This window comes from Mustela nivalis (genome assembly GCF_964662115.1).
Source record: "Mustela nivalis genome assembly, chromosome: 19".
Taxonomy (NCBI): Eukaryota; Metazoa; Chordata; class Mammalia; order Carnivora; family Mustelidae; genus Mustela; species Mustela nivalis.
Genome location: NC_139038.1, coordinates 39,443,446 through 39,583,911, shown reverse-complemented (window position 1 = coordinate 39,583,911; position 140,466 = coordinate 39,443,446). Strand labels below are relative to the sequence as shown.

General features: G+C 43.8%; 1 protein-coding gene, 1 long non-coding RNA gene and 1 pseudogene across 4 annotated transcripts; 1 reads left to right on the top strand and 2 right to left on the bottom strand.

The window, feature by feature from the left end:
• Positions 1-43,764: 43,764 nt before the first annotated feature.
• Positions 43,765-44,241, bottom strand: LOC309854497 (small ribosomal subunit protein eS24 pseudogene; annotated as a pseudogene). The gene has a single exon. The product of its transcript is annotated as a small ribosomal subunit protein eS24 pseudogene (transcript).
• An 11,732-nt stretch (positions 44,242-55,973) lies between these two features.
• On the bottom strand, positions 55,974-103,193 carry LOC309853958 (uncharacterized protein). Of its 2 annotated transcripts, XM_082712550.1 has the most exons (4): positions 101,967-103,193; positions 74,165-74,286; positions 63,035-63,155; positions 55,974-55,994 (listed from the first exon to the last, which is right to left on the bottom strand). In XM_082712550.1, the coding sequence occupies exon 1, from the start codon at positions 102,968-102,970 to the stop codon at positions 102,392-102,394; it is 579 nt and encodes a 192-aa protein (XP_082568676.1). In that variant the 5' UTR covers positions 102,971-103,193; the 3' UTR covers positions 55,974-55,994; positions 63,035-63,155; positions 74,165-74,286; positions 101,967-102,391. The 2 variants fall into 2 exon arrangements, 1 of the variants encoding a protein (XP_082568676.1); XR_014306029.1 differs by lacking the exons at positions 55,974-55,994; positions 101,967-103,193 and adding an exon at positions 100,949-101,022 and having other exon boundaries at positions 62,935-63,155.
• A 538-nt stretch (positions 103,194-103,731) lies between these two features.
• Positions 103,732-134,077, top strand: LOC309854186. Its single transcript, XR_014306127.1, has 3 exons — positions 103,732-103,794; positions 128,197-128,260; positions 133,948-134,077. It is a non-coding gene; the product is annotated as an uncharacterized lncRNA (long non-coding RNA).
• Positions 134,078-140,466: the final 6,389 nt, after the last annotated feature.

Here is a 140,466-nt window from a genome sequence, read left to right as displayed (position 1 = left end):
AGCCACCGCAAGCACTCTTGATTTTTATAATGGTGTTGTTGTCTTTCTAGACAACATGTTACAATCTTAGAGTTTCCTATCTCTGCCCACATTTACCATCTCTTCTTCCTCTTGTGCACTTTTCCCTTAGACCCAGTATCATACATCAAAGAGACTTGAAAGTCCAGCCTGCTCTCCCCATCACTTCTGCCACAGGAAGTGTGATTCTCGTGCTTGCTGTCATGGTTTTTACCTGCAGCATGCCTTGTAGGGTTGTGTTGAAAGCTAGATACTGTGTCCTGCTGAAGGAAGGGAGGTAAGTGGGAGTTAGGGTGAGGTTTTCTGCTTCTCTGGCTCGGGGTTAGACTGAGGACCTCGCCGGTGAGACAGGGAGGAGATGGCACTGGAGTTGAGGATTTCCCTCACCTCTGTGGCTGAGTCTTTGGGAAACCCCCAGTTAGACTCTGGAGACATAGTTTCATTTGAGGGCAGACCTTTGTAAGAAGAAAGAACTCTTTTGAGTTTCTTTCTCCTTGGGACTATTCCCCCTCTCCCTCACAATGGAGAAAACTTCCCTTCAAAGAGAAAAGAAAAATATTATATATTTGGTGTAGCCATCGACCTTTCCACTTCCCCTGCCCATGGGGCTGGTGACATGGGCCAGGGGAGCTCAGAGGTTCCTAATCAACATGTGAAATTAAAGGAATAACCATGGCTTTTTGATTCCCCTCCCCTGATGCACTCTCCCCAACAACATACTATGACTGGTTTATTGATAGCATGGTGATATTCCAATATCCTGGCAAGATTTGGGGGTTGGCCCCAGCCTCTCATCATCCTGTAAAACTTTTAAAACAGGAAATATGATAATGGTGTCAAAATGAGGTCTTGCCTAGATGTTATTGAGCTATAATAACATGAGGGTGACTCAAATCTGAATTGCCTCACTCCCCTTTTTGGAACCATCAGCTGTCATTTCTGTCATGGCTTATGCTTCATCTCATAATGGGCCACTCTTTATCTCAACCGATGGCTTTTACTTCTTTTTGATGACACTGCATTTAAACAGTCTGGGAAACTTCATAGCACCTCATATGCCATAACTGTGTGTGAATTCAGCAAACAGCCAACTCTTTGTAAGGTTTCAACATAGCTTTGTAGAGAAGGAAAGACATGGCATATCCTTGACACTGCCTGCCTTCTTTCCTCCTTCCTTCCATTTTCTTTCTTTCAGGATTTTAAAATAGTCCCAGGTTCTGTACTTCAGAACTGCAGATACTGGGTTGCAAAAATGTGAGGGAAATATACTAAGTGAAATAAGTCCAGTGGAGAAAGTCAATTATCCTTTGGTCACTTATTTGTGGAACATAAGGAATGGCATAGGGAATATTTGGAGAAGGAAGGGAAAAATGAATTGGGGGGGAAGAGTCAGAGGGGGAGATGAACCATGAGAGACTGTGGACTCTGGGAAGCAAACTGAGTGTTTTAGAGGAGAGGGGTATGAGGAGCCTGGTGATGGGTAATAAGGAGGGTACCGATTTCATGGAGCTCTGGATGATATACGCAAACAGTGTATCCTGGAACATTACATCAAAAACTAATGACAGAAGGGACAAGATGACGTGGGGAAGTAGGAAGAGGCACCTTTTCAACCTGTACTCTAAAGCGAGCTGATTACCTACCAAAGAACTCTGATCACCCATGAAATCAGCCTGAGATCAGAATTTTACACATCTGGATCTCTACAGGGGCAGAAGTCGCCAATGGGCAGGTAAAGCGGAGTGGGAAAGGCGGGCTGATATTGCAAGATAAACAAAAGGGGGAGGGAGCCACCAGAGCTGTCCAGTTGGAAAGTAATACCCAAATACGAGCAAGCTTGCCCAGTGTCTGGGGACCAGCATTAACTTGGAGACTGGTGAAAGCACTCCAAAAGAGCAAAGGAACGTGGGGGGTAAATTGTGGGAATCAGGGAAGCTAGGGACAGGGGCTTAAGTCCCCGGTCCCAGGACAGCCTTCCCTGCCTCTGAGCTAGAGAGAGTGTGACAAAGAAACCAGATCTTGGTCCCAGAGCCGCCAGCAAACCCGCGATTGCGTGGGTTCTGGCTCCTGTGAGGGGATGGGAGCCACACAGGATGGCAGAACTTGTGAGCCCTGCTACAGAGCCTCTAATGTGCGCCTCCCTCACCCTCCCCTGAGAGAGGTACAAAGGCCCAGCCAGCGCTCTTTGATATGCGCCATTGTTTCAGAGCCTAACAAACCCACCCCAAACTGCCAGGAGAGAGGTGCTCAAAGGCTCAGCCTGGTGCTTTCGGAACTGCACCGGTTCTCAGAGCCTGAGACGTGCACGCGACCCACAGACTCCCCCGAAAGAGGTGCATGCAAGCCGGGTGCTCTTAGACCCAGAAAGACTAAGCACTCCCAGCCTGGGCCAGCGGGAAAATCTCAGTGTGCGATCGCTGCTTAGAACCTCTCTGGTGGTCTGGAGATCCCAGACAGCCTCCGCTGCCTTGCTTTTGGGTACAAGCAGAAGATCCTGTGTCCCCAGGGACCGTGACTCAGAACCTATGCTGCCAGCAGCCAAGGGGAAATTTATATGGGCTCTGCAACACCCACAGAAGAACAGACTGAGGCTTCTCTCTGAGAGGGAGGTCAGGGTACAGTTTGCTTTCCTCTAAACCTAGGAAAACCATCAAAAGAGGTCAAGGCGAGGGGGCGGGGGAAGGTGAACAAACATAAAAACCTCCAGAGAACAAAGGCCTGAAAAAACCGGTTTCCTCATAGCCCACCCCCTAGACAGGGACTGGAGGACTTAACTCAGGGAACATTACTGACTGAAAACCAATGTGGCAGGCACATCCCCAAGAAAACCAATCAAAAGAAAAAAAACAAAAAAAAGACTACGAGAGAACCACCACCACTACTTCATAGGACAACTTTTATTTTTAATTTGTTCCCACTATTCTGGCTCATTTTTTGTAAATAGATAATTGTTTAACCTATCTACCATCACAGAGAGCTGTCCAGCACATCAAATTCCATAATAAATTTCCAACCTAAACTTTTTGTTGCATACACCTGTGTTTCTCTTTTGCACTTCTATTTTTTGAATTTTTAAAAATTTTAGTTTAGTTTAGTTTATTCCTTTTTTATTTTTATTTTCTAATATTCATATAGAGTTAAACTTCAAAGTAATCCCCATTCCCCAATCAATACTACCCCTATAGGTAAACCAATTTTTAATCCCCCTTTATCCTAGGAAAGTTGAGTCCTTTAACAAACATATCAATTACATCCAGCAAGGATCAAAACAACCTTCCTTGCCCACACTGAGAATTTATAACCACTCTCCCATCTTTTTCTTCCACCAGTGTTTCTGTGTTTTTGTGTTTGTCCTGATAGTATATAAATCTTACACTTGGGGTTCTTTTCAACAAGGTTATTCCTGTATTTGCATATATTTATATATTTTCTCTTGTTATATACTTTTATCAGTCTTTTTGTTTGTCTTTTGTTTGTATACCTCATAAATCTTACCTTGGGGCGCATTTGGGCTGAACCTTCTCTTTCATCTTCCCTTTCTTTCCTGTCTCTCTCTATCTATTATTTTTTTCTTTTTCTTGTCTTTTTTCTCTCATTTTGGTGGGGAATCCTGATTGCTCAGAAGTGTTCCAGAGTGCACCCTGACTGCACCACGGTCGATACATCCAGCTACATCTGTTCAGTCATCTCTCACCAAAATTACTAGGAGGAGGAATCCCAACAGAAGAAAAATACAGAGGATGGACCTTCCACAACAGAGCTAAGGGCTATCAATATAGACAATATGTCGAAAAGAGAATTCAGGCTAACATTTATCCAGGCAATAGCTAGGTTGGAGAAAGCCATGGATGACCAAGTGCAATTGATTAGGGCCATGCTGAAAGCGACCAGACAGGATGTTCACAATGTTAGGGCAGAGTTAAAAGTTACCAGGGCTGATGTTCACAATGCTCGCAATGAGTTCCAATCTAATCTAAATTCTCTCAAACCTAGGGTAACTGAGACAGAAGATAGAATTAGTGATCTGGAGGACAAACAGATAGAGAGAAAGTTCAAGGCGAAGCCTGGAACAAACAGATTAGAAACCACAAAAACAGAATCAGGGAAATAAATGATGCCATGAAACGTTCCAACGTCAGAATTATTGGAATCCCTGAAGGGGAGGAGAATGAAAGAAGTCTAGAAGATATAGTGGAACAAGTCCTTCATGAAAATTTCCCAATCTAGTGAAGAACCAGCATTCATGTACTAGAGACCAAATGTTCTCCACCCAAGATTATAGATTCCAGAAAAACATCAAGACACCTGATAGTCAAATTGAGGAATCATAATTGTAGGTATAATCTCTTGAAAGCCGCTAGCACTAAGAGGCTCCTTACTTACAGAGGAAAGCCCATGAGAATAGTATTAGACCTCTCCACAGAGACCTGGCAAGCCATAAAGGGCTGGCAAGATATTCAGGGCACTAAATGAGAATAATAGGCAGCCAAAAATACTTTATCCAGCAAGACTGACATTCAAAATGGATGGAGAGATAAAGAGTTTCCAGGATCGGCAAGGCTTAAAAGACTACACAACCACCAAGCCGATACTGCAGGAAATATTAAGGGGGGAGTTCTATAAAAGAGGAAAAATCCTAAGAATAGTATTGAACAGAAATATAGAGACAATCTACAGGAAGAAAGACTTAAAAGGTAGCACGATGTCAATAAAAACATATCTATCAATATCACTCTCAATGAAAATGGCCTAAATGCTCCCATAAAATGGCAAAGGGTTGCAGATTAAATAAAACGATAGGACCCATCCATATGTTGTCTACAAGAGACCCATTTTGAACCTAAAGATATACCCAGACTGAAAGTGAAGGGATGGAGAAGCATCTTTCATGCCAATGGGCCTCAAAAGAAGGATGGGTAGCAATTCTCATATCAGATAAATGAAATTTTAAACTAAAGACTGTAGTCAGAGATACATAAGGACACTACATAATCCTTAAAGGAACTAACCACCAAGATGATCTAACAATTGTAAATATCTATGCCCCCAATATGGGAGCAGCCAATTACACAGGAAAACTGTTAATCAAGATAAAGAGTCATACTGATATGAATACATTAATAGTAGGAGATCTTAACACGCCTCTCTCAGAAATAGATAATCGAAACAGAAAATCAATAAAGAAACAAGAGCATTGAATGACACATTGGACCAGATGGACCTCATAGATATATACACAACATTCCACCCTAAAACAACAGAATACTCATTCTCCTCAAGTGCACATGGAACCTTCTCAAGAATAAACCACATACTGGGTCACAAATCAGGACTCAACTGATACCAAAAGACTGAGATGATTCCCTGCATATTCTCAGGTCACAATGCTTTGAAACTGGAGCTCAATCACAAGGAAAAGTTCCGAAGGAACTCAGATAACTGGAAGCTAAAGACCACCTTGCTTAAGAATGCTTGGATCAACCAGGAGATCAAAGAAAAACTGAAACAATTCATGGAAACGAATGAGAATGAAGACACTTTGGTCCAAAACCTATGGGATACAGCAAAGGTGGTCCTAAGGGGGAAATACATATCCACCCAAGTCTCCATCAAAAAAATTGAAAACTTCAGAACACAGCAGCTGGCTCTACACCTTAAAGAACTGAAGAATCAACAACAAATCAAACCAACTCCACACATAAGAATGCAAATCATCAAGATTAGAGCTGAGATCAATGAGGTAGAAACCAGAGATACAGTAGAACGTATCAATGAAACTAGAACCTGGTTTTTGGAAGAATCAATAAGATCGATAAACCATTGGTCACACTAATCCAAAAGAAAAGAGAGAAAGCCGAAATTCATAAAATTATGAATGAAAAGGGAGAGATCACAATAAACACCAAGGCAGTAGAACCAATCATCAGAAGTTATTACCAACAGTTTATATGCCAATAAGCTTAGCAACCTAGATGAAATGGATGCATTCCTGGAAAACTATAAACTCCCAAAATGGAACCAGGAAGAATTCAACAACCGGAATAGGCCGATGTCTAGTAATGAGATTGGAGCAGTGATCAAAAATCTCCCCAAAACAAGAGTCCAGGTCCTGACGGATTCCCAGGGGAATTCTACCAAACTTTCAAAGAAGAAATAACACCTATTCTCCTGAAACTGTTTCAAACAATTGAAGCAGAAGGAAAACTCCCAGATTCTTTCTATGAAGCCAGCATTACCCTGATTCCCAAACCAGGCAAAGACGCTACCAAAAAGGAGAATTTCAGATCAATATCACTGATGAATCAATATCACTGTTGCTAAGATCTTCTCAACAAGATCTTAGCAAACAGGATCCAACAGCTTATTAAAAAGATTATCCACCATGACCAGGTGGGATTCAACATTTGCAAATCAATCAATGTGATAGAATAAATTAGTATGAGAAGAGAGAAGAACCACATGGTCCTCTCAATCGATGCAGAAAAAGCATTTGACAAAATCCAGCATCCGATGCATTAAAACGCTTCAAAGTATAGGGATACAAAGAACATTCCTGAACTCCATCAAATCTATCTATGAAAGACCCACAGCAAATATCATCCTCAATGGGAAAAAGCTTGCAGCCTTCCTGTTGAGATCAGGAACACGACAAGGATATCCACTCTTGCCACTCTTGTTCAATATGGTATTAGAAGTCCTAGCAACAGCAATCAGACAACAAAGGGAAATAAAAGGTATCCAAATTGGTAATGAAGAAGTCAAACTCTCTCTCTTTGCAGATGACATGATTCTTTATATGGAAAACCCAAAAGACCCCACCCCCAAACTACTAGAACTCATACAGCCATTCAGTAATGTGGCAGGATACAAAGTCAATGTACAGAAATCAGAGGATTTCTTATACACTAACAATGAAAATACAGAAAGGGAAATTAGAGAACTGATTCTATCTACAATATCACGAAGAACCATAAGATACTGGGAATAAACCTAATCAAAGGAGTAAAGGATCTGTACTCGAGAACTACAGAACACTCAAGAAGGAAATTGAAGAAGACACAAAAAGATGGAAGACCATTCCATGCTCTTGGATCAGAAGAATAAACATTGTTAAAATGTCTATACTTTTAATGCCATTCCAATCAAAATTTCACCAGTATTCTTCAAATACCTGGAGCAAATAATCCAAAAATTTATATGGAATCAGAAGAGACCCCGAATCGCTAAGGAAATGTTGAAAAACAAAAATAAAATGGGGGAGTATCACGTTACCTGATTTCAAGCTTTACTACAAAGCTGTGATCACCAAGACAGCATGGTACTGGCATACAAACAGACACATAGACCAGTGAAACAGAGTAGAGAGCCCAGATATTGACCCTCAACTCTATGGGCAAATAATCTTTGACAAAGCAGGAAAAAATATACAGTGGAAAAAAGACAGTCTCTTCAATAAATGGTGCTGGGAAAACTGGGCAGCTATATGTAGAAGAATGAAACTCGACCATTCTCTTATGCCATACACAAATATAAACTCAAAATGGATAAATGATGGCAACGTGAGACAGGAATCCATCCGAATCCTAGAAGAGAACATAGGCAGTAATCTCTTCGATATCAGCCACAGCAACTCCTTTCAAGATATGTCCCCAAAGGCAAAGGAAACAAAAGCCAAAATAAACTTGGGACTTCAGCAAAATCAAAAGCTTCTGCACAGCAAAGGAAACAGTCAATAAAACATAGAGACAACACACAGAATGGAAGAGGATATTCGCAAATGACAGTACAGACAAAAGGTTGATATCCAGGATCTACAAAGAACACCTCAAACTCAACACACACAAAATAGATAATCATATCAAAAAATGGGCAGAAGGTATGAACATACACTTCTCCAATGAAGTCATACAAATGGCTATCAGACACATGAAAAATTGTTCATCATCACTAGCCCTCAGGGAGATTCAAATTAAAACCACATTGAGATATGGCCAAAATTAACCAAACGGGAAGCAATATGTGTTGGAGGGGATGTGGAGAAAGGGGAAACCTCTTCCATTGTTGGTGAGAATGCAAGTTGGTGCAGCCTCATTAGAGAACAGTGTGGACATTCCTTAAGAAATTAAAATATAGAGTTTCTCTATGAGCTGCCATTGCACTACTGGGTATTTACCCCAAAGATACAGATGTGATAAGAAGGGCCATCTGTACCCCAGTGTTTATAGCAGCAATGGCCACGGTTGCCAAACTGTGGAAAGAACCAAGATGCCCTTCAACGGACGAATGGATAAGGAAGATGTGGTCCATATACACTATGGAGTATTATGCCTCCATCAGAATGGACAAATACCCAGCTTTTTTAGCAACATGGATGGGACTGGAGGAGATTATGCTGAGTGAAATAAGGCAACAAACAGAGTCAGTTATCATATGGTTTCACTTATTGGTGGAGCATGGTGGACATGGGGAGTTAGGAGAAGGGAGTTGGGGGAAATTGGAAGGGGAGGTGAACTATGAGAGATTATGGCCTCTGAAAAACAATCTGAGGGGTTTTAAGTCTTGGGATTGGGAGGTTGGGGAAACCAGGTGGTGGGTATTAGAGAGGGCATGGATTGCATGGAGCACTGGGTGTGCTACAGAAACAAAGAATACTGTTAGGCTGAAAATAAATAAAATATAAATTAAAAAAAAAAAAACAAGAAAACAAAAACTAATGACAGACTGTGTGGTGACTAACATAAAAAAAAAGCTAGGGAAATAATGAATTAATGGATATATTTTCAATGTCTGCATGATCCCTTGTCAAAATTGAATAGGTTGAACATTCATTGACTACTATGTGAATAGAATTTGGGGGCAAAAATAAGTTAAACACACTTGTGCTCTTTATCATAAATTGATTGTGAGCCATGATGACTTCATCAGAAATTCTAATTTTATCTTCCTTTTTAATCCTGTGAATTCATGCTGCTAAGCAAAGTGATTGTTGTCATATCTTCGGATTATAATTGTGGTACTATCTGTACTATAGATTATTACTCATAATATGTTTTGTCATCCAGCTTATCTTTGTTTCTTCCTCTCTTAGATAAAGCCTCGACAATACGAAGGTAAGATTTGGGGCTTCAGTTTTCTTTGCCAAAAATTCTCAGTACCCGTATTTGATGTGTGTTTAATTTGATGAGGGATAAATATGGTGACTTCTGATGTCTCACTGACTTAAGTCTTGAAAATGCTTCTCTTCCCCATGTGGAGTCTAAGTGACAGTGTGGAGGGAGTTGCCATCTCTAAGAGACCAGGAGAAGGAAATCTTCGTGGGACTAGGGAGAATACAAGGTGTAATTTTGCAGAGACATGTTTAGGAGGCAAGTGATGATGACAGTGTGAGGTCTGGAGTGAGTACTTCACCATGAGCCGGCTCTTGGTGAAATGTCAAGAGGAGAAAACTCTCTGAGTCTAGCAAACCGGCTACACGTAGGGAAGAAGGCAGATATTGCCATGCAGAGCGTGTGTTACAGGAGAGAAGTAAACTGTGGTTTTAAGTCTGAAGTGGAGGGGTCGTTGCCTACCAGGGGAGAATGAATGGAATAGAGCCTGTGCCAGCGGGGATAATGGATAGTGTGTGGGGATCATGGATTGTGGTGATTCCATGGTGCTGGCTGTTGACGGCCTGGGTGGCCACCTGGCACTTAGGAAACCATTGAATGTCGTTGTTCGTTGTTGTGAGTGTGGAAGTGGTACTGGTGAGAAGAGAGGTCTCAGAGCAGGAGAGTGCTCACAGTGCGTCAGGAGAAGAGAAGTTTGCACTTTGAGGCAAGATGAGAGAATTATTTTTTTAAGAGATTATGTTTATTCACTTGATATATAGAGAGAGAGAGCACAAGGAGGCAGAGTGGGAGGCAGACAGAGAGGGAGAAGCAGGTCCTTGCTGAGCAGAGAGTTGGATGTGGGATGTGATCCCAGAACCCAGGATCCTGATTCCAGCAGAAGGCAGACCCTTAACCAACTGAGCCACCGAGGTGCCCCACGATGAGAAAATTAAGTGGCTCTTAGAGGAGTCTGTGTTCTAGACCTTACAAGTGTTATGCAGCTGCCATCAGTCTCCTCACGAGTGTTGTTTTCCTTTAAGGGTGGAGGGTAACATTCTCCTGTTGTGATGAAAAAAGCTTGTCTTCTCAGGCTTGTGCATTATCCAGGGCCTCCAAAGACTGTCTGTAACGTGGAGATTGTACCCAAGTGTGTTTATAGCAGAGATCTTGTCCTCCAGAGCCCCCAGCCTGGGGTCCATGAAAGGCGATCTGGGAGCAGCAGAAAGTTTCTGAAGGCCTGTGAGTTGTCACTCACCTGATATCTTGAGCTTTCCTTGTGTGGAATTCCAAGTAGGACCTGGAAGTGGACGTTCCACTGAGCAGGAACAAAGTATAGTTTTGCTCATTATGGGTTGTTTGCAGGGACCTGCTTTTATATCTGAATCACTGGAGGAGAGAGATGTTAGTTGCTAGGATGCTTGATTTTTCGGTCACATCTCTGGCGATGACATTGGCATATGCAAGGTTTGAATTTTCCAAGAATGGTGCTTACAGTTGGGAGAAAAATGAGAAAGCATTCGATTGTTTCTTTTTCTATGTTTGAAAAACATTTTAAGTAGGAATCTCACTGATATAGAATGTCTTAGGTTTCAAATGCTGCTACAACATGCTCCCTTCAGGCACAATGGGAATGCTAGCAAGTTAGTGACACCCAAGTGTCAGAGAATGTACTCTGGTGCTAATATATTGGGATTATTCAATGTCGCTGTTTTTGCTAATTATCTTAAAATTCTTTTTTCTCCTTTCAGTTACTTTAGACCAAATCAAGATGAAGATTAATAACCTTAAAAATGAAAACAGGGATCTTGAAAAAAACATAGCGAGTTGGGAGGAGAGGGTATGTTCAAATATTTTTTTGTGATTTCATATTGGTTACTTACCCTATCATTCTATCGATCTATATCATGCAACCCAGAAATGTTCCTTGAGTAAGAGAAGCTTCACAAACGTAGAGTACTGCCTCCTTCTTTGTGAAAGGAGTCACAAATATAGGTTTCTTTAACATGCTATTTTGGACTTCTGATTCTTTTTCATATTTTTTATAGGCCAGGGAAGCAAAGAAGCAAGCAGAAACGAAGAGAGAACATGAGCGTTCCCTTGCTGGAGTACGTAAATTAAAAGTAAGACTCCTTTCTTTGCCTGAATTGTGTTCTAACAGCAGAAATAAAAGTAATAAAATATTATTATTATTATTATTATTATTATTATTTCAAAGATTGATTTGAGAGAAGGAAAGAGTGAGGGGAGGGGGTCTGAAGGAGACAGAGAGAGAATGCCAAGCAGACACCGTGCCGAGTGTTTCGCCTGATGCGGGGATCAGTCCCATGACCCTGAGATCAGGACTTGAGGCAAACGAAAGCAGGAGTCAGACACTCCACAGACTGGGCCACCCAGGTGCAACCCAGGTGCCCCAAGGAATGAATCATTGTTACTCATTCAATATGTTTTCTTGAAGGAGAACATCAAAAAGGTGGAAGAGATTAATGAAAATTTGAAGGACTCCCTTCATTGTAAACAGGCTCTCTTACAAGCTCAGAGAGAAAAGAATATCAAGAATGTGGATGTGGTAAAAGTTAGGTGTTAGTTGTACTATAATGTGGCTTGGGAGGCTTTCGGTTCATTGGGTGAGGTGAGTGCAGTGTACTCGTGTGCTGTTTGCGCAGTAGAGCGTGGGCGTCTGGGAACAGCAACTACTACTGAACCGTGAGCTGTGATTTCACTTAGGACCACCCCGATGAGATTTGCAATTTCAAGGCCTAGGAAGTATGGTTTATTTCACAGCTGGGTAATCATCACATCATTCAGCGCTGCCCTCCAAGTTACGTAGAAAATCCCACAAAATACGTGAGCAGTGAAGGATGATAGCAAGCCCAATTTGTATAGTAGAATATTATTTTATATCAGTTCCTCTAAGAAAGCCATTTGTGCGTTTTTTTGACATGAACTAGTTTCTTTACGTGCCCCTTATTCCTTTTATGCCTCAAGGGCTTTCTTTGTTGCCCTCCATGATCCTGTCCTGTTAGGTGCCCTCATATGTCTTTTCTCAAATCTGTCTTAAAGGCCCAAGATGCACTGGCGGATCAAGAGCTGAGAGCCTTGAAATCAAAAAACCAAGAACTTAAAGGTACCTTGTTTGGGGGGATGAAATCTCCATATGGTGGCAATGAGTTTGCATCGGGCAGGGAGAGAATGCCTTTCTGCCTTCACGGCCTTGCCCTTCTCCTTTCCCCATTGAAACCAAGTTCTCAGGTCATGGCACAAACATAGAAAATTAAACTCATCCTTTACAGAAAGGAAAACATTCCTGGAAGACCAGTGTAATGGCCTGAGCTATCAGAAGACAGCTAAAGAAGCAGAATTGAACCTGCTAAAGAAAAAATTGGATATGGTGGTGGAGTTCTCTGAAAACCGAAAACTGACTGCAGAAAAGTAAGCTATTGCTGTCTTGTCATAGATATTGTTGTATGAATTTTCGTGGCAGCAAGTATTTAGATCTTCTGGAATTGGATCTTTGTGTACTTTTGCCAAATGCATTCTGTAGAATTGTGCCTGCCCTTCCTGTCTTGATTTGTGTAACCTGAATTTTTCTTTCTGTTCTAATGACTTGCCACATGTTATTGTGTGATTCATTGGGGAAGAAGAGGGAAGGTACCAGCATTAATCACTTTGATACGTGGATCCCCTCTGGATCAGTCTACATTGTCCTTTCATTTTAACTCTCATCACGTGCTCTGACCACTCCTGCATTAGGTCCATTTCTTGTTCAGTATGAGACTTGGGTCCAGAATGTGCAGAGAAAAATGGAATTCTCTTCCTGCAGAAACAGGGAAAGTTTCTTTGTGGAAAGTGTGCTGGGGCTCCAGCAATACTGGGTCCCTTTATCTGGTGTACAACTGAGATCATTCGCTGCAGCCCAATACCTTAGAAGGCCAGGGTATTTCATGTCCACCTGATTTTCTTTTCTCTTTCTTTCTTTCTTTCTTTCTTTCTTTCTTTCTTTCTTTCTTTTTTAAAGAGATTTTATTTATCTATTTGACAGAAAGAGACACCGCGCGCGAGAGAACACAAGCAGGGGGAGTGCAAGAGGGAGAAGCAGGCTTCCCACCGAACAGGGAGTCCAGTGTGGGGCTCTGTTGCAGGACCCTGGGATCATGACCTGTACCAAATACTTTTAAGCAGATAATTACTGAGCCATCCTGGTGCCCCTCCACACGATTTTCTAGGTGTATGTCTCTTGGATCCCAACCAAAGCCTGCAGTTTCATTAAGTCTCATCTTTGCTGGCTGGACGAGAGCTTCGCTTGTTGAATTCCAACCTGTCCCCAAAAGGTTGCTTGTTCATTTACTTTGTATTCACTCGCCTGTTCTAGAATTCACTGATGTGTCCTCTGGAAACTGGCTCTCACTGCCAGGCTGGCTTTCTCCTAGGCTTCCTTCTTCTCCATCTGATTATCATGTTTCTTCATGTGCTCTTTAGAAATTGGGTGCATTCAGTCACAAGTTTTCTCTCTTGTCCAGTGTGTCCTTTTATTTCTCAGGAGGAGATAAGGACGTTGGAGTCCCTCATTCATGTGGAAAAGCAAAACTGTTCCCTGTCTACCCTGGGGAATCAGCTTTGTGTTATTCCGTCCCACATCGGTGGTGGGGGTCACTCTCTCTCATAGGCACTTGGGTTCTGTTCATTGGTAAAGACCCACTCCCCTCACTCTTTCCTTCTCTCAAATCAATCTTTGAAATAATAATAATTTTAATAATAATAATAATATTTCATTACTTTTATTTCTGCTGTTAGAACACAATTCAGGCAAAGAAAGGAGTCTTAATTTACATACTTCAGGACCTTCTTGGGGCAGGTCCAGTGTCCTGACCACCTTTCTCTCTTCAACACCATATCCCTGAGCCGCACACTGACTGCCGCTCCAGAAGACATTTGCTGAAGGATGGTTGAGAGACCAAAAGCAGATGCTCCTGTCCTTCTCTTTCTAGAGCTTTTGTCTGTCCCTAAGTCTTTCTGCATGAGATTCTTGACAAGTGTCCTGTTGAAACCTTGTGAATGAACACCATGAACAAAAGAGTTGAGGGCAGCCCAGCAGACCAACCTTTCTAAGCATCACCATTTGCTGCCTTCACCATCCATGAAGTTGGTCTTGGTCAAGAAGGTTTACTTGGGGCGCCTGGGTGGTTCAGTAGGTTAGAGCCTCTGCTTTCGGCTGAGTTCATGGTCCCCCTGGGATGGAGCCCTGCATTGGGCTCTTTGCTCAGTGGGCAGCCTGCTCCCCCCCGCTCTGCCTACCTCTCTGCATACTTGAGATCTCTCTCTGTCAAATAAATAAATAAAATCTTTTTTTTTTTAATAAAGGTAGAGTCATTGGAGTTGACAGATTTACATCTGAACTATGTTCCACTGTGATAACACCCTGAGTATGTGACAGTTCACATGGATTATTTAAGGACATATTTTCGGCACTAAGATTGGCCTTTTCCTATTCCAGGATCTTTCACGAGGGGCCAGGGGTTGTACATCTAAAGCCTAGAGATGTGTGGGAGTGAGTTTCCATACCAGTGAAGCCATATTCTGGAAGTTCCTTTGGGCTGAATGTGGGGGCACAGCCTTGGTCTGAGGATCAGGGCTCCCCACAGAGACTAATGATGGTCCCCTATTCATCCTAATGAGTGTAGCTCATCAGGCTTGGCTTTTCACTTTGAATTGAAATGAGCCTTCACCTTCTCAAACCAAAGACGTATTCCAAGAGGGCACAGAGTGCAATATTATTTGGTGACATAGTGAATGAATTAAAGTAGACAAGTAAAAAGACAGCCCCGATTGCAGGGAGCTTGGCCAGCAGCAAGAGTTCGATGTTTCTTCAACCTTAAATGGGGCCTTCATTCATTTCCCTGTTGTGTTGTCAGTCTGTGCTTTTAGCGGGGACATTCCACCATAGGCCATCAAGTGTGCTGGAAGAATAAATGGCAAAAATTCAGGACCGTGGCTACTGGACAATGTATATATCTCTCCCATCTTAGGAAGCTAGAAGAGAAACTGTATGAATTGAATGCAACTAAGAATGAGCTGTTAGCTGCCAATAAATATCTGAAAGTAACTGAAGAAGAAATGGAGAAGTACGGGTAAGTTCAGACACTACATACTATTGGCTCCTGAAAAGTTCCCTTTGGATTTTTTTTAAATTTTTAATTTTCTTATAAACCTATGATGAATTCTTAGCCCCGGGGGTACAGGTCTGTTATTCATCAGGCTTACACACTTCACAGCACTCACCATAGCTCATACCCTCCCCAGTGTCCATAACCCCACCATCCTCTCCCTACAACCTTCCCCCCAGCATCCCTCAGTTTATTTTGTGACATCTTGTTTCATTTATTCTTTTCCTACCCCACAATCCCCCACGTTGCATCTCCACTTCCTCATATCAGGGAGACCATATGATAGTTGTCTTTCTCCGATCGACTTCTTTCGATAAGGATAATTCCCTCTAGTTCCATGCACGTCGTCGCAAATGGCAAGATATTTCTTTTGATGGCTTCATAGTATTCCACTGTATATATATACCACATCTTCTTTATCCACTCATTTGTTGATGGACATCTAGGTCCTTTCCGTAGTTTGGCTATTGTGGACATTGCTGCTATAAACATTCAGGTACACGTGGCCCTTCAGATCACTACGTTTGTATCATTAGGGTAAATAGCCAGTAGTGCAATTGCTGGGTCATAGGGTAGCTCTATTTTCAGCTTTTTGAGAAACCACCATGCTGTTTTCCAGAGTGGTTGCACCAACTTGCATTCCCACCAAAAGTGTAAGAGTGTTCCTTTTTCTATGCATCCTCCCCAGCATCTGTCATTTCCTGACTTGTTAATCTTAGCCATTCTGACTAGTGTGAGGTGGTATCTCATTGTGGTTTTGATTTGTATTTCCCTGATGCCGAGTGATGTGGAGCAATTTTTCATGTGTCTGTTGGCCATCTGGATGTCTTTGCAGAAATGTCTGTTCATGTCCTCTGCCGTTTCTTGATTGGATTATTTGTTCTTTGGGTGTTGAGTTTCCGAAGCTCTTTATAGATTTTGGATCCTAGCCCTTTATCTGATGTCGTTTGCAAATATCTTCTCCCATTCTGTCAGTTGTCTTTTGGTTTTGTTAACTGTTTCCTTTGCTGTGCAGAAGCTTTTGGTCTTGATGAAGTTCCAATAGTTTGTTTTTGCCTTTGATTTCCTCCCTTTTGATGATGTTTCTAGGAAGAAATTGCTGTGGTTGAGGTCGAAGATGTTGTTGCCTGTATTCTCCTCAAGGATTTTGATGGATTCCTTTCTCACATTGACGCCCTTCGTCCATTTTTAGTCTATTTTCCTGTGTAGTGTAAGGAAATGGTCCAGTTTCATTTTAATGCATGTGGCTGTCCAATTTCCCCAACACCATTTGTTGAAGAGATGGTCTTTGGACATTGGACATTCTTTCCTGCTTTGTTGAAGATTAGTTGACCATAGAGTTGAGGGTGTATTTTTGGATTCTCTCTTCTGATCCATTGATCTATGTGTCAGTTTTTGTGCCAGTACCCTTCTGTCTTGATGATGACAGCTTTGAAGCAGAGCTTGAATTCCAGAGTTGTGATGCCACCAACTTTGGCTTTCTTTTTCAATATTGCTTTGGCTATTCGAGGTTTTTTCTGGTTCCACATAAATTTTAGGATTATTTGTTCCATTTCTTTGAAAAAAATGGATGGGATTTTGATAGGGATTGCATTAAATGTGTGAATTTCTTTAGATAGCAAAGACATTTTCATAATATTTGTTTTTCCAATCCAGGTGCATGGAACCTTTTTCCATTTCTTTGTGTCTTCCTCAATTTCTTTCATGAGTGCTTTAGAGTTTTCTTAGTATAGTTTCTTTGCCTCTTTGCTTAGTTGTATTCCTAATTATCTTATGGTTTTGGGTGCAGTTGTAAATGGGGTTGACTCCTTAATTTTCGTCCTTTTGTCTTGTTGTTGTGTAAAGCAATGCAACTGATTTCTGTGCATTGGTTTTATATCCTGACACTTTACTGAATTCCTGTACAAGTTCTAGCAGATTTGGAGTGAAGTCTTTTGGGGTTTCCACATATAGTATCATATCATCTGCAAAGAGTGAGAGTTTGACTTTTTTTTTTTTTTTGCTGATTTGGATGTTTTTGATATCTTTTTGTTGTCTGATTGCTGAGGCGTGGACTTCTAGTACTATGTTGAATAGCAGTGGTGATAATGGACATCCCTGCCGTGTTCCTGGCCTTAGCGGAAAAGCTCTCAGTTTTTCTCCATTGAGAATGATATTTGCAGTGGGTTTTCCATAGATGGCTATGATAATATTGAGATATGGGCCCTCTATCCCTACACTTTGAAGTGTTCTGATCAGGAAGGAATGCTGTACTTTGTCAAATGCTTTCTCAGCATCTATTGAGAGTATCATGTGGTTCTTGTTCTTTTCTTAATGTATTGTATCACATTAATTGATTTGCAGATGTTGAACCAACCTTGCAGCCCTGGAATAAATCCCACTTGGTGGTGGAGAATAATCGTTTTAATGTACTCTTGGATCCTATTGGCTAGTATTTTGGTGAGGATTCTTGCGTCTGTGTTCATCAAGGATATTGATCTGTAATTCTCTTTTTTGATGGGATCCTTGTCTGGTTTGGGGATCAAGGTGATGCAGGCCTCATAAAACGAGTTTGGAAGTTTTCCTACCATTTCAGTTTTTTGGAACAGTTTCGGGACAATAGGAATTAATTCTTCTTTAAATGTTTGATAGAATTCCCCTGGGAAGCAATCTGGCCCTGGGCTTTTATTTGTTTGGATATTTTTGATGACTATTTCAATCTCCCTACTGGTTATGGGTCTGTTAAGGTTTTCTATTTATTCCTGGCTCACTTGTGATAGATAATATTGTCTCTGATAGTGCACCCACTTCTTCCAGATTGTCAGATTTGTTGGCGAAGAGTTGCTCATAATATGTACTTATAATTGTTTGTATTTCTTTGGTGTTGGTTTGATCTCTCCTCTTTCTTTTGTGATTTTATTAATTTGGGTCCTTTTTCTTTTCCTTTGATAGGTGTGGCCAGGGGTTTATCAATCTTATTAATTCTTTCAGAGAACCAGCTCCTAGTTTCATTGATTGGTTCTATTGTTTTGTTTGTTTGTTTGTTTGTTTGTTTGTTTTTAAAGATTTTAAGTATTTATTTGACAGAGAGAGAGATCACAAGTAAGCAGTAGGCAGAGAGGCAGGCATAGAGAGGGAGAAGGAAGCAGGCTTCCTGCTGAGCAGAGAGCCCGATGCAGGGCTCGATCCCGGGACCCTGGGATCATGACCTGAGCCAAAGGCAGAGCCCCAACCCACTGAGCCACCCAGGCGCCCCTGTTTGTTTGTTTCTATTTCATTGATTTCTGCTCTGATCTTTATGATTTCTCTTCTCCTGCTGAGTTTAGGTTTTCTTTGGTGTTCTTTCTCCAGCCCCTTTAGGTGTAGGGTTAGGTTGTGTATTTGAGACCTTTCTTATTTCTTGAGAAAGGCTTGTATCGCTATATATTTTCCTCTCAGCACTGCCTTTGCTGTGTCCCACGGATTTTGAACCATTGTGTTTTCATTGTCATTTGTTTCCATGATTTTTTTTTCAATTCTTCTTTATTTTCCTGGTTGAGACATCCATTCTTTAATAGGATGCTCTTTAGCTTCCTTTCTCTGTCATTTGAGTTCCTTCCAACTTTCCTCTTGTGATTGAGTTCTAGCTTCAGAGCATTGTCGTCTGAAAATATGCAGGGGATGATCCCAATCTTTTGATACCGGTTGAGACCTGATCTGTGAACCAGGATGTAATCTATTTTGGAGAATGTTCCATGTGCATTAGAGAAGAATATGTATTGTTGCTTTGGGATGGAATGTTCTGAATACATCTGTGATGGTCCAGTGTGTCATTTAAGGCCTTTATTTCCTTGTTCATCTTTCGCTTGCATGATCTGTCCATTTCAGTGAGGAGAGTGTTAAAGTCCCCTGCTCTTCTTGAATTATTGTTGATGTGTTTCTTTGATTTTGTTATTAATTGGTTTATATAGTTGGCTGCTCCCATGTTAGGGGCATAGATATTTAAAATTGTTAGATCTTCTTGTTGGAGAGACCCTTTGAGTATGATATAGTGTCCTTCCTCATCTCTTTTATTATAGTCTTTGGCATAAAATCTAATTGATCTGATAGAAGGATTGCCACCCCAGCTTTCTTCTGATTTTCATTAGCATGGTAAATTGTTTTCCACACCCTCACTTTAAATCTGGAGGTGTCTTAGGGTCTAAAATGAGTTTCTTGTAGGCAGCATATGGTTGGGTATTGTTTTTTTTATCCATTCTGATACCCTGTGTCTTTTGATTGGGGTATTTAACCCATTTACATTCAGGGGAACTATTGAGAGATATGAATTTAGTGCCCTTGTATTGCCTGTAAGATGACTGTTACTGTATGTTGTCTCTGTTCCTTTCTGATCTACAACTTTTAGGCTCTCTCTTTTCTTAGAGGACCACTTTCAATATTTTTTGTAGAGCTGGTTTGGTGTTTGCAAATTCTTTCAGATTTTGTTTGTCCTGGAAGGTTTTTACCTCTCCTTCTATTTTCAATGATAGTCTAGCTGGATATAGTATTCTTGGCTGCATATTTTTCTCATTTATTGCTCTGAATATATCTTGCCAGTCCTTGCTGGCCTGCCAGGTCTCTTTGGATAATTCTGCTGCCAATCTAATATTTTTACCATTGTATGTTACAGACTTCTTGTCCCGGGGTGCTGTCAGAATTTTCTCTTTGTTGCTAAGACTTGTAAATTTTACTATTAGATGGCGGGTTGTGGACCTATTCTTATTGATTTCGAGGGGGGTTCTCTACACCTCCTGGATTTTGATGCTTGCTCCCTTTGCCATATTAGGGAAATTCTCTCCAATAATTCTCTCCAATATACCTTCTGCTCTGCTCTCTCTTCTTCTCCTTCTGGAATCCCAGTTATTCTAATGTTGTTTTGTCTTATGGTATCACTTATCTCTGGAATTCTCCCCAAGTGGTCCTGTAGTTGTTTGTCTCTCTTTTGCTCAGCTTCTTTATTCTCTGTTATTTGGTCTTCTATATCACTAATTCTTTCTTCTGCCTCATTTATCCTAGCAGTAAGAGCCTCCATCTTTGATTGCACCTCTTTAATAGCTTTTTGGATTTCAACATGGTTAAACTGTGGTTCTTTTATTTATCCAGAAAGGGCTTTTATATCTCCAGGTAGGGTTTCTTTAATATCTCCCATGCCTTTTTAGAGCATGGCTAGAACCTTGAGAATCGTCATTTTGAACTCTAGATCTGACATATTACCAATGTCCGTATTGATTAGGTCCCTAGCCTTCGATACTGTCTCTTGTTCTTTATTTGTGGTGAGTTTTTCCGCCTTGTCACTTTGTCCAGATAAGAATATTTGAAGGAGCAAATAAAATACTAAAAGGGTGGCAAAGACCCCAGGAAAGTGTGCTTTAGCCAAATCAGAAGAGAACCCAAATCATGGTGGGAGAGAAAGGGGGAAAAAGGAGGTTCAGGGAAAAAATTTAAAAAAGAATACAAATAATGAAATAATATAAAAAAGAAAAATATATATACATATTAGTCTGGTGACTAGAACAGGGTCATTCACTTAATTTGGGGTGTATTTTTGTCTCTTACAAGAAATTACCTCCCAAAATTTTAAAGGATGGAAAACATATATAAGAGTAAGCACAATGAAGGACGGAATATGACTATTAAGATGAAAAGAATTTTTTTTAATTTCTAAAGAAAGAGTTGATATGTAAGTTGGTTGGGAGAATAAAGAAAAAGAAAGTGGAGAAGAATTGCTCAGGCTGGAGAGTAGAACAAGCCCGGTGGTAGATTTAGGGTGTAGTTTCATCTATTAGAAGAAGTTGTACCCCAAATTTTTTAGAAGAAAAAACCCTATGTGTATACAGAAACTGAAGTTAGATACAATGAAGGATAACGTGACAATAATAATGAAGGTTTGAAAAAGATTATTTTAATGAAAAGTATTGTTAAGATAAACTAGTTTAAAAAAAACGTTAAAAGAAGAAAGGGTAAACGTTTAAAAAAAATTAGCTGAAGATAAAAAAGTAAAGTTAAAAAAATTAACTTTGCAAGACTAAAGTATCATGAGGAGAAAGCCGTGAATTCATGGTTTGCTTTAGCCTCCTCTGGTATTCCGCTGTTCTCCTTGGTAAGTGAACTTGGTCTTGGCTGGACTTCTTGTTGATCTTCTCAGGGAGGGGACTGTTGTAGTGATTCGCAGGTCTCTTTGCCCCAGGCAGAATTGCACCACCCTTTCCAGAGGCCAGGCTAAGTAATCCGCTGGGGTCGCTTTCAGGAGATTTTGTATCCTGTAGAGTTCCAGAGATCAGTAATGAAAGTGGCGGCCTCCCAATCTCTGTCCTGGAGGAGCCGAAAGCTCAGGGACCCACTCCTCAGTGCGCCCTCAGGGAAAAGCACTCATCATTTCCCTCTCCCTGGCCTCCGGCTGCGCTCAGACCTCACCCAGGCTGTGACCAAGTGTCTCTGTCTCTGGCACACAGCTCCACCTGGAGTCTCCGAAACCCTTAGATCGCTGAGCTCTTTTGGGGGGATTTCCCCAGATCCTGTGCCATGGATTACGGTTCAAGGTAACGCTGAGTTGAGAGGTCACTCCTTGGCTCTCTTTCTGTTGCCGGCTTCCCCGCTCTAATACTTGCATGTTCTATGACACTCAGACACCCCCGGGCCTTCTGTGACCCTGCAGGACCTGGGGCCACGCCGTCCCTGCATGGGCTTCAGCCCGGTTTAGCCTCTGGAGCGACGTCCCTCAGTGCACATCACTTTTAAAAGTCCTGGATTTGTGCTCTGTTGCTTGTCAGGAGCCGGACCCTCCCCACGGGGTCTATCTTCCCATCGCTTTGGATTCACTTCTCCGTGGGTCCGACCTTTCAGAAAGTAGTCGATATTCTGTTTCTCAAATTGATGCTCTTATTCTCTTCGATCTCCTGTTGGATCTGTAGGTGTTTGGAATGGTTTGATAAGCTATCTAGCTCATCTCCTGCTACCTGATGTCATCTCAGCCTGCTATTTCTCCACCATCTTGACTCCTCCCTCCCTCTGGATTGTTAATCTCTGTATATTTTGAGGACTCAATTAAGTAATATACACTAAAATTCAGAGGATGTATCCAGAGCAAATTAACTGACACAGAAAGATAAGGCACAAAACAATTACGTTACTAAACATATCCAGATCCCCAGTGTTGGCATGACTGTGGAAACTAGCTCCATACCAGCGTCCTTGAGGTGGTGTTTGGAGGAAAACAGTTTGTCCTAGGATGAGTCTTTCCCATAAGCCCGGTAGTGGCATCTGATGGTGCTGGTCTCTGCAAACCTGGGAACCATAGCGAGGATAGAAGTTAAAGGAGAATAGAGCTTCATGGCAAAAGACATTTGTCATCTGATAACTGAGGGAAGGATTGAAAACGGGTAAGGAAGTTTTGTCGGTTTTGATCCTGCAGGCAAAGAAAAATGATGAAGGAAAGGCTGTAAGAACAGCTTTGATCCCACAGTCCAATTATAGTCAGGTGAAGTGTTTCCTGTGTCAGGATCAATTGTATGAGGGGACAGATAAGAGGAGGATGGCCACATTGGCAGATGATTGAAAATCACACCCAGTGTTGGGTTTTGTCTGGTGAAAACAATTGTCCCCCCTCACAGACGAGAAGTGGAAGAAATGCGAGAAGAGCTGCAGGAGTCTAACCTCAGCTTCAACCACAAGGTAACCGAAGTTGTGTCCAACACACTGACCCCTTGGCGCCCCCTGCAGGTGATGGTCGTGGCCCTTAGAGCCCTGAACATGGGTTTCTGGTGTGTTGGCTTTTTCAGATCGCAGTTCAAGAGAGGAATGCTCTGGCTAACTGGGTAAGTGTTTTCCTTTTCCTCATCTTCGTTTGCGGCACAGTCGGGCACAACTGAAGGTGGGTGTGTTTTTCTGCCGCAGATGAAGGCTCGGTATTGGGAAACAAGGATGATGCAGCAGAGCAGGGAGAACACCTACTGGAAATACAGGTGTGGGAGTTTGACATGCGTTTTTGCAGGTGTTTGGAGAGGTGAGGGCTATGCTGTTTACTGCCTAGGAGAGGACGTGGTGTTGTAATTCTTAGAGATGTCCATTCTTTTTCTGTGTTCAAGACTGCGCATGATGCAAAGGGAGATGCTGCCTGTGGGGTCCGTGAGGCGGGAACTGAAGCCGGGAAAGCCTGAGTTGCAGAAGCCTGTGTGGCAAGGTAGGGAGCACAATGGGAAATGCAGCAGCCTGATTTCTGCTGTGAAACCACACGGTGTCCTTCCTGTTCCTGTGGGTGATTGCTGTGTGTCCTGGAGAGAATCACAAGCCTGCAGGTGGTCTGAAGGGGTGACAGGAGGGTGCTTTTCTTATATGCCCCCAGGCAGCAGGACACTTGCCCCCGTGACAGGTGGAGCTCACACCGCTCCACACCTTACCCTTGCTACCCCCTTCGGAAGAGCTGAGCCTGAGAAGGTGCGAGACGAGCGCCCTTCCCACCTTGACTCAGTGGTCACCTTGACAAAAAAAAAAAAAAAGACTATTGGTGAAAAAGGGCATTTATTTACTCATTATGGAGGTTTCTATATTTTTGTTTTATTTGTCATCTATAGGACCATATTGAGCAATGAAATATATTTTACTCCTCTCATGTTATCGGTGCAATGCCATAGCTTTATTGCTCAATCTGTCTATGATTTCTTTGTTCATGACTATACAAATGTCAAAGTCTGTTTCTTCCCTGAAATGTTTATTTGTTGGCCAGTCACTCATTCTAGGTCCCAACTGCAGGATGGACAAATGAACCATCCACCTGTGGCCTGAGAAGAGAACATGGGCTGTTCATGTTGAGGGTTTGTGGATGTCCCCACACAAGGCTATTCTCACTTAGGTGTTTAATCTATGAAGATAAAGTGATTTTTTTCTGATGTGTGTTGAGCACCCCAATTTTAGTGTTGATAGCCAGTTGTACCCCGACCTGTTTACACGTGATGGATTGCTTACAGAAACACTGGAACCAGGGCCCTGGAGTGTCTCACGCAAGAGGTGACTGGTGTCTCTCGTTGCAAAGGACTCACTTGAGTTAAGGGTGAAACCCTCTGATAAGGGACCCAAGTAACCCTCTGATAAGGGACCCAAGTGTGGGAAAGAGTGCAAGATGGGAGAGGAAGGCATGGAGGGCATGAAACCACAATAAACATCTGACCTTTGTCTGATCTAGCATCTAGAGTGGTTCCCAGGATAAACAGCAGCACTAACCCTCAAAGGGACCCAGAGATGCATACGGTAAGTGCTTGGGCATTTTTAGTTGTGTCTGTTTCTGAAATGGATTGCAGTGTGGACAGGTCCCTGTCCTATCCTGTGGCCTTGGTGTGTGTCCTGTGATCATCCCTTTCAGAGTGCACGCTGTTCACCCAGGAGCCTCCACCTGCTCCCTTAGAGGTCTTCAAATTTGTGCTTCCTCCCAAAGCTGTAGATGCTTTGCGACACGGGATGGTAGGACGCTCACCTCATGCGTGTGTGTGTGTGTGTGTGTGTGTGTGTGTACGTGCGTGTATGTGTGTGTGTACATAACTCGAGGAGGGTGACATCTCACCCCACAGTGAAGTCAGCTAGCCTGGCTGACTCCTTGCGGTTTGCTTTCCTGCGGGAGCTGGAGCATTTTTAGTATTTGGGTCAGGAGACTAACCTGGGAGGGTGTCTGCAGAGGTCCTCAGATGGAAAATGGGAAAAGCCAGGACCGCGTCACACTTGCCCCACATGCTTTGGGCAGCTTGAGTGTTTGTGGAGAAGGTGAGCTGTGACCTCCCGTGCGTCCCATCTGAGTGGGTGAAGACGACAGCTAGATTCCCTCCAGTTGGCCCCTGGGTGAGATGATGATGAACTCTGGCAGGTGCCAGGTGTGTCATAGAAAATACCCCCTGGAGCAGCAGCCCTGAGGAGGGAATCCCAGTGACTCTCTGCAAGGCCCACACCTCACACGTGTTTTACTTATGCTTCCGTGAGCAGGTTCTGATGGGGTCTGATGGCTGTGCCAGCTCATAGAGTCTCTCCCGACCCATCCTGGGAGCATTGCCTGTGCTCTCCAGACACACTGGTTCCCATTTGGGGGTATCGAATCGGCCCATCAGTGGTTCTCAGCACCCAGGACTAGGCATTTGCTCTGTGCCTGAGCTAAGGACTGTCCGAATGTCAGGGATCCACAGAGCTGGTCTTGCTCACTCTAAGGGGTCCTGTTTCTCTCAGAAAGCACTCTTCCAGGTCCTCTGCAGGACTCCGGACACTCCTATCTCCTCAGCGCTGTCTGTGGCCATGGACAGCCCTTGTGGAGTGTAGAAGATCCCATTGTCAGGGAGGAAAGCAGAGCTGGTCAGGGGGGATGCTGGTGGGCTTCCGGTTGACCCACAAGCACCTGCACTTCCATGCATGGACACCTGGCTTCCCATGGCCTCTCATTGTGTTTGTTCTCAATGTATAGAAGGAGCTGCTCTGTTTGCTGTGATGGGGGAGGTGTGGTCCCAGCTGTAGATACTGGCCTGTCCTGAGTGGAGTTTTTTCCTTAGCTGATTATCCTTGGTGTCACACTCTTGTCTCTGTCGAGGTGTGCAGACCTATATTAACATGTGGTGACAGTAGTTTTCCCCATGGCATCTCTTCACCCCAGGTGCTAGGTGAGACACAGGGGGCGGATAGCCGTTCTGGCACAGATGCTATAGTATTGGAACATGGTGGTGGGGAAGATGTGTGTGTGGATGTGTACCCCTGCCTGCCCACAGTGCACTCCGGGGAAGTAACTGGGGGAGGAGGTCCCCTCCCTCCACAGTGAAGTCCTCTGGCCAGCCCGACTCCCTTTAGGTTACGTTCAGGAGCACTGGTGTGCTCATGCTGGGGATAGATGGGTCTGGGAATCCTCACAAACAGAAACTGGAGAAAACTCTCTCTGCATTTTATACTGTCTCCTTTGCAGTCTGCAATGTTCTCAGGGCATGTTTCACAAGTCATCTCCATTTTACTTCTGATGGAAAACGTGCCTTGCAGAACCAGCCCACTTAAGACCCTGTCTACAAGTATTTTGAAGTGTCAAAGCTCTTATGTGCACTGTCGTAATCTCACACTGGGTCACATGTTCTTAAGGGGGACATCAGTGATTACATGCATGATCACTGCCTCCCAGCCCTTCAGCTGGGTTTCCAGGAGCAGGTCACTGGGTCCTAAGTTACTGTGAGAGTTGATTTCTTTTCTCATTACACGTGTGGAGTTTTCCACTGGGAAGCATATACCCTTTTGGGAATTCTCTCATATGGCCTTCCCATCTTCATTTCCCATTGTACAAAATTACTCTGGAACTCAGTAGGTTGAAATTTCCAAATGACTATGTTTTCAGACAAACACAGGGGGCGCCTGTGTGGCTCAGTGCATTAAAGCCTCTGCCTTAGGCTCAGGTCATGATCCTAGGTCCTGGGATCAAGCCCCACATCAGACTCTCTGCTCAGCCTGCTTCCCTTTCTCTCTCTCTCTCTCTCTCTCTCTCTCTGCCTCTCTGCCTGATTCTGATCTCTGTCTGTCAAATAAATAAAATCTTTAAAAAAAAAAAAAGACAAGCACAGCTGATGAGTGTAAATAAAGGTTTTTGGTATCATGTCCCTCGGAAGACACTTTTCCAGTGCCCCTGTCAGACCACAAGGCCCTAATTCCTCAAGTGTCTTTGTAGCCATGGACAGAAACTGTAGAGAGTAGAGGACCCCTTTGTCAGGAGCGAGGCAGCGTGGGGAGAGTCAGGGACTTACAGGCCAACGATTCCCCTCAAGTGGCTCAGAAACTTTGTGGAGAAAGGGCATTCAGTTTCGTCACATTCTCTCTATTATGACCAAAGCAAAATCTTCTCTGGTGGCTGAGGAGGATAGAGGAAGTGTTGTCCAGGATGTCGATGCCTCCATGTCTGGAATGTGCTGCTTTAGTCTGCAATGATCCTTTTTCATCTTTAAGACACGACTTCTTGCTGGAGAATGTGGGCCGACATGGGCAGTGATGTGTTGTGACAGGCTATTCCTGTAACAGCCATTGCCCTCTCCACCCTCATTGGACTGGCCCCAGCTGGGAGGGGCATGTAAATTTTCTAGCATGATGCAGCTCTCCTGGAAGGTGGTATTGGAGAAGGAGCCGGATGCTGAGAGCTCTTTGTTTTGGTTTCTTTTCTTGGTGTTGCAACTTTTGTCTGTTTTGCTAAAATATTTTCTTGTCTGTTCTGCAGGTCGCTAGAGGTGTGAGAGAGTTCCCTCATTGCCCAGGGCTCCTCCATATGCCCTACCACATGGGGTGGAATGTACCAGACTTCCCTCCTCCTCATCCACCTCCACAGTGGTGGACATGGGGGCCTCGGGCACACCTCGTTCCCCCACCACATGGTGAGATGATCTGAATTGACATGGGTCATAGAGCTTATTCATAGTTGAACCACTTCTGTCAGTGGAGAGTATGGAGAGGTGGTACCACAAGGCTTTGCAATGCAGCAATATGCCCAAGTGAGGACATGGTAACATTGCTCCACTTTGTCTGACGTCCATCTCATGGACTGTCTGGTTCACCATACAGAACTGGGCATCAGGCTTCTACTATGGAGCAGAAAGTGACATTCCACAGAGGACAGACATAGAAGCATTGCTCAGGTGCACCACACAGACATGACGTTTTGGGCTCTGGGCTGGACAAATCACAACCTTCACATCAGTCTCACATGTGGAGACCCCAGTTGTCCAGCATTATAGATTAGTTCTGGAAACATATGTCCCAGGCAGAGTGGTCGTATCTGCGAGGGTGATGGACAGTTCCCGTCTTCGTCCACAAGGGTCAGGGGAGTCCTGTGAGAATCACAGTGGACCCTCCAGAAGGAGAGAGGGGAATAGGCTGGGGCAGGGGTAGAGGGTTGGCTTGAATCCTGTGTGGTCGTCGCCAGTCTGAAACCACCTCTGTCCCTTCTAGGCCTTCGGTCCAAATCAGAAGCCTGTGGAGTTCAAGGGGACAATAGCAGCACCATGCCCGAGAAGGTCCCAGAGAAGAACCAAGTAAATGCTGGGGTGTTTTCAGTTGTACCCATTTCTGGAATCCTGTTCCTCTCTGGGCAGCACAGTGTCTTGGCCTGTGTGTGTTGGGTATATCCTGGGGTCTGTGTGTGGTGTCGTTTCCTGTTCAAAGTGGCAAGTCTTCATGCAGAGCTTACAGGTGTCTATTTCCAGATCACCTTCTGGTTGTGTCAGTGGAGCAAAGGCAGAGTTTGTGTTCAGGGCTTGACTTTCAAGGGGAAACCAGGCTGGGGACCCTGTATGATTCTGAAGTTCTTCAGGACACACGTGCATGTTCCTGGCTATTTGCACACACTGAGCAGTGGGCAGGTGCCATTGCTGGGAAGGAAGTGTCTCCGTTGCACAATGGCAGACATCTGTCTCTTACCGTCGTGCACATCCAGCACCCGCATACGTTGTTCTGGGAGGGATGAAACACCTCTCACTTCATCTGTGGCGTGTAGGGTTTAAGCTGTCATTTCCTTAGTTGTATAAACGCCTGACACAGGCCTGTGGTCCCTTCATTCTTCATTAGCGTAGGGGTCTGCCCTTGTCCTCTGCAGTTTAGAAACTTGTGGGTAACGGTCTTGTCTGGTCTGGGAGGTGAGAATGAAAGAAAAAGTGGCAGATGCCGGATGCAGGTGTAGAGGGTTTGTTGGAATGTTGCTCAGTCACTTCCAGGTGGAGAAGCTTCTGTCTTTTCCATGGTGTGGGTCAGATACAGATGCTGGAGCGTCCTCACAAGGACCAGCGGTGCTGCCCACAGGCCTCTTGTGGTATGGCAGAGTGAAGGCTGCTAGACATGGTAACTTTCTTCTGGTTGTTCTGTATTTAGAATTGATGGGCCTTGTCTTCCAGTCATACTGAGAGGGTTGTAGGTTCCTTGTGGCAGAGAGCTGCCCTTCTCCGAACGCTGGGCTCAGCAGGTGTCACACACATATGGTACGGAGATGATGCTCTGTGCTCTGGGAGGGATGAGGCCTTAATGTGAGGAATTGAGGGTGTGCGTCTGAGAGAAGGGAGGGACACACTGATGACAGGACATAGACCGTGTGTTCTGTATAAGGGAAGAACTAGAGATGTATCCAGAAAAAAGGGAGGGAGCCCTGAGTCACACAGAAACAGGAGGTCGTGGATGCCCAGAAGGCCCGAGGTGCTCAGGGAGAGGCTGGGCTTCTCTCAGGGAGGGTGAGGCCGTTCCCGGCAGGCCAGCAGCTTGAGAGTGAGTGTGAAGACACCATGCCGTCCACACCGACTGCAGCATGTGTTCACTCACACAGTGTGGATCACGCCGTTATTTGTCTCAGAATGTCGTTTTTGCCATGAATCCCTTCACTCATAGTCTGTGAAGAGCGTTGTTTCCCTGAATTTCTGAAAATTCTGAACCATGTGAAAGAGTATCGTGGAGATTTGGAAATTTAACTTGGTCTTTGGGGATTCTTGTCTGGCTGACTTTAAGTCCCGCAGTGAGAAAACATGAAGACAAGACGGAAACCAGTGAAGGGTGGCCGCCCTGGCCTCAGCCCGAGTCAGACTGTTAGTGGGAGAGTCAGGGTTGGCCAGGAGCAGCCCTAGCTGGAGCCCTGTCACCAGGCCTCCGCATCTGCGTCACTACCCTGCCTGTAGCTCTGCACTTCCCTGGGACTTCAGTCCCAGTTTCCAGATTTGCCTGTGTTCCAGATTTCTCAGCCCAAATACCAGCTCTCAGTGGGGCCTTCTCAGGGCCTCCGCTTTTATTTTAATCTGTCATAGAGAGAACATATTGGATTCTGAGGTCACTAGAACAATAGGAGTTGAAGTACATAAGGAACCTGCAGGGGCTCCTGGGCGACTCAGTGGGTTAAGCAGCAGAATCTTGATTGCTGCTCCGGTCATGATCTCGAGCTTTTGCGATTGAGCCCCAAGTCGGGCTCGGTGCTGAGTGTGGAGCCTATCTGGGATTCTCTCTCTCCCTTACCTTCTCCCCCATCCGTCTTCACTCACAAGTTTGTGCTTTCTCTGTCTCTGTCTCAAAAAGAAAAAAATAATAATAATTGGCAAAGAATCTGGGCTCTGACTATTCACCATTCTCACTGTTTAAATGAAAATAGCTCCATGCCAATGAGCATCAAAAAATGTTTATTTAAGTCCACAAAATACACTAAGAGTGTAATACCTCAGCCCCGGTAGTGGCAATTGTCATTTCAAAGACAAGGCAAAGAGCCCCCTTTTTTCTATTAAATGTCAGGTCCTAGCCACAGTGAAGTAAAATATAGTTAAGAGAACAGGTACAATCAGATATTTCTATGTGAGATGTGAAGACAATTATTGTCTATTACATACAGACTCACAGATGTGGCCACACACCCAAGTGTTCATCCAAGGCCTCAGATACAGTATGGGAGGCAGAGAGCATTTAGGAAAACATAAGATCCCATTGTACTAACCCAAATCATCTTGCCTTACAGGGTAATCATTTTGTAATCTGAAGACTTCCTTGACCTCCAACAACCAGGCTCCAATGAGTTTTTATATCTAGTCAAGATATGAATGTTTCTGCCTGGTGGTCTGAATGCTTTCCCTGCCCTGCTTTGTCTCTCCTGGTATCTCCCCAATAAACTGTACATGGTTCTGTCTCTGTGTCAGCATCTCCCTTCAGGGGGACCTACAGTCCCTCTCCTTCGAGGGCACAGGGTGAAGCCTTCAGGCACAGATATCACCCTGGCAACAGTGCAGGGATGGAGGATAGAGCAAGATTACCCTTCGTGGTACTTCTACTGCAGGGACCCCAGGAACCTTTCTGGGGAGGGGGCCCAGTTTGAATTTAGATCTGCTGGTGTTTGTATTAACTCTGGTGACAGATCCTCTTGAGCACATGGCACCTGCTTGTTTAGGGGGATAATGATCAGCAGGACAGGTGGCTGTCCCCAGGCAGTGGTCTACTGTGACAGTGAGCAGAGAATGAAGTGTCTTGTGAGGCCCCGAGAGCCTGGTGAGGAGGACCTGCATTAATCCAGGTTTTGTGCAGGGTTTTCACCTCACCAGCTGCCCCCCAACCACAGGGGGGCCTTGAGTGGAGCTGATGGTGGCAGTGTTTGTGGTAAGACCCATGATGCCCCACAGTCCTCCCACAGTTTCCCTGTTGAGGGATGGGCAGGGCAGAGGTCCCTGACAGGAGACCCATCCCTTCATCAGCAGCAGGAGGATTTGGGTGTGTATGCTTCTGTCCCCTTTTAGGCCCTTTCTTCCCAATCCCTTCTGCAGCAGAGCTGCTGGATCCTGCAAAGCCCTCCTTCTTCCCAGGTCATGGGATCCAGCTCCATTCTCACTGCCCCAGGATAGAGAGCCAGAGCTGTATTTCCAGCCGGTTCACCCGATGCCCTGGGGAGAACCTGGGGCCTTTGCAGTAACTTCTTGCCTCCTGAGGTGTGACACAGAAGCTGCCTTGTTGGCTGAGTGCTGAGTAGGGGGCTCTGGGAGCTTCCCCAGAACATGCTGGTAGGTGAGAAAGTACAGGGGATGACATATTGGGGCTCTTCCCAGAGTTTGGTCCTCATTGTCCCTGAGGGCATTTGAAGACCCTATTTTACTCAAGGGTCTCTGGATTGAGAGGTCACGGACACTGCAACAGAAATACTGTGGTTGGTTTTTTTTTACCAATGCCGACTTGTTTCTGGGGAGAAATCGTGACTCAGCTTCAGAGAAACTGGAGCTACATTGGGTTGGGCCAGGAATGCAAGAACCATTGACCTTCAGGACCTTTTAGAAGGAGGAGCTGGGATCCCGCTCTCTGAGTTCTGCTAGACCCAGTACCCCAGGTAAAAGCACAGACTGTCCTGCACTGATGCTTTTATTACTTTTCAGTGTTTATTTTTTTCCAACAATGTTACAGTAGTTGGAAAACAAGTGCAAACTTGACAGGTCCCTGATTCCATAAACCTCTCATTTTTTTAAGGTTAAATTTACAAGGAAAACTGGAATTGTTTTATTTATCCTTTCTCGTGATCATTGGAAGGAAACTCATCAATAATATCTTCAAAACATGACTTCTACCTCATCTCCTTTTCTCTGTTTTCTTTTTTAATGATTTTATGTAAGTACAGTGGTGAGGAGGGGGAGGCAGAGGCAGAGGGAGAAGGTGACTCAACACTGAGTGGGGACTCCAACGTGGAACTCGATCCCAGGATCCTGACATCAAGACCTGATCCACCCAGGTGCCCCTGCTTATCTCTTTATTCTCAACTGAGATTTGCCATGTTTTCTAATTTTCTCATGAGCCAGTAACAATCTTCAGCAGTTTTAAGTTGGTTAAAAAGAGTTCAGTAAGAGCTCCTTCGCAGGATTCCACTGAGATTTCTTCTGTTCAAAGTGTCAAGACCACTTCTCAATATGCGAAAGATTGTACTAAGCAAAATTTGTGAATCAGCATTTGAAAAAAAGCTGCTATTTGTTGAAGATATTAAAATAGATGCTTAGCTCCACTGATTCATGCACTTCCCGCTTTTTTTCCCTTTGTTGCTTATTTCTAATTCAGATATCATATTCATAGCTCTTCCTGAGTTTTCCATGCCTCACACCTACTTTTAGGTTCCTTTGTGACTTGTAAAGAAAACAGACCTTCTGGTGAGCGTGCAACTTTGTGTCCCTTCAGGATTTGTTGTTTACATCTCTATTAACGTTTCTCACCCATTTAAAACTATCATGCACCTTGACATATTACAAAAGAAGTGTAATCTATATGCATCTGTATGATTTCATCTAATTATAGTGTATTTATTGGAGATTTTCTGTTTATGACTAAGACCTGAGAATATCTCCCAAGTTCATTGAATTTGGAAAAATCATATATCCTAAGTATGAAATTTTGAAAGTTTGCATATTGAAATATGGAATATGAAAGATGCATGTTTGCATCTCCTAAATGGAGATGACGTCCCTCTTAAGGTTATTTTCTGAGCAAGGTGCAAGTGGACGTAATCATTGTGAGGGAAGAAAAAAGGTCTTCCATTCTTTTCCAAACATGCTGCAGTTGCTCCATTATCTTATGTCTGGATATGGGCAATTATTTTTTCTTTTCAAATTTTTATTTAAGTTCTACTTAGTTAACATGCAGTGTGTGGATATAAGCAATCTTTTGACGGTATCCTTTTTTTAACCATTTATTGATTTCATAAATTAACATACCTTATTTCTTCTCCATGCTAAGAAAATCAACCAATGTATCATCTATCTTTATGACCCAATTCTTTGTTTTTAGGATTTTATTTATTAATCTGAGAGACAGAGAAAGAGAGAGCATGTATGGAGGGGCTTAGGCAGAGGGAGAAGCAGACTCTGCTGAGCAGAGAGCCTGCTGCATGAATAGATCCCAGGACCTTGAAAAATGACCAGAGCAGAGGGCAGGTGCTTAACCCCCTGAACCACCCAGGCACACCCTTATGACAATTTTTTTAAAGATTCCATTTATTAGTTGGACAGACAGAGATCACGAGTAGGCAGAGAGGCAGGCAGAGAGAGAGGAGGAAGCAGGCTCCCTGCTCCCCAGAGAGCCCGATGCAGGGCTCGATCCCAGACCTCTGGGATGATGACCTGAGCCTGAGGCAGAGGCTCTAACCCACTGAGCCACCCAGGTGCTCCCCTTATGACATTCTCTTTTTTTTTTTAATTTTATTTATTAGTTTTACAGAGAGAAGGCACAAGCAGAGGGAGTGGGAGAGGGAGAAGCAGGCTTCCCATAGAGCAGGGAGCCCGATGTGGGGCTTGATCTCAGGACTCTGGGATCATGACCTGAGCCAAAGGCAGATGCTTAACAACTGAGCCACCCAGGCGCCCCCCTTATCCATTCTTAATATGACATCTCTTATAATTGAAGCTTTTCCTCACTGATGGGCTTTACCTGTTTTCCCGTCAATAACCAGGGGATAGCATTTTGCTTTGAATATTCTCAATAGTGTTTCAGGTCTAATATAATGTTGTAGTAGCATTACAAATTATTTTTGAATTTTGTTATACATATAAGACTAGATCTTACTATCACTATATGATTAGGCATATAAACACTATAATAATCTATAATACTCTAAATTCAGAATCCTTCCAGAGTTTGGGCTTTCAATATTTTCTTGTGATCCCCTAAGATTTAAATTGTTTATTGCACAAAACTTAACATCTAAATCACTCCCAAAATATTCTTTCATTTTAAAATATTTTTTTTCATTTGCTACAAAGCACAACATAATAAATTATTAGTTTGAATAATTTGTGAACTTTGTTTTGAACAAAAAAAAACCCTTCATGATGAAATATTACATCTTCGTTGTGACAGATTCTGTTTCTGATCTGTGATATCAGTGAGCCAGAGATGGACCCTGTGTATTGGCAGCTGCAACCCATGAGCTAAAAACCTTTGGCTGGTGCCTAAGTCAGATTTGTTTTCTACACATCCAGTCTTTTAAAAACATAACCCTGGAGAGCAGATGTTAAGGTATTGACTGCCTGCCTCAATTCTTTATGTCGTGAAACTGTGACCAACATTTTCTTATCATAAATAAAGTCAGTGAGTCAATCAAGCAATCCAGATTAATCCTTCAGCTCTAAAAGTCCCTTAACAACTGTTGGCCTTCTAAATCCCTGAGGCAGAGACCCCGCACCCCATCCAGGCTGCAGAAAGGCATTACTTAGGCTCATGTGTACTCACTTCAATGTCCCCAGTATTGGAAGAATTAATACTGTGATGGGCCACCCATCTTGCAAACCTGTCGGTCCCCCAGGATATGGGGGTTCCATGTTACTGTCATCTTTTTCCTTCAGCCTGAAACTCATTGAACTCACTCTACATCCTTCCAGTCTTGAAATGTCTTTATAAAATGAAATATTTGATTGTCCAGTTACTGCTGAAGAGGATGAAGGGGAGGAAGAGAAAAATGAGGTATCCTGAGAACAATTGAGCCAGCAACATGGATCACTTGGCCACATGTAATTTTTTTAACAGGTTCAGCCCTGGTGTAAAATATCACATCCTTCATTTTTCATTTTTTGAGGAACCTCTACACTGTTTTCCAAAGTGGCTGTACCAACTTCCATTCCCACCAGCAGTATGAGAGGGTTCTCCTTTCTCCCAACTTCTCCAACACTGGTTGTTTCTTGCCTTGTCAGTTTTTGCGGTTCTACCTGCTGGAAGGTGGTATCTGTGTGGTTTTGATTTGAATCTCCCTGATGGCTAATGATGATGAACAGTTTTTCATGCATCTGTTAGCCATTTGTATGTCTTCTTTGCAGAAGTGTCTGGTCCCATCTTCTGCCCATTTTTTGACTCGATTATTTGTTTTTTGGGTGTTGAGTTTGAGAAGTTCTTTATAGTTCTTGGATATCAGCCCTTTGTAGTGTCATTTGCAAATAAGTTCTCTCATTTTGTGGGTTGCCTCTTTGTTTTGTTGACGGTTTTCGTTTGTGGCGCAGAAGCTTTTGATCTTGATGAAATCCCAAAAGTTCATTTTCACTTTTGTTTCCCTTGCCTTTGGAGGTGCATCTAGTAAGGAGTTACTGTGGCTGAGGTCAAAGATGTTGCTGCCTGTGTTCTCCTCTAGGATTTTGGTGGATTCCTGCCTCAGTCTGAGCTCTTTTATCCAGACTTTTCACGACAGACAACAAAGTGATGGTTGCCAGCATGGGTGAAGTAGGTGATAGGGATGAAGGAGCTGCTTGTCCTGATGAGCCCTAGAGAATGCATGAAAGTGTTGAATCCCTCTGTTGTATTCCAGAAACTAATATATGTGAACCATATTGGAATTAAAGAATTACCAAAAAGCAAAATAGTTTGCAAACTGTGTTAGGTGTATGGAAATGTTTAGTCCTCTCTTTTCTATTTGGTTTTGTTGGTAAATCTAAACCTATTACAAAGTGAAAAGTTTATTAGTAATCTTTTATTTTATTTTTTAATGCATAATGTAGCATAATTATTCCTACCATTACTTACTAGTAATTGACACCTATTCTCTTCTATTGTTTTATTTATTTATTTATCTATTCATTTATATTATTTAAGCATTTTATTTATTTATTAGACACACAGAGAGAGATCACAAGTAGGCAGATAGGCGGGGGGGAGAAGGTCCCCGCTGAGCAGAGAGTCCGATGCGGGTCTCCATCCAAGGACCCCAAGATCATGACCCGAGCCAAAGGCAAAGACTTAACCCACTGAGCCACCCAGGCACCCCTGTTGTTTTATTTAAATAATAGCATTTATGTTACCGAAATTGAGTAATACACAACATAGAAATCACAGAAAGAGCAATTACAGATGTTTTATGTTAAGGTAAAACATATATAACATTTTGTATTCTATCATAATGTAGTTTTCTAATCTAGAATGGGTGTGTCCTTACATGGCGCTCTATGAAGTTGGTGCCTGCCATTCCAGGGGCTAATTACTCATGGAGGGAAAAATCATGGTTGTAATACTAGAATGATTAATACCAAAAAGGCTATTTAGAGGTTACTGGAGGGGATAAAAGAGATTTGATATGGGGGGACCACCTTGGTGGCTCAATTGGTTAAGCATCAGAGTCTTGATTTTTGCCTCAGGTCATTATATCAGGGTCATGAGACTAATCCCAAATCAGGCTCCACATTGAGCATGGAGTCTGTTTAGATTTTCCCTCTCGGGTGCCTGGGTGGCTCGGTGGGTTAATCCTCTGCCTTCAGTTCAGGTCTTGGTCTCGGGGCCCTGGGATCGAGCCCCACATCATGTTCTCTGCTTGGTGGGGAGCCAGCTTCTCTCTTCTCTCTACCTGCCTCTCTCTCTACTTGTGATCTCTTTGTCTGTCAAATAAATAAATAAAATCTTTTTAAAAAAAGATTCTCCATCTCCTTCTAGCCTCTCTCAGGGGAGGGTGTGGGGCACGACTCGGACTCTGATGGCACAGCAGGGCACTTGCGTGGGGACTGCAAAAAGGCTGTGCTTCTGTTGGCTGGCAAGCCTCCCAGCGCTTCACGGGAGCCAAGCGCCATGCACTCTCAGGCGCACTGGTGGTTCAGGGACCTGGGTTCTCTGCTGCACTCTCTCTGATTCTGCGCCAGGGGTAACTGTCCTGGGTCTGGGACAAGCCCCCACCCTAACAACCCCATCCCCGCAATCCCCCCGCCCCCCCCCCGTGATCCTTTGCTTTCTGAGTGCTTTCTACCAGACTCCCGAGTTAATGCTGGTCCCCAGGTGCAGGGCACTCGCGTATTGGGATATTACTTTCCAATGGGTCGCTTCTGGAGGCTCCCTCCCCCTTTTGTTTATCTTCTGATATCAGTCCGACTTTCCCACTCCGCTTTACCTGCCCACTGGCGTCTTCTGCTCCAGTAGAGATCCAGACGTGTATAATTCTTATCTCAGGCTGATTTCGTGGGTGATTAGAGATCTTTGGAAGGTAATCAGCTCACTTTAGGGAGAAGGTTGAAAGGGCGCCTCCTCCTACTTCCCTGCCATCTTGTCTCCCCCCTGGAAGTCTATGTTAATGCCACATATGCAGTATCATTTTCATTCATAACATACTGGTTATTCCTATGAGATTCCCTTTTGCAGTTTTATTCAAAAAGCTATTCAATTTCCAAATATATGGGGAAATCCTAGTTATCCTTTCTTGATTAATCCAGCACATTTGCAATTATGATCAAAGAACAACTCTTGTGGGTTTCATTCTTTTGAAATATATTGAGACTTCCTTTATTTCCAATGTATAATTATAGTTGAATTCAATTCCTTCTTTGAAATAGACTAATATCCAGGCAATCCTGGACTCCAGACTGGGGCCCATTCCCCCTTGGAGGGCCAGGATATAAGGAAAGGTAGAGCAAGACCTTCATTCATACTCACACCCCCTCCTACTAACTAGAGGGGATCAGGAGAGATGATGGACCCAAGGATCTTCCAACACCTGAAGAGTAGGAGTCTGGAGCCAAGATGGATCTTGGGAAACCTTGGAGAGCAGAAAAGGAGGAAGGGACATGGAAAGTGGGAGCAGGGGAGGTAGGGTTGGATGACAGTGAGTCTAGGACTGGATACAAAGATAAGGACTGGACGTGAGTTGAGGGTGAGCATATAACCAAGAAGTACCCTTATGGACAAAATGGAAGTCAAAGAAGAACCTTCAAGAGATAGGATGTTTGAACTCAGTAACAGTACCACTGATAATGATACTACAATGTATGTCTCCTTCCAGCCTGAGCATTCCACTTTGTGTGACAAGTTGAATAATCTCACTATTATCTAGGTCACCCTACTGCCTTGCATGCGTGGATTTTCAGTTCTCCTACCCAAAGGAAAAATGTAAGTTGGTTCTCATGACTGAGCTTTGAGATCTCCCAAGAATGTGTGTGTGTGTGTGTGTGTGTGTGTGTGTGTGTGTGTGTGTTTTAAGATTTTATTTATTTATTTGACAGACAGAGATCACAAGCAGGCAGAGAGGCAGGCAGAGAGAGAGAGAGAGAGAGAGAGGAGGAAACAGGCTCCCCGCTGAGCAGAGAGCCCGATGTGGGAATCGATCCCAGGACCCTGATATCATGACCTGAGCCAAAGGCAGAGGCTTACCCCTCTGAACCACCCAGGTGCCCCAATGTGTGTGTTTTAAAAGGTAGATCCTCTCCTGGGGCACAGAGAGACAATACCCACCATTGTTGGCAGCACCAGGAGTTATGAGGCATTGGGTGCCTCAGAAAGTGACTCTAAAACAAGGATGTGAGTATAAGTAGTTTCTCTGGAAGGATCTTTGGTGGGAAGAAATGATGGGAGCTAAGATGTGAAGAAGGAGGGAGCCAACACACAGGACAGGGTGTTAGTTTAGAGGGCACTGCTTGGGCAACTCTGTCTCCATCCACTGGGAACGTTTTAAATACATGCAGAACAGCCCTGAGTCATCCCATCCAAGTGCAAAATTACCTGCACGAGATGAGTGTTGCTCTTATGGACATTGGTTACCTGGCTCCTGAGCTCACTGCCATGGCCAAAGAAGCCAAGGAAGCCAATGGAAACCCTCGGGTAAAGAGCTGCAGGCAACTGTGAAGGCAGCCACTGTGTGTACAAGACAGGGCTTGTCAGTGAAGACACCAGAGGGCACCAACCCTCTCCTCTCCTCTCCTCCCTATCATGACCCATGGTATCTGAAATATTGAGAAATTAGTGTAGTGCTGCCCATCATACACCAAATGACTGCCAGGATGCCTTACTTTCCTGATCACTTACAGTCCCAACACTGATACTTCTTAAATAACAAGTAACTTCTGTCCCATGACTACTCCAACCCCACTCTTTCACTCCAGGATTTTCAATTCAAGCCACTCTTCTTGCAAGCACTCTTCAAATTTTGCCAGGAACAAAGACATGCACCTTTAACAAGGGATGGAGGACTATCGACAGCGTATACCTTGTGCCAAGAATAATGAACACTTTTGTCCTCCAGGAAAAAATTCTTATTCCTTGGAGTCTCAGAAGTCATAGAATCTGAGGCTTAAGAGTGCTCACTATCCTTGAAATCAGTATTAGTAAGTGCAGCTTTACAAGCTGACCAGCAATTGACAATATATTGCAGTAGTGACAAAATAAAAAATATAATCATGGTCCCTTCCTATAAACATTCACAATTAACTGTGTATCTTGAAATCAACCATTTATACATACATACATGCATATACATATATACATATACATATTTTTTTGAGAACAAGAGAAAAAAGACTGAATTGGTGGGGTGGGCTAGAGGTGCACACAAATGCCAGCCAGGTGCTCTAGGATCCTAAAGACCAGGCACTCCCAGCCCGGCCAGCAGGAAAATCTCAGTGTGTGATCACTGCTTGGAACTTCTCTGGCAGTCTGGAGCTGTCCAGACAGTGGCCACTGCCATGGTTTTGGGTACAAGCAAAAAATCCTGAGTCCCGGGGGACCGCGACTGGGAACCTGCTCTGCCAGCGGACAAGGGGGGGATTTATATGGGCTCTGCAGCCTGACTGAGGCTTCTGAGAGGGAGGTCAGGGTGCAGTTTGCTTTCCTCTAAACCTACAAAAACTATCAAAAAGCGGTCAAGGCAAGAGAGAAAAACAAAAGTGAACAAATATAAAAACCTCCAGAGAACAAAAGCCTGAAAAAAACAGTTTCCTCAGAACCCACCCCCTTGAGGGGGGCGGGAGGACTTAGCTGAGAGAACTTCAGGGACTGAAAACCCACGTGGCAGGCCCCTCCCCCAGGAAACCAACCGGGAAAGGGAAAAAAAAAAAAAAAAGACGACAAAAGAACAACCACCACTACTTCGTAGGACAATTTTTATTAATAATTCTATCCCACTATTCTGGCTAATTTTTTTATATAGTTAATTTTTTTATTATTATATAGATAATTTTTTAACCTATTTACTGTCAAAGTAAGATGTGCAGTACATCAAGTTCCATAACCTTCTAACCTGAACTATTTGATACATACACCTGTGTTTTCCTTTTGCATTTCTATTTTTTAAATTTCTTTTTTTTTTAATTTTAGTTTAGTTTATTCCTTTTTTTTTTAAAGATTTTATTTATTTATTTGACAGAGAGAAATTACAAGTACACTGTGAGGCAGGCAGAGAGAGAGAGAGAAGGAAGCAGGCTCCCTGCTGAGCAGAGAGCCTGATGCGGGACTCGATCCCAGGACCCTGAGATCATGACCTGAGCCAAAGGCAGCGGCTTAACCCACTGAGCCACCCAGGTGCCCCAGTTTATTCCTTTTTTTAATTTTTATTTTCTAATATTCATATAGAGTTAAACTTCAAGGTAATCCCCTTTCCCCAATCAATGCCACACCTATAGGCAAACCAATTCCTAATCCCCCCTTATCTTGGGAAAGTTGAGTCCTTTAACAAAGATATCAAGATACATTCAGGAAGAATCAAAACAACCTTCCTCACCCACACCGAGAATTTACAACCACTCTCCCATCTTTTTCTTCCACCAGTGTTTCTATAATTTTGTGTTTGTCCTGATAGTATATAAATCTTATATGTAGGGTTCTTTTTGACGAGGTACTTCCTTTATTTGCATATATATATATATGCAAAATATATATATATATATACATATATATGTATATATATATATATATTTTCTCTTCTCATATACTTTTATCAGTCTTTTTGTTTATCTGTGTCTGTTTGTATACTTCATAAATCTTACCTAGGACCCATTTGGGCTAAACCTTCTCTTCTATCTCACTTTTTGTTCCTATCTCTCTCCCTCTCTTTTTTTCTTTCCCTTTTCTTTTTCCTCTCATTTGGGTGGGGAACCCTGATTGCTCAGAAGCATTCCAGGGTGCACCTTGATTGCACCACAGTCGATACACCCAGATACACCCATTCAGCCATCTATCACCAAAATGACTAGGAGCAGGAATGCCCAACAGAAGAAAAATACAGAGGATGAACCTTCTGCAACAGAGCTAAGGGCTATCAACATAGACAATATGTCGGAAAGAGAATTCAGGCTAACAATTATCTAAGCAATAGCTAGGTTGGAGAAAGCCATGGGTGACCAAACGGAATTGATTAGGGCTGAAATGAAAACGACCAGAGATCATGATTTCAATATTAGGGAAGAGCTGAAAGCTACCAGGGATGAACTTCACAATGCTCTCAATGAGTTCCAATCTAATCTAAATTCTCTCAATGCTAGAGTAACTGAGACAGAAGATAGAATTAGTGATATGGAGGACAAACAGATAGAGAGAAAGGATCAGGAAGAAGCCTGGAACAAACAGCTTAGAAGCCACTAAAAGAAAATCACGGAAATAAATGATGCCCTGAAACCTTCCAACGTCAGAATTTTTGGAATCCCTGAAGGGGAGGAGAAAGAAAGAAGTCTATAAGATATAGTGGAACAAGTTCTTCATGAAAATTTTCCAAATCTCATGAATGGAACCAGCGTTTATGTACTAGAGGCCGAAAGGTTTCCCCCCCAAGATTAGAGATTCTTCAAAGTCCTCGAGACACCTAAAAGTAAGAATGAAGAATTAGAATTGTAGGCAGAACCTCCTGAAAGCAGCTAGGACAAAGAAGATCCTTAGGTACAGAGGAAAGCCCATCAGAATAATGTCAGACCTGTCCACAGAGACCTGGCAAGCCAGAAAGGGCTGGCAAGATATATTCAGGGCACTAAATGAGAAGAACATGCATCCAAGAATACTTTATCCATCAAGACTGACATTCAAAATGGATGGAGAGATAAAGAGTTTCCAGGATCGGCAAGGCTTAAAAGACTATGCAACCACCAAGCCGATACTGCAGGAAATATTAGGGGGCTTCTTTAAAGGAGGAAAAAGCCCAAGAATAGCATTGAACAGAAATAGAGAGACAATCTACAGAAAGAAAGACTTCAAAGGTAACATGATGTCAATAAAAACGTATCTATCAATAATCACCCTCAATGTGAATGGCCTAAATGCGCCCATAAAACAGAACGGGGTTGCAGACTGGATAAAACAACAGGACCCATCCATATGTTGTCTACAAGAGACCCATTTTGAACCTAAAGATACACCCAGACTGAAAGTGAAGGGATGGAGAATCATCTTTCGTGCCAATGGGCCTCAAAAAAAGGCTGGGGTAGCAATACTCATATCAGACAAATTAGATTTTAAACTAAAGACTGTAGTCAGAGATCCAGAAGGACACTACATCATTCTGAAATGGACTATCCACCAGGATGATCTAACAATTGTAAATATCTATGCCCCCAATATGGGAGTAGCCAATTACATAAGAAAACTGTTTATCAACAATAAAGAGTCATATTGATATGAATACACTAATCGTTGGAGATCTTAACAAGCCTCTCTCAGAAATAGAAAGATCATCCAAGCAGAAAACCAATAAAGAAACAAGAGCATTGAATGACACATTGGACCAGATGGACCTCATCGATATATACAGAACATTCCACCCTAAAGCAACAGAATACTCATTCTTCTCAAGTGCACATGGAACCTTCTCAAGAATAGACCACGTACTGGGTCACAAATCAGGACTCAACCGATACCAAAAGACTGAGATGATTCCCTGCACATTCTCAGATCACAATGCTTTGAAACTGGAGCTCAATCACAAGTAAAAGTTTCGAAGGAACTCAGAAACCTGGAAGCTAGAGACCACCTTGCTTAAGAATGCTTGGATCAACCAGGAGATCAAGGAAGAACTAAAACAATTCATGGAAACCAATGACAATAAAGACACTTCCATCCAAAACCTATGGGATACAGCAAAGGTGGTCTGAAGGGGGAAATACATAGCCATCCAAGCCTCCCTCAAAAAAATTGAAAAATCCAGAACACAGCAGCTCTCTCTACACCTTAAAAAACTGGAGAATCAACAAATCAAACCAACTCCACACATAAGAAGGGAAATAATCAAAATTAGAGTTGAGATCGATGAGGTAGAAACCATAGATACAGTAGAACATATCAATGAAATTAGAAGATTTTTTAAAACATTCTTAGTTTATTAATCCTCTCATGAAAAATCTGCACAATCACCAAAAATAAAGCCACTGCAGCATCTTTACTCCTTCTGTTGTCCAATCTCCAGCTCACTTCTTTTTGCCAGCACCAACATTGGCTTTCGCAGTCCCCCTGACTTTCTTCATTCTGTTCTTGCGTTCTTTTCACTGTTTTCTTGAGGTCTTTTTCTTCTCATACAGACCATGTCTTGCAAGTCTATGTTTGGGTTCATTTTTCTTTGCATAATCCAAGGAATCATAAATCATGCCAAAGCCAGTTGTCTTGCCACCACCAAAATGGGTTCTGAATCCAAATACAAATATGACATCTGGTGTGGTCTTGTACATTTTGGCTAGTTTTTCCCGAATTTCTGTCTTAGGTACTGTTGCCTTTCCAGGATGAAGGACATCAATAACCATTTGTTTGTGCTGAAGTAGTCGATTGGTCATGAACTTCCTGGTCCAGATAGTTACTGTGTCTTTCATGATGGTGGCCAAGCTTCAAGCAGCCGGAGAGGAAAAAAAGACTAGAAGCTGGTTTTTTGAAAGAATCAATAAGATTGATAAACCATTGGCGACACTAATCCAAAAGAAAACAGAGAAAGCTCAAATACATAATATTATGAATGAAAAGGGAGAGATCACAACGAACACCAAAGAAGTAGAAACAATCATCAGAAGTTATTATCAACAGTTATAGCCAATAAACTTAGCAACCTAGATGAAATGGATGCATTCCTGGAAAACTATAAACTAGCAAAATTGAACCAGGAAGAAATTGACAACCTGAATAGACCAATATCTAGTAACAAGATTGAAGCAGTGGTCAAAACACTCGCAAAAAAACAAGAGCCCAGGACTTGATGGATTCCCCAGAGACTTCTACCAAACTTTAAAAGAAGAAATAACACTTATTCTCCGGAAGCTGTTTCAAAAATTTGAAGCAGAAGGAAAACTTCCAGACTCTTTCTATGAAGCCAGCATTACCCTGATCTCCAAACCAGGCAAAGACCCTACCAAAAAGGAGAATTTCAGACCAATATCACTGATGAATATGGATGCTAAGATTCTCAACAAGACCCTAGCAAACAGTATCAAACAGCACATTAAAAAGATTACCCATGGGGCGCCTGGGTGGCTCAGTGAGTTAAGCCGCTGCCTTCGGCTCAGGTCATGATCTCAGGGTCCTGGGATCGAGTCCCACATCGGGTTCTCTGCTTAGCAGGGAGCCTGCTTCCTCCTCTCTCTCTCTCTCTCTCTCTGCCTGCCTCTCTGCCTACTTGTGATCTCTGTCAAATAAATAAAATCTTAAAAAAAAAAAAAAGATTGCCCACCATGATCAGGGGGGATTCATCCCTGGGCTACAAGGATAGTTCAACATTCGCAAATCAATCAATGTTATAGAACAAATTAATAAGAGAAGTGAGAAGAACCACAGGGTCCTCTCAATTGAAGCAGAAAAAGCATTTGACAAAGTCCAGCATCTGTTCCTGATTAAAATGCTTCAAATTGTAGGGATAGAGGGAACATTCCTGAACTCCATCAAATCTATCTATGAAAGACCCACAGCAAATATCATCCTCAATGGGAAAAAGCTTGCAGCCTTCCTGTTGAGATCAGGAACACGACAAGGATGTCCACTCTCACCACTCTTGTTCAACATAGTATTAGAAGTCCTAGCAACAGAAATCAGACAACAAAGGGAAATAAAAGGTATCCAAATTGGTAATGAAGAAGTCAAACTCTCTCTCTTTGCAGATGACATGATTCTTTATATGGAAAACCCAAAAGACTCCACCCCCAAACTACTAGAACTCATACAGCCATTCAGTAATGTGGCAGGATACAAAGTCAATGTACAGAAATCAGTGGATTTCTTATACACTAACAATGAAAATACAGAAAGGGAAATTAGAGAACTGATTCTATCTACAATAACACCAAGAACCATAAGATACCTGAGAATAAACCTAACCAAAGAGGTAAAGGATCTGTACTCAAGTAACTACAGAACACTCAGGAAAGAAATTGAAGAAGACACAAAAAGATGGAAGACCATTCCATGCTCTTGGATCTGAAGAATAAACATTGTTAAAATGTCTATACTGCCTAGAGCTATCTATACTTTTAATGCTATTCCAATAAAAATTCCACCAGTATTCTTCAAAAAGCTGGAGCAAATAATCCTAAAATTTGTATGGAATCAGAAGAGACCCCGAATCGCTAAGGAAATGTTGAAAAACAAAAATAAAATGGGGGAGTATCACGTTACCTGATTTCAAGCTTTACTACAAAGCTGTGATCACCAAGACAGCATGGTACTGGCATAAAGACAGACACATGGACCAGTAGAACAGAGTAGAGAGCCCAGATATGGACCCTCAACGCTATGGGCAAATAATCTTCGACAAAACAGGAAAAAATATACAGTGGAAAAAAGACAGTCTCTTCAATAAATGGTGCTGGGAAAACTGGACAGCTATAAGTAGAAGAATGAAACTTGACCATTCTCTTACACCGTACACATAGATAAACTCAAAATGGATAAAAGACCTCAATGTGAGACAGGAATCCATCCGAATCCTAGAGGAGAACATAGGCAGTAATCTCTTCGATATCAGCCACAGCAACTTCTTTCAAGATATGTCTCCAAAGGCAAAGGAAACAAAAGCGAAAATAAACTTTTGGGAATTTAGCAAAATCAAAAGCTTCTGCACAGCAAATGAAACAGTCAAGAAAACAAAGAGGCAACCCACGGAATGGGAGAAGATATTTGCAAATGACAGTACAGACAAAAGGTTGATATCCAGGATCTATAATGAACTCCTCAAACTCAACACACACAAAACAGATAATCATATCAAAAAATGGGCAAAAGATATGGACATACACTTCTCCAATAAAGACATACAAATGGCTATCAGACACATGAAAAAAATGTTCATCATCACTAGCCATCAGGGAGATTCAAATTAAAATTACATTGAGATATCACCTTACACCAGTTAGAATGGCCAAAATTAGCAAGACAGGAAACAACATGTATTGGAGAGGATGTGGAGAAAGGGGAACCCTCTTCCACTGTTGGTGGGAATGCAAGTTGGTGCAGCCTCTTTGGAGAACGGTGTGGAGATTCCTCAAGAAATTAAAAATACAACTTCCCTTTGACCCTAGCATTGCACTCCTGGGTATTTACCCCAAAGATACAGATGTAGTGAAAAGAAGGGCCATCTGTACCCCAATGTTTATAGCAGCAATGGCCATGGTCGCCAAACTGTGGAAAAAACCAAGATACTCTTCAACGGACGAATGGACAAGGAAGATGTGGTCAATATACACTATGGAGTATTATGCCTCCATCAGAAAGGACGAATACCCAACTTTTGTAGCAACATGGACGGGACTGGAAGAGATTATGCTGAGTGAAATCAGTCAAGCAGAGAGAGTCAATTATCATATGGTTTCACTTATTTGTGGAGCATAATAAAAAGCATGGAGGACATGGGGAGTTAGAAGTGGGTTGGGGTAAATTGGAAGGGGAGGTGAATCATGAGAGACTATGGACTCTGAAAAACAATCTGAGGGGTTTGAAGTGGCGAGGGGGTGGGATGTCAAGCTACCAGGTGGTGGGTATTCTAGAGGGCATGGATTGCATGGAGCACTGGGTGTGCTGAAAAAATAATGATACTGTTATGCTGAAAATAAATAAATGAAAAAAAATTAAAAAAAAAACTTAGACTTCCTTCAGTTCTGGGAATTCAACTTTGGATAGAAAGATTTATGGTGTTCAAATCATCCCATATTAACAGAGAAGGTATTACACCTAAAACATCTCTAGAAACGCCACTTTTCTCTGTAACCTCACTAGGTGTCAGTGTGGAGCTTACATTATGTACATACATGGAAAAATGACAAGCTGATTCTCATGCTTGCTCTGTGTGGGATCTCCATGACCCTTACTAATTTAAGTCAACAGGTTCATCATACGCTTTTCTGTCAATGGACTTCTGGACAGCTCCCAGACAGTGTGGCACCACCAGGTGTCTGAAAGTAGGAGAGGAAGGGTCAGAGGTAACAGGGATAGCGAGAGGAAGGGACAAAGGGGAATTGCATGAAGACAGGTGGGACATGGCCCAGGAGTGTGGAGGGGGAACCATGGCCCACGGAGGAGGGGCTTTCAGTGTTGGGGCAAGAAAAGGCAGGAATCCTGAGCATCAGAGTTCTCTGAGCTCAGGGCTCCAATCTCCCTCCAGCGGCCATTTCACTTGGGAAGGTGAGTCCCCGTCATTTGCCCTGGAAATGAGGGACCCAGCCTCAGGATCTGTCAGGGAGAGAGGTGGCTTGAGGGAGAGCATGCTGCTCTTTGGCAGGTAGTGTCTAGTGCTTGCCCTGTGGGGAGGTGTCCCTGAGCCATCTCTCTCCCTGCCCCTGACCCTGCTGCATTCCTCCTGCACCAGCAGGGCCTATCTCAAGTTCCAGAACCAGGCCCCAAGTCCTGCAGCCTGAAACTGACACAGAGGCACAACTGATGTCAACCCAGAGTATTGAGAATAAGGTCCATCTTCTCCCTCTGGAGCTAGCAATGTGCACTAGGATGAGGGGTTGCTATCCTCAAGTTCACTGCCCATCCTGACACAGGATGTTAGGTGGATGGCTTCAATCCCTGCAGCCTTCTCCTACAACCAAACAGAAATGTCATACTTCGCCAAGCTTTCTTCTGCCTGTGAAGAGATGGCAATTAGTACTCGAAGGTAAAATTGGTTCCTTACCAGACTGATGGAAATGATTTCATCCATCTACCATATCTAAAGCACCTATCATTGAAAATACGATCTAAAGAGACATGCAGTAAATTCATAACACATGTGAAGCTCCCTCTAGGTTTGCATTTTGACCCTGTCACCTATGTGTCATTGAACACTTTATTGGCAGGGTCAAAATAAACTATCAAGATCATGGTGCTAGATGATGTCTCGTATCAGTGTACTTTCATTTATCCTGACCTGACTGGAAATTATTCCTAAGAGGAGAAGAAGGAAAGAAAAATTACAGTAGTGTAATTGTGTAGTATGACAATTTTGGTGGGCAAACGCATCTATCTTGACATTTTAAAAAAATATTTTATTTATATATTTGACAGAGATCCCAGGTAGGCAGGGGCAGGCAGAGAGAGAGGGGGAAGCAGGCTCCCTGTTGAGCCAAGAGCCTGATGCAGGGCTCATTTCCAGGACCCTGAAATCATTTCCTGAACCAAAGGTGGAGGCATCACCCACTGAGCCAACCAGGTGCCCCTGTAACTTTCCATTTTGTATGTCAGTAGTCTTTATTATTGAACGGAGTGGTGCAAGCACTACACATTATGTAGTGACATTGTCAAGTTCGGTTCATTCTTCACTCACACAGAAAGAAGGAAGTGATTTGTTTGTGTCTGAGGCGCTGACACAGAGGCCTGCCCTGGTGTAGAGAACAGGCTCCCTGGAACCAGAGTAGCCTCAGTGCCTCCCGCTGAGCAGCCCCAGCTTAGAGCATTGCGGGGATTCCCAGGGAAGCGGGCAGAGGGCGCCCAAGCGCCTCAAGCCAGCAGAGGCGCTTTATCTATCTGCACATGCACCACAGCAGACTTAGGGAGCAGAAGGTTCGCCATGGCATCATCTGACGCTGCGTTCCTCACAGCCAGAAGGGTTTCTGCCACCAGCTGAGGACCCAGGGCCCCTCAGAGGGCCAGGGCTGCATTTGCAGCCAGTTCTGATGCTACCCTGGAGAGACCCTCAGGGCTTTGCTGCAGGTTGGTGCCTCCTGTGGTGCGATGCAGAAGCGGCCTTGTTGGCTGAGAGCTGAGGAGGGGGCTCTGGGCGGCTTCCCGAAACCTGCTGGTAGGTAAGCCGCCTCATTGTTACATTTTTGGTGTTGTTCCCACGGTTTGGTCCTCATTTTCCTCGAGGATATTTGAACAAGACCTATTTTACTCAAGGATCCCTGGATGGAGGGGTCACGGGGATGCCATACTGGAGATGCCATGGTTGGTTTGTTACAGAAGCAGACTTGTTTCTTGGGAGAAATCCCGACTCAAGAGGAACAGGAGCAGCATGTAGTAGGGAGCTGAAAACACAACTTGCTTACTGTCAGGGTGTCTTAGAAAAATGCACTTGGGACCAACTTGCAGATTACTGCTGCAATCAGAGCCCCAGGTAAAAACAAAGTGCCATCCAGATTATAACCTTCAAGATTAGAAGTATCAGCAAATGTTGGGTTTGTTGAGAAGGAAGGAAAACTGAATGTAGGCCAAAGAAGCTGTGACTGATCCTTTGGCATATTGGGGAACTTCGGAGAGGTTCACTCTTGTCAGAGACAGGGGGCAATTTGAAAGGCTGTTAAGAACCAGAAGTGCATTGGAGGCATCTGGTGGTACAAATCTTTCTGGCTTTTCATGGGTGGGGCCTGTTGGAGGAGGTGGGGGGCTGGATAGAGAGATGAGAACAGAGTTCTGCTAGCTGGAATAGTGGGACACCCATGTGCAAGATCAAGTCCCTGTCCTCCTTTGGTTCCCCATTTATTTGGAGTGGTAGTGTGTCATAACACCCCCTACCAAAACCTCTTCCCTCTGCTGTGACATTCCCCTTATGACTTTGCCCCATCTGATAAAACGAAATAAGTCAGTCAGAGAAAGGTAGGTACTATACGATTTCACTCATTTGTGGAAATTATGATATAAAACATATGAGCGAAGAGAAATTAAAAAGAGGCACACTACGAAACAGACTCTTAACTAGAGAACAACCTGTTGGTAATCAGAAAGGAGGTGTTGGTGGGGCAGATGGGTTCAACAGACGATGGGGACTGAGTTGTATTCTTGTGATGAATGCCATGTATTGCATGGAAGTGCTGAATCATGATTATACACCTGAAATGAATACAGCAGTGTGTGTGAGTTAATTGTACTATAAATTAAAACTTCAGGAAAGTTTCCTTGGAGGAATTTCAAATCAACAGTCAAGCTCTTTGTATTTAGTGGCTTTGTGTTTCAGTGCCAGCAAAGCCTTTTCTAGTTGGCATATCCCATGTTGGTTGAATGTGCATGACAGTTGTAAACTACTCAAGTGAGCCTTGAGGAACAGAGAGGTTTAAAAGGGAGAAACTCTCACCCACTCCCCTTGTGAAGGTTGTATCTCCTCAAGATTGAAACCAGTGAGCCAGCATCACCTCACTGGGGATGGTGTTAACACAAAGGATTTGAGGAACAGCAAGTACAGGACCAAAGTAAGGAGACAATTCCTAACCATATGTTGTTTCTACACCAGGACTCTACATATGATAGGAACCAGCTAAAAATATATATTGGTACTTTTTTGGACTGAAGGAGGGAGGGTTTCTCCATATGAAGGCCAACTCAGAATCCTGTATGCCTCCTGTAAGTGACCTCCACGAGTGGCTATGAGCAAAATAGTGAAATACTGTGAGAGTGCACTGAATGAAATCAGGGAGCGTGTTTGGGGACATAGAGTACACTGAAAAACATGAAGCGTTCATTAGAGAACGTGTTGTAAGACTAGGAATACTTACAGGACATTTCCAAACAGTATTGTTCTTTTCAAAAGAACAGTTTAGAACTCTGTGTGTTATCAAAAGTGATCTGTTACGTTGTAAGTTCAGAAACCATGCATTTGGATTAGAATCAGGATTCAGTTAATAGTAGAGGTAAAGGAATGACTTTTGAATTCTGAACCATCTAAATGTCTAGAAATGCTCACAAGATCAAAATTAGTGTTTTCTGGAAAGGCCATAATCCAAAGAAGTTTCTTCCTTTTGCAAGAGACTCAGAGATGCAGAAAATGACGTGTTCTTTGCACAGAATATGGAGAAGGAGCAATAGTGAGGAGAGGAATGCAGGCCTGGTCCAGACATGTGGGGAAGGCTGTCTCCCCAGATGATTTGTATTTCAGTTGGTGCAGTATTAACCTTCTTGTGACCAGATGATGTATAGGTCAAGTCAGGCTTTGGTTCTTCCTTTAAAGGTGTCCCGTGGACCGAAGCGTCCATTCCCTGGAGTTTGGGAGTGCAAGGTTTTATTAGCAGTATTGGAGAGAGACTTCTCGGGGGAGGTTGGAGAGAATCTTTGTGGAGATCCTTCCCAACAGAATCTCCAGGTTGCAAGGTGTGGTGGTCAAGGTAAGTGTCCCCTGGGAGTGCACTATGAAAAAGTCTGATCTACTGCAGTGTGGTTAGGTTGAATAGAGGCAACTCGATCTTTGCTTTATTGAAATACATCCCACTGTGGGTCCAGAGAGGCAGTGGTCGAACGCACAGTGTCCAGTGACTATCTGCAACTAGGGACTCTGATTTCCAAAAAGGGGTGGACTTGAGATTTAGGAGGATAGCAATCCCTTTGACCCAGGGAGCTGAAAAGTCTATGTAGATTTTTCCAAATGAGTCCCCAGTATTGTGGTCACTGTGTGAGACTAACTTTGAAGATAGAGGACAGTAATGTACAAGGAAATTCTAAAACTAGTGAAACATCGCAAATTGGTGGAGAGCCTGCATGGTAGAATGGGTTTCCTGGTCACTGTGTATAGTTCAAGAGGGCTTCCCTGGGAGGGGTAATTTTTCTAACAGTATTTTAAGTCCCCCAGTGAGAAAACATGAAGACAAGATGAAGAACCAATGAAGGGTGGCCGCCCTGGCCTCAGCCCGAGTCAGACTGTTAGTGGGAGAGTCAGGGTTGGCCAGGAGCCACCCTAGCTGGAACCCTGTCACTAGGCCTCTGCATCTGCATCACCACCCTGCCTGCAGCTGTGCACTTCCCTGGGATTTCAGTCCCAGTGTCCAGATTTGCCTGTGTTCCAGATTTCTCAGCCCAAATACCAGCTCTCAGTGGGGACTTCTAAGGGCCTCCGCTTTTATTTTAATCTGTCATAGAGAGAGCATATTGGATTCTGAGGTCACTAGAGCAATAGGAGTTGAAGTACATAAAGAACCTACAAGGGCTCCTGGGTGACTCAGTGGGTTAAGCAGCAGAATCTTGATTGCTGCTCCGGTCATGATCTCAAGCTTTTGAGATTGAGCCCCAAGTCGGGCTCGGTGCTGAGTGTGGAGCCTATCTGGGATTCTCTCTCTCCCTCACCTCCCCCCACTTCCCTCTTCGCTCAAAAGTGTCAAGACCACTTCTCATTATGTGGAAGATTGTACTAAGCAAAATTTGTGAATCAGTGATTACAGAAGAGCTGATCCTGCTTGTTGAAGATATTAAAATAGTTGCTTAGCTACACTGATTCATGCACTTCCCACTTTTTTCTTTTCCTTTGTTGCTTATTTCTAATTCAGATATCATATTCATAGCCCTTCCTGAGTTTTCCATGCTTCACACATACTTTCAAGGTTCCTTTGTGACTTGTAAAGAAAGCAGACCTTCTGTTGAGCATGCAGCTCTGTGTCCCTTCAGGATTGGTTGTTTACATCTCTGTTAACGTTTCCAACCCATTTGAAATTTTCATGCCACCTTGACATCTTACAAAAGAAGTGTAATCTATATGCATCGTATGATTTCATTTAATTATAGTGTATTTCTTTATTCGAGATTTTCTGTTCATGACTAAGGCCTTAGAATATCTCTCAAGTTCATTGAATTTGGAAAAATCATATATCCTAAGTATTAAATTTTGAAAGTTTGCATATTGGAATATGAAATATGAAAGATGCATGTTTGTATCTCCTAAATGGAGATGACTTCCCTCTTAAGTTAAGGTTATTTGCTGAGCAAGGTGCAAGTGGACGTAATCATTGTGGGAGAAGAAAAAAATGTCTTCCATTCTTTTCCAAACATGCTGCAGTTGCTCCATTATCTTATGTCTGGATATGGGCAATTACTTTTACTTTTAAAATTTTTATTTAACTTCTAGTTAGTTAACATGCAGTGTATAGATATAAGCAATCTTATGATGGTATCCTTTTTTTAACCATTTTTTAATTTCATAAATTAATATACCCTTTTTTCTTCTCCATGCTAAGAAAATCAACAAAGGTATCATCTGTTTTTATGACCCAATTCTTTGTTTTTAGGATTTTATTAATCTGACAGATAGAGAAATAGAGAGAATGCATGGAGGGGGTTAGGCAGAGGGAGAAGCAAACTCTGCTGAGCAGGGAGCCTGCTACATGGCTAGATCCTAGGACTCTGAGAGAGAACCAGAGCATAAGGCAGGTGCTTAACCCCCTGAGCCACCCAGGTGCCGCCTTATGACATTCTTAATATGACATCTTTTATAACTGAAGCTTTTCCTCACTGATGGTCTTTATCTTTTTTCCCATCAATAACCAGGGGAGAGCATTTTTCTTTGAATATTCTCAATAGTGGTTCAGGTCTAACATAATGTTGTAATAGCATTACAAATTTTTTGAATTTTTTATACATATAAGACTAGATCTTATTATCACTATATGATTAGGCATATAGACATTATAATAATCTATAATACTCTAAATTTAGAATCCTTCCAGAGTTTGGGTTTTCAATATTTTCTTGTGATCCCCTAAGATGTAAATTGTTTATTGCACAAAACGTAACATCTAAATCACTCCCAAAATAATCTTTCATTTAAAAATATTTTTTTCATTTGCTGCAAAGCACAACGGAATAAATTATGAGTTTGAGTAATTTGTGAACTTTGTTCTGAAAAAAACCTTCATGATGAAATATTACATCATCATTGTAACAGATTCTGTTTCTGTTCTGTGATATCGGTGATCCAGAGATGGCCCCTGTGTATTGGCAGCTGCAACCCATGAGCTAAAGACCTGTGGTTGGTGCCTAAGTCAGATTTGTTTTCTACACATGCAGTCTTTTAAAAACATAACCCTGGAGAGCAGATGTTTAGTTATTGACTGCCTGCCTCTATTCTGTATGTCGTGAAACTGTGACCAATATTTTCTTATCATAAATAAAGTCAGTGAGCCAATCAAGCAATCCAGATTAGTCCTTTAGCTCTAAAAGACCCTGAACAACTGTTGGCTTTCTAAATCCCTGATGCAGAGACCCCTCTCCCCCAGCCAGGCTGCAGAAAGGCATTACTTAGGCACATGTGTATCCTGTTCAATATACCCAGTATTGGAAGGATTATTACTGTGATGGACCACCCCTCTTGCAATCCTGTCAGTCCTCCCGGAAAGGGGGTTGCATGTTAGTGCCACCTCATGGTCACATCTTTTTCCTTCAGCCTGAAACTCATTGAACTCCCTCTACATTCTTCCCGGCTAGAATGTCTTTTTAAATTTGCAATATTTGATTGTCCTATTAATGTTGTAGAGGATAAAGGGGAAGTGGAATGTCTTTTTAAATTTGAAATATTTGAATGCAGTTGCTCCATTATCTTATTATTATCATTATTATCTCATTATCTTATTACTGCTAAAGAGGATGAAGGGGAGGAAGAGAAAAATGAGGTATCCTAAGAACAAGTGAGCCAGCCAACATGAATCACTTGGCCACATACAATTTTTCGAACAGGTTCAGCCCTGGTGTGAAATATCATATCCTCTATTTTTCATTTTTTGAGGAACCTCCAAATGGGCTGTACCAACTTCCATTCCCACCAACAGTTGAAAGGGTTCTCCTTTCTCCCAACTTCTTCAACACTTGCTGTTCTTGCCTGGTCAGTTTTTGCCATTCTACGTGGTGGAAGGTGGCATCTGTGTGGTTTTGATTTGAATCTCCCTGATGGCTAATGATGATGAACAGTTTTTCATGCATCTGTTAGCCATTTGTATGTCTTCTTTGCAGAACTGTATCGTCACATCTTTGGCCCATTTTGTGATTCGACTATTTGTCTTTTGGGTGTTGAGTTTGAGAAGTTCTTTACAGATCTTGGATATCAGCCCTTTGTCTGTAGTGTCATTTGCATACACCTTTTCCCATTCTGTGGGTTGCCTCTTTGATTGTTGACGGTTTTCCTTTGCTGTGCAGAAGCTTTTGATTTTGATGAAGTCCCAAAAGTTCATTTTCGCTTTTGTTTCCCTTGCCTTTGTAGGTGTGTGTAGTAAGGAGTTTCTGTGGATGAAGTCAAAGGGATTGCTGCCTGTGTTCTCCTCTAGGATTTTGATGGATTTCTGCCTCAGTCTCAGGTCTTTTTTCCAGACTTTTCAAAGTGATGGTTGCCAGCATGGGTGAAGTCGGTGATGAGGATGAAGGAGCTGCTTGTCCTGATGAGCCATGGAGAATGCATGTAAGTGTTGAATCCCTCTGTTGTATTCTAGAAACAAACACTGTATGTGAACCATAATGTAATTAAAAGAAAAGGAAAATAGTTGGCAAACTTTGCTAGGTGTATGGAAATGTTCACTCCTGTCTTTCCTATTTGGTTTTGTTGGTAAATCTAAACCTATTTTAAAGTTTATTCATAATCATTGTTTTTCTTATTTTTTAATACATAATGTTGCATAATCAGTGCTACCATTACTTAGTAGTAATGGACACCTATTCTCTTCTGTTGTTTATTTAAATAATAGCATTCATGTTACAGAAATTGAGTAATACACAACAATATAGAAATCACAGAAGGAGCTATTACAGATGTTTTGCGTTAAGGTAAAACATATATAACATTATGTATTCTATCATAATGTAGTTTTCTAATCTAGAATGGATGTGTCATCCCATGGTGCTCTGGGAAGTTGGTGCCTGGCATTCTAGGGGCTAATTATTTATGGGGAGAACAATCATGGTCATAATACTAGAACAGTTAATACCAACAAAGGCTATTTAGAGGTTACTGAGGGGATAAATAGAGTTGATAGGGAGACTTCCTGGGTGGCTCAGTTGCTTAAGCATCAGAGTCTTGATTTTGCCTCAGGTCATGATCTCAGGGTCATGAGACTAAGCCCAAATCAGGTTCCACACTGAGCATGGAGTCCGCTTAAGAGTCTCCCTCTCCCGTGCCTGGGTGGCTCAGTGGTTTAATCCTGTGCCTTCAGGTCATGTCTTGATCTTAGGGTCCTGTGATTGAGCCCCACAACATGTTTTATGCTTGGTGGGGAGCCTGCTTCTTCCTTATCTCTGCCTGCCACTCAGTCTACTTGTGATCTCTCTGTCAAATAAATAAATAAAATCTTAAAAAAAAAAAGTTTCTCTTTCTCCCACTATCCCACCCCACCCATTCAGACTTTGTTCTCTCTCACTTTCTCAAAAAAAAAAAGGGGGGGTGCCTGGATGGCTCAGTGGGTTCATATCTCTGTTTTTGGCTCAGGTCATGATCTCATGGTCCTTGGATCTAGCCCTTCATTGGGCTGTCTGCGCTTCATGAGTCTGCTTCCTCCTCTTTCTCTGCCTGCCTCTCTGCCTACTTGTGATCTCTCTCTCTGTCAAGTAAATAAATAAAATCTTTTATATATATATATATAGATATAGATATAGATATATGAATAATGTATATGTATGTATGGTTGATATCAAGATGCATAGTTAATTGTTAATGTTTATAGGATGGGAACATGATTACATTTTTTATTTTGTCACTACCACAATATACTGTCAATTGCTGTTCAGCTTGTAAAGCTGTGCTTATTAATAATGATTTCAAGGATAGTGAGCACTCTTAAATCCTATGCCTTCTGAGACTCCAAGGAATGGGAATTTTTTCTTGGAGGACAAAATTGTTCGCTGTTCTTGGCACAAGGTATAGACTGTCGATAATCCTCCATCCCTTGTTAAAGGTGCATGTCTTTGTTCCTAGCAAGATTTGAACAGTGCTTGGAAGAAGAGTTGCTTGAACTGAAACTTCTGGAGTGAAAGAGTGGGGTTGGAGTAGTCATGGGACAGAAGTTACTTGTTATTTAAGAAGTATCAGTGTTGGGACTGTAAGTGATCAGGAAAGTAAGGCATCCTGGCAGTCACTTGGTGTATGATGGGCAGCACTACACTAATTTCTCAGTATTTCAGATCCCATGGGTCATGATAGGGAGGAGAGGAGAGGGTTGGTGCCCTCTGGTGTCTTCACTGACAAGCCCTGTCTTGTACACACAGTGGCTGCCTCCCGCAGTTGCCTGCAGCTCTTTGCCTGAGGGTGTCCATTGCCTTCCTTGGCTCCTTTGGCCATGGCAGTGAGCTCTGGAGCCAGGTAACCAATGTCCATAAGAGCAACACTCATCCCATGCAGGTCTTTTTGCACTTGGATGGGATGACTCAGGGCTGTTCTGCATGTATTTAAAACGTTCCCAGTGGATGGAGACAGAGTTGCCCAAGCAGTGCCCTCTAAACTAACACCCTGTCTTGTGTGTTGGCTGCCTCCTTCTTCACTTCTTAGCTCCCATCATTTCTTCCCACCAAAGATCCTTCCAGAGAAACTACTTGTACTCACATCCTTGTCTTAGAGTCACTTTCTGAGGCACCCAAACTCTCATAGCTCCTGGTGCTGCCAACAATGGTGGGTGTTGTCTCTCTGTGCCCCAGGAGAGGATCTACCTTTTAAAACACACACACTCTTGAGAGATCTCAAAGCTCAGTCATGAGAATCAACTTACATTTTTCCCTTGGGTAGGAGAACTGAAAATCTACGCATGCAAGGCAGTAGGGTGACCTAGATAATAGTGAGATTATTCAACTTGTCACATAAAGTGGAACGCTCTGGTTGGAAGGAGACATTTATTGTAGTATCGTTATCAGTGGTACTGTTACTGAGTTCAAACATCCTATCCCTTGAACGTCCCTCTTTGACTCCCATTTTGCTCATAATGGTACTTCTTGGCTATGTGCTCACCCTCAACTCATGCCCCGTCCTTATCTTTGTATCCAGTCCTCGACTCACTCCCATCCATCCCCACCTCCCTTGTTCCCACTTTCTGTGTCCCTTCCTCCTTTTCTTCTCCCCAAGATCCATCTTGGCTCCAGACTCCCACCCTTCAGGTGTCAGAGGTTCCTTGCATCCACCATCTCTCCTGCTCCCCTCTGGTTAGTAGGAGGGGGTGTGAGTATAAATGAAGATCTTGCTCTACCTTCCCTCATATCCTGGCCCTAAAAGGGGGAATGGGATCCAGTCTGGAGTCCTGGATTGCCTGGATATTAGTCTATAGCAAAGAACGGATTGAATTAAACACAAATATGTTAAACTGTAGGCCTTTGCTGGGCACCGGAAAGAGCACCAGCATATTTGTGGGAGGGTAGATGTCAGTAGATATAGTCTGGTTAGGCCTTGCCTGAAAGATGATCCAGCTGTGAAGCCAGGAAATAAAAAATGCGAGGGAAGGAAATGTAAGTAATGGGATGTCATGTTTATTGAATGTTTATGTCAGGTATGCTCCAAAGACCTTTATTAATGAATCTGTTCTCAGGGGACAGTGCCCTACAGTACATAAATCTCATTGTCCTCCCCATTTTGGAAGTGAGCACGTTGAGGCTCAGAGACAGGCACACAGCTAGGGAGGGAGGAAACTAGGATATCAACCAAGAGGGAGACTACCCTTCGACTCAAGACTCTCTAAGCTTTTGTAGAGCCACTTGCCACTTGATTGTTACTGGTGAAGGGAGAAAGGGGGTATTCAATCCTAATAGAACTCAAAATATTCTCCATGGAGGAGAGAAAATATTTAAAAAAAATCAGGCCCTCCTAGGAAAGGGTAGTCAGAGTGCCTGTCTTGTGGGAAGACGCCATATTGACCTCAGGTCAGGGCCTTTTTAGTCCACCTCTGATGAGGTTACTTATCAACTAGGACCTTGATCAGACCCTTCAGTTTGTTTCCCAAACTTCCTGGACTCTGGTATAGACTGAGAGACTTTTTAACCCAAGCAGATGGGAATTCTTCCTCAGCCTCTGGGTTTCTGTGCCTGAACCTGTGTGGACTGAGAAGGAGGATATCTTCATGTGAAAAGGATGCAGGAGCCAGCTTGAAAGGGTCACTATTGACCAAATCAAGACAACCTGCACCAAAATGTATCACAGCAGGAGTGCTTTCCCAACACTGAATAATAATCTGTAAATCTAGAGTACTACTTAAGAGAACCTTTAGAATCGGGATTGGAGAGAAGCGAAAGATTGCTCAGAAATAAAGACAGAAGTAGAAAGTGGAAAGAAGAAATCATCTTGCAAAAGCATATGTAAAAATTCAGCGACCAGTTTTCAGTAGATGCTAAGGTCTTTGGGTGAAATGATGTTGGAGAACAAGACATGGACTGTGGGAACCATGGGGAACTTAACACCACTTCCTTCTAGTAAAACTAGGCTATTCCCATGTTGCTCATGGGGCAGAATCAAAGTGAAGGGTATGATATCAGATAATAACTGATTTCCAAAAGAAGCAAAAATAGAGAATTCTGGACAAATAAAGAGCAGATCATGAGATGGTGAATGTAAAGTTGAAGAGAAAAGGGTCCCAATGAACGCGAATGGACAGGAAGATCAGATAAAAATCCACAACTTGATCAACCAACCAACCGACCAAACATTGTAAAATTTGATATGATAATCCTCCAATAATTAATGTTATGGATATTTGGAAAATAAAACAGTGGGAAAACAACGAACCATGCAAACAGCAATGAAGGAAATGCTGCTCTGACTATAGTAATATCAGGCCAAAAGCATTACTAGATACAAAGAAAGTTGGTACAAAATGAAAAAAAGCTGTAGTTTACCCAGGAAAGTAAAACTGTGGATCTTACTTACATAGACGTCAAACCTATAAAGGAGTGTTTGACAAGACTGCAAGTAGAGGAGCACCTGGGTGGCTCAGTCAGGTAAGCATCTGCCTTCAGCTCAGGTCATGATCCCAGGGACTTTTGATGGAGCCGCACATCCAGCTCCCCATGCACTGGGAGTCGGCTTCTCCTTCTCACTCTCCCCTTCTCTCCACTCATGCTTTCTCTCCTAAATAAAACAGTCTTTAAAAAAATACTCCAAGAAAAATAAAATCCTCCCTGAGGCAAATTTTCACAGCCCTCACTCAGCAGCTGATAAAAAGCAGACCCCAAATCAGTAAGGATGCAGAAGATTTAGATGGTTGAACCATCTGAATGTAGAAATAGATACATAATGATACAAGTACATATCATATAGAAGTATATACAAAATAAGTATATGAAATGTATGTGTGGTAATTATACACTTAGATATATGTCCAACGAGCATCCTGACACAGGATGTTAGGTGGATGATTTCAACCCCTGCAGCCTTCTCTTACATCCAAGCAGAAACGTCTACTTCACCAAGCCTTCTTCTGCTAGTGAAGAGATGGCAATTAGTACTCGAAGGTAAAATTGGTTCCTTACCAGACTGATGGAAATGATTTTATCCATCTACCGTGTCTAAATCCCCTTTCATTGAAAACATGATCTAAAGAGACATGCAGTAAATTCATAACGCATGTGTAGCTCTGTCTAGCTTTGCTTTTGACACTGTCACCTATGTGTCCCAAAACACTTTATTGGCAAGGTTGAAAAGAAAGTCTCACATTCAAGATCATAGTGCTAGATGATGTCTTGATTCAGTGGACTTTCATATACCCTGACCTGACTGGAAATTCTTCTAAAAGGAAGAAGAAGGAAAAAAAAAATTAAAATAGTGTAATGGGTGTCAGTGATTTATTTAGTAGGAATATTTGGGTGGGTAAACAAAGTTATCTGTTACTTTACATTTGTACGTCTATAGTCTGTATTTTTTTAAAGATTTTATTTATTTATTTGACAGACAGAGATCACAAGTAGGCAGAGAGGCAGGCAGAGAGAGAGAGAGAGAGAGAGAAAGAGAGGAGGTATCAGGCTCCCCACTGAGCAGAGAACCTGATGTGGGACTTGATCCCAAGACTCTGGGATCATGACCTGAGCCAAAGGCAAATGCTTTAAACCACTAAGCCACCCAGGCGCCCCTGTAGTGTGTATTTCTGAAGGGAGTGGAGCAAGCACTACACATTACATAATAACATTGTTAAATTTGGCTTCATCACTCACACAGAAAGGAGAAGGAATCAGTTTCTTTGTGTCTGAGGCGCTGCCACAAAGGTCTGTCTCAGTGTAGAGAACAGGCTCCCTGGGACCAGAACTGCCTCAGTGCCTCCCGCTGAGCTGACCCCTGCCCCTGCTTAGAGCTCTGCAGAGATTCCCAGAGTATCCAGCAGAGGGCGACCGCGCACCTCCAGCTGGCAGAGGACTGTTTGTCTGCGCTTGGGCACAGCAGCCTCAGGGGGCCGAATGCGCGCCATGGCATCATCTGAGGCTGGGTTCTTCAGAGCCCAAAGGGATTCTGCCACCAGCTGAGGACCCAGTACCCCTCAGAGGGCCAGGGCTGTGTTTGCAGCACTTGGTGACTCCTGTAGTGCGATGCAGAAGCAGCCTTGTTGGCTGAGAGCTGAGGAGGGAGCTCTAGGCTGCTTCCTGAGACCTGCTGGTAGGTGAGCCACCACGTTGTTGCATTTTTGGTGTTGTTCCCATGGTTTGCTCCTCGTTTTCCTCGAGGGTAGTTGAATAAGACCTATTTTACTTAGGGCCTAATCTGTGGATGGAGGGATTCTGTGATGCTATAACTGAGATGCCATGGTTGGTTTGTTACAGAAGCAGACCTGTTTCTGGGGAGAAATCCTGACTCAAATAAAGAGGAAGAGGAGCAGCCTGTAGTAGGGAGCTGAAAACACAACCTGCTGACTCTCAGGGTGTCTTAGAAGAATGCAATTGGGGCCTACTTGCAGATTACTGCTGGATTCAGAATCCCAGGTAAAAACAAACTGCTGTCCAGTTTGTAATCTTCAAGGTTAGAAGTATCAGCAAATGTTGGGTTTGTTGAGAAGGAAGGAAAACTGAATGTAGGCCAAAGAAGCGGTGACTGATCCTTTGGCACATTGGGGAACTTCGGAGAGGTTCACTCTTGTCAGAGACAGGGGGCAATTTGAAAGAAGAACAAGAAGTGCATTGGAGGCATCTCGCAGTTCAAATTGTTATGGCTTTTCATGGGGGAGTCCTGTTGGAGGATGTAGGGGGCTGGAGAGAGATGAGACTAGAGCTCTGCTAGCTGGAATAGTGGGGCACCCATGTGCAAGATCAAGTCCATGTCCTCCTGTTGGTTCCCCATTTATTTGGAGTGGTAGTGTGTCAGAACACCCCCTACCAAAACCTCTTCCCTCTGCTGTGACGTTCCCCTTATGACTTTGTCCCGTCTGATCATGATTTGCCTTGATAAACGAAATAAGTCAGTCAGAGGAAGATAGGTACTATATGATTTCACTCATTTGTGGAAATTATGGTATCAAACATACGAGCAAAGAGAAGGAGAAAGAGGCAAACTAAGAAACAGACTCTTAACTAGAGAACAACCCGTTGGTAATCATAGAGGAGGTGTGTGGGCAGGATGAATTCAACAGGTAATGGGGATTGCGGCTTATTCTTGTGACGAGCGCCAGGAGTTGCATGGAAGTACTGAATCACGATTATATACCTGAAATGAATAGAAAAGTGTGTGAGTTGATTGTAATATAAATTAAAACTTTAGGAAAGTTTCCTTGGAGGAATTTCAATCGACAGTAATTTCTTTGTATTTAGTGGTTTTGTGTTTCAGTGCCAGCAAAGCCTTTTCTGGTTGGCATGTGTCATGGGTATGGCATCACAGTTGTAAACTACTCAAGTGACCACTGAGGAGCAGGGAGGGTTAGAAGGCAGAAACTTTCACCAGCTTCCCATGTGAAGTTTGTATCTGCTCAAGACTGAGATCAGTGAGTCAGCATCACCTCACTGGGGACAGTGTTTCTACACAGGATTTGAGAGACAACAAGGGCAGAACCAAAGCATGGGGACAATTCCAAACCATATGTTAGTTCTAAACCAGGACCCTGTGTATTAAAGGAGCCACTGAAAATATTTATTGGCACTTGTTTGGATTGAAGGAGAAAGATTTTCTCCCAATGAAGGCCAACTCAGAGTCCTGTATGCCTCCTGAAAGTGTCCTCCATGAGTGGCTATGAGCAAAATAGTGAAATACTGGGAGAGTGCACCGGATGAAATCAGGGAGCGTGTTTGGGGACATAGGATACACTGAAAAATGTGAAGCGTTCCTTAGACAACTTGTTGCAAGAATAGGAATACTTCCGGGACATTCCCAAACAGGATTGTTTTTTTCAAAAGAACTGTTTAGAACTCTATGTGTTATCAAAAGTGGTCTGATATGTTGTAAATTCAGAAACCATGCATTTGGCTTAGAATCAGGATTCAGTTAATACTAGAGGTAAAGGAACGACTTTTGAATTCTCAACCTTCTAAATGTCTAGAAATGCTCACAAGATCAAAATAAGTGTTTTCTGGCAAGGTCATAATCCAAAGAAGTTTCCTCCTTCTGCAAGAGACTGGGAGATGCAGAAAATGGCATGTTCTTTGCACCGAAGATGGAGAAGGAGCAATAGTGAGGAGAGAAATGCAGGCCTGGCCCGGACATGTGGAGAAGGCTGTCTCCCCAGATGTTTTGTATTTCAGTTGGTGCAGTAACAACCTTCTTGGGACCAGATGGTGTACAGGTCGAGTCAGGCTTTGGCGAATTCTTTAAAGGTGTCCTGAGGACCCAACCATCCATTTCCTTGGGGTTTGGCTGTGCAAGGTTTGGTTAGAAGTATTGGAGAGGGGCCCCTCAGGGGAGGTTGGAGAGAATCTTTGTGGGATCTTTCCCAACAGAATCAGGTTGCAAGGTGTGGCGGTCAGGGTAAGTGTCCCCTGGGAGTGCATTGGGAAAAAGTCTGCTATACTGCATCATGGTTAGGTTGAATAGAGGCAACTCGATCTTTGCTTTATTGAAATACATCCCCTTTTCCCAACTGTGGGTCCAGAGAGGCAGTGGTCGAATGCACATCGAATTCAAATCAAATCCAGTGACTATCTCCCAGGGAGAGAGACTGATTTCCACAAAGGGGTGGACTTGAGATTTAGGAGTGACAGCAATCCCTTTGACCCAGGGAGCTGGAAAGTCTCCATAGATTGTGCCAATGGAGTCCCCAGTAGTGTGGTCATTCTGTGAGCTTAACTTTGAAGATAGAGGACAGTAACATACAATGAAATTGTTCTAAAACTAGCAAAACATTGCAAATTGGTGAAACGCCTGCAGGGTAAAATGTGTTTTCTGGTCACTGTGTATACTTCAAGAGGGCTTCCCTGGGAGGGGTAATTTTTTTCTAACAAGATTTTAGCTGCAGAAGAGTCATTGGCCTTTCTCCAAGGGAAAGCGTTTGTCTAGTGAGAAGACATAGGCACATTAACTAACACCTACTTTATCCATGAGATGAGGAAATTGCATGAAATCCAGTTGCCAAATGTCAGATGGTTCATTGAGTGGTTTTTTAAAAAATTTATTTATTTTCAGCATAACAGTATCATTATTTTTTCACCACACCCAGTGCTGCATGCAATCCACGCCTTCTATAATACCCACCACCTGGTACCCCGACCTCCCAACCATGCCACTTCAAACCCCTCAGATTGTTTTTCAGAGTCCATAGTCTCTCGTGATTCACCTCCCCTTCCAATTTACCCCAACCCACTTCTCTCTAACTCCCCATGTCCTCCATGCTTTTTGTTATGCTCCACAAATAAGTGAAACCATATGATAATTGACTCTCTCTGCTTGACTTATTTCACTCAGCATAATCTCTCCCAGTCCCGTCCATGTTGCTACAAAAGTTGGGTATTCGTCCTTTCTGATGGAGGCATAATACTCCATAGTGTATATGGACCACATCTTTCTTATCCATTCATCCGTTGAAGGGCATCTGGTTCTTTCCACAGTTTGGCGACCGTGGCCATTGCTGCTATAAACATTGGGGTACAGATGGCCCTTCTTTTCACTACATCTGTATCTTTGGGGTAAATACGCAGGAGTACAATGTCAGGGTCATAGGGAAGTTCTATTTTTAATGTCTTGAGGTATCTCCACACTGTTCTCCAAAGAGGCTGCACCAACTGGCATTCCCACCAACAGTGGAAGAGGGTTCCCCTTTCTCCACATCCTCTCCAATACATGTTGCTTCCTGTTTTGTTAATTTTGGTTAGGTTTATTCCCAGGTATCTTATGGTCCTTGGTGCTATAGTAAATGAAATCGATTCTCTAATTTCCCTTTCTGTATTTTCATTGTTAGTGTATAAGAAAGCCACTGATTTCTGCACATTGAATTTGTATCCTGCCACGTTGCTGAATTGCTGTTATGAGTTCTAGTAGTTTGGGGGTGGAGTCTTTTGGGTTTTCCATATAAAGAATCATGTCATCTGCGAATAGAGAGAGTTTGACTTCTTCATTGCCAATTTGGATATCTTTTATTTCTCTTTGTTGTCAGATTGCTTTTGCTAGGACTTCTAATACTATGTTGAACAAGAGTGGAGAGAGTGGGCATCCTTGTCTTGTTCCTGATCTCAACGTGAAGTCTGCAAGCTTTTTCCCATTGAGGATGATATTTGCTGTGGGTCTTTCATAGATAGATTTGAGGAAGTTCAGAGATGTTCCCTCTATCCCTATACTTTGAAGTGTTTTAATCAGGAACGAATGCTGGATTTTGTCAAATGCTTTTTCTGCGTCGATTGAGAGAACCATGTGGCTCTTCTCTCTTCTCATATTAATTTGTTGTATCACATTGATTGATTTGCGAATGTTGAACCATCCTTGTAGCCCAGGGATGAATCCCACCTGGTCCTGGTGGATAATCTTTTTAATGTGCTGTTGGATCCTGTTTGCTAGGATCTTCTTTTTAAATTTTCATTTGTTTCCATGATTTTTTCTATTATTGTTTAATTTCCTAGTTGACCCATTTATTCTTTAGTAGGATGCTCTTTAGCCTCCATGTGACTTCTTTCCAAATTTCCTTTCATGATTAAGTTACAATTTGACACAGCACTGGGGTCTAAGGATATGTGAGGAATAATACCAGTCTTTGGTACTGGTTGAAATGTGATTGTGACCCAGTATGTAATCTATTGTGGAGAATGTTCCATGTGTACTCAAGAAAAATGTCTTTTTTTTTTTTTTTTTTTTTTTTTTTTTTTTTTTGCTTTAGGATGGAATGTTCTCAATATATATGTGAAGTCCACTTGGTGCCCTTTATCATTCAAAACACTTGTTTCCTGGTTGATTTTCTGCTTAAATGATAGGTCCATTCCTGTAAGTCTCCTACTACTATTGTATTATTGTTGCTGTGTTTCTTTAATTTTGCTATAATTGGCTTATATAATTGGCTGCTCCTGTGTTAGCAACACAAATATTTATCATTGTTAGATCTTCTTGTTTGATAAAGCCTTTAAGTATGATATAGTAGAAAGAAAGAAAGAAAGAAAGAAAGAAAAAAGAAAGAAAGAAAGAAAGAAAGAAAGAAAGAAAGAAAGAAAGAAAAAAAAGAAAGAAAGAAAGATCTTAAAAAAAAGAAAAAGAAGTCACCACTGTTTTCACTTTGGCAAATACTTCTGCAGTCTTTAAATGACCCCTTTTTTTGTTAAGTCATAAAATACTATGTTTATTAAGCTGAAAGCAGAACTGCAAATAGTTTACATTTTGAAAAAGGGCATTTGGGGTTCAGGTAGACACACAGAGTGACTTGGGATCTTCAAAGTTTGGTCTCATCTCTGGCTTGACAATCATCTATTTCTCTGAGAGGTCTTTGGCTGCCATTCCAACCTTCTTGGCAGGTGACAGTATATAGGGCGTGTATCTGGGTAAAGAATCAGAGATAACATTTACAAGAAGGTGCTCCGACCCATCCACTTCCGGTCCAGGTGGGTTAATAAGAGACACAGCTGTGGTTCTGGGCTTGTCATCTTTTTTTCCGGGTGTGGATCCCAGGGTAGCATTCAGTCGTGGTGGGCCTTGTTTCTTAGGCAGTTGTCCCCTTCCTCCTGAATCTGGGGGTTTCATGTCATGAGCAGAGGAGTTTGGCGATGGAAAAGCTGAATGAGATTCCACTTCTAGAAACTGGACAAAAAGTCCTGAAAAAGAATGATTGGCCACAGCTTGGTGATTTGGCTTCCCTGGTGCATTGGGGGCGCTTCTGGATCCAGGCTCCCCAGTCACCCCCTGGGCACACCCGTGGGCTCTTGACCACGCAGCTGCTGCAGCTGGTCTTCTTGGATCCCCAGTGTGCTTGCCATCAACCTCAACGCTTCTTGCTGTTCCGCATCACCTGCCTGGAGAGATCCCACAAAGAGTCTCCTTAGGAGGGTTTTGTCCACCATTCCTTCAGCCTTACTTACTAAGGTCAAGAGTTTCTTCTGTGTGTCCTCCAGTATTTCCTGCTGGACCTCATTCTGTTTCTTGAACTCTTGGAGTTGGTCCTCCTTCACCTCCAAGTCGGCATTTGTTTAATGCCATCGTCCCTGTAACGACTTCAGTTTTCCTTCTAGGGTGTCTGCCTTTTCCATCCATTCAGCATGTTCCAGCTTGAGGTTCGCTAGCCTTCGATCATAGTGCCTTCCCTCTTCCTGGGAGGCGGCAAGCCGGAGCGCAGCTTCCTCTTTCTGCTGGGTGACCACGTGCAGTTGCTCCCGCAGCAACTCCACCTGCAGACTGGCTCCATGCTTGCCCTTTTCCATGGCAGCGGAAGACAAAACGAGTTTTCCTGCAGGACCGTCACTTCCTCTCTTAGCTGAGCCACTTGGTCTTCTGAAGCCAAACGTTCCGGGCAACGAGAATCTTGGCTTCTGCAGCGAGGTGCCACCCTCTCTCCAGCTCCTGGGTTAGGCGCAATTCTCTCATGTAACTGGTGACCCTCCTTCTGGTGGGCACAGGTTTCCGTTTCGTTCTGTTTCTGTGCCAACACGACATCATCTCTCTCCTGTTGACCCACAACTGCCTTTTCCTGCTTTGACTGAACAGCGTCCATATGCCGGTTCAATTCCCCGATCTCGCCCTGTTCTTTCTCTCGCAGCAGTTCCTCCAGAGCAAGTGGTTCTCTTTCATCACGGCAGGCTGGGATTCCTCCTCCCTCCACATCTTTGAAAGCAGCCGATTTGTCTCTTGCAAGGCCTGATTTTCCATGTCCTTTTCTCTACATGTTTCCACCATCTTTGCATTTTCCTCTTTCCGCCGACACACATCCATTTCAAAATCTCCTATCCTCTCCTTCAGTCTGGTGACTGCCTGCCTCAGCAGCTCATTCTCACTCAGTTGGCCCCTGAGCTTCGCCTGTAAAGAAAGCAGTTCCTCACTTTTTGCTGGGATTCGGAGCTCCTGAGCCTGAGGGAAATCTTGTAGAACAGCCTGTTTCTCCTTCTGCTGCTCCATGTGGGAATCGGAATCGCTCTGTTCCTGTGGCTTCCCTTCTCCTTCCCCCGTAGCAGCCCCTGAAGCAATCCGTCTCTGCTGATTTCCTGGAGGGTTTGAATCTTTTTATCTTTTCCTTGCCCTGATTTTCTGAGCTCTTCTACCTCCTCTCGGAGCACCTTAGAAGACTCACTCACTCGGTCAGATTTCACGGCCTTCAGAGAGTCGGCTGCCTCTGCAGTGTCGCTGGAGGGAGGGAGGAAAATCGCGTCAAGGTTCCCTAAAAGGAGGTCCTTGGCATTGCAGAGCTCCCTGATGCGGAGCTGAAGTTGTGCCAGTTCCTTCTCTAGCTCTTGTAAGTGTATTTCATGTCCTTGGTAAGTGTGGATCTGGTCAAGAGAGGTCATCTGCGGTTTCAAAACCTCGCTGTTGGTGCAAGCCCATGCCTGGAGTTGTCGCAGATCTCTCTGAAGCTGGGGTGACTCACGCTTCATATTTTGGACTGTGGTCAGCACCTGCTCTTTCCACTCCTCCATGATCATCACCCGCTGTCTTAATGTGTCCCATTCCTGTAGAAGCTGCTGGAACTGATCAATAGAAACTCCTCCAACCGCATGACCAGTGCTGGGTGTCTGCAGGATTGTCATTAAAGTCTGGCATTTTAGACTTAACGCATCCACTTCCAGGTCTTTTTCTCGAATAATGTGTGACAAATTCCGAATCATTTCTCTAAACACCTCTATGTCACTGCTTTCTATTCTAGTGGACAGTTTTTGATTTTCCTCTTGCATCTTCTGGAGTTCTGCTTCTTTGGCAGCAAGTCGATTGGTCATTCTGTGATAGTTCCTTTTCAGATAGCTATTCTCCCTCGTCTTCTCATTTAGGACCACCAAGACCTGTTCGCTTTTCAAAGTACACTCTTGCAATTGGCGCTGAAGCTGTTCCATGTGCGCATTCTGGCAGTGAGAAGCCACAGAGATTTTCCTAGAAAGATTCTGAATTTCCAAATCCTTTTGCTGGATAATTTGAGTGAGTTTCCCAATCTCCTCTTTGGAGAGCCGATCCATCCGTTGATAGTCTCTAAGTTGTTGGCGGTGCCGGTCAGTGAGGTCTGCTAGCTTCCGCCAGTGGGTGTTTTGCAACCCCGCCACCTCCAGCTGATGTTTGTCCAGCTCCCGCTTCCACCGCTGCTCTAGATCCCTGATGTGACTCTTCAGTTTCCACAGTCTTTCTGTGTTGATGGTATTTGGTCCCTGGGTAGAACACTGGCACAACTTTTTCCAATGAGTCACTTCAGCCTCCAATGTTTCAATCTCATGGAGGAGTCTACTGATCTGTGTCTGGGTTGAGATGACATCAGCCAAATCCCTGGCATCCCCAGGGAAAGTCCCTTTCCGCAGCACATGTCTCTTAATATCGATGTCCCTGGTCAAAGAGGTCTGGCTGCTGTCCAAGGCCCCTAGGGAATGGCCTAGGCCAGAGCCCAGCCTACCAGACCAGGAGAACATCTGATGGTCATACAACTGTACTGGTCCGCGGTACAAAAGCATTCAGCCCAGTCAGACTACCCTGCCAAGTGTCCTAGAACCCCAAGCTGTGCAAGGCTAAGAATCAAAAGCCTACAGAGGTTTCCAGGCAACACCTGCATGCCCCTCCCCCGACCCCTCCTGTGAGCTCAGCTATGCCTAAGCATACAGACCTTTCCAGGCAACACCTGCATGCCCCTCCCCCACCCCCCTCTCCAGCGCTCCCTTGTGCCTAAGAATAGGAACCTTTTCAGGCAATGCCTGCATGCCCCTTCCCTACCCCTCTGCCCCCCCACCCCACCTCCTGCCGCTCACTCCCGCGCGCCTCTGCTGGTCAGGTAGCTCCAAACAGCCAAGGCCCCCTGGCCACTGGTCTGGGTCCCTGTCCCCACAGCTCATCCCCACAACTTCCCACCCAGGCCTCGGCCCCTTGTCCTCCTTGGTGCTTGTCCAGGGTGTGCCCCTAGTGCATGATCCCGACTGACTGCACCCAGGTGCTTGCCCCCAGAAAATGCACATGGCCCTCTACTACCCCCCTAAGTGGGATCACAATACACAAAGTCCTGTGGTATGGTCTTTCCACCCAATAGTACATTTTTCATTCTGGTGTAAATTACAGGGTCACACACATCCATCCAGCTAGGAGAGAGGATCCTCAGAGCACTTCACAGAGGTCTCTATCTGCACAGAGAATGGCCCTCATGGAGACTTTGTGTATTTCCAGCCTCCAGTGGCTCCAGAGTGCTCTGTCCCTCCTTGCCCCATCAGTTCTGCAGGGACAGCTTGGTGATGATTTGCTCTAGGCGGTTCACTGGCCACTGCCCACGCTGCGCCTCTATCACCTCCCGCAGCTGTGCGCCTAGACCAGGCAGGCATTAGGGCAGAATGTTGGACACGCCTGGTCCGCGGGTCCTCCGCCTGCACAGAGTGGCAGGTGTGCAGCAGCAGAGGCCTGATTCCACCCCCCTTGCCAGTCCTGACTGATGCTAGTCCAGGGGGATAGGGTTAGGAACCGCGCTGGCAGCTGTCCCGCGGGAGCCCCGCTGCCCACCCCATCGCCACGATGAAGAAGCAATTCTGCTGTGTGAAGCAGCTGGCCAACCAGACCCTGGCCTGTAAATACGCCCATTCGGGCCTGGATTGTGCCAGGTGAGGTCAGGAGCGGGAACAGGAGGGCTGGAGGCTCTCCTGGGGGCATGCTCACGTCCCCTGCCACCACCACGCACCAGGCACAAGGGGTCCTGGTCTGGGTCTGCGCCAAGCCACAGACTGGAGGCCAGCTTGGGCCAGTGCCAGAGTCTGGGAAGAGCTACTTGGTGGATTGGCCTTTCCAAGACGCCCCCTGCAGGGGGTGTCCACCGTCCTCTGTCCTGGCCATGCCCAGCATCGCCCTGGGGGGACTGCACCTGAGCCTTCCCCTGCCCCCCACACCAGGGTTTGCCCTGGGCAAAAACTCTGGGCACTGATGTGCCTGAGGCCCCGTGGACGCTGTGCTCTGGGGGAGGTGTTCTCTGCATTTCGGGAGCACCCTACCTCTGCAGATCCTCAGCTTCCAAGTGCCTAATTGCAGGAAAGAATTAATTGGAGGTCCGGCCCATAGGATCTGCCTCCGGACTTCCTGCTATCCATGGAGGGACCGTAGAGGTGCTGCTGCCTCCAAACCCAGGCCCCTGGGAGAAAAGAACTGTGGAAACGCTTTGGGCCGACTTTTAGGTTTATTTTTCTTTTTATTTTTTTTAAAGACCTTTTAAAAAATCCTTTCTCCCTCTGGGTTTGGATGCAGCTCCTCTCCAAGTTTCTTTGGTTTCTGCTTTAACGCCTGACAGGAAACATTATCCACTATGAAATGACAGCAGACACCAGGGTTTGTAGACCATCTGGCTGTTGGAATAGGAATCACTCACTGGTGGTTTTGAGAGCTCCTGGAGGTGATGGTCATATGCCCAGTTTTCTGGGGCACAGCTTTCAAGGTCCTTAGGGCTTCTGGCTGTACTGGACCTACTGACTGTTTATTCTGGATGAAATACCAAAGTGTGAGTCTTCCACAGCTATTGCTTTTTTGTTTTTTCCCCCAAGGACTGGGTCAAATGGGGAGTGAGGTTTGGCCAAAGCACATGTGACAGTTCTTCTGGTGTGTGTGTACCAAAATGCTTTTCCTTCCCCTCTCATTTTCTAAACTTGCAATTGAGGGTTTGCAGGTCCCTCCCCCAGAACTTTTCGCTTAGTGGCTTTGTTTTGTGTTTAATTTGGTTGCTACTCCACTCCATGATCTTAGTGTGCACTGACCCTGTTCCAGAGTTGATGCCTGTCCCCTAAAGCCTAGCAGTGCCTCCTTTGCCATCATTTGCAGGAAAAGATAGAAATAATGCCAAACGGCAGGTAGACAGGGGAGCAGTCCTAGAGTTTTGGAATGTAGGTGATGTTTGGTGGGGTGAGGTCCAGAGCCGATGTCGAGAAAGAGTTCTTGAGACCTCTTTGGTGCAAAACAGTGGTTTTATTAAAGCACGGGGACAGGATCCGTGCACAGAAAGTGTGGCATCAGTGTTGGGGGGGGGGGGAACTGATACACCCTTGAAAGGTGGGGAAGGTAAGGAGAGGGAAGGGTTTCAAAAGAACTTTCCTATGCTAAGGAAGACCTACAAGATACTGGAGACCTTGCCATTGTCAAGTGGCAAGTGTCAAGTAGTTTTACCCTCTAGCAGGGAATGAACATGAAGATGGTTGGAACAGGCATTCTTTTGTTTCAAGGGGACTTGAGTTTTTTTAAAAAACCCTTTGGACCGATCCAAAAGACATCCACTAAATCTGTCCTACCCTGTGCTATTTGCCGTCCTTACTACTGGCAGATAACCTTATCCTTGGAAGGGGTACCTAAGACTCAGTGTACCTGGACCAAAAATGAAAATGTCAGATGTATTCCTGATCAACCCAACTATATGACACGAAGGAGAAAACAAACCTCGGGACCAATTTGAAAGGACGTGGGGCTGAGAGGAGGCATTTCTCCAGTGGCATCTGTTCCTACTGCACACGATCTGCCCCCGCATTCTGATCCAGCTCCTTCCGCCACACGATGGCCACTGAGGTACAGGCACCACTGACTGATGGACCAAAAAGACCTCCCTGAGCAAGCACAAGGCTCTGTACAGAGAAACACAGGAGCAACCTGGACTTGTGGGACCTGCAGTCTATTCGGTCCTGCTTCTGCCACTAACCAGACCCGTCTCATTTCCTGTGAGGGAAGTTAGAACTGTTCTTGATCGTTAACTGAGCAGGTGAGGGATGAAATCAGGGAGCAGCTATGAAAGGCCTTTGTACATATCACTATCACCAGCCTTGCACATCTCTAAATTGTACTGAAGACACTGTCACGCTGACAATAAAATCTTCGTGATTGTGAATACAGCAGACACGGGGGTCTAGCGCTCACAGTCCCACTGGCAGGGTCTTCCACTCATGCAGAGGACACGTCGATAAGGGTTTTTATCAGGAGCCCTGTTGATAACAGCAAAGGATGAGAAGCCAGGCACCCATCCTTCACCGGGGCCCCGGTGACATCAAGTACGTGGCTGACGGCGGCAGCAGGCGCAAGTAGCTGGGGACAGGCATGGGAGACAGGCAGTCACCTCCTAATATATTTTCAACATTTTGAACCAGGCGGCCACATTCACAAATGAAAGAAGAGGGCAAATGTTCACTTACCTTTAATCTCCAGAAGGTGGTCTCCATCCCAGTCCCAAGATTTAGAATTTGACCATGACATTCTGTCTTCTGCAGAAATGCCCTTACCAGCTGACTGACGCCATAGACTCGAGCAAAATATCCTGAGACAGAGACACAGAGACAAGTTATCGCTCCGTGAGATCAGAAAGCATCCCTGCAGAGCCCGCCCTGGGAGAAGAGCCTATGGGGATTCGGCTGCTCTTCTTTGGGGTCAGGGATTTTCCTGTGCACTCATGGGAGAAATCAAGACTTTCACATTCTCTTCTTTTTAACTTAAACCTGCTGGAACCAAAGTAACTACAATCTATTTAATGATTTAATGGTGGAAATAAAGATCTTAGAAATAAAAATGTCCCTTGGGCCACCTGGGTGGCTCGGTTGGTAAAGCATCTGCCTTTGGCTCAGGTCAGGATCTGCTCCCTGCTCTGCTGACAGCCTGTTTTTCCCTCTCCCTCTGGCTCTCCCACTCATGCTCTCCCTCTCCAATAAATAAATAAATGAAATCTTTAAAGATTACCATAAAATGTCCCATGATTTTACACAGGAAAGACAAGTGTTTTACATCAAAACATCAGATCTTAATGTTCCTCTTCGAAATATGATTTCGTGCCCAGGTGCAAACTACTGAGGACTCACCTAAACATCAACATGCGAGATCAAGGTGATATAATATTTTGCGGTCAGAATATGGGGCAGATAAATGTCCAAGCAAAATGAAATAAAATAAAGCTGTATTTCTTACCATGTTCCCTTCATCTCCAACCTGTGTGGGTAAAACTCTCTATGCTTATAAACTGACCTCACAGACTGACTGCAGAAGAGGAAGGCACGAGCAAACATTGCCCCCAAAATGGACTTATTCAGCTCCAGGGTGAGGGGCTTGGGTAAAGGAGATGGCGAATAAATAGGGGAAAGGAAGATAGAATCTGTGTTCTACAGCCCTGTTGCTTAAAGTGTAACTATCTTAAGAACAAAACCTGAGCAGCATTTAGAAATGTACTGCAATGTGATATAGGAGTTCTGTGTATATTGATTCTCCTAATAAATCATTTGAGCTTGTAGTTTACAGGTTATCTTGCATTTTATTTCTAGGAAATCATTTTTGTTGTATGTTATACAGTATCATCCACAACAGACTGGATGTTGAAACAAAAACTGAAAAGATGCTCACCACACCCTACTTGGGAAGCACTCTGGACATGCCAGCCCATGCAGAGAGAGAAGGCAGGCAGGCTGCTGACTCGCTGCCTCAGGGCACCCAGGTCCCCAGGGCTCCAAGGGGCAGCCCCGAAAGCTGCCTCAGGAGTCCCGAATGGAGGCTTCAGGCCTCTTAGGTAGGCCTGGTCCCATCTTCCTAAAGCCTGGGTTTCACCCTCAGCTCAAAGGAAGGTCCTTGTCCTTATTGTCACTTTAAACTTTCTTTGCATTTCTTACAAAATCAACCCAGAGGCTCTATCTTTTTGGCCAGGATTCCCTGCATGCCCAAGGACTTGGGGTCATTTGGCTAATTTCTCCATCTGATCGAGAATGAGTCACCCTCCCATCTCAAATCTTTTCATTGCCTTCCTTGATAGAAAGGACTTGCAGAGCCTAAGAGTGTTATTATCACTTTAATATGGCCAAAAAGGTGATTCCTTACTTGGACAGTTCACTGTAAAAGATACTAGAAATGGTTCTTAAGCATATAAAAATGATCCTTAATTTCAGCCCCCAAATAAGAGGAATACAATACCATAAATATACTGTAAGATCACATTTTTTGCATAACAGATGAACCACAATGAAAAGTTCCCTGTGCTGGTGAGGATGTTGGGAAATGAGCACTTTCATATGCCACCAGAGAGAGTGAACACTGGAACTCTCTCTTTTGAAGAATGAACCCCTAAAACCTCAGGACTCTGGGCTGATGAGGGGACATTGGGAGGGAGGGAGTCACTTGCCTCTGTTCATCCTGGAGGCCTTCTTCTCCTTAGACAGTCTTATAAAATGCTGGATGGAAGGTTCATGCCAGTAGCTGATGCTTACTGCAGACCTAGAGGGGAAGAAACGAGGCAGGTAAGGGGAGGTCAATAGGTTCGGGCCCAGTTCTCAGGAAGCAGGTCAAGGAGGACAATCAGCTACCTCCAAAGGTCAGCAGAGGCGCATTTCAGGCACCATTACAAACCTCAGCAGACTCAGCCATCTGTCTTGGTGCTCACGTACACCCCTCACCGTTCCACCCCTTGCCAGTGGCCGTTTCTTCTCTTTATTTGCTCAGGTGCCTAACTCCCTTCCCAGGACCCTACAGAGCACAGCATCTCACCTCATACCTCACCTAGAAGACCTGCCACCATTTATCCCCTCAGCAAACTCACTGGCAAGAGCCAGACAGACAATTATGCTCGACCACAAGTTCTAGGTCTATGGGAAAAGAGCTCCAAGATTGTTTCCTAAAACTCACTTGAATGACTTCCTAAGCCTTTCCCCCAGCTCTGTAATAGGTACCACTCCTTCACATCCCTTAGGCAGGTCGCAGTGGCAAAACCAGGAACCAATAAACATAATAGCTACAACGTAGAAAATGGTGCAGTAGCCTGAACTCTGATCTACACAACCTGGAAAATGCTATGGTAGCCTAAACTCTCCATGGTGTACGCTACAAGGAACCAAAGTTTTAGTGTTCTAAGCCAGGAACTGAAGCCCAAATTACCAGTGAAGGTCTTCTGCCAACTGTGAGGAACCAGCCTTAGGGAAACAAGAAATAGCAGAGGGAGCCTGGATCTCTAAGGCAATCTGAAGCCATTTTGACCTTTGCCCTTCAATGGGTATCTTGGGAATTAACAAACATCTTTACCATTTAAACCAAACGGTATGTGCGGTCAGCTCTTGGTTTCAGCTCAGGTCCCGATCTCAGGGTCCTGGCATCCAGCCCGGCACTGGACTTCATCGTGAGTGGGGAGTCTGCTTCAGGATTCTCTCTCCCTCTCTCCACAAATATCTGTTTAATGGACACATGTATAAACGTGCTAAATTGTTTGACAGGTAAATTTTGTATTATAATATTTAAAAAAATGCTGTTATAAGTGAAAACCCAACCCTCCAAAATTTTTAGTAGAAGCTAATTTAGTTTTCAACAAATTCTCACAGTTACCAAAGGCCAAAGATTGTATTTTCTAACACCAACTGTAATAGAATTAAAAGCAACTTAACATGACAGTTTTCCATTTAAGGTGTATTGTTTAGCAATGTCTAACAGCAGGTATTTCATTCTCATCTACATGGTCAAAAAAAAAAAAAAAAAAAACCAAAGCACAGTCAATACATTGCTCAGTAAGTATACTCTTGGGCATTTATTCTAAAGAAAGAAAAACCTATTTTCATACCAAAACCTTTACGTAAGGGTTTCTAGCAGCTTTATGTGATCATAGCCCAAAACTGAAAACAACTCAAATACCCTACAATGGGTGGATATTATAGCCACAGTATGTCCACAGCATGGAATACCAACTGAAGAGTAAAAAGGGATAACTAGTAAAACACACAATTTGAATTCACCTTAAATAAATTATGATTAAGTGAAAAAAAATCCACTCTTAATGGGTAACATATATAGGATTCCATCTACAAAACCTTCTTGAAATGACAACATCACTGGAGAGAGTCCAGATGAGTGGTTGCCGAAGAGGCTGGGAGCAGAGGACTGGACTGTAGGGATTCTTGTGACAGACTTCCTCTGCATCTTCACTGTGATGGTGGCATTACAAACTACATGTATGGTGGGGCACCTGGGTGGCTCAGTGGGTTAAGCCGCTGCCTTCGGCTCAGGTCATGATCTCAGGGTCCTGGGATCGAGTCCCGCATCGGACTCTCTGCTCAGCAGGGAGCCTGCTTCCTCCTCTCTCTCTGCCTGCCTCTCTGCCTACTTGTGATCTCTCTCTGTCAAATAAATAAATAAAATCTTTAAAAAAAAAAAAAAAAAAAAAAAAAACTACATGTATGGTAACATTACCTACAACTAATTACGCATACACTCTCTTTCTTTCTTACTTCCTCTACCTGACAACGTCACAGATAGGTCTAAGTAAAACTTGGGAATTTAAATAAAGTCTGGATTGTGTCGGTGTCAAGTTTCTGGATGTGTTACTGTTTCCTACAGTCATTCAAGACATTGTCACCAGGAAAAACAGGATAAAGGTTATAGGAGATGTGAGATGTCTCTAGTATTTCTTATAACTGCATATAAATCTACAAGTATTTCAAAATAAAATTTTTTTCAAGTTAAATTAATTTCAACATAGCATATTTGCACTGCTACCTCTACAGAATACTGGTAGCTCACATATTCTGAGGCTGCATCACGTTTTAAGTCTTGCAATATATGAATCTTTTTTATGGGGTATAAACCCTCCACACAGCAGACCAAAGAAAAGTGATTTCAAACAATCATTAGCTATTGATTCTTAACACCAGAGAACAAACACAGGAAAGAAATTCAGCACTGAAAACTTCTACATCGAGCTGCAAAATACAATCTCTAGAGGTGGATTTAAATTTTTAACCAAAAACCCTGGAACAATCTCTTCAATCAGAAAGGTATGGTACAGATGAAGCCATGCCTTCGAGATTGTAGGACACACACAAAGGCATACACTTTATTATTAATTCCAAGTTTACCAAGTCAGTTCAAATCACCAACCTAGGTTCTTAGCACCTTGACACCTTCAACTCCCATCTGATAGGATATCTGGTGAGTGGAAATCTTTTGGGAGCCCGATTTGTCTCTTAACTCCACATAAAGCATGCAAAGCTATCCCCTTTCCACCTGGTGACCTACTGATGGCACCCAGCAAGTCTAAACATGCAATGGACAGCTGCCAGAAAAAGGAAGACAGAGAGTAAAGGTGGAGAAGCTTTCCTTCCCATTTCAAAGTAAAAAGCAACAGTAAAGGAGCCATCTGAAAACTGTAACATCCTTACATTACCTGAAACTCATAAAAGAAAGAAAATCAAGACGGGCACATACTCTGGTCCTTTTGCACCCTGAAATTACAGGTAACAAGACAAAAGACAGAAAACATAAGAAAAGTGTATAAAGGCACTAAATGAAAGGAACACCAAAGTTCAAATTATAACTCTGGGAACAATGTCCAGAAGATTATACTTTCTTAACATTCCAACACAGTTAACAAACAGAAGAATTTCAAACAGATAACAAACATACCAAAAGAAGTTTATACTTCTGGATAAGGAAAATGTACAGTAAAAGATTCGAATTCCATTTACGACCCTCCCATTTTCCACTCTCTTTTCTAGACCTGAAACCTGATAACCCCAAACTGTTGGTATTCTACAAGAAAATTGGAATTCTGTTTATGCATGCTAGATTCAGTATCAACATGGTTGTATGTCACACAAAGCTAAGTCAAACAACAACAACAACAAAAACAAAAAACTCAAGGTGCAAAAATATACGTAAAGTACACCATTTAGACAGATTTTCCAACTAGAAAAAAGGTTTATACAGATGATGAATTCATACAAATATGTACCAAAAAATACAGAAATATGCAAAGGAATGATATAGATCTCCTTCAGTAACGGTGGTTCAGAAAGGCACTGAGGGAGAAAAAGAAGACGTGCTCACTGTTTCAATTCCTGCAAATTGTTCAGTGTTTGAATATTTTAATCAAAACTTTCCAAATCAGGGACGCCTGGGTGGCTCAGTTGGTTAAGCGGCTGTCTTTGGCTCAGGTCATGATCCCAGCATCCTGGGATCGAGTCCCACATCAGGCGCCTTGCTCGGTGGGGATCCTGCTTCTCCCTCTGCCTCTGCTGCCACTCTGCCTGCCTGTGCTCGCTCTCTCTCTCTCTGGCAAATAAATAAATAAGATCTTAATTTAAAAAAAAACTATCCAAATCAAATGCACAAAAAGAGTTAACATTTCTTAAATTTAGGGAATGAGTATTACTTCGTATTTTTCTATTAGTTTAAAAGATTGTCTTTCCAAAGGTTTTAAAAACGGAAAAGTACATTAAGTCAAAGGAAAAAAAGAAGATGCAAATTCTACCAAGAATCAAGAAAAAGACATCATTACAAGTCTTATAGATATTAAAAGGATAAGGGAAACTTACGATTTGTGTATGTGACAGCTTAGATGAGATGTCTCAAAGAATTTCTCCAATTATCAAAGGTTACATGAGAATAGGTGAAGTAAGAAGACCTATATATATTTAAAATAACTGATTTGTACTTAAAGACTTCAACAATTAAAACAACAAAACCAAAAGAATACCCCCACCAAGACAATTTCTTTGGTGAATTCTACCAAAAATTTAAGAAAGAATTCTTCACCAATTCTTCCTTCCCAAGAGAACACTCTTTTCAACTCAGTGTTATGAAGTCAGCATTATCAGAACACCAAAAATAAAGACAACACAAGAGAACGATCCAGCTCTCTCAAGAATATGGAACCAAAACTCCTTAAGAAATTGGAAAATTGAATCCAGCAATACAAAAAAGGGTAAAACGTAATAAAGAATTGAATTTATACAAGGAGTGCAAAGTTCTTTCATACCTGAAACATGAAAATACTAAAATAAATACAATATTATTGACATATTACCAACAACTGGAAATAAAACATAAAGTACAACTTAATAGCATAAAAAACACATTAACTATTCAGGGATAAATGTAAAAAGATATGTAGGAGATCTGTACGCTACAATATACGAAACACTGATGAGAGAATCAGAGACTTAACTGAGTAAGAGATATACCATGCTTGTAGGTGAGAAAACTTATTAATGTTAAAATCAATTTTCCCCAAAATGACCTGTAGTTATGATACACAACACAGCAGTCGCTACTAACATGGTTATTTACATTTGCATTTAATTAAAATCACATAAAATTTAGAATTCGTTTCCTCAATTTCACTAATCACTTTTCAAGTGCTCAAGTCACATGTTGTCCGTCACTGCCATACTGGACAGTGTAGATGGGAAACATCCCCCTCATTACAAGAAGTTCTTATTGCTACTGGACAGTGCTAGCTTCAGAGTCAATGCAATCCAGTCACAATCTCACCAAATTTCACAGAAATGAGGATAAAAAAAGAGGACCTCATAGACTCTAAATGAGTAAGAAAGTAATTTTATAAAATTCTGAAAACGTAGTACCCAGATGAGGGACTGATGTTACTGGATTTCATGGTTTATGATGACTGCTAATAGTAATGAAGATGGTGTGGTATTGGCAAAAACACAAAGTTCAGATACATATACACGCATACATAGGATCATTTGATTTTGAACAAAGATACCAATTTAACTCATTAGAGAAAAGAGAGTCTTCAATAACTGGTACAGAAAAAGGTGGGATGTCCATACATAAAAATTAAGAACCTCAATCCATATTCTTATCCATATATTAGAATGGATTAAATACCTAATTGTAAAACTAAAGTTCTTATAAAACTTCTGAGAAAAAATAAAGGAAAATCTTTAGGACCATGTCTATGCAAAGATTCCTTGGATAAAACATAAAAAGCAGGGGTGCCTGGGTGGCTCAGTGGGCTACAGCCTCTGCCCTTAGCTCAGGTCCTCATCCCAGGGTCCTGGGATGGAGCCCCACATCGGGCTCTCTGCTTAGCAGGGAGCCTGCTTCCTCACACACCCCTCTCTCTGCCTGGCTCCCAGCCTACTTGTGATCTCTGTCAAATAAGCAAAATCTTCAAAAAGCAAAACATAAAAAGCATAACCTGCAAAAGTAAAAAATATAAATATTGAGTTTCAAAAAATTAAAAATCTCTATTTTCTGAAAGAGGGCATTTCCCCAGGTTTGAGAAATAATTGACACATACCACTATAAAAGTTTAAGGTGAACAGCATGAAAATTTGATTTACATATGTCATAAAATGATTACCACAAGTTTGGAACAGCCATCATCTTCTCTAAATACAATAAAAAGGAAAAAAGTTCTCCTTGGGTAAGAACTCTCAGAAGGTACTCCTTTAACAACTTTCCTATACATAATACAACAGACTCATGGTCATGATGCTGTACATTTCATCCTTAGTACTTATTTCTAACTTGGCATTTGTGCCTTTTGACCACCTTCCTCAAATTCCCTCTCCCACTGAAAGACACCACGAAGAAAATGAAAAGCCAAGGACTAGGAGAGAAAATATGCAAAATATGTATCTAATAAACTGTTATTTGGAATATATGAAAACCTGTATGAAAGCTGAGTAATAAATGCAATGGGCAAAAGAATATATCTGAAGGCATTTCCCCAGAGATAGATGGGTGACTTGCATAAAAACACATGAAAGGATGGGGTGCCTGGGTGGCTCAGTGCATTAAAGCCTCTGCCTTCGGCTCAGGTCATGATCCTAGGGTTCCGGGATTGAGCCCCACCTAGGGTTCTCCACTCAGTGGGGAGACTCTTTCCCCCTCTCTGTCTCTGCCTGCCTCTCTGGCTACTTGTGATCTCTGTAAAATAAGTTGAATCTTTAAAAAAAACATGCATTAAAAGGCACTTATCATTAGTCATTAAGGCAATGCAAATTAAGACTACAAAGATAGACCATTAAATCTATTATATTGGTATTACAAAAGGAAAAAGAACTAGGAATGTGAAATACTGAGGATGCACAAACAAATTCTACACTGTTGATGATAAAAAACAAAATGGTTCTCTTGGGGATGATGCAAATATTATTACTGCTTGTAATTACAGGGTTAATAAGTTCATGAACATTCACAGACCTGTACACCAAGAAAGATTAATCTGACTATTCTGTATATGTATATCTAACCTTTAAAAAAACATCCTTTTCTTGAGTATTTTCTTTAAAATATTTTAACATTTCAGTTTCCGAAACTCCATTCACTCTTCTCTAACAAATCCTCTCATCATGTACTTCTAAATGTACTTCTAAAAGCCTCATATAACCATACTGATCAAACTTCAACTCCAAGACAACCAGATGTTCCATATGACAACACAATCTAGTATTTCCAATGCATGTTTTGTAGAGCTAATCTTATAAACTTCAAAAAGGATAAAAGCATGTAAAGCATTCCGCCTCTGCCTAAGTACTACAGGAGCTCCACAATCATCTATGAAGAAAATCATCCGAGAAGAATCATCAAGAAAGGTGTAGAAAAACAAAGGAAATCTTAGGGAGTTTTATGCATATGATGGCAACAACAACAAATCACCACCCACATTCATACATCTCTCCCACTGGGAGACATTAGGTCCACAGACAAATCAAGAGAAAGCTAATTCACACCCTGAATCCCCTTGTATCAAATTTCCCTGTTGCGCAAACCAAATCACAGGGCTTCCTATGACAACACCCAAGTACTGGAAGTCTAAGATAGTTTAGACTGTAACGGGGAGTATTTCATGGAAGTGCTTTCTACAGAGAAAAATGAGAGCTGGAATTGAGAAGAAACAGTTCTTATTTTGTTATGAAATACACACGTGTCTACCACAGTTCTGAATCTTCAATGTAAAGAAACCATAAAATCTAAGGCATAATAGCACTCATACTGCAGAGTACAGAGGAATGCCTCTTATCATCTTCCTAATGCTTGGTCTGTCAGAAAGGTGATACGACTTGGCAGAAGAGGACAAAACTAGTCCAGAAGTCTAGTCCAGGTTCTATTACTACTAACCTGTTTCGTGACGTGGGGCCAGTCACTTAAGCTCACTGGATTCCTGGATGTAATGACTGGATAAAATGATCTCTAAGGTCCATTCTAAAGCAATTTTTCCATGGAGGAAAAACAGTACCCGGGGCAATTCAAAGAATCCTAGCTCTTCTGGGCCAGTTGCAACTATAGTCATTAGGAATGTAGATTGAACATTAGTTCATTTCATAAAAATGTTCCTTATTTATTTCCCAACATCCTACAGGCTTTAAGTAGAAAGCACAGTGCTGCTCAACAAACCCTAAGCACAAGAAACATGTAGAAAACAACACCAAGGACCATCATAAACTGCTAAAAGCCAGGGATAAAGAGAAATCGTAGAAGCAACTAAGACACACCTTGTAGACAAGGAAAAAAGGGGGTGGGAGATGGCAGCAGATTACTCATCTGAAATCATGAAACCCAGAAAACAATGGAACACCACCTTTAAGGTACCTTTAAGGTACTGAAAGAAGTAAACTGAACCCAGAATTCTATACCCACTGAAAACATTTTCAAAACAAGGACAGAAACCGGAAGCCTCATACACCGTTGGCAATATGAAATGGTGCAGCCACTTTGGAAAACAGCCTACACTTCAAAAGGTTAAAGAGTTACCATTTGTCCCAGTGATTCCAAGTCTAAGCCTAAATCCCAGAGAAATTAAAACATGGATCCATACAAAAACGTGTACACTCACGTTCATGGCAGCCTGATTCATTCATAGCCAAAAGGTCGTTTACCTATACAACGGAATATCATCTGGCTATCCTTAACAGGAGTAGGTACTGATACATGCTACAACATACATGTTTCCAAGGTGAGCCTTAGAAACATGATGATAGTGAAAGGACCCAGTCACAAGAGACCACATGTCATCTGATTCCATTTATACAGAATACCCAGAACCCTGAATCTTTAGAGAGAGGGTTTATCAGGGGTTCCCTAGCACTGGGGATGGCTGTGTGCACTGGGAGTGCACACAGGTGACAAGGAAAAACCAGGGGATTCCTTTGGGGGGTGATGAAATGAGGCCACAGTTCATAATTCTGCCAATACACTCAAGACCAATGAACCGCACACTTTAACTAGATGAACCGTACTATAGATGCGTTATAGCTCAAAAAGCTGTTATCAGAAGAAAAGCAAAATAAAATATGAGAAATAAACAGAAGAATCAATCACTGGCAGACACAAACTATAAGAATGTTACAGGAAGGGGCACCTGGGTGGCTCAGAGGATTAACCCCTGACTTCGGCTCAGGGCATGATCTCAGGGTCCTGGGATCTAGTCCTGCATCAGGCTCTCTGCTCAGCAGGGAGCCTGCCTCCCCCTCTCTCTCTGCTTGCCTCTATGCCAACTTCTGATCTCTCTCTGTGTCAAATAAATAAATAAAACCTTTAAAACAACAAAAGAATGTTACAGGAGGTCCTTCAGGCAGAATGAAAACATTCCCCATGGAAATCTGGCTCTACACAAAGGAATGGAGAGCACCAGAACTGGTACATATGTGGAAAAATAGGAAAGATTTCCTCTCTTATATTTTGCAATCACCCTAAATGATAAGTGACTATATAAAAATTCTCTTACGGAGGATTACAACAGCACTATCACAGAAAGGCTAGTTACAGGAAACTGGCCGCATACCTGTACTCTTCAACTACAGATGAACCTTGAACAACATGGTTTGAACTACGTGGATTCAATTACAAGTGGATGTCTTTTCAAAAAATACATGGTATGAAAAATACTGTATTTTTCATACAGTATTTCTCTTCCTTATGATTTTCTTAGTATTTTCTTTTCTCTAACTGAATTCACCACATTATACACTGTAAAATATAGACAGCATACATAATACGTTAACTGACTGCTTATGTTATTGGTAAGTGTTCCTGTAAACAGTAGGCTGGAAGTATGTAAGTTCTGGCGGACTCATAAGTTATATTGGGATTCCAACTCTATATGGGGCTGGCATACCTAATCCCCAAGCTGGTCAGGGGTCACCTGGATAGGGAAAAAATCTGGAAGATGACCTTAGATACATAGTAAAGAGGTATACTAAATGAACAACTAAAACCAGAGAGTTATAGCTAAGAAGAAATGATATAAACTGGATTTAAAAACAACAACAAAAACAAAAACCAATTCAACTAGCCAGAGACAGTAGAAGAAAAGAGGAAAGAGGATGGGTGGGAAAAACAGAGAACAAATAGCAAGACAGGTTTAAAACAAATCCTATCAATAAACATAAAAACCCAAAATGGTCTCTTTAAAAAGGCAAAGACTACAATATTTACAAAAAAGAAACACAATTATATCCACATGTAAGAAATCCATGTCAAATATCAAAAGTTTCTGCACAAGAAAGGAAACAGTCAACAAAACAAAGGCAACCCACGGAATGGGAGAAGATATTTGCAAATGAATATACAGACAAAAGGCTGACATCCAGGATCTATAAAGAACTTCTCAAACTCAATACGCACAGATAATCATGTCAAAAAAATGGGCAGAACACATGAAAAGACACTTCTCCAATGAAGACATACAAATAGCTATCAGACACATGAAAAAATGTTCATCATCAGGGAGATTCCAATTAAAACCACATTGAGATACTACCTTACACTAGTTACAATGGCCAAAATTAGCAAGTCAGGAAACAACATGAGTTGGAGAGGGTGTGGAGAAAGGGGAACCCTCTTACACTGTTGGACGGAATGCAAGTTGGTGCAACCAATTTGGAGAACAGTGTGGAGATTCCTCAAGAAATTAAAAATAGAGCTTCCCTGTGGCCCTGCAATTGCAATTGTATTTACTTCAAAGACGCAGATGTCGTGAAAAGAAGGGCCATCTCTACCCCAATGTTAATAGCAGCAATGGCCACGGTTGCCAAACTGTGGAAAGAACCAAGATGCCCTTCAACGGATGAATGGATAAGGAAGATGTGGTCCATACATACTACGGATGGATGTGAAGTGATCATAGCACTTAAAAACAGATCATGTCCATCTTTGCTTTAAACTGGGAGATTAGCTGGAGTAGTGATGATTTTAGTATCGCGCCCATGAATCCAGGCAAATCCTAAGGTGCAGCGACCTATCCACCCTGGAGGAAGCCAGGGCCACAGGTTAGTTCCACATAGCCAGTGGGTTCCGTCTGGAGCTGTCCATCTAATGCCAGGACACCTTACCCAATCAGTAGCAAACCAGTCAGTAGCCTGGAGTACTATTATTTCAGAACATATTTCTAATGATAGCCATCCTAGATGTCGTGTGCATTTTGCCCATGTATCATATGTATGATTTCTTTGTTCCTGGCATAAAACTGCCTTTTGACTGAGCTGTCCAATGGTGGGTAGGACCCACAAATATGTATCCCAAATCTGATATATGCCATCCTTGGTATAGTGATGAGGAGGGTTTTGTAGCTTAGGCTTAGGCCCTAGTTGTTGGGTATTAATTTGTAGGCTTATAAGGTCAGTTAAGACTTTAATAGTTTGAGAGTATGAAAAAGTTTGGTCATGGAGTCCTGGTGAACTCTATGTTTCACTGAGGATGGGCCAGGAAGAAACATCTGGATTAGTGATAGAGTTATCCTGGTACATACTGTCTCCATATATTATATATGAAATATAATCCTGCAGAGAATGCCAATCAGTGCCCTGTAAAGGCAAAACACACCAGGGTAACCTGGATGTACTTGACATAGGCAAAATTCCACATATCCAACAAACTGATTATGTAGTTCAGTATACTGCTGTGCCCAGGGTAGAAAGGAACGGCCAGTTAAGATAGGTGAAAGGAAGATAAAGAGAATTACAACCTTCATTTTGGTTTGAAGAGAAGTTTGAGGTCTTCTATGGGCTCAGAGGAGTAAGAAGGCACATTCCTTTGCTCACTCAGTTTCTGTGAAGGAGGTCAGGGTTTTACTCTAGATATACGCACCCATGAAGAGTGTCTTTCTAGCTTTCCCGCACTGGGAGTACATAGTATGACCCGATACGGACCTTTCCATTTTGGATGTAGGCTTTCTGTTGTATGTGACTTCCAATTTTGTTTTTAAATAAACCATGTCTCTGAGATTTACATGGGGTGGGTTTTCAGCTATAATTAAATCAGGTTTGGGGAGTACATGATTAGTATCTTCATTGAGTATCTTATAAGTTAAACCAGCCTCTAGTGAGTACTTAATAAGGCATTATAATCTTCATCTCATAACAGATCTATGGAAAGAGATATTTTATATACATATATATAATAACTCATTACTATATAATAATCATTATAATAATCATTATTATATAATATTATTATGTAATAAGTCAAAAGGGCTGAGTCCTACAGCTTGTTTTGGAGCAGTTCTCATCGTGAGAAGTCCTATTGGTAGGAGAGTAATTCAATTTTCCTGGGTTTATAGACTAAGCTTAGTAATATGACATTTTAAGGTATGATTAGTTTTTTCTACCTTTCCAGAAGATTTTGGATGCCAGGCTGAATGCAGGAAATATTTAAATTTTTAAGGCTTTGGCAATTACAAAGTGCTAGTGGGCACTATGGCACACCTAGATTTTCTTACTCTTTTCATGAAAACTCATGGCATCAGTAAACCAACTATCATTTGTATTTTAAACAGGGGCATCGTAAATCTGGCCATATACAGTAAGCAAGATCAGTAACATCTGAACAGTTATGCTCTATAGAGAAGTACAATGGTCAAGGTGATAGTTAATGATGATTAGGAATCAATTTTATTTTTCAGTGGTTGAACCAAGTGCCATGGGCTCTTGTTATTATCTCCACAGAATAAAAATGCAAGAAGATCCTCTGAATGAGCTATTGTGCAACTTTTCTGAAGTGAACCTCAAATTCTCTAGCTTAGGTAAACAAACATTTAAAGACAATTCAATCTAGAATGTAACCTTCATAAAGGTGTGTTATTAAAACGTAAATTTCTCTCTAAAATAACCCTCATTTCCAGAGATAGGCAAATCAGGACTAGTTTATTTGAAAAACAAGTCCAGTTTTAACAAATGTGGCCTAATTATTTACATAAGCTCAGCAAGAACAGTGAGTGATCATATAGATCTTTTAGAATCTGCTTTACTGGAACTTCTTGTAAGGAATTTCTAGGTTGAACTTTTTATAGCCTCTCCAGGCCAGAAGCCAAGCCATGTACTTGCCATCAGACATGCCTGCAATACCTGTGGATTTGGGTGAATTCCTCTTCTTGAGGTCCCCCAGGGTATCCCGAGGTTCCAGCACCTGCCAGAAAGTGACATTCTTTACTCACCTGGTGAGGCTGCTGGGAACACTGTAAGCCAGGTAGTGGGCCAACAGTTTCAAGGGGCTTTATGGCTCCAGGTTTCAAAAAGGCAACCTTAGTTCCTTAAAGCTGTCTGGTCATATCAGAATTGTTCTTTTTGTCTTTCTCAAATAGGGCATTCTAGTCAAAGCCTTGGAAAAATATCCCATGTTTCCCATGGTGTTCTGTTACAAGGAGAACAGATTCTTATTGAACTTATTCAAATGACTGATTGCCATGGAGGAAAATACTTACTGAGACCTTTTGAGTTTTAGAGGGTTCAGATAGAAAGAAAAGTTGAAGGCTTTATTTACAAATAAATATTTTTAAATTGCTCTAAGTCACGGACCTCTTAAGAATAAAATTTCCTTAGTCTGGAAGAGCAAACCTTAGAAAACCAGCAATGGTTAAAAGGACAGCTCAAACAGAGGAGCAGAAGCCTTGTTCTCCTGCCAGGAAAGAGGGGTTAAGCAGTCCATGTCAGGCCAAAGAAGAAAGGGAATTTCCCTGAAACAAAGGGAGTTTTGGCAGCTGCCTGGGAATATTCCTCAAAGTCTCCATCTCAAGTTAGACTAACCCCAGTGGCCTCCAGTTATAGCCATTAACACAGAAATGAGTAAAGGAGAAGCATCCCCCCCGCCGCCATCTATGAGGAGAAACAGAGAGAGGGAAAGTCAGAGTCCCCTTTCCTAGGGGGTGGCCTAGCAACCTGGGTTTACTAGAAGGCTTATTGATGTAATTATCACCCAATATGTCAGGAGGGAGTTGACTAGCTCACTCGTTCAGCAAACACATTCTGCAAAACGCCCTTAGGTCGGGGTCCTGGTGTAGAGCAATGATGGCCTGGGCATGAACAATGAAGGCACCCTAGGTTCAGTCACCCCTTTTCTTGCACAGGAGATCTAACTGATAGATCCCACAGAGGCCATGAAGTGTTACAGGAGCTCAGTCCTCTCCTAAGTTTTGCAATCCAAATTATTTCCAGTGGGTTCAAAAGCATCCCATGGCAGAGTCCTTGGGATTGAAGAAGCCTACTGATGCCATGCTCCCAGAAAAGGAAAGAAGGTCCATTACCAAATCCCCCCTGATGCCTGAGTGGCGTCCCACACAGGATATGTCAGAGCTGCCCATATGTCAAAAGCCACCCTCAAGAAGGTGTCCCTCAAGACCTCGCTATTGATCACCATTCTACCTTCTCAGGAAGGCATTCCTGCCATAAAAGGCCCTGGAGGGGTGCCAGCATCCCTCTTCTTCCCCATCGCATCCTAGGCTACAGATGGGTGCCCGGTGAATAAACTAGGATATTGTGCCATCCTATACTCTAAAAGTTGTGTGGCTGCCCTGCCATTTTTAACCCATGGGAAACAAAAAAATGTTTGGCAAGGGTAAATTACCCAATTTCATAGCTTTATGTAGTTTGGAGAAGACACTGATGTGAAACAGTAAATATTGAAACCCATCATGGTCTATGTGACATTCCAACACATGGGGTCCTTACTGCCCACTTCCCTAGGAAACGATCCCCGGTTGCATTTTAATTCAATTGGGGGCTGCATTTGGCCATCTCCCAGTGGCAGTCCCATGGCAGGAAGTGGCGAGGCCTGGCATGTGGAGGAGATCACATTAGATCAATCAGGAAGAAACCTCACATGGGAGTCTTAAGATTGGCAGCTGTCCTTCCTGGTGACTGAGGTGGCTGCCCTGTGCCCAAGAAAGACAACTTTATGTAAGAACAGGAATAAAGAGAGGACATCAATTTTCTGGGTCTTATTACCATTCCGGCCAGTGTACTAACTTCCAGCCAAAAATCTGATGTTTTCTTCCCTGTGGAGTAGCCATGGGCTAGAGGATTAAAGCCTGAGCAACTGACATGAAAGTGTTCCAGTAAGACCATACTCCTTGAAAAGCCCTGAAGTGAGAGTAAAGGAAGAAGCGAGAACGGACTCACCAACTTTGCACCAAAGCTCAGAGTCCAAATGTAAAGACTCACAGCCCCTGCTGGATGCCAAATGATGAAATTCTAGAACATAGTTGAGGTTTGGTGGGGTGAGGTCTGGAGCTCAGTACCAAGAAAGGATTCCTGAGGCCTCTCTGGTTCAAAATGGTGTTTTATTAATGTATGGGGAAAGGACCTGTGGGCAAGAAGAGATGCTGCCCTGGGGTTCTCAGGAGTGGTCTATTATATATTTGTAAGGTGGGGAAGGGTTTAGGCATGGTATCACTCTCTAAGGAATTTTGGAAGCAAGGTTTCTAGGACCTTCAGGGGCCAGCTATTTTGGGGGGGAAAGGTTATTCACTACTAGTAGTAATACCTTTTTGTGAGACCCTTTACATATCTATCAGTAGGCCATATGCTGGGGAATGATCATCAGCACTATCTGGCAGGTTCAGAGATAAAGTTTCCAAAGGAATTGTTAAAGTGCTCACAGGGTCCTGGTGAGGGAGAGGGGGTCCGTCAGGTTAGGACTGCTCTTTGCCCTTAGCAAGCCCTTAAGGTGGGCGTAGTTGAGTCCCTAGAGGAGAGTCACTGCCTGTTTTAAGGGCTTGTCAGGAGGTAAGGAAATTTAATAATGTTTCTTCTGCCTCTGTTTCCCACATCAGTATGATTTTTATCACAGTGTGATAAAATGAATGTAAAACATCTCACTGTGATTTTATACTGATTACATATTGAAATGATAATATTCTGGATATAACTGATTAAACAAACTAAATTTCTTAAGGTGAGTGAGAGGGGGTCCGTCAGGTTAGGACTGCTCTTTGCCCTTAGCAAGCCCTTAAGGTGGGCGTAGTTGAGTCCCTAGAGGAGAGTCACTGCCTGTTTTAAGGGCTTGTCAGGAGGTAAGGAAATTTAATAATGTTTCTTCTGCCTCTGTTTCCCACATCAGTATGATTTTTATCACAGTGTGATAAAATGAATGTAAAACATCTCACTGTGATTTTATACTGATTACATATTGAAATGATAATATTCTGGATATAACTGATTAAACAAACTAAATTTCTTAAGGTGAGTGAGAGGGGGTCCGTCAGGTTAGGACTGCTCTTTGCCCTTAGCAAGCCCTTAAGGTGGGCGTAGTTGAGTCCCTAGAGGAGAGTCACTGCCTGTTTTAAGGGCTTGTCAGGAGGTAAGGAAATTTAATAATGTTTCTTCTGCCTCTGTTTCCCACATCAGTATGATTTTTATCACAGTGTGATAAAATGAATGTAAAACATCTCACTGTGATTTTATACTGATTACATATTGAAATGATAATATTCTGGATATAACTGATTAAACAAACTAAATTTCTTAAAAATGATTTCACCAAAGGACACCTGGGTGACTCAGGTAATTAAGCTTGAGCTCAGGTCCTGATCTCAGAGTCCTGGGATCAAATTCCACATCCAGCTCTTTGCTTACCAGGGAGCCTGCTTCTCATTTCTGCCTGGTCTGCCCTCTCTGCCTGCCCTTCCCCCTGGATTGTGCATGTGCCCACAGGGGCTCTCTGGCTTGAGAGCACATCTGCTCTAGCTCTTGCTCTCTGACAAAAAATAAATAGAATCTTTAAAAATAATCATTTCGCCTGCTTTTTACTTTCTCACTGTGGTTAATGAAGCTTGAAATTTCATGTGGCCTGCAATGTATATACTTACATTGGACAACACTGGGGAGTCAGAACATCAAACAGGACATTTGTAATACCAAGAGCAAAAAAGAGCTTTACATTTACATACACAATACGTTTTAAAGGATAAATATACTCTCCAATCTCAGCTAAGAGCTATTTAAATGCTAACTTGGTGCAACCAATATAAACAAAACTTTACAATCTCAATGTAACTGTTATTTAAATTTCAACATTCCAGAATTGGATTTTTGGAACTTATTATGAATACTGTTTTTCAAACAACAAGAGTGATACCAGCTCATCTAAACTATGGACATTATGGAGAAGCATACACACATTCACAAAAGAATCCAAAAGAATCCACCATGCTACTGCTCAGAATATTTGGATCACTCATTACTTCCAGGTAAATGTATTAAGTGATATGAAATATTAAAGTGGGATCATATGTTTTATCACTTTGGAACTTGTTTTATTCTAATACTGTGAACACTTCCTTTTATTATATATTCTTTCTAAAACTTCACATTTTACTTTGAAATAACTACAGAGCCACAGGGTGTTGCAAAAACAGTATCAAGTCCCATATAATTTGCACCTCATTTCCCAGACAGGGTTGCATCCTCTGGATTACAGTACATCAAAACCAGGAAACTGACATTGGAACACATGTGTACCATTTTAGGTCACCTTATCACAAGTGTAGATTCAGGTAACAACCACCACAATCAAGATCAGATTTCATCAACACAAAAACGTTCCCTCTCAGTAACCCTTTCCAGTCACAACCACCCACTCCACCCCCAACCTCACCAGCCCTAACCCTTTGGTGACTGCTAATCTCTGTGATAACAAAAATGCGAATGGCTGCCTAGAGTGTGTGACCTGTACAGACTGGCTTTTTTTACTCCGCATCATGACCTTGAAATGCACACTAGTTGTTGCATGCATCCAGAGTTTGTTCCTTCTTAATTGCTGAGAAGTATTCCATCTGGTATGGATGTGCCACTCCTGTACTGAAGGACATTTGGGTTATTTCCAGTTTTGCCATGCGAAAAGTAAAGCTGACATTTTTAAGACCTGCAAAATATTTATCACTATTACACAGTTTTGTATCAATTCCCTGACCTCTATGTAGACTGTTTTGTTTGTTTGTTTTTAACTTGCAGCAAGAATTACTATAAAACTCTAATTTTGGGGCCACAGACCCTTGTGGTCTTAGCAAAAGACCTGCCCTCATGAAGCATACTACCAACATTTAATGAGTATATTGGCCAGGAAGCTATTTTTTGTTGTAATAACGATGTAACAAATAAATTTACACAGAAAATGCATATGCAGAGAACACGAATTCCTAGTGCAAATGCTAGGTCACAAGCTACAAATATTTTTAAAGGAAATGCTACCAACTGGGCTTCAGAAAATGTAAAGCAAAGCAGCTTATCTTAGCCACCAAGGCTGTTACAATGTCCACTTCTTACTAGATGCACTAACAATTTTGTAGTCTTTAAAATTTGACTTCCCAAAAATATTGTTTTGTATTGAAGTAATAGAAGTTATATATTTCTCATGTTTCTGGACTTAATTTGTCATTCTTTAACTACCTATTCATATTCTTTGGCCAACATTCTATTGAAAGGTTAGTTTACTGACTATCAAACTTGGCTCAAACATATGTTAAAAAGAAACATCCTTTAAAACTACATGTATCTGAAATCCAACACATATTAATAGCCCAAGACAATATCTGACTTTTCAATGTGGACGATAAAAATTTAGTGGATATGGTTCCCCAATTGATAAGTGCTCTTCTACTACACACAATGTCTTTATGAAGAAACCACATCTAATTCCAGCTCTAAGTGAAAAAAATGAATGCAGGGATGCCTTGGTGGCTCAGGCACTTAACTGACTTCAGCTCCCGTCATGATCCCAGGGTCCTGGGATCGAGTCCCGCATGGGGCTTCCCGCTGAGCAGGGAGCCTGATTCTGCCTCTGCCTGCCTCTCTCCTTGCTTGTGCTTCCTCATTCTCCCCCACCTCCTCCGACAAATAAAATCATTTAAATTAATTAATTAATGAATAAATTTTGAATGGATATCACTTCTCTTAAATTCCCTGTGAAATACCAAGACATCAATTTTCTGTAACAATAAAACTATCTCCAGTTTCATTAAGAAACATGGCTGGCCTCTCTTTCCCATTTAAGGTCATCTAACCAATAGTTCCCAATAGCGCTCTCTAGACCAGCACTAGCAGCACTAACATCACCTGGTAACTTCTAAGAATAAATGCAAATTCACAGGCCCTACCCCAGACCTACTTCATAAAAAGACCCAGAAGGTGGTGGGTAGAGCAGGAAATCAAGCAATGTGTTTCAACAAGCATTCCAGGGGATTCCGATACATAGGAACGTTGGAGCACCACAATGTTAAACAAATTTAGTAGAAAAACATTAAATCTGGATTGTCTTCCATACTTTTTCTTTTCATGAAAGACTTCAGCAAAGTTAATCATGCCACAGATCCTAAGAATCCAGAGACATATTTTCATTCTCCCCCAAAGCAAAACAAAACAAAAAGAAAACTGGAAACTGGATGTTAGCTTTATTTCCTACAAAAAGGAATCCCTAAAACTATGAAGTGATCACAAAAAAATTTCCTTAGAGAAGAAAAACCCAAAATGAACCACAGAGAACCAACAGGTCAGAACTGATGTCTTTCAAACCAGAGACTCAATTAGTTTTGAATCACACACTGCCTGATACCCCCATTTCTACATGGAACTACAACCTATAGCACGTTCAAAATTCAATGAACTAGCATCTTAAACAGCACCAGGAACACTATAATTATGCAAATATTTGTGGTCCAGGGAATAAACAAATAAATTGGTCAAATAAAAGTAATTCTGCATGGGCAGAATAAAAGTGACCTTCATGTTGTTTTGTCCCCTAATTTCATCCAAGCATGTATTACCACATTCACAACCAAAAGAAAGGAGAATCAGGAATATATGGAATGATACAGGAACTTACCCTACAAATACATCACTTATTTTTTTAAATTTTACCAATGTGCTGATAATCTCTCTCCTTCGTGGGATAAAAATTCAAAAGAGGCTTTGGTAGTACCAGATAAACCGAGTTGCAACCTTCATGCTTATTAAAGTTTGAAATTCGAAGTGAACACATGGGTATTAACCCGGCTACAAGCACGTGTTACTATGGTAGCTACCTCCTATCCACCTGGGTAAGTGCCCCATTTCTCTCCAAGTAAGACCTTCTGAGCAGGGAGCCCGACGTTGGGCTCAATCCCAGGACCTCAGGATCCTGACCTGTTCCAAAGGCAGATACTTAACCAAATGAGCCACCCAGGCACCCCAAGACCACAGAACGGTTTGGTTTTGACTGAAGGTCGTTTTAAGCTGAATTTTTATTTCTTGAAACCTCTGATATTCTGGCAGACTTATGATATTCGACAACTTTTACTTCTAGAAAAGAATGAACAGTGTATAAACCTTCTACGGTACATAGGAAATCTCATCTCTTCTCAGAAAGCAGTCATCAGGTTTATGTTTTGTTTTCTTTTGTTTTCTCCCTGACTAACCACCAAGTACTCGACAGATTTGAAGATCCAATACAGGCTGATAATACTGGCAGCCTACATCCCCTTTAATTTCCTGTCCCCCGCAAAAGTAACTTCATGTTAAAATGTATTGCGAATGCTCTTATTATGAAGTTTTAAGTAAGATTATTTTTAACATATCCCTTCTACCAGTTTCTTTTCTCAACCAAAGGATCACTTAAATAGTTTTTCTAAACTGAGAAAGGGAGGGAAAAGAGAGCATTATCTAATCCTGTTGAAAAATTAAAATTTCCCTTGTTTACCTTATGATTTCCACTATTCCTGATTTCTGACTAACACTGTAGTTTTCTTGAAGTGTCTTTACTGACAATTCTTCTTTGCCACGACAGTCAATCACTGCATAGAACTGAAATTAAAGCTCAATACGTGAAGTGAATGAGTCAACACTTCCATTTAACAGAATTAATCCACAGTCCTCAACAGAATATACTCTGTATACAACTTTCAATTACAGGTAGATGAACACAAGAGAACTTACTCGACAGACAGCATAACCCCTCCATCGATACCCAACATGTTCTGTTCCCATTCTTAAACTGCCTTTAGACACCAGGTCACATGCACACCCATCTTGTTCCTCAAAACCGATTTTGCACATGACGGATCTGCGCTTCCTCAGCAGACTTTAAGACTTCATCGGGCACTTAAATAACTAAATGGACAACCAAATAGGATTAGGAATCATCAGAGTTCTTGTTCAGGTCAATGTGCTCATGCTCTGAAGCTCCACAAAGCTCCAGGAAGTACTTTCAAGGCACTGCCTACCGCATCCAAGACTCAAGTTCTGGGTTTAATTTCCAGCCCATGGTGAGAAAAACAAAATGAGAAAAAACAGATATATTACTTTTAAGGACACACTTCATCAAGACAACTTTCCCCTATCCCAGTAACATTACAGACACAGGATTCAAGCCCTAGTATGAAAGGTTATTTATTACATAAAACTTTCAAACGGATGGAACAGTTTTAAGGGGGATTCCAACTAAAACTCGTCTTCATCTATTCTATACACATTTCCTGAAGCCCTGTCAGTGCCGGGCACTGTACTACACAGTTTAGAAAAATAAAGATGTGAAAAGAGAGGTCCTGCCCTCAGGGGGCAGCTGTGTGGCTCAATTCAGTTAAGGGTCAGATGCTCAGGATCTCAGGCTCATCAGATGGAGCCCCATGTGGGGCTCAGAGTCTGCATGTAGACTGCTTAAAACTTTCTCTCTCCCTCTGTCCCCACCCCCCTCAAAATCATTAGGTTGTTTTGTTCTGTTTTGTTTTGTTTTCAAAAGGTCCTACCCTCAAAAATGGTAAAATGTAATAGGTGATCCAATAAAACTTCTGTTCAAGTGTTAAATGAATTGTACACGATCTGGAGGGTGAGGTAAGCCAATAAAAATACAACTCGAGTGTTACAAAGATGACCTACACCTGACTGGATTGATGAAAAGGCTTGCCGAGACATCTAGGAGTCCAAATGGTAGTGAGGCAGGACACAGAAGCAAGGGAAAGCATTTCAGAGAAAATCCAGAGCAAGAGAAGGTGTGAAGGTATGGAAATGAGGTCCCATGGTCCAAGCCCAAGACAAAAGCTGTTGGCAGGAAACACAGAACCCTATATGTGAAGGGCAGATTGGGATTGGTGGCAGTCTGCTTGCAGAAATCTTAAAGGAACAGAAAAGAACTGAATCAGGAGCCCCTCGTGATGCTTGGCATTTGGACTTTATTTCAAAGGCAACGAGAGGGGCACCTGGGTGGCTCAGTGGGTTAAAGCCTCTGCCTTCGGTGCAGGGCATGATCCCAGGGTCCTGGAATCTAGTCCCACATCAGGCTCTCTGCTCAGTGGGGAGCCTGCTTCCTCCTCTATCTCTCTCTGCCTGCCTCTCTGTCTACTTGGGATCTCTGTCAAATACATGAGCAAAATCTTTAAAAAAAAAAATTAAGAAAGAAAGAAAAGAAAAGGCATGAAAACTGCCAGTGGACCAAGCAGAGAGAGTTGGATTTGCCTGCCTTGGGCCTGGACGCATAAGGCTGGTGATGGTTATTATACAGTAAATGGGAGTTACCAGCCTGTGGGGAGAAGTGGAAAGGAGTGGATGACCTCTGAAGTGAAGGAAGAGCTGAAAAAGGATGGAGGAGGGAACAAACAACTAACGTGTATTGGCCTGCCCAACAAACGACCTCCAAGAATCATAAATCCCAGATTCAGTAAAGCCTTTCCAAATGTACCCACACAGACCAACTATGTCTCCCATGGACTCACTTATTCCAAGGGTGCGCCTCCCACCACTGAAGACCTTTTTGTCTCACCTTTTCAACATCCGTTCGGTTCCCTGAAAGCGGGCATTTTCTATACACTTCACCAATGACTTGAAAGAGCAGTGACTGATAGAACTCTACAACTAAGGAGGCAAAAGCTTTCTCCGTTTATGGGCTGTAGAAACGTTCCACACACCAGGCTTGATCCTTACACTGCAGCTGAAAGAAGACACCTGTGTTCAAATGAACACCTTTTGTTCATTAAAAAATTACCTGTTTTAATGCAGGTAATAAAAAGGCACCAAGGAGCTATCCTATTTCTAGAATGTTTAAGGGTCTACACGCAGAGTGGAGCTCTAAAATAGTCTGAGGATGAAACAGCAGCACTGGTCAACTCACAACCACACACACAAACACGGATGACACTCCATAAGGCAGGCCCAGGAGTGCATCCAACTGGATGACTCCACGTACACCAAATTCAGGAACATGCGCAACAGCTCCCCAGCAACGGCAGTCAAGAACCGTGGCAGAAGTGACCCTCAAGAGGGTTATCACAGACTCTGGGGTCCTGGGTGTAAAGTCACATGGTGTGTTCCCCTTGTGGAGGTTCCTCAAGCTTTTGGCTTATGATCTGTGCACTTCTCTGTATATATGCTGCAGTTCAAAAAGTTTACTTAAAGGGGTGCCTGGGTGGCTCCATGGGCTAAGCATCCAGCTCCTGACTCTGGCTCAGGTCATGATCTCAGGGTCCTGGGATGGAGCCCTCAGTCTGGCTCCTGGCTCAGTGCAGAGTGTACTTGACATTCTCTCTCTGTCCCTCTGCCCTCCCCTGCCCCCACAGAGACTCTCTCAAGGAAAAAAGAATATTTAAGATAATAAATAAGCCTTAAAAACAAACAAACAAAAAACCCCTTCCCTTAAAAAGAAGAAAAGAACTTCCCCATGGGGAGGAAGACAACACAACCAAAAAGGCCCAGGTGACAGAGCCAAAGAGAAACTGAGAGCCAAAGAATAAACATGTTTCAGGTCAGACTGCAAAGGACACATCCAGGGATCCACTATTACCTGAAGTTCTAACGAACTGAGTTTGTGTTGACAACTTCCTCACCCAGCTGCCATTTACCAAATAGTTTTGTTTTTGGTTTTGGCTTTGGTTTTTTTGGTCATAAAGAGAGAGAGAAAGCACACAAGCAGGCAGAGAGGCAGGCAGAGGTGGAGAGAGAGGCAGGCTCCCCGCCGAGCCCAGAAGCCCGATGGGGCACTCCATCCCAGGACCCCAGGATCATGACCTGAGCCGAAAACAGTGGCTTAACCCACTGAGCCACCCAGGCGTCCCTACCAAAATTGTTTTTATTCATCTTGGAATTTCTTCAGCATTGACTGAAGCACAGGATGAACCTACGTCACTGAAACCTCCCATCCCAGCAACTAACAGCATACACTGACAAGTTAGCTGGCCTAGCCTCAGAAAATGGCAGGCAACTAAGGAAAAGCAGACTAGCCTCTACACAAAGGTCTCAACTTTACATTATCCCCAACCCAATGAGCTAAACGGCAAAACCTACAGTAATAACCTACAGAAGTAACTATCCCTTGCCCAAAAAGAAAGGAGATTGTGTGCTGCCCAAAAAGACAAATGTGTACCTTAACGCTGTCTAGAAAGACACCCATCACCCCACTGCTGTGATCATCAGAAAACAAACAAACACAAACTGACAGTTCAGCTTTCCAAAAAATTACATTTTCTTTATCCAACCCCAACGTTTATCTTCAAACACAAGAAAGGAACAGACATTTGCCGCTCAAGACAGGAAAAGCACAACAACCAGCATAACTGTACCTCCACCACCAAATCGCTCAGGAGAAGAAAACGTAATTCAGGACAGGCAAATTAAAACCACTCTACACATGGTCAAAAGAAAATGTCTAAACTCCTCCAATCCACAGAAAAATCCCTGCTTCCTCTCTTTTTGAGCCCATCCATACCAATAACCCAATGGATACAAGTGTCAAACCAATCCAGCCCGTTAGAAATGAGACAAAAACTTGGACAAATGTCCTCCCTCAAGTCATGCTGGGAATAGGACCCCTTTGCACCGAACAAGAAATAACACACAACCAAAACCACACATCAACCACCTGCAAATACAAAAAAGCCATCCTCAACAAGTTGGAAAGAGGACCTCAAGGAGAGCCCTCCACTCCCTCCCACACCTTAAGCAACAAAAGTCCACCCACCAAAGCTAACCCAGATCTTCAGGTACCTGGTGGCGGTGCCTTCCCTCACATCGCAGAGGCTGCCTATCAAGGCTTCAGCACAGCTTCTGAAGGTGCAGATGCTCGAACCCCAAAAGCCTTTCTCTGCAGCAAGTTCCCTGGTCTTTCTGGCCTTCTGAGGAGTGAGGAGTGGGGGAAAGGGGAAGGAAGAGACAGGGATCCAGTTAATAGGAGGAGAAACAGCAAAACACGGGCACTGGTGAGCCCTCGCAATTTCCCAGGCATCTAGTGCTGCAAACTTGGCTCGGAGACCACCCACCCACCCTTTTCAGGGACCTAAATGGGGAGTGCACCAGGCGCCACCAAGGGCACCCCGCAACCTCAGGGCCCAGACTGTGCTACCTCAAATAGGCTTGGGAGATGGCAGCGGCCCAAGAGAGGCCGTGGTGGGCGCGGGGAGCTGGCTGACTTGTGGACTGCAGCATGGGGCTGGGTGCGGGGGCAGCAGAGGAGACTGGCTGGATCTGGAGGGGGCACGCAGAGGCAGCGAGAGGCCAGTGGCGGGGAGTGGGCCGGCTCCTTCTCTCTCCCCTCCCAGGCTGGCGCCCTCCCTCCCTCCCTCCTCACTGGGTAAATCTCCCTTTGCCTGGGAGGAATGGCCATGGCGGTGGCAGCGGTGGAGGGCCGCTGAGGAGCCGGCGCCAGGGCTGCTGCACCAGAGCCGCCAGCCCCTAGCGGGAGCGACCGCGCCCGCTGACACCACAGCCTCCCCCAGCCCCAATGATCTCCATTTTAGCAGCGCGCGCCTCCCTGGGCCCTGAGTAGCCACGGAGACTGGTCGTCCCTGCCCCCTCTCGCCCCCAGCCCTCCCTCCGCTTCCACCCTCTCAGCTCAGAGCAGGTACCTGGTCGGGCTCTCCTTATCGCGCAAGGACAAGGGTGGGCTCTACCCCCGCCCGCTCCCCCCCCCCCAAGCCCAAAGTGGCGCCACTGGAAGGAGAAATGCCATCCAGGAATTCCTCCCAAACCTGACCCCCCACTTCTCGGCGCCAGTCCTCAACCCTACCTCTGCCCTTCCTCAGTTGCTGGCCCTCGCTGGAGCTGCCGCTGCCGCCGCTTGCGCGGCCCCCGCCGCGGCTCAGCCGCCGCCGCCATCTGCGTAGCTGCCATCTGCGCCGCAGCCGCCGCTTGAGTCGCCAACACCGCTTGTGCAGCCGACGCAGTCTGCACCGAGGCCGCTGTCTGCTCCACCGCTGCTACCGCCGCCGACGCCGCCGCTGCCGCTGCTGGAGCTGAAAACGCCCAAGCGGTTGCCGCTTGTGCAGCCCAGCTGTCTGCGCCAATGCCGCTTGCACCGCCCCTCCGTCGTCTGTGCCGCCGCCAACTCCGCCTGCGCCGCCGCCACCGCCGTTTGGGCCGCCGCCGCGGAAGCCACCTCCATCTGCTCCGCCGCCGCATGCGCTGCCAACGCCCCTGTCCGCACCATCACGGCTACCGCCGCCAACACCGCTTATGCTGCCGCCGCCGTCGCCTCTTGAGCCCTCGACGCCTAAGCCGTTGCCACTTGTGTAGCGGACGCTGTCTGCGCCCACGCCGCTTGCACCTCCGCCGCTTCCGCCGCCGACACCGCCTGCGCCGCCGCCGATGCCGCCTGTGCCGCGGCAGCCACCGCCCTCTGCACCGCCCCGCTTGCACCGTCGACCCCGCTGTCTGCACCGCCGCTGCTACCGCCGCCGCCACCGACTCTGCCGCCGCCGCCGAAGCCGCCGCCTTCTGCACGGCCGCCGCTGTCTGCCCCGAGGCCGCCTGAACCGCCGACGCAGTCGTCTGCACCGCCGCTGTTACCGACTCCGCCGCCGACTCTGCCGCCGCCGCCGCTACCGTCTGTGCCCCCTGCGCCGCCGCCGCCGCCACTTGAATCCCGACGCCGCTTGTACAGCCCAGGCCGCATGCGCCGCCGACGCCAAAGCCGTCCCCGCCTGTTTGACGACGCCGCCGCCTCTTCTCCGGCCAACGCCCTCTACACCGCCTCGGACACAGCTTAGGCCGCGGATGCCCCGGCTGCGCCATCGCCGCTATGGGGGCTGACGCCGCTGGCGGCGCAGATGGTGGCGGCGGCGGAAGCGGCGGCGGCGGAAGCCGCAGCGTCAGAGGCGCAGGCGGCCTCGGCGGCGGAAGCAGTGGCGCCACAGACAGTGGCCTCGAGGTCGCCAAGGGGCGTAGGGGCAGATGACTTCAGCTGCACAAGCGGCTTCGGCTCCGAAGGCGTCCGGGACTCAAGCGGTGGTGGCAGCGGCATAAGCGGCGGCGTCGGTGGGGATAGCAGTGGCGGCGGCTTCAGCGGCGGCACAAGCGGCGTCGGTGGCGGCGCAGACGATTTCAGCGGCGGAACCAGCAACGGCTCCGACGACGGCGTCAACGGTGCAAGCGGCCTCGGCGCACAATGGCGACGGTGCAGACGGCAGCGGCTTCAGCGGCGGCGGTAGCAGCGACGGTGTAGACAGCGGCTTCGGCAGCGCAAGCGGCGGTGCAGACGGTGGTGGCTTCGACGGAACAAGCGGCATCGGCGGCGGCGCAGGCGGTGGTGGCGGCGGAAGGGGCGGCGACACAGACGACGGTGTTAGCGGTGCAAGCAGCACTGGCGCAGACAGCTGGGCTGCACAAGCGGCGACCGCTTGGGCGTCCAAGGCTCAAGCGGCGGCGGCGGCGGTAGCAGCGGAGGAGCACATAGCGGCGTCGGCACAGACTGCGTCAGCTGCACAAGCGGTGTTGGCGACTCAAGCGGCGGCTGCGGCGCAGATGGCAGCAACGCAGATGGCAGCAACGCAGATGGCGGGGGCTGCGCAAGCGGCCGCAGCGGGAGCTCGAGGGCCAGCAACTGAGGAAGGGCAGAGGTAGGGCTGAGGACTGGCGCCGAGAAGGGAGGGGGGCCGGCTTGGGAGGACTTCGTGGACGGCATTTTCCTTCCAGTGGCGCCACTTTGGGCTTTGGGAGGGGGGCGTGCGGGGGTAGAGCCCACCCTTGTCCTTGTGCGATAAGGAGAGCCCAACCAGGTACCTGCTCTTAGCTGAGAGGGTGGGAGGGGAGGAAGGGCTGGGGGCTAGAGGGAGCTGGCGACGACAAGTTTCCCTGGCTATCCAGGGCGGAGGGAGGCCCGCGCTGCTAAAATGGAGATTGTCGGGGCTGGGGGAGGCTGTGGCAGCAGTGGACGCCTTCGCTCCCGCTGGAGGCTGGCGGCTCTGAGTGCAGCAGCCCTGGCAGCTCCTCCTCAGTGGCCCTCCGCCGCTGCCACCGCCATGGCCATTCCTCCCAGGCAAAGGGAGATTTACCCAGGTAGGGGGGAAGGGAGGGAACCAGCCTGGGAGGGCAGAAGGAAGGAGCTGGCCCATTCCCCGCCACAGGCCTCTGGCTGCCTCTACATGCTCCCTCCAAATCTGGCCAGTGTCTCCCCTGCCCCCCCACCCCCCCCACCAGCCCCAGGCTGCAGTCCACAAGTCCACTGCTCCCTATGCCTGCCTTGGCCTCTCTCAGGCCTCTGCCATCTCTGCTGCCTGTGGGAGGCAGCATGGTCTGGGCCCAGAGGTTGTGAGGTGCACATGGGGGCGCCCCGTGCACTCCTGGTCCCTGTTTCCTTCCCTGGAATAGGTGGGTGGGTGGTCAGTCTCTGGACCAAGTTTGCAGCACTGGATGCCTGGGAAATTGCGAGGGCTCACCAGTGCCTGTGTTTTGCTGTTTCTCCTCCTTTTTAACGGGATCCCCCTGTCTCTTCCCTTCCCTTTCCCCCACTCCTCACTCCTCAGAAGGCCAGAAAGACCAGGGAACATGCTGCAGAGAAAGGTTTTTGGGGTTAGAGCATCTGCACCTTCAGAAGCTGAGCTGAAGCCTTGATAGGCAGCATCTGCCATGTGAGGGAAGGCACCTCTACCAGGTACTTGAAGATCCGGGTTAGCTTTGGTGGAAGGACTTGTGTTGCTTAAGGTGTGGGAGGGAGTGGAGGGCTATCCTTGAGGTCCTCTTTCCAACTTGTTGAGGATGGCTTTTTTCCATTTTCGGGTGGTTGATGTGTGGTTTTGGTTGTGTGTATTTCGTGTTGGGTGCAAAGCAGACACATGTCCAATGAAGACATATAAATGGCCATCAGACACATGAAAAAATGTTCATCATCACTAGCCCTCAGGGAGATTCAAATTAAAACCACATTGAGATATCACCTTACACCAGTTAGAATGGCCAAAATTAGCAAGACAGGAAACAACATGTGTTGGAGGGGATGTGGAGAAATAGGAACCCTCTTCCGCTGTTGGTGGGAATGCAAGTTGGTGCAGCCTCTTTGGAGAACAGTGTGGAGATACCTCAAGACATTAAAAATAGAACTTCCCTTTGACCCTGACATTGCACTCCTGGGTATTTACCCTAAAGGTACAGATGGAGTGAAAAGAAGGGCCATCTGTACCCCAATGTTTATAGCAGCAATGACCACGGTCGCCAAACTGTGGAAAGAACCAAGATGCCCTTCAACGGGCGAATGGATAAGGAAGATGTGGTCCATATACACTATGGAGTATTATGCCTCCATCAGAAAGGACGAATACCCAACTTTTGTAGCAACATGGAAGGGACTGGAAGAGATTATGCTGAGTGAAATAAGTCAAGCAGAGAGAGTCAATTATCATATGGTTTCACTTATTTGTGGAGCATAACAAATAGCATGCAGGACATGGGGAGATAGAGAGGAGAAGGGAGTTGGGGGAAATTGGAAGGGAGTTGAACCATGAGAGCCTATAGACTTTGAAAAACAATCTGAGGGGTTTGAAGGGGCGGGGAGGGTGGGAGGTTGGGGGAACCAGGTGGTGGGTTTTAGAGAGCGCATGGATTGCATGGAGCACTGCGTGTGGTGCAAAAATAATGAATATTGTTATGCTGAAAATAAATAAGAAATAAATTTTAAAATAACATTCCATTGTGTATACATATATATATATATATATATATATACACATATGTGCTTATGTATGCATATACTTGTGTATATAGGTAGTTTTCCAGTTTGTGGCATTGTGAATAGAGCTAAGAACATCTGTGTAATAAATTTGCATAGTTTCATGTGGAAAAAAAAAACAAAAAAAGAAAAGGTTGACTTTCAGATATAGAATTTAAGAGAGTGTAACCTTGCGAAAGTAATTTATGACCCTATCTATTATATAGTAACTAGGTAGGTACACGAGAAAATATACACATTTTATCTCAATAAAATGCATGTTATAATGTTTATGTTGAAATATGTAACATTTGATGTAAAAATGCATTAATATTAAAGTATTAAGTAGAGCTGATATTATTCCCAGTTTACAAATAAGAACATAATGATTGATTTGTCTGCAGTCTGACAGTATTTAGGTGCAACGATTAAAAACCAAGCTAAATATTTTGTCTCGATATCCGTTTTACATCACATGCCTATTATGCGTAGGCAGAAAGCATGACACAATTTGAATCCCCATTTTTCTATGTATTTAATAATCTTTCTTGATTTGAGTGCATTGGGGAGCTCAAGTCAAATGAAAGCCTACATTTGTGAAAATTTCACATTTCGTTTGTGAAATGAAAAACAACATTTGTGGTAAGAAAGCCCATAGAATTTTGTTGCATTCTTGATGCACACTCCATGGAGTAGCAGCTAAAAGAGAATCATTGTATAATTAGAAAATAACATCCAAATTAAACAGCAGAAAATAAGTAAATAGACATATGCTTTCCACTACCCAGATAATAATTAAAATACAGTCAGATGAAGTGTGCAAATATGTGTATGTAGGGGGGAAACAGAGTGAAATGTAGTCTCAGGAGATCTGGCCTTGATGTTTAGGCTACCTTTCAAAACCCAGGGTGAGGATCTACTTTCTATAGTTACCACATTATATAATTTAAACCTTAATTTTCTCAAGAAATTGCACAATACTCCAGCAAAAGGGAATTATAGCTATCTATACACTAGGAAAACAAAAAACAAAATACAACCAATTAAAGACATTTCCCAAGAACTCCAGATATAGGTTGAATGGATAAAGATGTGGACAAAAACTGTCATTCTTCTGTATCCATATGTTAAAGAACTGAAGAAAAACCATGTCTAAAGAATACACTGGGGTACCTGGGTGGCTTAGTGGGTTAAAGCCTCTGCCTTTGGCTCAGGTCATGATCCCAGGGTCCTGGGATCTAGCCCAGCACTGGGCTCTCTGCTCAGCAGGGAATCTGCTTCCTCCTCTCTCTCTTTCTGCCTGCCTCTCTGCCTACTTGTAATCTCTGTCTGTCAAATAAATAAATAAACTCTTAAAAAAAAGAATACACAGGAAGTACAAGAATGGTGCCAAATCAAGAATATAATAAAAAAAATTATAACAGAATGAAATAAAAGTTGCATTATAACTGAAATAAAATATTCTCCAGATGAGCTCAGTGGTAGTAATAGATGAAATAATCAGGGAATATAAATAGAGATCAATTGAGATTATCCAGTCTGAAAAACCAAAAGACCTATAAATGTAGTATACATGTTGAAGAACTAAAGTCACTCAATGTATGGTCTCTAACTCCATGCAATAAAATAAAAGTGGTTCACAAAAGGAAACAGAAAATTCACAAGTATGTGGAAAATAAATAACACACTCCTAAATAAGACATGAGTCAAAAAAGAAATCACGGTAGAAGTTAGAAGTTAGAAAATACCTTGAGATGAATGAAAGCCAAAAATCGGTCACTTGCTCATCTCTTGAAAGTGAAAATATAAAATACAAAGTCTTATGGGATACAGTTAAGTTTTTTTTTTTTTTGAGGGAAACTTAGGATTGTAAACATATATTTAAAAAGGAAGAAAGTGTTACTTTCATAACCGATCATCTTAAGAAATGACAAAATGAAAAATAAATTAGGGGCTTATAGGTGGCTCAGTTGGTTAGGTGACCAATTCTTGGTTTTGGCTCAGGTCATGATCTCGGGGTTGTGGGATCAAGCCCCGTGTTAGGCTCTGTACTCAGTGAGGACTGCTTTTGTCCCTCTGCTCTTCCCTTCTCACTCACTCTTTCAGTCTCTCAAATAAAGAAATAAAAATAAAAACATGATAAAGGAAGAATGAGTTAAAAGGAAAGAAATTTTGAAAGATGAGATCGGATATAAATGAAATAAGACACAACAGAGAAAATCAATATATACGAAAGCTAATTCTTTTTTTTTTTTTTTATTTGACAGACAGAGATCACAAGTAGGCAGAGAGAAAGGAAGGCAGAGAGAGAGGAGGAAGCAGGCTCCCGAGAAGTGGAGAGCCCGATGTGGGGCTCGATCCCAGGACCCTGGGATCATGACCTGAGCTGAAGGCAGAGGCTTTAACCCACTGAGCCACCCAGGCGCCCAAGCTAATTCTTTTTTTAAAAAAAGATTTTATTTTATTATTTGTTTGACAGAGACAGATCACAAGTAGGCAGGAGGTAGGCAGAGAGAGAGGAAGGGAAGCAGGCTCCCTGCTGAGCAGAGAGTCTGATCAGGGGCTTGATCCCAGGACCCTGAGATCATGACCTGAGCCAAAGGCAGAGGCTTTAACCCACTGAGCCACTCAGGTGCCCCAAAAGGTAATTCTTTAAAGAGATGAGCAATTGACAATTTTTTGGCTATTCTTACCAAAAATAAGATAAAAATACCAAATTATGAAAAATCTGGAATGAAAGAGAGGCATTCCTATTAGCCTTATAGAAATAAAAAGAATTAAATTGCAATACGAGGAACAATTGCATGCTAATAAATTAGAAAACTAAAGAAATTTGGCAGGTTCCTAGAAAGACTCAAATTCCTTAATCTTGGGGCGCCTGGGTGGCTCAGTGGGTTAAGCCATTGCCTTCGGCTCAGGTCACAATCTCAGGGTCCTGGGATCGAGTCGCATATGGGGCTCTGTGCTCGACAGAGGGCCTGCTTCCCTTCCTCTCTCTCTGCCTGCCTCTCTGCCTACTTGTGATCTCTCTCTCTCTGTCAAATAAATAAATAAAAAATATTTTTAAAAATCCTAAAAGGGATTCGTTAACCTGTTGGCTGGTGTAGAAGTTAGGTTTTATTGCTCTGAGCTGGTATTTCATATTCGTATTATGACAACAGCCTCACCGGTGGTCTAACCCCTGGTCATTTTGGAGTTTGTTCATCATTTTGGTCTTTATTGCCATAATCGACCAAGTCTAGGAAGGAAGTCAGAGTTTGATGAGTGGTAGGTCCAGTAGGACACAGAACTGTATTTACCCTTTGAGGATAGAACAGGTGTCACTTAATTGGGTGAGGAGAATAATAACTTCCCCAAAGAGCATTTATGAAATTCCTAGGAGGTGAAAGGTACTGGTCAAGATATTGGTGAGGGGTGGGGAAGGAGTTGGTTAGAAAGGCACTAGGATGAGCAGAATCAAGTTTTACAGCCTCGGAGACAGGTATAAATAAGGTGCTGTGTGGGAGATGAGAGCACTCTGGCTAGGGGAGTCAATTCGAATGCCTCCTTTTCCTTCCCATTTCTTCTGAAAAAAGGAATCGATGTCTACAAGATCCCCTGCCAACTTTTCATTGTTATTGCCAGGTGTACTTTATGTGTTGAATACTCCAGGTGGATTCGTGGAAGGGATTCATAAGGTCTGCTCTGGAGCAGAATGGGAAGGAGGTCAGATGCACCAGAGGAACATGTGAAGGGAAGCAGGACGAAATACTGAACAGGATCCTCGGAGGTTCAGGGAGCAACAGAGATGTATATTGGGTGTGTCAGTCATATGGAGGGTCTCTGTGGGTCTTGGATACACTCCTTTTTCTAACTGTGTCATCGCAGTCTGCCCCTGGCTGGTGATTATTGTGTAGTTTGATGGAGGTATGATTTCCATCTTGTCGAAGTCACTCATGTAAGTGCATGATTCATTGAATTTCAGTTGTTTTAAAGACTTGTGCAAGCATCACCACAAACCAGTTTGAGAAGATTTCCATCCTATCCTGTGGTTGTCTCCTGTTTGTTCTGTGATACAACTTAAGAGCCTGGAGGGGTCACCAGGTCCTGGCCAGGAAGGTTGCCTCCTCACCATGCTGAGAGAACTCTACCCTAAGCCTTTCAACATAGGAAATAAAGGGGTGTATATTGAAGGTGGCTGTGGGTGGGGAGGAAACTCTGTCCCTTTCCTCTGTGATAAGAGGAGACGGATAAAGTAGGGTTTGCCAGTGTCATGAAGGATGATGCCATCGGCTTTTCGGATGAGCTACCCCTGCAAATTAACAACTTTACTTAACCCTTTTGTGAAGTGGACATTCTTGAGTGTTGAGCAGAGAAACTTCTTAGACTCTGTGGTAGATTCGATGTACTTTGCTTCAGTCTTGCTGGTTCTCTGAATCCAATCATGTCTTTTTTGGAAGTAAAGATATCCAAGCTACTGCTGCAGCAGGAGATGATTAGTGCCTCTTTGATCATAGTGCCGCATTTGAACCCTCAGCTACTGCTTATGTGACACTCACTCGAAAGTTGGTAAAATTTGGTGTTGGGTAATTCCCATGGATTTAGAACTTTAGTATTGTTCAGTGCCCAATTTTATTGGGATACTAGGGTCAGCTCGTGTTTATTTGTACACCATCTCCTTGAGAAGTTTGTAGAGCTTTTGCAGGAGAAGTGAGGAATTTACTTTAGATGTGTCATAAAATAATGTCTTAAAAGGATAAAAGTTGGTACTCAGGATATTGCATGAGAAGTTGGTACACTGTTTTGTTTGTAAAACATTTCCTTTCTTCTGGAGCTCCCTCGTTTTTTGAAGTTGTAAGTTTGGACGTTTCTCTCCTCAAATTCAGGTAGCCTAACAACTCAATAGCCCTTGGATAGTCATGAAGTACTTTAGAAGTTTTTGGGGAAAACATTCATCCTTAGCGAGACATGAAAGTTCTTAACTTGCCTCAAACGTGCATCTCCCTGAGGTAATGAGTTTCATATTGAAAAAAAAAAAAAAAAAAACAACTCCCAGAAAACAGGGCTGGGGTGTAGCTAACCTGGAGTAGAGCCAGGCTTCTTTCCTGTGGTTTGGGGTCATCCACCACAGTGGTTTTGCTCCTAGGGCACATGGGTTTTACTGTAGTGTTTGTCTTTAATAAACCTTCTCCATGAATTACATGGAAAAACTACATGTCTTCTGAGCCATCTAATTTACCCAACCTTTTGGCTTCTAAGATCGCCCTTATCCCAAAATGGTGATAATTTTGTTTGTATTTGCTATTACATTGGGCTTAGTGATTTATTGATACTGACTTGATCTTCTGTCTACTTGGTAACCTTCCAGTAAATTACCTGGGTAGTTGTTCTTATTTGACAGGTTTTTCTGGAGCACACCACCAAATGGGCTCTAGTGTCTAGTGGTGGAAAAACAGACAATGTCCTTGTTCTCATTGCGTTTGGAATACTGTGGAGAAGAAGAGAAATTCAGCAAGTAAACAGAAAAGTGAAATAATTGTGGCCAGTGGCAAGTGTTTTGAGAAATCAGAGCAGAATGTGAAACTACACAGTGATGAGAAACTTGTTCTAGACAGTGTTAAGGTACACCTTTGCCTTTTGGGGCAGCGTGCACACTCCTTTCTTTTGGGGGCAAGGAGTAGTTACTTCTGTAGGTTATTTCTGAAGACTCTGCCATTTAGCTCCTGGGGTTGCGGAGAATTAAAGGTGGAACCTTCATGGACAGGCTAGTCAACCTTTCCTTAGTTGCCTGCCACATCCTGAGACCAGGCCAGCTAACTTGTCAGTGTATCCTGTCAATTACTGGGATGGGAGGTTGGAGTGCATTCCTCATGTGGCATAGGTTTCTCCTGTGCTTCTGTCAATGCTGAAGAAATTCCAATATTAGTAAAAGCTCTTTTGGTAAATGACAGCTACTTGAGGAAGTTGTCAGCACTAACTCAGTTCAGTAGAACTTCAGGTAATAGTGGATCCCTAAATATCGCCCTCAACCCACAAGGATGACAAGAAGCCCCAGTTCAGATGTATCTTCTCTCTCTTTATTTCCGCAAGTCTACACACTTATATATGCTTACATGACCAATCAGCGAGCAGGGTACAGGAGGGAGCGAATCGGGCTGCACACCTAAACGAACAACTTTGCTAGCAACCAATGCTGTTTACTTCCTCTTTGGGCATTCTGCTTAGTCTCATGAGGCAATCCTAACCTGGCAACTAGCCAGGCGCCATCTTTTAATGGCGGAGGCCGCCCTGGCCAGGGGCCTGCCTCCGACATCTCCCCTTTTTTCTTTTATGGCAGGGATCGTGCCTGTCTTAGGTTGTCAGTGGAGGGGAATATCCTTACCCATCATCAGATGGCAGATATCAATGATCTGCATCCTGTCTTAGGTTGGTATATTTCCCCCACCAATCTTACCCGTCGTTGACTACCGATCCAGCATACTTAGCCACACTTGGTGGGATGTTCCAGCCTCGATGGCTAACAAGTCCTGCACCATGGCTTGCTGTTGCCTATGTTGCTGTCGCCTCCAAATTTGCAGTTTCCTTACTAGCAGAATCAAGCCCACTATAAGATTTATCATCAGACCACTTACACTAGCCCATTGTTTCATAAAGGTGAATGCATCTTGCAATGTTTTGATTATCTCTGAGAGGGTTGCTAGCTCAACTCTGGTGTTCTTTATCCTTGTTATGCCTAGTAGCAGGTGCTGAGTGTAGTTTTGGAATTCTGCAGACTAATTCCCCCGCAAGTATTGGGAGAGCTGTCAGGAGACATTCTATAAGTCACTCATATTAGTATAGGCTATGGGAGTTACACAAATTGCCGGGAAGGGTGCTATACATCCCAGTCCCAATAGGGCCCCCAATATGTCCACCTGTTCTTGAACCAAATCCACTCTCTGGTTGACTATCGGGATTCCTGCTTGCAGATGTGCACTGATCTGAGACTGTGTTTGAAGGGCAGCCGCCATTCCTTCTGCAAGGGTGTTCACAGCTTCTGCAGTGGGTATAGTTGTAGCAAGTGAGACTGCTGCTGCCGTGGCAGCTGCTGTAGATATAGCCAGTGCTGTCACAACGGCGGCTGTGATACCAAAATCTCTCTTCTTTCTGGATAGCACCACCGGTAACTTGTCCTCTGGAATGGAAACTGGGATAGGAACATGGGTAGGGATACGCATAATCACAGCCAGCTTGAAGGCCGTTACATTCCAGCACTGGGAAAGATGGCAATTCTTAGTGCAATTAATGTATCGTTCAGCTTGCTAGCATTTGTTACGAGGAAAAGGAACGGTGGCAAGACGCATATGGGAGTGGGCTGATAAGTAATATTATTGGGACAAGACACATTAACTGTTGCCTCAAAGGCACTAGAGTCATTTTGTTTATAAGAACAGTTGAGGAATTTGCCACCATTTAACATGGACACTGCTGAGATATCAGTACATGCTCCTAGCAAGTTACAGACCTGCCATGCATCCAAGGGAGAGGAGGGAATATGAGAGAAGAGTTAGTTACTGGTAAAGGATATGGCCATGCTTTAACCACTGCCCACAGCTCTCTGGCTTGAGTCGGCCGCAGGAGGTGTAGCATTCCCAGAGTTATCATCAGCATCTTCAGCATCATGACTGGTGTTTGGAGGCAAGGCTGCACGCACCAGCCACTCTGGGATCCAAATTGGAGCCTCCTTTTCCTGTGGAAAAACACATACAGACCCCCTACTCCATACTAACACTGGATCTGGTCCATTCTACTATCCTGTGAGGATGTCCTTCCAAAGTACTAAAGGCTTAGGGGGAGCAGCAGCAGCACTTGCATGTCTGTCTGCAGCAGATTTACCCGTTTTGTCCAACGTTAAAAAATTCAAAATAAAGAGAATGGTGTTGAGTTTATCTTTAGGGGACCTGAAGGTGTCCCCTATCCCCCCTTTTTGTTTATAAAGCACATTTTTTATTGTAAGATGTGCGCACTCCACAACACTCTCTCCTTGTGGGTTATAGGGTATTCCATGTATCAAGTGAATGTCAAGTTGTTGTAGGAAGGCTTTAAAGGGTTGTGAGGTGTAGGCTGGGCCATTATCTGTCTTTAACTGGCGTGGCTTTCCCCATGCCACGAAAGCCTGTAGGCAATGGGCGATAACATCTCTGGATTTTCCCCCCCATATGCACTGAGGTGAAAATTATTACAGAGGAGGTATCTACAGAGACATGATCATATCTTAACTTTCCAAATTCTGAAACGTGTGACATCCATTTGCCATATATGATTAGGTAACAAACCCTTAGGATTAACCCCCAAGGACGGTGCAGGTAGTAAGGTCACGCAATTTCTGCAGGAGACTACTATGTCCCGTGCCCGCGCTTTTGTTATGTTAAATTGAGGCAAAGAGGAGGGAGGAGTCAAGATGGTGGAGAAGTAGCAGGCTGAGACTACTTCAGCTAGCCGGAGATCAGCTAGATAGCTTATCTAAAGATTGCAAACACCTGAAAATCCATCGGCAGATCGAAGAGAAGATGAACAGCAATACTGGAAACAGAAAAACAACCACTTTCTGAAAGCTAGGACCAGCGGAGAAGTGAACCCAAAGCGACAGGAAGATAGACCCCGGGGGGAGGGGCCGGCTCCCAGCAAGCGGCAGAGCAACGGCGCACAAAATCAGGACTTTTAAAAGTCTGTTCCACTGAGGGACATCGCTCCAGAGGCTAAACCGGGCACACGGGGTCAGCGTGGCCTCAGGTCCCGCAGGGTCACAGAAGGATCGGGGGTGTCTGAGTGTCGCAGAGCTTGCGGGTATTGGAACGGGAAAGCCGGCTACAGAGACAGAGCCGACAGTAAGCTCGCAGCTCGGGGTTACCTTGAACCAGTCGCAGGCTCGGTGAGCTCGGAGCACGGCCGGAGGTCAGGCAGACGGGAGTAACTGGGCGCTGTTCTCTGAGGGCGAACTGAGGAGTGGGGCCCCGGGCTCTCGGCTCCTCCGGGCCGGAGACCTAGAGGCCGCCATTTGTATACCTGTCCTCTGGAACTCCACGGAAAGCGCTCAGAGAACAAAACTCCCTAAAGCAAACCCGAGCGGATTACTCAACCCGGCCCCTGGTAAGGGCGGTGCAATTCCCCCTGGGGCAAAGACACTTGAGAATCACGACACCAGGCCCCTCCCCCAGAAGACCAACAGGAAATCCAGCCAAGACCAAGTTCACCTACCAAGGAGTGCAGTTTCAATACCAAGTAGAGCAGCAGAATTCCAGAGGAGGAGAAAGCAAAGCACGGAACTCATGGCTTTTTCCCTGTGATATTTTTTAGTCTTGCAGTTAATTTAATTTTTTTCTTTTTCATTTTTTGTTTTTTTTCTCGCCTTCTGGTAAATTTTTTTTACTTTTTCCTTTTTCTTTTTTAACGTTTTTTAACTAGTTTATCTAATATATATATTTTTTCTTTTTTATATTTTTCTTATGTTTTCTTTTTTTATTTATTATTTTATTTTATTTCTTCCTTTTTGAACCTCTTTTTATCCCCTTTCTCCCCCCTCACGATTTGGGATCTCTTCTAATTTGGTTAAAGCATATTTTCCTGGGGTTGTTGCCACTCTTTTAGTATTTTACTTGCTCCTTCATATACTCTTATCTGGACAAAATGACAAGACGGAAAAATTCAACACAAAGAAAAGAACAAGAGGCAGTACCAAAGGCTAGGGACCTAATCAATACAGACATTGGTAATATGTCAGATCTAGAGTCAGAATGACAATTCTCAAGGTTCTAGCCGGGCTCAAAAAAGGCATGGAAGATATTAGAGAAACACTCTCAAGAGATATAAAAGCCATTTCTGGAGAAATGAAAGGACTAAAATCTAACCAAGTTGAAATCAAAAAAGCTATTAATGAGGTGCAATCAAAAATGGAGGCTCTCACTGCTAGGATACATGAGGCAGAAGAAAGAATTAGTGATATAGAAGACCAAATGACAGAGAGTAAAGAAGCTGAGCAAAAGAGGGACAAACAGCTACTGGACCATGAGGGGAGAATTCGAGAGATAAGTGACTCCATAAGATGAAACAACATTAGAATAATTGGGATTCCAGAAGAAGAAGAAAGAGAGAGGGGAGCAGAAGGTATACTGGAGAGAATTATTGGGGAGAATTTCCCCAATATGGCAAAGGGAACGAGCATCGAAATTCAGGAGGTTCAGAGAACGCACCTCAAAATCAATAAGAATAGGCCCACACCCCGTCACCTAATAGTAAAATTTACAAGTCTCAGTGACAAAGACAAAATCCTGAAAGCAGCCCGGGAAAAGAAGTCTGTAACATAACAATGGTAAAAATATTAGATTGGCAGCTGAGTTATCCACAGAGACCTGACAGGCCAGAAAGAGCTGGCATATTTTCAGAGCACAAAACGAGAAAACCAGGCAGCCAAGAATACTATATCCAGCTAGGCTATCATTCAAAATAGAAGGAGAGATTAAAAGCTTCCAGGACAAACAAAAACTAAAAAAATTTGCAAACACCAAACCGGCTCTACAGGAAATATTGAAAGGGGTCCTCTAAGCAAAGAGAGAGCCTACAAGTGGTAGATCAGAAAGGAACAGAGACCATATACAGTAACAGTCACCGTACAGGCAATTCAAAATGGCACTAAGTTCATATCTCTCAATAGTTACCCTGAATGTTAATGGGCTAAATGCCCCTGTCAAAAGACACAGGGTATCAGAATGGATAAAAAAAAAAAAACCCGTCTATATGTTGCCTCCAAGAAACTCATTTTAAGCCCGAAGACACCTCCAGATTTAAAGTGAGGGGGTGGAAAAGAAGTTACCATGCTAATGGACATCAGAAGAAAGCAGGAGTGGCAATCCTTATATCAGATCAATTAGATTTTAAGCCAAAGACTATAATAAGAGATGAGGAAGGACACTATATCATACTCAAAGGGTCTGTCCAACAAGAAGATCTAACAATTTTAAATATCTATGCCCCCAACGTGGGAGCAGCCAACTATATAAACCAATTAATAACAAAATCAAAGAAACACATCAACAATAATACAATAATAGTAGGGGACTTTAACACTCCCCTCACTGAAATGGACAGATCATCCAAGCAAAAGATCAGCAAGGAAATAAAGGCCTTAAACAACACACTGGACCAGATGGACATCACAGATATATTCAGAACATTTCATCCCAAAGCAACAGAATACACATTCTTCTCTAGTGCACATGGAACATTCTCCAGAATAGATCACATCCTCCGTCCTAAACCAGGACTCAACCGGTATCAAAAGATTGGGATCATTCCCTGCATATATTCAGACCACAATGCTCTAAAGCTAGAACTCAACCACAAAAGGAAGTTTGAAAAGAACCCAAATACATGGAGACTAAACAGCATCCTTCTAAAGAATGAATGGGTCAACCAAGAAATTAAAGAAGAATTGAAAAAAATCATGGCAACAAATGATAATGAAAATACAACGGTTCAAAATCTGTGGGACACAACAAAGGCAGTCCTGAGAGGAAAATATATAGCGGTACAAGCCTTTCTCAAGCAACAAGAAAGGTCTCAGGTACACAACCTAACCCTACACCTAAAGGAGCTGGAGAAAGAACAAGAAAGAAACCCTAAGCCCAGCAGGAGAAGAGAAATCATAAAGATCAGAGCAGAAATCAATGAAATAGAAACCAAAAAAACAATAGAACAAATCAACGAAACTAGGAGCTGGTTCTTTGAAAGAATTAACAAAATTGATAAACCCCTGCCCCGACTTATCAAAAAGAAAAGAGAAAGGACCCAAATAAATAAAATCATGAATGAAAGAGGAGAGATCACAACTAACACCAAAGAAATACAAACTATTATAAGAACATACTATGAGCAACTCTATGCCAATAAATTTGACAATCTGGAAGAAATGGATGCATTCCTAGAAACATATAAACTACCACAACTGAACCAGGAAGAAATAGAAAGCCTGAACAGACCCATAACCAGTAAGGAGATTGAAACAGTCATTAAAAATCTCCAAACAAACAAAAGCCCAGGGCCAGACGGCTTCCCGGGGGAATTCTACCAAACATTTAAAGAACTAATTCCTATTCTCCTGAAACTGTTCCAAAAAATAGAAATGGAAGGAAAACTTCCAAACTCATTTTATGAGGCCAGCATCACCTTGATCCCAAAACCAGACAAGGATCCCACCAAAAAAGAGAGCTATAGACCAATATCCTTGATGAACACAGATGCAAAAATACTCAACAAAATACTAGCCAATAGGATTCGACAGTACATTAAAAGGATTATTCACCACGATCAAGTGGGATTTATTCCAGGGCTGCAAGGTTGGTTCAACATCCGCAAATCAGTCAATGTGATACAACACATAAATAAAAGAAAGAACAAGAACCATATGATACGCTCAATAGATGCTGAAAAAGCATTTGACAAAGTACAGCATCCCTTCCTGATCAAAACTCTTCAAAGTGTAGGGATAGAGGGCGCATACCTCAATATCATCAAAGCCATCTATGAAAAACCCACCGAAAATATCATTCTCAATGGAGAAAAACTGAAAGCTTTTCCGCTAAGGTCAGGAACACGGCAGGGATATCCATTATCATCACTGCTATTCAACATAGTACTAGAGGTCCTAGCCTCAGGAATCAGACAACAAAAGGAAATTAAAGGCATCCAAATCGGCAAAGAAGAAGTCAAATTATCACTCTTCGCAGATGATATGATACTATATGTGGAAAACCCAAAAGACTCCACTCCAAAACTGCTAGAACTTATACAGGAATTCAGTAAAGTGTCAGGATATAAAACCAATGCACAGAAATCAGTTGCATTTCTCTACACCAACAGCAAGACAGAAGAAAGAGAAATTAAGGAGTCAATCCCATTTACAATTGCACCCAAAACCATAAAATACCTAGGAATAAACCTAAGCAAAGAGGCACAGAATCTATACTCAGAAAACTATAAAGAACTCATGAAAGAAATTGAGGAAGACACAAAGAAATGGAAAAATGTTCCATGCTCCTGGATTGGAAGAATAAATATTGTGAAAATGTCTATGCTACCTAAAGCAATCTACACATTTAATGCAATTCCTAACAAAGTACCATCCATCTTTTTCAAAGAAATGGAACAAATAATTCTAAAATTTACATGGAACCAGAAAAGACCTCGAATAGCCAAAGGGATATTGAAAAAGAAAGCCAACATTGGTGGCATCACAATTCCGGACTTCAAGCTCTATTACAAAGCTGTCATCATCAAGACAGCATGGTACTGGCACAAAAACAGACACATAGATCAATGGAACAGAATAGAGAGCCCAGAAATAGACCCTCAACTCTATGGTCAACTCATCTTCGACAAAGCAGGAAAGAATGTCCAATGGAAAAAAGAATGCCTCTTCAATAAATGGTGCTGGGAAAATTGGACAGCCACATGCAGAAAAATGAAATTGGACCACACACAAAAATAGACTCAAAATGGATGAAGGACCTCAATGTGCGAAAGGAATCCATCAAAATCCTTGAGGAGAACACAGGCAGCGACCTCTTCGACCTCAGCCGCAGCAACATCTTCCTAGGAACAACACCAAAGGCAAGGGAAGCAAGGGCAAAAATGAACTATTGGGATTTCATCAAGATCAAAAGCTTTTGCACAGCAAAGGAAACCGTTAACAAAATCAAAAGACAACTGACAGAATGGGAGAAGATATTTGCAAACGACATATCAGATAAAGGACTAGTGTCCAGAATCTATAAAGAACTTAGCAAACTCAACACCCAAAGAACAAATAATCCAATCAAGAAATGGGCAGAGGACATGAACAGACATTTCTGCAAAGAAGACATCCAGATGGCCAAACAGACACGTGAAAAAGTGCTCCATATCACTCGGCATCAGGGAAATACAAATCAAAACGACAATGAGATATCACCTCACACCAGTCAGAATGGCTAAAATCAACAAGTCAGGAAATGACAGATGCTGGCGAGGATGCGGAGAAAGGGGAACCCTCCTACACTGTTGGTGGGAATGCAAGCTGGTGCAGCCACTCTGGAAAACAGCATGGGGATTTTTCAAAATGTTGAAAATAGAACTGCCCTATGACCTAGCAATTGCACTATTGGGTATTTACCCTAAAGATACAAACGTAGTGATCCAAAAGAGCACGTGCACCCGAATGTTTATAGCAGCAATGTTCACAATAGCCAAACTATGGAAAGAACCTAGATGTCCATCAACAGATGAATGGATCAAGAAGATGTGGTATATATACACAATGGAATACTATGCAGCCATCAAAAGAAATGAAATCTTGCCATTTGCGACAACATGGATGGAACTAGAGCGTATCATGCTTAGTGAAATAAGTCAAGCAGAGAAAGACAACTATCATATGATCTCCTTGATATGAGGAAGTGGTGATGCAACATGAGGGCTTAAGTGGGTAGAAGAAGAATAAATGAAACAAGATGGGATTGGGAGGGAGACAAACCATAAGTGACTCTTAATCTCACAAAACAAACTGAGGGTTGCTGGGGGGAGGGGGTCCGGGAGAAGGGGGTGGGATTATGGACATTGGGGAGGGTATGTGCTTTGGTGAGTGCTGTGAAGTGTGTAAACCTGGTGATTCACAGACCTGTACCCCTGGGGATAAAAATATATGTTTATAAAAAATAAAAAATTTTAAAAAAACTTGAGGCAGAGTTAAAGCATTCACATGGAACCGCTTATGATAATGTCTCACCTGTTGCACTGGGTCCTCAATGGCAAAGACAAATTCTCCTCTGGTTAAGGCATATGCTAACCGATTACTTTTTGTCAGGGGGCCTGGTAAGGTTGTATGAGCTCATATGTGGCCAATATAAAATGGAGCCTTCCTGTCCCAAACTAATGTTTGGATTTCTTGTAATGCCTCAGAGATAGTAGACCTGGCATTAATAGAACCCACATTTTCAATGATAGAGACAGCTTGCACCACATATCTACTATCTGATAAAAGGTTGAAGGGTTCTTGATGAAACATTTGAAATGCTTTTATCACTGTGAGCAGCTCGGTTTCTTGGGGAGAGGAGCTTTGAAATAGGAAGGTCCAACTCTCTTCTTTGGTAACTATAGCTCCTACTCCTTGCTTAGATCCATCAGTGAATATAAGCCTTACATTACTGAGGGGTAAATGGTGAGTGATCCTAGGGTATGTGATTGGATTGGATAAACTGAACTGTAGCCATGGATGTGATGGGTAGTGGTTATCAAATTGAGTGCACGTTATAGTTATCAAAATGGCCCAGTCATCATCACAGGCTGCTAGGCACTTTATTTGTTCCTGCGTATATGGTGATATTATAGTATCTGGTTGTTTACCAAATGCTGCTATACTAAGTTTAATCCCTTTAAGTATAATTTGTGCAATGGCACTTGGGTACCAGGGCAAGACCTTCCCTGGAGAGTGGGTCAAACTAACCCATGATATGGGGCCAGATTGCCAAAAAACTGCAGTGGGGGCTCGTTTTTCGGCAAGGACACAAAATAGCAAAGGTTTGGAGTAGTCATTTCTGTCTATCTGAGCAGCTTCTAGCCTTTTCTGGATCAGATTGATGGCTGCTTTTGCCCCCTCAGTCAACTGATGAGGAGAGGTGAGGTTAGGGTCTCCTTTAAGTGTCTCAAATAAGGGTGACAATTGATATCTCTTAACAATTTTTGAAAATCATTTAACGTATTTAGGTGATCCATCCGCAGGGTTATCTTTAAAGGTCTGACTTTAGTATTCTCTAACCTAGTTCCCAAATATTCTTTAATGGGCGTCATTTGGACCTCTTCTGGTGCTATGTGTAATCCGAATTTCTCAAAATGTTTGTAAAGAAAGGAAAGGGCCTTCTCAATATATTGTTCTTTTTTATGGCACAGCAAAAGATCATCCATATAATGATACCCAATGAGCGGGGGAAATTGTGTTCTAACCTCCTTCAGGGCTTGTTCCACATATAATGGGCACATTGTAGGGCTGTTGGCCATGCCCTGAGGCAATACCACCCACTCATACTGTTGATCCAGACAAGAATGATTAATGGTAGGTACTGTGAAAGCGAAACATTGGGTGTCCTCGGGGTGCAATGGGATGGAAAAGAAACAGTCTTTAATATCGATTACCACAGAGGGCCAACCAGAGGGCAGGGCTGAGACTAAAGGCAGCCCCCAGCTGTACTGCTCCCATGGCCACCATCTTTTCATTAACAGCTCGTAAGGCATGTAACAATCGCCATTTCCCCAACTTCTTCTTATTCACAAAAATAGGCGTATTCCATGGTGATGTGGAGGGCCGAATATGACCAGCGGCAAGTTGCTCTTTTACTAACGTGTGGGCAGCTTCACATTTTTCTTAGGCAGGGGCCACTGAGGAACCCACATGGGTTTACTGTTTTTCCATTGAATTTTTAGAGGTTCAGTGGCCCCTAAGAAAAACCCAGCCCTGGCCCACCTATTCTTTGAGAGAAGTAATTAGTCAAGGGAATAGGTTCAGGGGTGCCCTGCAGCTGTTTTCCTAGGCCTCCCGTTCCAGGATAACCAGACTTAGTCATTAAGGCTTCAGCTTCCTCACTAGAGAATAATTCTGGAGTCAACTTCAGGTTCATTTGGGCCAAGACATCCCGTCCCCACAATGAAATGGGAATCTTAAGGACATATGGCTGCACAAGTACATGGTGGCCTTTATCATCCTTCCATGGCAGTGTAGCTGCACTGCACATGGGGCTATGAGCAATCCCTAATCCTCGAAGTGTTTGATCAGCCTTTTGCACAGGCCAATGCTTAGACCAATCAGCTTCATTGGTGATATTGCGATCTGCTCCAGTGTTCAATAAGCCCATGAATTTCTTGTCTCTTATCCAAAAAGAGTAAAGGGGTCTATTTTCCATGCCTAGCGTGATGCATGCTAGAGGAGCTCCAGATGAACCGAACCCCTTTTGTCCCCACGTAACCTCATGGCTTCCAAAAAGCTTGTGACAACTAGGCAATACCAGGATTTGAGCTATCTTATCACCTGGACTAATAGCTGTAATTCTACGTGGGGAGGATACCAGGATTTTCACCGTTCCTTAATAATCAGCATCTATAACTCCGGGGTGAACAATGAGTCCTGATAATGCCATGGAGCTCCATCCTAGCAAGAGGCCCACGGTGTCCTCAGGTAATGGACCCTTAAAATCTGATTCGACTACCTGGGTCCCCATCTCTGGAGTCAGTATGAGTCTGGTGGTGGCACGGATGTCCGATCCTGCACTCCCTGTTGTGGCTCGCCTTGGATCGTCGGCGGATAATGCGAGCGAGCCACCTGTTGGAGCACCCCATACATTTGAGGGCCCTGGGGTGTGGGGCCCCCCTTCCCATTTTTTGACCCTCTTGGAGGCAGAGAGTTTCCTTTTATATCCCTTATTGAGCGACATTCATATGCCCAGTGGGCATCCTTCCCACATCTTGGGCAGATACCTGGTTTTTTAGGCTCTTGATAGGACAACTTTCTCTCGGGGCACTCACGCTTAAGGTGTCCTGGCTCCTTGCAGTAATAGAAAACTCCAGGAGTACCCCTATGTTTATATTGTTGAGCTCCCTGTAATCCTTGTAAACCTTGAGTGATAGCTGCAGCCATAACCTGCCCTTGAATAACACTGTCGTTGATATCCCTGCAAACTTTAATATATGTACTCAAGTCTTTGCTTTTCCAAGGTCTGATGGCTTCTTTATACCATTTATTAGCTTGCTCATAAGCCAGCCATTTTATCAATGGCATGGCTGCCTCTACCTCCCCAAATATTCGACCAGCTGTTTACATCAGCCTCGCTACCAAATCAGCATATGCTTCATTTGGTCCTTGTATTACCTTAGACAGCTGACCCTGTAAATCCCCACTGCCTTGAATTGTCTTCCATGCTTTAGTGGCCGCGCAGCTATTTACAGATACACCGCAGGGTTGTATTGTATTTGGGCCTGCTTTCCCATGTATGGTCCTATTCCCATTAACATTTCTAGGTCCCACTGAGGATTTCCAGCCGCTGCATTACGGCGGGCAGTGTCCTCTGAGTATTCTTGCCAGGCTGTTTTCCATACTAGATATTGCCCTCCCGACAAGGTTGCGCGGGCTAGGTTACCCCAGTTTCAAGGACTAAGTTCATTCCTGCTATGGTCTCCAACAAAGATACCGTAAAGGCTACCTGAGGGCCATACTGCATGACTGCTTCCTTTAACTGCTTAACTAGTTTAAAATCAAGAGGCTGATGATACCGCTGGTTGTTTTGGTCCTCTAAAACTGGAAAGGCAGAGGCCAGGTCATGATCTCTCCAGCTCAAAACCCTGCCACTACCACGTGTGGTGCAGCAGCTACAAACTCCTTGGCACGCCATAGGATTATACGGCGGAAGGACACTAGGTGTCGCTGGAGTCGACAGTTTCAACTGTTCAAAGTTGGAATGCATTTTACGGTCTAACTCCTCCCCTGACATTTCTTCTTCCTCTTCACTAGAACTACCCCCCTCTGAGGCATGAGAAGACCGCTCCTCTTTCACTTCCTCCAATGCCAATGCTCCCTCTTGTAGAGCTGATTCACATTTGGGTATAGGCCCCACCAGGCATCCCGGACTAAGGTCCATATTGCCAGGGACCCGGGTGGCAAAGGCGTTTTATTGTCCTGTTTCTTCAAATCCTCCCCTAAGTGGTCCTATTGAGGTATGCTTAGCAAGCCTTCATCTAGGAACCATGGAGCCGCCTTTTCCACTGTATTCAAAAAGGCCCGAGCAGTTTTTGCTTTTAGTGAAGTTCCATTGGCTTTCAGCAGGTCTTTTAAAGACTCTTCCAACCGCACTTTAGATACTTCAGATCCCATTACGAACACACAGACAACAGACGTGGACGTTAAAGACAGTAACTAACACATTAACTTTTTACACGCATATACTTCAGTCGACCTTTACTTCCCGCTTTACCACAGAATTCCCACTTTTGAACGTGGCCTTTACTCCATGCTTTACCGTGGAATTCCCACTTTTGAACGTGGCTAATGTCCCCGCTTACCTGCGGACCTTTACTCCCCGCTTTCCTGCGGATTACCTTGCAAGATTCCTTTATTTAGTTCCCGGGTGCCGGCGCCATTTATCGCCCTCGACCCCCAAGGACGACAAGAAGCCCCAGTTCAGATGTATCTTCTCTCTCTTTATTTCCGCAAGTCTACACACTTATATACGCTTACCTGACCAATCAGCGAGCAGGGTACAGGAGGGAGCGAATCAGGCTGCACACCTAAACGAACAACTTTGCTAGCAACCAATGCTGTTTACCTCCTCTTTGGGCATTCCGCTTTAGTCTCATGAGGCAATCCTAACCTGGCAACTAGCCAGGCGCCATCTTTTAATGGCGGAGGCCGCCCTGGTCGGGGTCTGCCTCCAACGCCTCAATGACGTGTGCTGCAGTCCTTTGGCTCTCACTTTCTCTTTGGCACTTTCAGGAGGGCCTTTTTGTGGGTGGCCTCTTCGCCCCCATGGTTACCTCCTTCCTTTTTAGGTAAGGATGATTTTGTTTTCGTTTTGGGGTTTTTTGGTTGTTTTAAAGGTTTATTTATCCTTTTAAGGATATTTGTTTATTTGAGAGTCTCCATCGGGGGCATGGGGAGGGTAGAGGGAGAGAGTAAGAATGTCAAGTACACTCTGCACTGAGCCAGGAGCCAGACTGAAGGCTCCATCCCAGGACCCTGAGATCATGAAGTGAGCCAGAGTCGGGAGTGGGATGCTTAACCCTCTGAGCCCTGAAAATGGGCTGAGAATATGTAGTAGAACACATATGACTGTACTGTTTGTCACTTGACTCATTCAGAAAATTACATAATTCCTCAAAATCACATGCCATGCCATCATTAAAATCAGTAGTCCCAGGCAGGAGAGAGATTGTGAATGACTGCCCCCACACAGGGCACTGGTGTCTGGACAGAGTCTGATGGAGCACGTGTAATTAAGCCTTTGGTCTCTGTGTTGTCACATGTGGATTTAGCTTTCCAGGGTATGCATTGCTGTCTTTATTTTGTCAGCACAGTTCTCTCCTGCCTCAGGAGCCTGGGAAGGGGCTTCGGCCTGGGGTATGGGCAAGAGGCCAGGACTTTAGGAGAGGCTGCTCCAAAGCTCCTGGTGGCAGAAGAGCAGAAGGGAGCAGGGGAACTGGGGCCAAAAGAAAGAGGCCCGCTGGCTCCCAGGGCACTCCAAGCCTGGAGGCATAGCAAGCAGCACTGGCAGTTGCAAGCCTCAGTGTGGGGAACTGCCTCCCTGGGAACGGCTTCTGGACTGGGTCCCCACTACAGCCCCTTAAGGCAGACTTGCAGGGCCTGGAGCCCATCGCCACTTGCCGGAATCACACGCTCCACCTCGCTGGGCCACTAGGTCACCAAGAAGCCCGCACGCCCCCAAGGAGCACACACTCCCTGACATGCACTCAGTGGAGGCAGCGCAGGTGGGAGCTGGTCTCAGGAGACTGGCAGCTGTGGAGGCTCAAGGGACGGCAGCAGAGGCGGTAGCGGCGGTGAAGGGTGCTCAAGGCCCAGTGGCCTAGGTAGGGCTGAGGTCCTGGGCTGTGAAGGGAGAGGGGCGGACCACGAGGACTCCACCTATGGCGTTACTCCTCCAAGCAGCGCTGGTTTCGGCTTTTGGAGGGTGGGCGGGGGTACAGCCCATCCTTGACCATGGGCCACAAGAAGAGCCCGACTAGGTACCTGCATGGAGCGGAGGGGGTGGAATGGGAGGAAGGGCTGGGGGCAGGCAGGGACTGGAACAGGCTGGATGCTGGGGCCACCCGGGGTGGGGGGAGGCAGGCATTGCTAAGATGGAGTTCCCGGGGCTGGAGGATATCCTGGTGCTGGGGATGTATCTCTCCCACTAGGGATCAGGATTGGGGCTCTTCCCACTGCTGCAGCCCTGGGGGCTCCTTCTCAGGGGCCCTCCGTGACTGGGTGGCTCAGTCAGTTAAGCATCTGCCTTTAACTGGCATCCTGATCTCAGGGTCCTGAGACTGAGTCCTGCTCAGAGAGGAGGCTGCCTCTCCCTCTCCCTCTGTGTCTGCCCACGACTTGTGCTCACTGTCTCTCAAATAATAAAATCTTTTGAAGAAAGTAAATATAAAAGTTTATTTAGCATAATGTTGAGAAAAACAAGTTCAATCTTTAAGAAAAAATGATGATAGTGATAGCTATAAGTATCAGTTTAAACTAGATTTGTATGACGAATCTCGATGAATCTTTGCATCCATGCCCTGAGGAATGAAGCCATGCTGTCCCCACTTCACAGAGAAGGACACAGAGGTTTGGAGAGGTGAAGTAATTATCCAGGCAAAGAGTAGAAATTGGAAGAATGGAAACTGGTCCTGTTCTCTTCCAGAAGCTCAACTGGCAACTTGTTTTTTCCATTTCCTTAATAAACATATACTTTTTAGACTACGAACCAGTGCTACATTCTGTCCCTCCAGGATTCTCCCCAGGCCCCATCAGAGAGGGCTCTGGGGCTAGATTCTCCGTCCCCTTTCCAGGGGCCCCGGGTGACTCCTTCTGTCTGTTCAGAAACAAGGACACAGAGCTCTGGGGTGAGACCCTTCCTTGGCCACGGGTGTCCACATCTGCTTGGCTTTCCCATGGCCTGCTGGAAGGTGAAGTCAGGGTCAGAGGTTGAGAGGTGGCTGGGGAAGGAGGAGGAGACCAAGGGCATCCCAGCCTGGTGATTCCCCTTACCTGTCAGACCATTCTTCCCAGGTCCATCCAGCATCCCATTGATCTGCTGCTACTTCTGCTGCTGGTGCTGCTGGTGCTGCTGGTGCTTCCAGATCCCTGCCAGCACCAGCAGGAGTGTAGGAGGGATCTGCCCTGTGGGGACCCAGGAATCTTGTAAGATGCCTCCAGCCCTTTCCACGGGTGCCCAATCCCCCATTCCTTTCAGGGTACCCCGAAGCTCAGTTGCCCAGTCCTGTATAATCCCTCACTTGATCACCTTTCCCATGGTCCAGAAATCTCTCAGTCTTGCCAGGGGCCCAGAGCTCTCCCCACAGTTCATGGGGTCCTCCTGCCATCTGGTGCCAGAATGCTGATGTGGGCAAAGGGCAGGGCATAGCACAGGCCTGAAACAGGAGGGACCTGTGGTTGTCACCTGGGCTGCCATTAACAGGGGTGAGACATGAGGCACTGGATCTCCAAAGACACTGAGCCCATGGAGGTGATGACGTCAATGTCTGCGTGTTCTCAACATGTGACTTCTTCTTGTCCTCCACACAGTTATGGACATGGGCATGGACACTCCCGGTTCGGTGAAGGAAATGAGCACCAGGCCAAACAGCAGGTAAGCAGGACAGCTGGATCTCAGACTCTAGGCTCCTGGCTTGTCTCCCGGGGACACAAAGGGTTTCATAGATGGGAGACTGACACTGGCTTTGGGGACACCTCCTCAACTCCATGACTGATCTCACCTATTTGAGGCCCCCAAACTCTGTTCCCTGCTTCTTTCCCTGCTCCCGATTCCAGTTCTAATCAAGGTGACTCTGGCCATCTTCCATGGAAGTCCCTGGCCCCCCTTACAGGTTGGGCCTCTCTCCTGTTCCCTTTTGGGCTAGTCTGACTCCACCCCTTCCATAGCTCTCCTTCTACAACCAGAGAAGCCCAACTCTGGGGCTCTTGAGGTGGACAGTGGTATCTAAGCAGAATTGAATACTTTGTTTTGTTATCCTTGTTTTGTTGTTGGCTTGTTTTTTATGCTTTCTGTATGTGTATGTTTAAGATGTTGTTGTAACTGAGGGTGGCAGGAATGGAAGTGGGTGCGAAGGATGGGGTGGCTGGGGAATGGGCATTGGAGAGGGTATGTGCTTTGGTGAGTGCTTGAACTGCGTGCGACTGATGAATCACAGACTACCCCTGAAACAAAAACTACATTATACGTTAATTAGAAAAAACAACCTGTTGTTCTATTTAAGCAGTACTAGAGTGGCTCCTGTTTACAAGAAATTTACACAATAATAAAGTGGTGGTTTGTAGAGCACTGACAATCAGCTGTCTTGGGCCAGAAGGAGTTGAGGAAACATTTGAGAGTCCCAGGGAGACACAGTTTAGGAAGTTCATCTCAGGACAGGCCCCAGGAGAGAGGATAACAAGGGGTTTGTCTAGTCTCCTGGGTCCCTGGCCCTGCCCACCTGCTTGGCTCTCCCCACCCAGCACAGATGGAGTTGCCAGCTCTCTGGGTGTTGTCCTGGATCCGCCAGGGTAGAATCTGGTGAAAGTCTTCTCTTAAAATGCTCTCATTCCTGGAGGTCCCAGAAGATGACATGAGAGTCTGATTGGACTGTTTCCCTGTAAAGTTTCCTCATGGAAAGCCGAAGCTAGTGCGTAGGAGGGTCACAAAGAGAAGTGACAGATCTACTCTGTCGGAGGTGTTCCAATGTCTCAGCCAATTGGGGATGATTTTGAGACCATGAAGTCTTCTCAGACTAATACCGGAGGATATTCCAGCCCAGAAGACATTTGATTTTATTGTATCATCCTCGTATCATTCAGTTCCAGTGTTGCTCTTTTCCTTTTCTATTTCTTTTTTATTTAAGATTTTATTTACTTATTTGACACAGAGAGAGAGAGAGATCACAAGTTGGCAGAGAGGCAGGCAGAGAGTGAGGGGCAAGCAGGCTCCCTGCTGAGCACAGAGCCCGATGTGGGGCTTGATCATAGGACCTGATCATGACCTGAGCCACCAGGAGCCCCTCTTTTTTCTATTTCTTTACTCCTGTTCCCATGATAGAGGTACTTCTCCATTTCTAAACATATGGGAATTTCTAGTTCACTTTTTATCAGTGATTTCTAGCACATTATATTACCACAAGATGCTCTGTAGTTGCCTGAATTAATGCATCTGAGACAAAATTGAAATTTCCCTTATGGTTAAAGTAAATTGGGCGCATTTTTGTAATGGTCTCCTATGTGCCTAAAATCAGTGGATGTGGATGTGGACAGATGTATGGAGACAGCTATGGGATTCAGATGGTTTGCCATAAAGATTTACATCTTGTGAATGTTCTGTCTGCGTTGAGTTGCTGAGAGAGGGCTCGAACCTCCTACTCTGGTTGTGTACTTGCTTGTTGTTGCAGTTTGGTTCTCCTTTGCTTTCTACATTGTTCAGCCAGTGGCTCTCAGACGGGAGTTTGGAAGGGAAGGAGAGAGCGCCCAGAAGAGGGAACAGGGACCTGGGTTGGAGGAAGTAAACAAGAAGGATGGCTAAAGATCCAGAGAGGATCTGTCGTTGGGATGGCACGTGTTGGGGTATCAGGTGGGAAGGGGCTTTGTACCAATGAGGTCACCTGTGGCATCCATGTTGAGCTACTAGGGGCAAAGGCAGGGGATTGGCGGAGAGATTAGAATGTTTCTCGGTTGCTAAGGAAACGTTCAATCCCAGGAAGGCTTGGTGGAGGATGGATTCTCCACACCAACTGCTCCTGAGAGTTCACTTTACCTGCTAATGTGTCCTGCTGACCTTGTCCTTTACTAACCTGCTGACCTCCTGACCTTTCTGAACCGTGCTACTTCCCCTTGAGTACTTAATCTGACCCTGATACCGCCTGACACTGACCCTGACCCCTTCTCCTGACCAACACCTTCCCCATCCTACCCTCTTATTTCTTCCCTATTCCCCTCCCTAATTACCACCCTGCCCCTCCCCACCCCTTCCGAACACCCCCACCCCACTCTCCCCTGCCCCCCAACCATCTCCACTTCCTCCCTGGGCCCACAGTGCCCCTTAAAAGGACCAGGACATGATGGTGCAAAGGCTACTCTTCTGGCTTGTCTTGCTCCAGTGTCCCAGTTCCCCAAACACAAATGTGAGTAAATGTGACACTTCACTCGTGTCTTCCTTCTCCTCCTCCTCCTCCTCCTCCTCCTCCTCCTCCTTCTTCTTCTTCTTCTTCTGCTTTTTCTTTTTCTTCATCTTCTGATATGATTTACTTGAGGAATAGAGAAAAGGGGCTCATGTGTAGGGGGCAGAGAGGGTGGGAAAGAGAAAATCCCAAACCAGCTGTGCAGGGAGCACAGAGCCCAAAGTGGGCCTCAACCTCAGGACCATGAGATCATGACTTGATCCAAACCAAGACTTGGTCATTTATCTGACTGAGCTACTTGGGTGCCCATAAGCTGCTAGTGGTGTCTTCCTTCCGACTGGGTTCTTTAATCACAGCTTTTTCATGGGGTTCTTGATGGTAACTTCAGAAGAACGAGAGTTCTTCCTGATGACTGGGCACCACAGGGCAGGTTTCAGGGTCAGCCTGAAGGGGTTGAGGCCACAGCCATTTCCCTCATGTTTTGGGTCCTGTCTGGGCTGCTTGGTCCAAGAAGCACAGCTTTGGTAGGATGGAAACCTGAAGGCACCAGGTTTCTAGTGTCAGGAGGAAGGATTTGTGAAGATAGGAAGAGCCATTGAGCTCTTTGTCCTAAATAGGGGGCTTGTGTGATATGTACATTATATCTCTTTAAAATTGTCTTCAAAAATGTCAGGAACTCTAATTTAGTAGGAGCTAGGGGTGTTAGATTGTCCCCTGGAATCCTGGTGAAGATCCTACTGCAAGCCTGGTAAATTCAGGGTCCAGCTTCTGTTTAGTTTGTTTTTGTGTCAGCGCATTGTTTATATTTGTCAAGTTTGACAGCCCTGGGTATCTTAAGCATTGGTGTTGGGACTAGAGTGTTAAGAAGTGAAATGTCCTTTTTGCTCTGCTTCTTGGTTGGTTGACTTTTAGCAACTTCTGAATCAGCCCTTTCCTTCTGGTCTTGGAGGCTGTCCCCAGGGACCGTGTGTCCCACCAGGTGCATGGAGACCTGAGAATCCCAGAAGACACTAATAGACCGCAACCTGCTGGGATATATGTCACAGGAAAATCACTAGGAGTGATGTGATCAGGAAGTGAATGAGTTGTTGTCCTTTCTTTGACCAAGTACGTGCAGTGTGTTGATTTTCCCAAAATAAGAAAGTCCTGGATGTCCTTAGGATTGTCCAAATATAAAGAAATACGTGGTTCCCAGCATTAATATTTTACTCTGTCATGAAAAAGTAAACCCTGTACCCCCAGGAGAAAGAGAGAGAGTCAGCCAACAGTTAGGGAACACCCCTGGAAATAAGTAGACTACTTTAGATCCGCTTGCACCAGATTAGGAAAGAGGGATCCGGAAGTGTCAGTAGCCAAGAAGGATGCTTGTATTGAGGCAGACCCATCGCACATGAAGACCTCTAGTCAAAGTAGACCCCATTCTGTTTCATTTGAGTCTTCAGAAGAGGGAATTTCTTGGTCGTCTGGATTGGAATCATTCCCCTCTACCTGGGCTGCATCTCATGGATCAGTTCACCTTTCTCACCCTTCCTCATCTCTGAACTCTTGCCTAAATGAACTGGTGTTGCATTTTCCACCTCCACCTGCTCATGGCCCTGTCGGAGAACCTAGAGTTTTTGGCCCCACTGGCTGTCCTCTAGTTAAGACTCAGCTACTGGTATCAGCATCCAGACAGCTGCCAGATGTACTGTGTGCCCACAGCTGGGCGTGTTTTACATTCCTGACAAGACAGCCTCTGTCTTTTGTGCATTTGATCCCCATGACCAACCATTGTGCTGACAGCTACTGCTCTCTTCCAGACAGTGGCTATTAAAGGCAGTGTACGTTTCCCACCAGCACACATTTTCCTGACCTCAGCTGTGAGGGCTGAAGAGGAAAATGTTTTAGATTTCAGGAGCTCCTTTCTAGAGAGGTTTGTTTGCACAAAATTCAAGCTTGGTGTGAATTAGTATGAATTGCATTGTTAGTGTCTTTTCTCCAGAAATACTTCTAAATGTAGTTTTTGTAAAATGATGTGTTCCTAGCCTTGGTGTTCGTATCCAGGAATTTTGTATTCTTAGAATTCACAGGCACCTGGGTGGTTCAGGCAGTTAAGTGTCTGCCTTAGGCTTGGGTCATGATCCCAGAGTGCTGGGATTGAGCCCTGGTTGGGCTCCCTGCTCAGCTGGCACTCAGCTACTCAGTCTCCCTCTGCCCTTCCCCCTCTCTCTTTCAAATAAATAAATACATTCGTTAATATTTTCCCTCTTTAGAAAGTTAAATTTTAAGTTGCTCTTGTATGATTTATTTACAGTACCAAGAAATAGGAACATGAATTGCTTCCATTGGCTTTTTGGAGATACTAACCCTCACAGATATGCTTAGAACATACATGATCACCTGATTATGTACTTCAGAAATCTGACATCTGGGTTTGTGATTCAGAATCAGAGTGAGCACTGAAAGAAAACATCAATGTTTTCAGAAACTAATCAGTAACTCTGATTTATTTTTATTGGGCAATAATCACATGTCATATTAATGAGCAGCCTCCTGTCTCTCTCACTTATGTCCTGATCTATAAACATGTGTCCATATAATGTGCTCATTTGTACCTCTAGTACAAATTCTATTCATGCTTTCTCTCATTCGTCCATAAATTTTGGGTGTAGTTTAGGAAATGGTCCAAAGGAGTTTTTCCAGGTCCTTCATGGATGTACAATAGAAGTCACTGACTCCTTACCTATTCTAAGTTTACATTGACTTACCTTGTTTATTTTATGTTGGCTTATAAATTCTCAAGTTCTGTTAGCTATAGAAAAAACAGTTGCAATGTGCTTGTAGATAAAATAAAATTTCAAGATTTGTCTATTAGATTTTGCCTGCAGCTTTAGTGTGTCATAATGTATATATGATCATAACATCTTTTCAAAGAATACTTTTTGCTGATATTAGACACAGGGAAGCAACAAGGAAGCCATCATCATGGTAAGTTGGGAAACACACTCATCACTGCCAAAAGTTTGCCCCAGCTCCTTGGAAATGCCTCTGTGCTCCTTCTCCTCCAGGAGGAGCTAGTTGAGAGGTATGCTTACCTCCTGGAGGCTGATTGAGGGTTTGTAAAGTTGATCTTTTGTGACAGATACACAGTAAAAGTCTTTGAGATTCCTCATTGTCTCAAATGGTATTTCAGCTTGTCCTTTCCTTGCCTGATCATTTCTGTCTTGGCCCTCATGGGATTGAAGTTCTGTGGAAGCTTCTCATTTTAACTGCCTTCTTGGGAACTTGTGCCTTTCTCATTTACCTCTGGAGAACCATCCTCGCTGTAAGTATATTAATGTACCTTCTGTACTTTCATTCATAAATAAGCAAAAAATGTTATAGTCCCTGGACATTTTTATGTCCATTCAGTACTACAAATTTCCCTCTAATATGTCAATTTTGATTATCACCTAGATTGATGTAGTTTTAAATTTCTATTGAAGTGCCTTCTTGATCCATATGTTCTTTTTTTTAAGTTCAAGCATAATTGGCAAACAGTGTAATGTGACTTTCAGGTGTACAACATGACTCCGCAATTCTATACATTTCTCAGTGCTCAGCAGAAGAAGTGCACTCTTCTTTCCCTTCACCTCCTTCACCCATCCCTCCACCCACCTGCCCTTCCACCCATGTCTTCTTTAGAAGTGGGCTGTTGAATCTCTCTCTCTCTGGTCATTTCTCCAGCTATCTTTCTGTTCTCGATCTCTAGTTTGAGTCAACTGGGGTCTGAGAGCATAGTTCCGGTGATTTCGATTCCTTTGGTGGTTCACATGTGTTGTATGGCCCCGAATATGGGCTCTCTTAGTGACTGTTTCATGTCAGCCCGAGCAGAATGTCTATACCTCATTGTTGAATGAAGTATTCTGCCAATGTGTAGTGGATGGGGTGGATGAGTGATGCTGGTCAGTTTACCTGTGTTCTCATGGAACTTCTGCATCTCTGGGTCTGTCAATGAGGGAGAAGAGGATTTTGAATTCTCCAGCTGTAGGAATAGATTCATCTGTTCCCACCAGCAGTATTTTCAGTTTCTGCTTCATGTACTCTGACACTCTGTTGTTGATGCATGCGCATTAGAAATTGTTGTGTCTTTTTGGAGCATTGACCCCTTCATCATTGAAATAATGCCCACCATTATTCCGGACGGGTTTCCTTACTCTGTAGTGTGTGTTGAAGGACCATTTCACTGGCCACAGGTTTCTAGCTCGATGTTCCTTTAAACAATATAAACACTTCATCCTTCTTGATGGCATGGATTCTGAAAAGAAGTGTGATGTCGTTCTTATCCTTTTTCTCTGGAGTAAGGTGTTTCTGCTCCCCTCTCCCATTCCCACACCCACTCCCAATCCCTGCTCCAGATTTCCAGAACAATTTCTTTGTCTTTAATGATCTGTAGCTGAATATTCTAGATTAGGAAACATTGGTGTTTTGGTTCATTGTTTGTGTGTGTGTTTTGGTATTTATCCTTCTTTCAATGTTTTGATTTTCCTGGATCTTGATTAGTTTACTCCATTAATTTCAGTCAATCCTCTGTCATTATTGCTTCAAATAGCTCTCCATCCACTCTCCTATAGGAATAGGTATTCCTGTTATGTGTGTGTTACACATTTTGTAATGACCTATCAGTCTTGGGTTTTCTGTGTTGTCTGTGTAATTTTTGTCTTTGTGTTTCTCTTTTGGAAGTTTCTTTCCTGTCAATGATTCTTTCCTCTGGTTTATTTTGAGTGTCTTCATGAAGCCACCGCAAGCACTCTTGATTTTTATAATGGTGTTGTTGTCTTTCTAGACAACATGTTACAATCTTAGAGTTTCCTATCTCTGCCCACATTTACCATCTCTTCTTCCTCTTGTGCACTTTTCCCTTAGACCCAGTATCATACATCAAAGAGACTTGAAAGTCCAGCCTGCTCTCCCCATCACTTCTGCCACAGGAAGTGTGATTCTCGTGCTTGCTGTCATGGTTTTTACCTGCAGCATGCCTTGTAGGGTTGTGTTGAAAGCTAGATACTGTGTCCTGCTGAAGGAAGGGAGGTAAGTGGGAGTTAGGGTGAGGTTTTCTGCTTCTCTGGCTCGGGGTTAGACTGAGGTCCTCGCCGGTGAGACAGGGAGGAGATGGCACTGGAGTTGAGGATTTCCCTCACCTCTGTGGCTGAGTCTTTGGGAAACCCCCAGTTAGACTCTGGAGACATAGTTTCATTTGAGGGCAGACCTTTGTAAGAAGAAAGAACTCTTTTGAGTTTCTTTCTCCTTGGGACTATTCCCCCTCTCCCTCACAATGGAGAAAACTTCCCTTCAAAGAGAAAAGAAAAATATTATATATTTGGTGTAGCCATCGACCTTTCCACTTCCCCTGCCCATGGGGCTGGTGACATGGGCCAGGGGAGCTCAGAGGTTCCTAATCAACATGTGAAATTAAAGGAATAACCATGGCTTTTTGATTCCCCTCCCCTGATGCACTCTCCCCAACAACATACTATGACTGGTTTATTGATAGCATGGTGATATTCCAATATCCTGGCAAGATTTGGGGGTTGGCCCCAGCCTCTCATCATCCTGTAAAACTTTTAAAACAGGAAATATGTTAATGGTGTCAAAATGAGGTCTTGCCTAGATGTTATTGAGCTATAATAACATGAGGGTGACTCAAATCTGAATTGCCTCACTCCCCTTTTTGGAACCATCAGCTGTCATTTCTGTCATGGCTTATGCTTCATCTCATAATGGGCCACTCTTTATCTCAACCGATGGCTTTTACTTCTTTTTGATGACACTGCATTTAAACAGTCTGGGAAACTTCATAGCACCTCATATGCCATAACTGTGTGTGAATTCAGCAAACAGCCAACTCTTTGTAAGGTTTCAACATAGCTTTGTAGAGAAGGAAAGACATGGCATATCCTTGACACTGCCTGCCTTCTTTCCTCCTTCCTTCCATTTTCTTTCTTTCAGGATTTTAAAATAGTCCCAGGTTCTGTACTTCAGAACTGCAGATACTGGGTTGCAAAAATGTGAGGGAAATATACTAAGTGAAATAAGTCCAGTGGAGAAAGTCAATTATCCTTTGGTCACTTATTTGTGGAACATAAGGAATGGCATAGGGAATATTTGGAGAAGGAAGGGAAAAATGAATTGGGGGGGAAGAGTCAGAGGGGGAGATGAACCATGAGAGACTGTGGACTCTGGGAAGCAAACTGAGTGTTTTAGAGGAGAGGGGTATGAGGAGCCTGGTGATGGGTAATAAGGAGGGTACCGATTTCATGGAGCTCTGGATGATATACGCAAACAGTGTATCCTGGAACATTACATCAAAAACTAATGACAGAAGGGACAAGATGACGTGGGGAAGTAGGAAGAGGCACCTTTTCAACCTGTACTCTAAAGCGAGCTGATTACCTACCAAAGAACTCTGATCACCCATGAAATCAGCCTGAGATCAGAATTTTACACATCTGGATCTCTACAGGGGCAGAAGTCGCCAATGGGCAGGTAAAGCGGAGTGGGAAAGGCGGGCTGATATTGCAAGATAAACAAAAGGGGGAGGGAGCCACCAGAGCTGTCCAGTTGGAAAGTAATACCCAAATAGGAGCGAGCTTGCCCAGTGTCTGGGGACCAGCATTAACTTGGAGACTGGTGAAAGCACTCCAAAAGAGCAAAGGAACATGGGGGGTAAATTGTGGGAATCGGGGAAGCTAGGGACAGGGGCTTAAGTCCCCGGTCCCAGGACAGCCTTCCCTGCCTCTGAATTAGAGAGAGTGTGACAAAGAAACCAGATCTTGGTCCCAGAGCCGCCAGCAAACCCGCGATTGCGTGGGTTCTGGCTCCTGTGAGGGGATGGGAGCCACACAGGACGGCAGAACTTGTGAGCCCTGCTACAGAGCCTCTAATGTGCGCCTCCCTCACCCTCCCCTGAGAGAGGTACAAAGGCCCAGCCAGCGCTCTTTGATATGCGCCATTGTTTCAGAGCCTAACAAACGCACCCCAAACTGCCAGGAGAGAGGTGCTCAAAGGCTCAGCCTGGTGCTTTCGGAACTGCACCGGTTCTCAGAGCCTGAGACGTGCACGCGACCCACAGACTCCCCCGAAAGAGGTGCATGCAAGCCGAGTGCTCTTAGACCCAGAAAGACTAAGCACTCCCAGCCTGGGCCAGCGGGAAAATCTCAGTGTGCGATCGCTGCTTAGAACCTCTCTGGCGGTCTGGAGATCCCAGACAGCCTCCGCTGCCTTGCTTTTGGGTACAAGCAGAAGATCCTGTGTCCCCAGGGACCGTGACTCAGAACCTACTCTGCCAGCAGCCAAGGGGAAATTTATATGGGCTCTGCAACACCCACAGAAGAACAGACTGAGGCTTCTCTCTGAGAGGGAGGTCAGGGTACAGTTTGCTTTCCTCTAAACCTAGGAAAACCATCAAAAGAGGTCAAGGCGAGGGGGCGGGGGAAGGTGAACAAACATAAAAACCTCCAGAGAACAAAAGCCTGAAAAAACCGGTTTCCTCATAGCCCACCCCCTAGACGGGGACTGGAGGACTTAACTCAGGGAACATTACTGACTGAAAACCAACGTGGCAGGCACATCCCCAAGAAAACCAATCAAAAGAAAAAAAAAAAACAAAAAAAAGACTACGAGAGAACCACCACCACTACTTCATAGGACAACTTTTATTTTTAATTTGTTCCCACTATTCTGGCTCATTTTTTGTAAATAGATAATTGTTTAACCTATCTACCATCACAGAGAGCTGTCCAGCACATCAAATTCCATAATAAATTTCCAACCTAAACTTTTTGTTGCATACACCTGTGTTTCTCTTTTGCACTTCTATTTTTTGAATTTTTAAAAATTTTAGTTTAGTTTAGTTTATTCCTTTTTTATTTTTATTTTCTAATATTCATATAGAGTTAAACTTCAAAGTAATCCCCATTCCCCAATCAATACTACCCCTATAGGTAAACCAATTTTTAATCCCCCTTTATCCTAGGAAAGTTGAGTCCTTTAACAAACATATCAATTACATCCAGCAAGGATCAAAACAACCTTCCTTGCCCACACTGAGAATTTATAACCACTCTCCCATCTTTTTCTTCCACCAGTGTTTCTGTGTTTTTGTGTTTGTCCTGATAGTATATAAATCTTACACTTGGGGTTCTTTTCAACAAGGTTATTCCTGTATTTGCATATATTTATATATTTTCTCTTGTTATATACTTTTATCAGTCTTTTTGTTTGTCTTTTGTTTGTATACCTCATAAATCTTACCTTGGGGCGCATTTGGGCTGAACCTTCTCTTTCATCTTCCCTTTCTTTCCTGTCTCTCTCTATCTATTATTTTTTTCTTTTTCTTGTCTTTTTTCTCTCATTTTGGTGGGGAATCCTGATTGCTCAGAAGTGTTCCAGAGTGCACCCTGACTGCACCACGGTCGATACATCCAGCTACATCTGTTCAGTCATCTCTCACCAAAATTACTAGGAGGAGGAATCCCAACAGAAGAAAAATACAGAGGATGGACCTTCCACAACAGAGCTAAGGGCTATCAATATAGACAATATGTCGAAAAGAGAATTCAGGCTAACATTTATCCAGGCAATAGCTAGGTTGGAGAAAGCCATGGATGACCAAGTGCAATTGATTAGGGCCGTGCTGAAAGCGACCAGACAGGATGTTCACAATGTTAGGGCAGAGTTAAAAGTTACCAGGGCTGATGTTCACAATGCTCGCAATGAGTTCCAATCTAATCTAAATTCTCTCAAACCTAGGGTAACTGAGACAGAAGATAGAATTAGTGATCTGGAGGACAAACAGATAGAGAGAAAGTTCAAGGCGAAGCCTGGAACAAACAGATTAGAAACCACAAAAACAGAATCAGGGAAATAAATGATGCCATGAAACGTTCCAACGTCAGAATTATTGGAATCCCTGAAGGGGAGGAGAATGAAAAAAGTCTAGAAGATATAGTGGAACAAGTCCTTCATGAAAATTTCCCAATCTAGTGAAGAACCAGCATTCATGTACTAGAGACCAAATGTTCTCCACCCAAGATTATAGATTCCAGAAAAACATCAAGACACCTGATAGTCAAATTGAGGAATCATAATTGTAGGTATAATCTCTTGAAAGCCGCTAGCACTAAGAGGCTCCTTACTTACAGAGGAAAGCCCATGAGAATAGTATTAGACCTCTCCACAGAGACCTGGCAAGCCATAAAGGGCTGGCAAGATATTCAGGGCACTAAATGAGAATAATAGGCAGCCAAAAATACTTTATCCAGCAAGACTGACATTCAAAATGGATGGAGAGATAAAGAGTTTCCAGGATCGGCAAGGCTTAAAAGACTACACAACCACCAAGCCGATACTGCAGGAAATATTAAGGGGGGAGTTCTATAAAAGAGGAAAAATCCTAAGAATAGTATTGAACAGAAATATAGAGACAATCTACAGGAAGAAAGACTTAAAAGGTAGCACGATGTCAATAAAAACATATCTATCAATATCACTCTCAATGAAAATGGCCTAAATGCTCCCATAAAATGGCAAAGGGTTGCAGATTAAATGAAACGATAGGACCCATCCATATGTTGTCTACAAGAGACCCATTTTGAACCTAAAGATATACCCAGACTGAAAGTGAAGGGATGGAGAAGCATCTTTCATGCCAATGGGCCTCAAAAGAAGGATG

Bases quoted from the DNA above. Each gene is read 5' to 3' on its own strand.
- LOC309853958 (XM_082712550.1), bottom strand. From the start codon at position 102,970: ATGGCGCAGCCGGGGCATCCGCGGCCTAAGCTGTGTCCGAGGCGGTGT.